Genomic DNA, 144,179 nt, shown 5'->3' with positions numbered 1-144,179 from the left:
AATAATTGGGAAAGTCTATAATACACATCCCTTAAAAGGGTGTATCATATGCACCTATTTTGTGGTTCATTCATAACGTTTTAGAGTGTTTCGTAACTTTTGTTCTAGAATTCACAACTTTTCAGCAGTATACGATTCATAACATTTTCATTATGATTCATAACATTTTGGTATATCTCATAACCTTTATACGATTCGTAACTTTTTAGCAATACGATTCGTTACATTTTCTCTATAATTCATAACATTTTGGGGGGTGCATATGATACACACCCAAATAAATGGTGTGTATTGTAGTGTTTCCCATAATAATAATATTAGTTTTTGTGTTTTCTTTCTATTTTAGATGTATAATTGACCTAGTCCGTACATAATATTTGCTGTTTATTTTCCAGATGGAAGGTGAAAGTCAAGTAGCCATCACACTGGATCGATGATGAACTGAGTCAAACAAAAAAAAAAAAACAGGAAGGGCAACAAAAATAGATCAATTGTGTGGGGGATTACTTCACCCACGTTACAGTTGGGAGCAAGGGAAAGAGTTAGGGCCGGTTGTAACTCCTGCAGCGTGGAATATGCGGCTAACACGACTTCCAATGGTACGTCGACGATCAAAAGTCATATCTTGTTAATCAATGTTGGTGTATAGCGATGGCCGACTTCCAATTGGAAAGCTTACGGCTTCGAAGTTTAGCGTAGAAGCTCTTGGAAAGGCATCGGCTCGCCTTCGTAATCAAGGTTTTGAATGATTTATGCTCGTGGTGCAACCAAACTGTTACCAAACCAAATCGTCTTCTTTTATTTACACGCTGAACCAAACCATCTTGCTTAGTGTCAAGGTTTTTATTCTTAAAATTTCTACTACAAACCAATATAACATTGTAAGTGCGCGGAGGAAGCCTTAACTCTCTACTAGGCAAGTGTATACCTCTACCGGTTCGGTTCAGTCTGAATCGGAATTTCTGGAAAGGAAACCGAAACCAAACATAATTCTTGCTAAATGGAAAAACAAACCGAAGCTGTGAAGTTAGAAAACTAAACAAAACCAAACCAATTTTTACCGATTTTTTTGGTGGTTTTTTCGTTTTTGTTTCACCACTACTACTACTACTAGTAAGATTGGGACACTGTGAGATTGTATGTAAAAGGTTCAGGCTACGTTGCGATTTTCAGGTTCTTTGTATGTGACCTTCAATGCATTTTTTTTTTTTGGAGAGATCGTGACTATTAAATCTCAAATTGCTTCATAAGAAGAAGGTGATATGCTTGTGATAGCACGAGGAAGAAGTTTGATAAAAAAAAAAAAAAAAAAATACTCATGAAACTTCGAGTTTGGAAAGAGTTAGATGATTAGTTTGGCTTTGTCCAAAATATTTGTAATGAATTCTGTTATGTAAGTGCCTTTGAGCAATTATTAATATTTCTTTTCAATTTTTGACCAAAAAAAAAAAAGACAATGCATCAAAAATTACAAATGCCTAAGGACATCTCCAACCCATATTTTATTCCTTCAAAAAATTTCCTCCATTCCTCCATTTTGGAAGAAAAACCAATTCCAATCCATCCTCCAAGAGGTGTTTTGACATCAATTCCTCCATCTTGGGGGAAAATAGTGTAAACCCATTCTCCATTCGAGAGAAATATACTTTCATCCTCTATACCTGGAGGATGAAAAAATTTATACTACATATTTGAGGGAACGGAGACAACAAAAAAAAAGTGTTTTGGATGATGAGTTGGAGCAAAATCATCTTCTAAAATGCCTTTTTTAAGCCAAAAAGGAGTTTTTGAGAACGAAAAAAGTGATTTGGAGGATTGCATTAGAGATGATCTTAGAAGCTCTTATTCTTTTAATTTACTTATAGTCAAAGTCTGAGTAGAAGTCCTCTAAACTCAAATTTTTTAAAGTTCGTTTTACTCTTCGCAATTTACAACTATGTCATCAATAAAGTTTATACTAAAAAAATTGTGCTTAAATTTGAGTTTGTCCATTGAAATACTCTAATACCAAATGATACTTTTACTCAAATATCATATTTGAGTAAGGTGTTGGAGACTCATGCTCCTAGTTTTTATGATCTTTCTTTTGTGTCCTTTCAATTTCGAGTTTTTTGAAAAGTTGTAAACGAAAAACGAATACTATTGTTTCTACAATTCACACAGGCAAGTCGGACGGCCGTCTCCACGTTTGATGTTTGTAGTAATTGATTGATGGGGATTAGCTCCAATGCATCTCTCCATACCCCGGCATAATACTCTTCTCATGCACCATTCACAAGTAGACCGTACCCCAATAATTTGAACTGTAAATCTATTAGAAATTATCGTAAACTTCATCCTTGGAAGAAATAATTATTATCGAACATCATAAACGTGTTAACAGCTCATATTGTGTATACCCTCTTCTATCTGCTACTCAGTATATAGAGGAGCTCCCGTGTCAAATACCTATCGTTGGACGACGATATGAGTATTTCCTAAAAGGGATTTAAACTTACAATCATATTTTCCCTTTAGTTTTGAAAACAAACTGCAATTTTTTAGTGTTTTTTCTGAAATAGTTTGCACGCGAGTGGGACACACGATAAGAGTATGGAGGGTATCCAGAATAATACTCCCTCCATCCCAAAATGTTTGTCCGGTCCGCAAAACGATGACGTAAAAATAATACTCCTTCCGTCCCTTTTTAAGTGTCCTACTTCGTAACTCCAACTTATTAAAAAGACATCATCATAACACATTTCACATCAACTTTTTCCTCCACTTTCCTTACTTACCCATCATCATTACACTTTTTACTTACTAACTTTTCAAAATAAAATCTACTTTTAGGGACAAAATAGACAATACACCAACTTTTACCCACCTAACTTTACAAAATGGACACTTATTAAGGGACAGCCCAAAATGAAATATTGGACAAAAAAAAAGGGACGGAGGGAGTATAATTTTTGCAAGAAAAATTCAAATTTGTTTCAACAATTCAATAGATATCGATGAGTTCTTTTAATTTATGAAAAAAGTTTGAATTATTTTTGAAAGAAATACAGTATTTTTTAGTTCTCATTTTGCAGACCGAACAAACATTTTGGGACGAAGGTAGTAGTACATTTCTGGAGAGCAGTTGATTCTAATCTCACGCGTCCTCTCTCTCAGATTGAGCTCTCGTCCTGTTCTGACCTCCCTCAAGTTTCGGTCATTTGTGGGTCCTTTTCAGGTTCAAAATAATAATCGAAACGGTTCACTTTGTAGAGTTTGCCAAGAATATCGACTAGGCTGAAAATTACGTTGATTGGATATCATTGATATGATTTTGGAATGCATTAACTTTTAACTAATTGTGTCAAATGGATTGCAATACAGTTTTACATTTTGAATCGAATAACATGATTTTAGACGTGATCGATGTTCTTGATGAACTTAAAAAGGGATGTTGTGATCATTGTTGTGGACCCAAAAAGGACCCACAAATGGCCCAAACTGGACCACAATAGACTCAATCATCAAACTGTACAAAAGGCAGCGAATTCACAATAAACTCACTCTCTAAAAATCTATGTGACTGTGTCTCATGAGTGCAATGTTATTCACCCTCCTTAAACAAGGATGAACATTACCCTCCTTGACATGACTTGTGGAATCCACACCATTTCGGCCAATATAAAGAAAGGTGAATAAAACTCAACTCATACACCCTCTCAATTCAAGATTTCAAGCACTCAATCTTCCTTGGGAATTCTAGCCAGGAGATCACAGACTAGGTTTCATTTCGGCTTCTTTAATTCAAAAAGGTAGTGGCCTTCCTACAGGCTCCGGCTATGGTACTCCCGGCGGTTTTTGGAGCACCATACTCACCGAATATGGATTATTGGATTGAAAATAGATAAATCACAACTCTTTGATCAAAACTAAAAGTAGGGTGGTTTTATTAAAAACAAGATGGTTTCGTAAACTTTTGACCAAAAAACGAAGAATTATTTATCACAGAAACAGACAATACTTACCATTGACTAAGGCAACATGTACCATCGTATAAGGCAAAACTTACCACACAAACAAGCAATACTTACAAGTGTATTGGGGCATCATGCCCCCAAGTGTTACCAGCCATTAGATTAAAGTAAAAACATCACAACCGTTCAAGGAAAAGTAAGAAAAACTTGCCTGGCCGTTGAAAACTCAAAAGTGTACTCTATTTTTATTTTTTTGATCTTGACTCAAAAGTGTACTTGAAAACCCATACTCTTTTTTACAAAGCCATCTCCTCCATATTACGCCCCTGTGCTCTCTCTTACAGCGAAAGGCCCAAAAACTATGGTGACAAAATTAAGTTCCTTTAGATTGTTTATGGTGAAAAAAATTAACTTTTTTTAGACTATTTATTTATTAAAAAATATGGTGAAAAAAATAGGTGCTCTAATTTTTAATTTGTTTGAATTAGTGCGAATATTTTATTTTTGATTATGAGAGTCTTGAAAACAAAAATTATGACCCTTTAGGATAAAATGATTAAAAAAAAAAGATCTTCACACAGGTTTAAACATATTGAAAATGGGAGCACTTAAATTTTAATCATATTTTTTAATACATAAACAGTCTAAAAAAGTTAAGTGCTCTAATTTTCAATCCGTTTGATCCGGTACGAAAATTTTATTTTTCTGATCACTTTATCCTAAAAGGTCATAATTAATTTTTATCTTTAAAACTCTCATAATTAAATTTCTGCTTTATATGGTCCCAAATAAAGTGCAGATACTTAATTATGAGAGTCCTAGAGATAAAAATTAATTACAACCATTTAGGATAAAATGATCAAAAATAAGATTTTCGTACAGGTTCAAAAGGATTAAAAATTGGAGTGCTTAATTTTTTAATCATATTAAGTGCTCCAAAAAAATTAAGTATGATTAAAAAATTAATGATGTGAATATAGAGATAGCTATCGTATCAACGAGATAGCTTGGATGATTTTTTGCCTAAAAAAATTCATTGTGTTCGAAACTTAGAATCCCTGCATCCGTTGCTGCTACGAAGATAAGTAATTAATGGCACAATATATGTTAGGTAAGCAACACTCTAGACGTTTTGAACCTAAGAAGTTGGTAAAATAGTCTAAATATATTGAAATTATCTAATGCACTATAGAGCCTAGGAGGGGGTGGGGGATAAATTGCAATAAAGTTAAAGAACAAGAACATGAGATATATCTTTAACCAAACCTTGTTAGTTTACCATTTTTCAAAATCTCAAACTTGTTGTACCTAAGAAGTTGGCAAAAAAATTAAAGTCTGAATATGTAGTAGGTTTTTCCTTTTCAAAAAATAAGTACTAACATAAATCGTGGTATATTCACATCATTAAGTAATAACTGAATGTCATGGTGGTAATAATTATCAGGTATTGTGGTATACATAGCCTTATTCTATGATAAGTATGACATTAATGACGAGTATGTACGCATTTTTGTAACGTAACTAATTGATATAAATTATTGTTATTTTTATATATCGTGGTAAGTATTTGCATATATCGTGGTAGCTAGTTGATATACATTATGGTTATTTCTATCTAAACAAACCAAAAACATAATCATTGATCTTTTGCTAAAAAAAACAAATTATGTTCAATATTTTTAAGAATCACAACTAAAATTAGATTTCATAATGTGGATAAACTTACTTGGTCAAATTCTTCAATTTATTGTTCTTGAAAGTTAGAGAGGTTCTTCAATATTCATTTCTTTAGACAAGAAGGAATATGTGTGGAAAAGTAAAAAATCAAATGGATAAGTTTGAGGAGTTTAAGTAGAGATGGCAATCTCAACTCATATTTTTTAACCCGCCCACATTTAACCCAACCCAATCCGCTCATTGTATAATGGGTTAATATGGGTTGAACTTATATCAACCCATATTTACATGGGTTTAGGTGGGTTAGAAATGGGTTCAATATTGGTTGGAGTTAAAAGACCCAACCCAAGTGCTTCACGTATACTCTGGAATTTATAGACTCGTGGCTGTTGAGTGCCAAATTGAGATAATCTCTCTCTCTCTCTCTCTCTCTCTCTCTCTCTCTCTCTCTCTCTCTCTCTCTCTCTCTCTCTCTCTCTCTATCCAAAACACAAGAAAACGGCATGTTCAGTAAAAAATTGGAATTTCCCCCAATTGACATATGTAAACTCATACATAAGATTACGGGCTTATCTACGCGATCGAGCTAGCCGAGCTACATTTATCTCAAGCTCGGTTCCTAAATAAACCGAACATGAATATGAATATGATACGACACGTAATGTAAATAAACGAATTGAACTACGTTCAAAACTGAAAACCCCAAACTAGGCATGTTTAGTAAAAAAAATATTAGGATAAAACTAAAAAAAAATTACTTTTTCGATTCTCTAGACGAACTAATCGGGGTAAAAACTTTGTCGCAAAACAAGCAAATAAAAAAAAAAATTGAATAGAGAAAAAAAAAAAAGTCACTTGACTTTTTAATCCAAACCTAAGCGGTGGCTTTGGCTCTTCGTAAGTCTCTCTCTCTGTATACATAAACTAACCATAATCTTATACAAGCATCATTGATTTTAATAGTAAAACCAAAAACGATTTCGTGCTACAGAGCTACAGGCAAAGAACTAGCTCGAAATAATGGGATCAAGCTGTAGTCTTCCTATAACTAGGCGATGAGAAGTCTTCAATCCGCCATTCCTTCAACCAAGAGGTAGAACTTCATTCCTCAGAGCAAGAATAAGTAATAACATCAACTAGAAGATCTGCTCAAGGAACTGTTCTTCTTGAACTCGGAAGTGGATTCGTACTTTCGGAAAGTAGATTATGATGCAGAAGATTTGGAATTGATTTCAGATATCTCTTAGGATTTTTTTTAAGGCTTGACTTAGGGTTCTTTTTTCCTATTGATTCTGAAAGGTTCGTAGATGTGGTATTTTTGTTTAGTAAGTCTGAGTTTCAATATAGAGGAATTAGTTTTAAAAAAACAAAACAAAAAACAACCAAAAAAAAAAGAAAGGAAAGAAAGAAAGAAAAACGGGTTGGGTCGGGCGGGTTTAGGTTTGGCTTGACCCATATTCGATCCGAGCCGTTTCAACCCGTTTACTTTTTGACCTATATTTAACCCGCCCATATTTGACCCGCGACCCGTTTCAACCTGCCCGTTTGTCACCTCTAAGTTTAAGGTAGGTAGGGAGGAATTTAATGGCATAATGTGGGGTAGGTAAGCATTTATTGGACAAGTTTAAAAGTAAGTGAATCCTTTTCAAAAGGTAAGTACTAGCATATACTGTGGTATGTACACATAAACCATTAAGTAACTGCCGAATATTGTAATGGTAACAATTATCAAATGGTGTGATATGGATAACCTGATTTTGTGGTAAGTATAACATTAATGACGAGTAGGTACGTATTTATGTAACCTAACTAATGCATCATAATGAGGGTAGTTAATAAGGTAACTATCACAATAAATGTGATGTTACTTAATTCTACTTAATTTTTATTACTTGTAATTAAAGCATAATACCTTAACGATTAATGAAACTAAATGATTTATTGAATGAGTCATTACAGATCAATAGTTAGTGGTTACTCTTACATTAGTCAATTGAATCAATCATTTATTGATCGCGACCAAGACTACTATTAACTACTATATCTACTAATAACATTGATCACTATTAACCTACATTAACCAATTTATTTTAGCCAATTATATTAATGCTCAATCATCACTATATCATTAGTACCATTAGCCAATGACTTTGACTACTATAATCAATCATCACTTATTGAATAGGATCAATCAATTAAGCTCTCAATCAAATGATTTTGACTACTATAGTCGATTATAGAGATTAATCGCTACCCTACCACTAACTAAATAGTCTAATGCCAATTATAGCTACTAATTGTTATAATATCAGGTTAATTGATTGCAGAAATTATTTCAAATAAATTATTTAAATATAATTAGGAGATTAATACAATAATACAGTTCATATTTATTATTTTTAAAAATTTGTTATAAGAAACATATATACACAAAGTAAAAATTTAATAGAATATATTAACAACATTAATTGTAAGTTATTCATAATAATAAATGAATAATTGTTTTCACAAAAATATTTTTAAAATAATTTTTAATTAAAAATAATTTAATATATTAACAACATGAATTTAAAATAAAGGAATTTTTTTGGCTTAAGAACCTAGTTTTCAAAAATTGTTATAAAAAAATTGGTTTACAAATTAAATGTTATTAACTTATATTTATATTTTCACCCAATATTTGGTAGTCTATTACACAAATGATTAAAAAAATGACAAAAAGTAGGGTGAATAGAACAAAAAGTGGTGTGAATTTATAAATTTTCAATAATTAAAAAACTTTATGCAAAAGGGTAAATTTTCCCGCCAACAAAGTTCATTTTCACGCCCAAACCGGCTACCTGGAGAACAAATTAGAGAGAGAAAGGGCAAAAAAACGTTAAAGTAAAACCTTTAGTTGTGGTAAGTATGCCTTATTTTGCGGTAAGTGTCAGCATAAAATATGGTAAGAAGAGCCGGTATTCACGGTAAGTATAATGAATTTTTTTTTTTTTTGGCTGAAAAAATGCAAAACCACCTTACTTTTTGGGAGTGGTTTTGATCCAAAGGCCCAAATTAACCTAAAACCTAATCTAATAGTCCATATTAAATGGGGGCATCATAGAAAAATTGTTTATAGTTGGGCTCAGGCCATGGTGCTCCCAGACGGTTTTGGGAGCACCATACTTCCACTAAATATGGATCACTGAATTCAAAATAGATAAATCACAGCCCTTGGATCAAAACCAAAAACCAAAAGTAGGGTGGTGTTAGATCGCATTCCTCTTGAAAATAGATAAATCACAGCCCTTGAATCAAAACCAAAACCAAAACCAAAAATAGAATGTGCTTACCTTAAAAAAGCGGATCAGATTCAGATCACATTCCTCTTGAAGCAAAACACCTGCGTTTATGAAGATATCGTTCATAGCTTGTGAATTGAATGGAGACTTAGTAGCTGCTTAAGAGGTTTCTGCAGTCAGGATATTCTAGGACAAACAATTATAATGTATCAATACGAAATTGATGTAGAGCTAAGCAGATCTCAATTTCTTATTGATGCCCCACTGTGTTATAATATCCATACTTGATGTTGCAATCAAAATTTCTTTATCTACACCAATTTTGTGCACATGGCACACCAATGTTTAATGTACAGACCACCTATTGATAATAGTTCACAGAAAATGAGATTATTGATAGATTAATTCTTCACAACATCAATTGTATGATTTAAGTTTTTATTATTATCCCCATTCAATGAGTTCTACAACCACATCCACCTATCCACTAAATTGATAACATTATCTTACCAATCAATCGAAGATAGTTAACAAAAGACGATCAACTGATAAAGTTCAGTAATACAACCTTTAAGCTATACTCAGAGTCTAATCATGTTCCGGAAGTGCCGTATTCAAATGTATGCCCGAACATTCTAGGTTTATAAGCCCCATACTTTTTCAAGTTTCTATTTTGTCCCAATATCATATTCTAACCTCTAATTGCAAAATCCAAACCTCTAATTGTCTTATTAGAATTCTATGGTATTCCAACCTTCATGCAAGAAATCTTCTTTTTTCACAAAGCTTGAAGATAGTCCAACCAATTTTCAAAACAGTAAACAGTAATGTAAAAAGACATAGCAGATGCTAGCAACTAAGAAGCATGGATACGATACAGATACGTGGATATGTGATTTTTCCAAAAAATAGGATACGATACGTTGGGGATACATTAAATATAAAAATAAAATTTATACCCCAAAAAAATATAAAATTCCATTAATTAGGTTGTGAGGATGAGGAAACAGAACTACCAGTACCAGCACTAGCACTGGCAGAATCCATCAGATTTTACGGTTAAAAAAAACCTAAATTAGACAAGAGAGAGATGAGAGACGATAGGTATAGGTATAAAAAAAAAACCCTAACTCAGATTTTACTGTATAGGTATATATATACACGCACACACACTGATACACGATCCAGAGAGAGAGAGAGAGAGAGATTGATTTCCAGATCGACGTCTCTTGTCGAGAGATGAGAGACACTTCCAGATCGACTTCTTTCTTGTCCTACACTGTAATCGACTTGAATATGTACATATAGTGCATATCAAAATATATATGTACACCTAATTGCAGTTTTGACCCTTTAATTTTTAAGTAATAACAATTTTAACCTCGTGCATATCCAAAACGTAAAAAATGTATCCCAAACGTATCCACAAAGCATCGGGATACCAAAAATTAATGTTAAAAACTAGATACTCTAAAAAACGTATCGGACACGTATCTGGAGTGTATCCATATCTGATACGCGTACGGTACGTGATACGTAGGCTAAAATACAGTATCCGTGCATCATAGGCTAGCCAAAGGGGGAAAAACTAAAACAGAGGGTGAGATTGGTGGACACCTTACATGCATGAAAGATCAAGAAGCTAGGACCCCGGTGATTTCAAATCCGCAAGCAAAGAAAGGATTAGATGCAAGGATTAAAAAGCCATGCATTGCAGTTTAGTGCGAGAGAAAAAAAATCATGCATCACATTCATGTTGCATAACTTCAGTTTCTAGCATGTTATACCCAACTTGACTTCTCCCAACAACCCCCAATTCTAAACCCTTGTGAATTGCCCAAACCCGTTACCATTTGCAGTCTAATCCCGCATTACACATCCTAGCCCTCTCCAGTCTCCCCTTTTGAAGCCATCAATCAAACAATCGAAAAAATTAACTTTGTACATGATTAGATATGAAACGGTTGGTGAGATGATAGGTGTAGCACCTATAGAGAAGAAGTTGAGAGAAAATAGGCTAAGGTGGTTTGAGTATGTCTACCGTACACCTGGAAATGCAATAGTTAAAAGAGCGGATAAGATAGCTTTAGGTAGTAACGCTATGGGGAGGGAAAAACCTAAATTGATATTAGATGCTGTTGTGCGCAAAGATATGAGTCTAATAGGTTTGAGTGAACAAGTGGCCCTTGACAGAGCTCAATGGAGAAAAATGATTCATGTAGCCAACCCCAATTGATTGGGACTTAAGGCTTGGTTTGGTTTGGTTTGTACTAAAACAATCGAAGCAATAAAATTAACCTTGAATTTGAGTTGCCCTTAATATCAAGCAATCGAACTCTACATGTACTCCTGCCATATTCTGTCCACATCAAGCAATCAAGTTATCATAACCTGCAGTTAAAAAAGAGACGATTGTAAGAAATAACTTTCTATACATAGTTCGGAAAAACTCTTGCAAGGTCCTGCAATTCAGGAAAGGAAGAAATGAGATAGCTACCTCTTGACCAACAAAAAAGCAGCAGAAAATGATGATGATAAGTACTCACAGCATCATCAACAGAACCTGTTTGATCATAGAGTACCCTTTTCTCCTCATCACCAAGAATTGATATCACCTTCTGCAATTGCTGGAACTTTTCTTTTGCCTCCTATATGTAATGCATGAAGGTTAGTAAAGTAGAAAAAATCGGATCAAAAATCACATGGAAACTTGAAGTTTTTTGCCATGGGAAATCAATTCTCGCCTCATCTCCAGGATTATCTCTTGTTGAGATACTGTCTTTTCCACACCAAGCACTTGCTAGGAATTTGATTACCTTTTTTGTATTTACTGGCTCCAAGTCAAATTTGAAAACTGCAGAGAGCACTTGAAACGAAAAGAAAACAGGAACCATAACCATGCAATAACACTCCATTAACAACTTCTGATCAATCAATGGCAAAACTCAGTAAATCACTCCACTTAAAAAACTCAATTTGGCAACTTCTACTTACAGAAATGGAAATCCTAATTGAGAACCAAAAGCTAGAATGAGAATGAAAACACAATGGACAAAAAATACAAACCTTAACTAAACGAAAATAATACTCACCTAAGGGCATTCTGTCAAACACCTACTAAGCGTTTTCTTCAAATGGTTTGTCACTTTATTCATCCCCAACCATGGTGCTAAGGGCTAGCACCATACCTCAGTTTAAGAAATAAGACATCTGCACCACACAATAAACAAAGAAATCGACCGTAAGTTTAAAAAGAAAACCTCATATGTAGCAAATTTCATGTTTCTTCCTACATTATATTCAACAGTCTAGATATGAGCCTCTACTAAACAGTAGAAATCAAACAATAGAGGCAATGTGTAGGTTTATCAGAACTCAAAGCCCTAGAAACAAAAAAGAACATAACAGGTTCCTTCTGGGTAACGGCATGGTGTAGGTTTACCGGAAGTGGGTTGGCGGTGGTGTGGTTGGATTAGTCAGCAATGGGCCTGGCACTACAGAAATTCGAGAGAGCAAAAAAGAGCTCATGGTTGGGGATGAGAGAGAGAGAGAAACTCATCGGGATTTGGAGGAGGATCAATCCATTTTTCAGTTCAACTTTTCGATGTCTTTGTTGAGAGAGAGAGAGAGAGAGAGAGAGAGAGAGAGAGAGAGAGAGAGAGATATCTGATTGGGACCACCAACCGAGAGTTTGGTCCCAACCGAGAGTTACTCAAACTTCGGACAACTTTGTGCGCTACCATTGGTGTGCTCAATGAGCTTATGCAAAGGATAGTTGGCGTAATCAAGCAATTAAGTGTTACGATAGCAGGTGAAGTTATGTACTCTAGTTGGGTAAAAAGACAGGGGACTCCTAATTGGGCAAAAAGGCTTAAGTGTAGAATTAGGCATTTCGAAACCTCAATTGAAAGCATTTGATAGGTGTAGTAAAATAAAAGCGAAGGTATGAATAGATTTAGTTCAATTCCACCCAAGAACATACAAAAAGGGTATCCAATATGCAACAGACTTCCAAGTGAACAATTTCAGATTACAACAAAGAACACACACACACAAAAGAAAATCAAACAATAGATAGTTGAACTCCCACTTTCAGATTCTATCAAAGAACTTACAAAGCAACCCCCAAAAAAATTGCATACGTACATGGCATATGCAAATATGCCCGTGCCTGACCTGAGATACAATAATTCAAGTACTAATGATAAGCAACTCCAGTAAATTTAAACCAAGCGAAAATGATTTGCTTATGTACATGGCATTTCATACAGACGTTTTTACCAACTTCTTTACTAATACTTATCTTGAGCATTGGAAAATCAAGTCTGTAAGGAGCATAGTCGTCATCATCCTTCAGTTGATTTTAACTATTAAACTCCAAAGGACAATCAAATTGTTCAGCTGGTGCACACACATACAAGATGACAAAGGCAAATCTGTATCCCCTACTATCTATCCATCTATATGCATACACCAAGCTTCTCCTAAGGGCTTCCTTAACTTGCTAAGTAAAGGACCTCCCATTTTCCAAGACAATCAAAGTGTTCAGCTGGTGCACACATATACAAGATGACAAAGGCAAATTTGTATCCCCTACTATCAATCCATCTATATGTATACACCAAGCTTCTCCTAAGGGCTTCCTTAACTTGCCAAGTAAAGGACCTCCCCTTTTCTGATCGAATTTCGATGATCCAAGCCGCTCAATGTGTTTAAAACGTGATTTTAAAGGTATATGCATGAAATCGGAAAAAAATGACCGGGAAGGGCTTGACATTTTTATGAAAAACTGATCAGATCAAGCTCTTCCCGATCATATTTTTTGACGATTTCTCGGGTGTACCCTTAAAATCATGTTTTAAACACATTGAACGGTTCAGATCATTAAAATTTGATTGGAAACAATGTCAAACTCATGAGGTCCTTAACTTGTTAAGGAAGCCCTCAAAAGAAGGGGATTGATATATATATAAGGATTAGCATAATCTGTCTAAATGAAGATTTTAAGTATTAATCATGTTAAGGTTCTCTCCACAATTACAAAACTAAGAAGATTACATTCAGCTTTCAAAGTACATAAACAAAAGAAAACTATATAGGATGTGTTGTATATCCAAACGAGTTCATATTTTATAATCTCCACTCCACAAGTATATCACAACATGCACAAAACTAAAAGGAACATAAGCAGAAAGCCTCCCCCTTTTGAAACTTAAGGTGGAGACACATCCTCCGCAAACCTAGAATACAAAATGACACCATACTTAGTATAGTTCATGCTCAACCAACGACATCATGCAATATAACCATGTCCAACATCCCCTCCAAATTCCTAATCTCTACCCCTGCTATGGAACCAAATGCAACCATTACAACAAGAAGACTAGATAATGTAATTTAATGCTTCAAAAATGACTCAAAGTGACTAGATACAAGAATTTTCAGAAATTGAGATTTTAATTCATAACCATTGAATACTGTTCTGATCATATGTGAGTGAATAACGTAACTCTAATGATAACACTTAAACCATTGGGAAGTAGGTTTCTCTTTCTTTTCTTTTCTTTTCTTTTTCCGAATTGATAGGTCACGCAACAAAAACGGAGTTCGGCCAACCTTTCTACTAGTAAGGATACGTTGGAAAAGTCACTCAATGGAGCATTCAATAGGCGAAACAGAAACTTATATATGGAGGCAATATCCCATCTATTTGGACTTAGATCTATAAAGTAAGTTACCCAATAGTTTATGAATTGAAAGGCTATACCAATCCATAATTCAAAACCCTTTACCTTATGCATTTATTCCAAAGATTTCAACAAATTCAAGATTGCACTCTACAATATTAGTAGTTAAACTTTTAGGAAGTATCTGAACCATACAAGATTAGTTTCACGTATAGAGACACAAAAGGTTGGACAATGAATTTTAATAGCTAAGTCCTAGTTTGCTGCCATGGTTGCAATTAGATGGTTTACTAGGAACTAAATGTAGCGCAAGAGCAACCAAAATCACCTAAAAGAATATTAACTCGAGACTTCGCAGGGCTGGTAGGATAGTGTGGAGGATTGGCTGAAGATTCTGTATTGTCACAATATGATTTACGAAATGATATAGAATATAGGTGACCATATAAACGGGGAAGGGAACATACAAGATTTAAATGCCGATATACTATATACTATATATATATATATATATATATATATATATATATATATATATATATATATATCCCATAAGTACCACCTCATTTTAATAAAATGTGAACCTCTATTTTCCGATCAAATTTTGATGATCCGAGCCGCTCAATGTGTTCAGAACATGATTTTAAGGGTACCTGCGAGAAATTATCCCAAAAAAAAAGATCGGGAAGGGCTTCATCCAAGCAGTTTTTGTTTGTTTTTTATCGAGCGGTTCAAATAAAAATTGCTCAAATCACATTGAACGGCTCAGATCATCGAAATTCGATCGGAAAATATAAAAAATGAGATCTGCATTTTAACTAAAATGAGGACCCCCCCATGGAATACTGACTGTATGTTCGTATGTGTGTGTGTGTGTGTGTGTGTGTGTGTATAAAAGATATAATGAACAAGAAAGACAACATGGAAAAATCTATTAGGGTACATGAAAAAGGAAAAACATAATTACTTTCTAGTGCCTACCCACGATTACTTTAACAAAATTAGTTGTCCCACCAATTACTATATTTTCTGTCTTATCTTCCCTTTTCTTTCCTTTCATTTTCCTCCTTTTCCCTCTACCTTGCTCTTTTCCTTTCTTCACACCTTAGTGGTTGTTTATGTGGCTTATTTTACTTCTATTACTGATGCTTAAAACTCTTTTTACTAAAAATAAAAATACAGCTTTTCTGAACCTATGTAGCTGCCTTATTTGACATGTTGTAAAATCCAGTGCATTGTGTGATTTAAAGATCATAGGGACACCATAAATGGAATACATGCATCATTTAAAGCGGCAATTCTAAAGCAAACGTACAACTATATTACCATATAACGCACAAATCATAGAAACTGGAAACCAATGGAAAATTACCTCTCCAGCATAGAAAACCACAAAAGAGAACAAAACAACCATCTTCATTGTTGTAGCCCTAACCAACCCAAAAAAGCCAGAGCAAATTACTCAATCTAGATATGACACTGAACCAAAAGTAGCAAGGGAAATTACCACTGAGGTAGCTGATTGCAAGCTCTGTAGGGAGAAGTTAGCAACGAGGACAAGGAGATAGAGCTCAAAAAAGGAAAACTAAGAGTCCATGATGCTCTAACCCTAGTCCCATGGAGAGGGAGCGAGAGAGAGAGCCCATAATGTTCTGAATTGTCTGATCTTTAAATTAATTTTGATTTTGTCCACACACAAAAAACACTACAGATCAATTGAATCTCATATTGTAAGCTCTGATTTTTTAATTTGATTAACAACCACCCATATTAACTACACCAGAAAAAACATTGTTTGCAGTGTACAACACCATACAGTATACAACATGCGGAGAGAGAGTCTAGTTGAGTAATCGAATTGTATTTGAACACGAAAAAGCTGACTCCCATTATACATCTAGCTAAATAAGTACCTCAGATGCTACGGCAAAACTGCAAAAGTATGTTCAATTGGAAGTTCAAACTTCACATAGAAAGCAAAAAAGTCAAATCAAATGTGCATCCAATTGAGCCAATGCTCTACACACATATCTTTCATGTATAAACCATGTTCATGAAGTTAAAACCAATCCAGTGGGATCTAAGTTGTACTTTGGCACACAATCAAAGAGTACAGTACCCAGTAATGCAATGTAAACCCAATACAGATACAGAAAACCTAGATCCTAAACTCAGAAAAGGGGGAAATCAAAAACTAACCTTGGTTCAAGAGTTTGCTACATACGGGAAGTACCTGCACGAAGGGGGGCAATCTTTTGATGCTTAATCAACAGCTCCGAAAATTAGTGGCAGGTGAATGATGATGATAAGTACTCACAGCGTCATCAACAACCACTTTGATCATTGAGGCAGGTGAACGTGGAAGAAAAAAAAGCCATACATTGCACCGAGAAAAAACCATATTTCTTCCTTGCACCGAGAAAAAGCCATACATCATCAAAATGCCTCTTCCCCTTGCGCTTCCTTGCACCAAGAAAATACCAACTTAGTCTACCTGATTTCCACCTTTACCCCATATAGGTAAATCAATGTTTAAAAAGCCATGCATTGCAGGTGAATGCGGAAGAAAAAAAAGTCACATATCACATCCATGCTGCATAACTTCATTTTCTAGCACGCTATATCCAATTCGACTCCTTCCAACATCCCCCAATTCTAAACCCTTGTGAATTGCCCAAACCCGTTACCATTTGCAGCCTAATTCCGCACTACACATCCTAGCCCTCTCGAGTCTCCTCTTTTGAAGCCAACATTCAAACAATCGAAGCAATAAAAAATTAACTTTATACAAAAGCATCAGATTCACGTTGGAGAACTTTTATTCACCTTGAATTTGAGTTGCGCTTAATATTCTGTCCATATCAAATAACTCCACCTGTACTCCATCATGAAGGATATTGCCCACCGTAGAGGGTTCAAGCAACCAAGTTGTCCATTTTTCCTACCTCACCTGCATAGGAACTTAATGTTTAATGAAGCCACTATCCTATATCAAATTGTCACGTCACTATTTACCACAAACTTATACATAATGGACAGGCAATGACCACTTGAATTATATCATCCCGCACAACCAATCACCACAGTAGCAAACATTTTGAACAAGCAATGGAATCGCATGACCTACTCATAGTAGCAATGCTTTAGGTTCACTTCAAAAGGAATGAGTTACACATGTCTCTAAAAAACAAAGTAAATTAAAAGCAACCATTTTGAACAGGCAATAGAATCGCATGACCTACTCATAATAGAAATGCAACAGGCAATAGAATCGCATGACCTACTCATAATAGAAATGCAATAGGTTCACTTCATAAGGAATGAGTTACACGTGCCTCTAAAAAGATGGCCACAGAAAGGCACATAACCAACAAATTACTTATGATCACAACGTTTGATCACTAAAGTAACCAAATGCAAAATTATAAAGAACTTGCCCCTAAGAAACAAAGACAGAGAGCATCAGAAAAACTTAAATGAAGATGCAAAACAACAATCCATGAAGAGATGAGATATTTTACCAAACCAAACCAAGCTTTATGTCCCAATCACTTGGGGTTGGCTACATGAATCCTTTTCCTCCGTTGAGCTCTGTCAAGGGCCCGCTTGTTCACACAAACCCATTATACTCATATCTTTGTGCACCACAGCATCTAATGTCAATTTAGGTCTACCCCTCCCCGTAGCATTGCTACTCAAAGCTATCATATCCGCTCTCTTAACTACTGCATCTCCTGGTATACAGTAGACATGCCCAAACCACCTTAGCTTATTTTCCCTCAACTTCTCTTCTATAGGTGCTACACCTACCATCTCACGAACAGTTTCAACAGTTTCATTTCGAATCTTATCTCGTCTAGTCTTACCACACATCTACCTCAACATTCTAATTTGCGCTACACTCATCTTGCTCACCAGTTGTTAGATATTTTACCAAATGGAGTAAAACAAAAAAATAAATTCTAATGTTAAACATAAAATAAAGAAAGAAGTATATTTCATCTATTGTTATGCCATAGTCCTAACAACAATGTAGGAAAGGAGATTTGAGAAAACAAAACAGAGGAATAAAATCTTAAATCTTTGATACCACTTCAAATCAAAATTTTACTAAAATATTGTTCCATCAATAACTTTTAGCTGAGAACCAATGAAAATAACATATATAGATAAATAAAGTGAAGCTTGTGATTAGCCCTCAAAACAAAGTTTGATCACCTTTTCCAACAGAGCTCCAACAAAATTTGGAGCTGGAAGCTTCTGCCTCGGGATCACCCATCCATCGTTTTCTGAAAATTAGCATTACCTAAACCACAGAAAAAGGAACGGAAACATTTCTTGTCCTGAGCCTGAGCTAGAAAAACAAAGATTGAGTGCCAGAGAGGGATTGCTTGAGAGGGGAACTGATGAGGGTGTGAGATCCACTTCTTTAGAAACGCAGAAAAGAGGAAATGCTAAAGCATTTTGTTTGCAACTTATGTAGCTAAAAATCGAATTCGCTAAAGCATGTGTACTACAATAAGGTGTATGGTACATGCTAATCGGTTTTGACCCTTCTATTTGAAAGTCTCACTCTTTAAAATTTTTGAGTTCTAGATGCCTTTTTGTGAGCTAAATTCAAAATTTCTTGTTTCATGTTGAAGCAAACGTAAACATAAATGCAGTACAACTTTCTGAGGAAAACTTTCACTGAGGATTACTTCCATTGAACAATTGGAATGCAGGAAAACAAAGGAAGTATAAACTAAAACAACTCTAGTGAATAGGCACCCCATAGAGAGAGAGAGAGAGAGAGAGAGAGAGAGAGAGAGAGCAGTTACCTGAGAATATCACAGAGGCAAAGCTAGATTTAGGCCAAAACTCTCTTCACAACTGCAATCTTCACTCCAAAATCTGTAATCAGAACAAAACCATTAATTTCATAAATTAATGGTTCAAAGATGGGTTTCAGAAATTAACAGAACCATTAATGTCACTCCGAAGTCTGTAACCATTAAATTGCAATCAGATCCAGAAACTCTTTTTAATTTCAGAAATTCTTTTCGGTTCAAAGATGGGTTTCACATTGCTTGAGACAATTGTTAATGTAAAAGTCAGAGGAAGAACTTATCTGGTAGCTCTCACCAAAGAAGAATATGACGGAATGAGCGTTTGTTTGTGTGTGTGTGAGAGAGAGAGAGAGAGATTCAAATAACCATCGTTGAATCTGTTGTAAATGACAGATGGATTTCTAGATTCAATATCAGCCCTTGGATTTATGTTTGTCTCAACCAATTAGCAACTGACACATACACATAAAAATGAGCTCCCTTGTTAGAGAGATAGTACTATTATAAGCCTATAGTACTATTAAAAGATTATATGTATTTACGTGTAAAAGATTATATGTATTATAAGCCTATAGTGTCTTGGGTTATGTATAACCCATATATTGAGGCTATCCAACGCCCATTGAGCAGTGGTTACCTTTTTCCCATTATAATTATAGGCTAGACAAACATATGAATAGAGACAGCACAAGGTGATAACTGACGTCTACGCCTTTTCGAAGAGCAAAATCAAGAACCCAGCCATGGACCAAGTCCTTCTGCCCTACAAGATAAGGATTTAATACTTACCAAAGACAGCTTGAAGGGTGGGGAGCAATAGGAGAACATGAAGAATGTGAAGAAAATGTATTGTACCGTATGCCAAACACAGAGCCATGCGTCTCAAGAAAACACAGGTGCCATGATTTCAACAAATCTGTGAATTTTCAACAAAAGATAATCAGAAAGACAATTTACCATATGAAGAAGTTATGTGGAAACCCAAAAACGAGTTTGGACATATAAAATAGATGTAAACTGAATACATACGTTGTACATGGTGGCAAGTGTGGATCAGTGCACCGTCTCTCTTCGGTTCCTCTGGAGGACAAACTTTTTAAAATAAAAAATTCAAAAGAGTATCTAGCAATAGTAAAGTTTATCTGACGAAGCAACAATAAATGCAGATCTTCTCACTTGTGAACTTCACTGTCATCCCTCTTGTTGGTCATCTGCCATGTAAAACCACCATTTGGCTCCAAAAACCAAGCTGAGAAATTTCTAATCCATGCTTCCTCACCAATTTAATATATCTGCATTTAATTGATAACATTAATAAACCCAGTCCATTTAAACATCTTCATTCAAAAAGATACAGAAATTTTCAATCACTCCTCTGGATCAAAATGCTCAACCCCGATGTCTTCATCCCAAATAAAAACATAATCGCAGGTTGCCATGATCCTAGGATGCAGAAAATTTTTGGCATACCACCTTGTACAAATTTCAGCGAGTTTAGATAAAATTAGGTAAAAATTTGTTAAACAAATATGCTTCAATAAAAAGCCACTGCAGCCTATCTAAAGACGTTATGAGGCAAAAATAGGCATAACAGATTTACCATTTAGTATGTTTCCAGACACTTATATGGATAGCCCACTTTAACCACTCAAATTCATCCCACTCACTTGTCCGACCATCATAATGGAACAGCAAAATGGTGAAGTTCTGTAATAACTGTAAAACCATGTTCCATGTTAAGTTGGAGGGCATCACGAAGAGAGAGAGAGATCAGCCCAACCAATTTGACTACCACATCAATATTCTTCTTTTGATCATAACCCACAGTGAAGGCTATGAGATACTTTGGTTTGACAACTAAGTAATCATTACTAAACCACTTAGTTAACTTAATTCAAAATAACAAAATCATTCACTAATCATGAGAGTGCAGTCATCCGCAGCATTTTGTGTTAAGAACTGGAAATTTCTGGCAGCCATCCATGTTATGAAGACCCAAAACAAGTTGAATGTTGGTCTTTATTTTCCACATCACTCTTATCCTAGAGCCTAGAGCTCCTGTTTTATGAAGAAAAAAAAAACTTTTTCCTGCCACTCTTGCTTCTATAACTCATTTTTCTTTGTATTCAGTGACCTACAAAATATTTTAACTTCCATGTATCTGCTACGGTGACAACACAGAAGATACAATTTTTAGCCATTTTTAGGACATTTTTTTTGTATTTCTTCTTGTTTTCCTTTTTCTCTTTCCCCAATGGAGAGAGAGAAGATCGTCAAAGATTTATCACCCACCAGGCCACCACCAAAAGGGAAAAATCAATAAATCAAATTTATGGTAAACCTCTCAGTTGGTTCTATGGTAGAAGGTGCATACCTCATTAGGCAGACCCCACAAGCTGCGGAGATAGAAATCTGCTCAGATTCAATGATGCCTGGGGCAAGCCTCTCAGCCCCTCCAGGATTTGTGGGTACCCAAATCTGCATATAATCACACGAGGTTGCAAGTTAATATGAAAATGGAAAATCAAGAACTTACATGAGTACATGCCTACTTACAATCACCAACATATTTACTATAATAATAGGTGCTTTAGGCAAGTGAAGTTAAGTATTCTAAATTCTAATTCAAATAGGTGGAACTTATTTTAGAAACAAATAAAGCATCTCAGATATTACAGTTTGCCATATAATGCTGGAAGGGTGCTGGCGACCACAATCTGGCTGCAGTGGTGAAACCTAAAACTCCAGTTTTCGCGAATTCAGATTAAATCCCTTTCTTTTCTTTTCCTTTTTTCTGAAAACACCACGAAATCCGCATCAAATAAAGAGCAAGATAGTCTGTTATCGAGGATAGTGGATTCTGGTTGCCATTTAGTGGAAAGATCCCCCTCATTGTTGTTCTACATGGAATTTGCACATGAGATCAATATTAGTAATCAGCACATCTGGCCTTGCATGCAACTTTCAAGTACTATTGCATGTTTCTTGTATTCCTCACCAAGATTGTCCCTCTAACTGTGTGTGCATTTGCTTCTCTCATACTATTGCATGATAAGCACGTTTTCTCATTGCAGAGTTTGCCCGATTCTTGACACCCACTCCTTCCTTCTGGTAGTTGGACTAAATTTGCTATTTCACCTGGTAGAAACAATGTCAAAGTAGATGAAAATAACTAGCACTTGCCAAAATGATAATAGCACTGCACTGTCCCTTGGATTCTTATTAAGATACGGACATATTATAAGCCCAAAACTATGTCCTTGTGGGTATGACTATAAGAGTAGGTTTGAACTCCTCCATGGTGGTATACGAAGCCTAATGGTTTATAGAAGAACAACTAAGGTAGCACAGACTTATAGTTTCCGCTGTAATGTATCTTTTGCATACCTGGTGTCAATATAGCATGCAGGTATGGGCTTGGATCATCAGGTTCTAGTTTGAACACAGGTCCATAAATTCAATAGGTATGTCACACAGTCGAAGCTTATGACAAATGTCTTAATGGTTATGTACTACACATTATGGGACCCATCCCAATGAGGATATATAATCCTAGAGCATCAATGTGAAGGAAATACTTTTGTCCGCGGCCTTAACACTCTCTGACGACTTCAATCTACCATAACATATGCCTCCTATATATATGCAGTACTACATTATTACATGCCTCCTATATATATGCATTGCTGGATAATGTAGGCTGAAAGAAGCCCATGCCAAAATAATTCCAAGCCTTTATAAACTAAGATTTTGAAGAAAAATGACCACATCGAAAAAATATCACTTAGCGGGAACCAAAGCTGTATATTCCTTCACCTAACATCATATAATCTGGGTACAAGAAACTAAGCATTTTACCCGAAAAAATCACTCCAATTGCTGGATAATGTATGCTGAAAGAAGCCCATACCAAAATAATTCCAAGCCTTGATCAACTAAGATTTTGAAGAAAAATGACCACATCGAAAAATATCACTTAGCGGGAACCAAAGCCGTATATTCCTTCACCTAACATCATATAATCTGGGTACAAGAAACTAAGCTTTTTAACCAAAAAAATCACTCCAATTACATAAATCCAAGATCTAATTTCAAAAAATGCAACCTAAATAAAACAAACTCGAGAGCATCAACTTGACAACCATGTCTACATACCGATGGAAGACTACAATGTCAGCCCTTGAAAGGGTTTCCATGAACTTCTCATGCTTTAATATGAAACACGGGAAGGCAGAGGAAGGATGCCACCATATGCGCCCAAATGAGACTTTGAGTTGAATACCTTCGGGGAAATACTCAGAGTGACCAAGTAGCATCCATTTGGAATCATCTTCTGGCAATCAAAACAGCATTTATGCATATGTGTATAATGTACATACCATCACAAGATACAGAATATTTGCCAAGAGTACGAAGAAATATAAATGACATAAGCAAATTTCTAGATCCCAATCAAATACCAGCAGAGCAGATATATGTATCCAATACTAGTGAGACCCACAGCCTAAAAAAGTATTTCTTGGAGAATAAATACCACTTTTTGAAATCACTCATTACTCATTAGTATATGACCCTATACGGAACTTGAGCTTCTACGATGTGTTCGGATCCTGAATTATTCATGGAATTTAGAGTGAATGCCAAGTAAATGAGCCTTGTCTACAATATTTTTCTTCAGAAAGTAATTAAGCAGAAAATGGAGTTTTTTATACTAATAACTCTTTGTTCTTGTCTCTCTCCAAGGGCAACAAAAAATATCAGCCTGTTTGAAATCATGTTATGCTCTTATCGCCTTAAAATCATCTCAGACATACCAAGCAATACAATTATTCACGGAAACAGACAAACACAATAGTGTTACGGCTTCGACACCAATTCTTTAAAATCACTCACCAAGAAAATGAGGAAAGCAACATATTCCAAAGCATTTTATACTAAGTCGTATCCTTATACGTTCACAGTAGTTCAGTAATCATCGATTTTAAGCGAGTAACTCCAATGGTACATTGCATGCAGTGGCTTTTATCAAAAGACAATCGAATGTAAATCATGTGAAAGAAAACATAGAGAAAATTAGATAGAGGATTCACTGATACTTATCTTGAGCATTGGAAAATCGAGTCTGTAAGGAGCATAGTTGTCATCATCCTTCAGTTGATTTTAACTATTAAACTCCAAATGACAATCAAAGTGTTCAGCTGGTGCACACACATACAAGATGACAAAGGAAGTCCAACATAGGCAAATCTGTATCCCTTACTATCTATAAGATAAAATGAACAAGAAAGATAACACGGAAAAATCTATTAGGGTACATGAAAAAGGAAAACATAATTACTGCCTAGTGCCTACCCACGATAATTACTATATTTTCTGTCTCATCTTCCATTTTCTTTCCTTTCATTCTCTCTACCTTACTCTTTTTCCTTTCTTCACACCTCAGTGGCTGTCTATGATGCACAGACACAGATACGGACACAGGGACACAGGAATTCTAAAAAAATAAGGACACGGACACGACGGGAGACACGCCACGTGTATATTTATTTATTTATATAAATATATAATTTTAGTTTGACAACCAGAAATTTTTAAAAAAAATTACAATTTGGCATCAAATTTTTTTTTAAAATACAGTTTGACCCCCAAATTTTAAAAAAATTATAGTTTGGCCCCCAAAAATTTTAAGAAAATTGCAGTTTGTCCCCAGCCGTGTCCCCGTAAAAAATTTAAACTAAATTATGGGACACGCCACATGGTGTGTCCTGTACGTGTTCCCGTATCCGACACTGCGATACTTCGACCTCTAGAGGTGTCGATGCTTCATAGGTGGTTGTTTATGTGGCTTCTGTTACTTCTATTACTGATGCTTAAAACTCTTTTTACTAAAAAAAATACAGCTTTTCTGAACCTATGTAGCTGCCTTATTGACATGTAAAATCTAGAGCATTGTGTGATTTAAAGATCCTAGGGACACCATAAATGGAATACATGCATCATTTAAAGCGGCAATTCTAATGCAAACGTACAACTATATTACCATATAACGCACAAATCGTAGAAACTGAAAACTAACGAAAAATTACCTTACTAGATTGCAGTGGCATATATTCCCTTACTATATTCCCCCATGGGACTAAGAGGAGATAGAGCTCAAAACAGGAAAACTAAGAGTCCATGATGCTCCAACCCTAGTCCCATGGGGGGAGAGAGAGAGAGAGTCCATAATGTTTGCAGTGGCATATCTAGATTGCAGTGTCATATCTTTAGATTAATTCTGATTTTGTCCACACACAAAAAAACACTATAGATCAATTGAATCTCCTATTGTAAGCTCTGATGTTTTAGTTTGACTAACAACCACCCGTATTAACTACACCAGAAAAAATGTTGTTTGCAGTGTACAACACCATACAGTATACAGCATGCTGTGAGAGAGAGAGAGATAGAAAAAATACCTTGAGTTCTAGTTGAGTAATCGAACACGAAAGAGTTGACTCCCATTATACATCTATATAGCTAAATAAGTACCCCAAATGCTACTACAAAACTGCAAAAGTATGTTCGATTGGAAGTTCAAACTTCAAAAATGAGGATACCCAGATAAAGGGGAAACCAAAAACTAACCTTGGTTCAAGAGTCTGCTACATATGGGAAGTACCTGCACGAAGGGGGCAATCTTTCAAGCTCAACTAACAGCTCCAAAAATTAGTGAATATGCAAGAAAAAAGGAATGGAACCCACATCAATCGTGACCACAAAACTATTGAAATCTCAGAATAAGCGAAAAGCATAACCAGAATATTGAACGATAGAATCGAACAGAGGGATGAAATGATACCTGTCAAGAACATGTGGGGTGCCTCTAATCTGTGGAGAAACAGCTCTAGCTGGTGCAACAATAGTGTTTTGAAGCTGATAAAGTACAATTTGTTGAGTAAATTAAGGAGAACCAAGCATACCTCTCTTACTCGCGACCGATCGGCCGAGGCAGTACACAATCTCAGTAAAATTCGGAACAAAGAGTACCATTTGATTGAAAAACTTCCGGAGAATCCCAATCGAGTGGCAGAGGACAGTAAAATCTGGAACAAAGTGTACCATTTGATAGAGGAAATTCCGTAGAAATTCTTTTCTCCGGCTCCTGATCGAACAGCGGAGGAAGACAAGTTGAGTGAAGAAGGAAAAACATGCAATACCTAAACTACGCCAACGGAACACACACAAGAACAAAATGACAGGCAAAGCTTTATAGGGCAGTATCGTAGTTTCATCACGTGGCTTGGCTTGCCATCGTTTGCTCCTTTTATACAAGAGTATTGATCTATCTTAGATGCAAGCTAGAAAAGAGATCAAAAAGATCTTTTTCCAAAAATTCCTGTTTGGTTAACGCATAGTTATCCTCAATGGATATTTTATTTCTATTGTCAGTCGATCCTTAAATATTAGGAGTCATAATGGGTGGTTGTATACAGAAATAACCAAATGACATAGAAATTTTGAAGGAGATAGAATCATAATCAGGGTAACAAATGCTGATAAAGAGGCTTAATGGAAATTACTTATTTATCTTCGTCCATTATGTTTACCTCTCTCTTTATAAGTATCAACCAATTCCCTATGCATACATAAACGGATTTTCGTAACACAAGGATCCTAGTATTGTCTTCAAAACAATATTTACTTTTAATTGTCATATGGCCAAATCCAATCACGCTTGACTATAGTCCAGAGAGGAAGGTGTCGATGAGTTGTGGGCATTAATGTAGACAAATTTTGAACATGGCTCGTATAATGTTTTTTCCTAAGTAACTCATAGCAGAAGAGATTATACCATTTTGATAACCTATTCTTTCACTAACGTGGAGTTTGATTTTCTATTTCTTGCCACAGAAATAGAAACACATAGGACTACATGGAATATAAGTGAAGGAAGGAGAACACATAACGTTAGTGTAAAGCAATGGAAGTTATGCATACAAACTGATAGGATTGCATGCGCTTGAATTATGCATATTCACGCTAGCCCTATACATGCACAGACAGCTATATACAAAGTACAGCAAGAGGGGGGGCAAGAGAGACTACCAGGAAGGTCAAAAACTCAAATTCATCCTTTTTTGCATCACTTCATAAACACATGAATATATAGAGAAACCTGGCAACTTGACTCTCAATGTTCATATAGGGCAAATACCATCTCCGCTTTTAGTACTAATGATGACATCTCCGTGCACAAAAATAGCAGCATCTTCCTCACTTCAACTTCCATCTTGAAGAATATTCGCACAAAATACAAGTTAGAATCAAAGCATCCCCCACACTTAGTGAAATATTGACTGAAACTTGAGTCCAAGTTTAAAAAAAAAAAAAACCCTCGTAAATCCCTCTGCAATTCTTTACTCGAACTCATATCAAAATTAATTTTACTAAAATTTTGTTTATCCAAATCAAGTGTCCTTCCTTTGCTCAAAATTTTTCAAGGCCAATTTGGGGTTTCCAAATTAACCACTATGCCTTTATTACATTTGCGGAACTTGGGGTTACCAATTGGGGGCCTAATATCTAATGAAGCTTTTGGTCAGATTCAATCGATACTACTTTTAAATGTACGAAGGATTTTTCTACTTTTTGTTTCCCACAAATGCCACAACCACTTGCAATTAATACTTGCCCCATCCTGCGTCTCTTCCCAACCGACACAAGACGGTTACAAACCAAACACCAATGGGTGCCTCTTAAATAAATAAAGTACTTACAAAACGGTTACAAACTAATTATATCCAAAGCAAGAAAGGGATTCCCATAACAAGTTCGACAAATCCAATCAAAGAAAACAGTCAATGCCAGGAGACCTTCTATAGCAATCCTCAAAAAACTGAAGTACCACTACATAGGTTCACCTATTAACAAAACTAAGCAGAGACAGCAATAAATAGTTACAACGCGAAGAAACATGTTTCACCCACTTCTTAACCTATTTCAACTAAAAGAAACATCCCATTCATGGGAAAAATGAAAAACCTTATTGTATGGGGGGTTGACCAATCTAGCTGCCACTGTTGCTAACATTCCACCCACCTCCACCGCAATAAGGTATACCTTTGCAGTCCATAGCTGTATGTCCAAATCCCCTACACCTTAAACAAGGTATACCTTTGCAGTCCCGTTCCAAATGTCCTGGAAACAAACACTTCGGGCATTTCTTGAAGGGAGCAATATCTAAAGCATATCTGCCACCGCCCCCATAACTGCAACGTTCCCAAGTCCTTCCAACATGGTCATAACCACCCAGTCCACTGCCCCTCTCTCCGCCTTCATCCTCCTCTCCAAGACTGTGATTAAAACAACACAAAGAAAAGGGATGATCTCGTGGATTAACACAATGAACAAATAAAACAGTCAACTATTTTCTCAAACAAGAAAAACAAATAAAACCAGAATTTTATTGTGAAAGAGAGAGAGAAACAACAATTGGATGGTTTATCATTGACCAATTGAAAGGGTTGCTCAAGTTCCTTGTCGTTTTTATCAGCTGGACCAAACATACTTATGTAAAGCTTTCATACACGTATAAATTGATTTGAGTTATGCAAGTCTGGTGACCAAAGCCAGCCACCGATTGCGGTAGTTCTCAAAGTTCTGTCCTCCTCAGGACCAAAAATAAGAAAACACTCCATCGGTGGAAAACTCTTTGCAGATGTTCTCCTGTCTGAAGGACTGGGAATTGGACAAGAATAAGGTAGCATACTAGCCTCTGTCTTAAATGAACAACCCTTGTGTAGTTTATGATGATTTTTTCTAGGTCATGCAGCCTTGGGGCAGTTTACCTTTACTTTGCAACTGAGGTGAGATGAATGATCAGAATGGTTGAACTCAGTTGAAGTACACCTTGCTATGCAACTGATAACTTCAAGTGACATATGATACAATCACTTATATCATGGTGGGCAATCAATAGGGTGGATATTGGCAACAGTGTTCTAATAGTCAGTATAGAAGGCCAACTGGTAGAGGAAAAAGGCTAGAGAAAAAGCAGTTTTGAAATCATTCTTCGTAGCTTCACAAACCCTAGTAACCTACTAAAATAAGTCCCTTCTTTCCGGAGCAAAAAAGGTGAAACCAAATAAACCCTAATGAGCCGTCAGAACCCTAGAAACCAACTAGGATGAAGAAACGGCACAAACAAGAGTATGCAGTGGGAGAAACAAAACAAAACAAAAAAGCAAAAGAGAAGGCCATAATACCGTCTTCTTCATCTTAGTCGTCGTTGACGGCGTCACTGACTCTCCGTCGATGACGTCGACCGGTTCTCTGAACATGTACAAAGACCAATAAACAGCAACACATTGAAATCACTCAAAAAATTTAAAAATAAATGAATACGAACCATTAAAATCACTCATCTTCGTCGACGTTCAACGTCGACGGGTTCTCTCTCGTCCTCTTCAGCATCGAGTTCGTCTGGACAATGCGAGCTAAGAGGAAAACAAAAACGTGAGCGCAACAGATTTCGTAACGAAGGTTTCCGAAATCCACATTATCGTGGAGTGAAGAGATATCGTCGTCTGAGATTCGGTTGCTTCCGGCCATTTTCTGGAGTGAAAATTAGGGCACGAAGACCCCTAGGATTTGTGAGCAGGAGTGATGAGAGAGAGAGAGAGAGAGAGAGAGAGAGAGAGAGAGAGTTTTTTTGAACGTAGAGAAAGAGGGGTTTATGAAAGGGATTGAGAATCGGTTTTGTGGGAGGAGCACGCGAGAGAGACGTTATCGGTAATCGGTTTAGAGAGAGAGAGAGAGAGAGGAGCGTAATCGGAATATGAGAGAGCGTAACGGAACAACGTTTAAAATAAAAAATAATAATAGTAGTAAGAGATTTGGACCGAAATACATCTTTTGAAATTGAAAAGGATCAACCCCTCAAGCCTTGTGTTTGCTCCATCTATGAGAGTTGCAACCACAAACGAACCCCTTCTCCTCTTGAATTACTACTAATTCTGGGGGTGAGTCCCACATCTGCACACCTTCGATGTGTGGGGCTCACTTGAAAATTTGATTGAGCATGGCAGATTTTTCCACCTGCTGTTAATGCTAGTTCTGCATCTCAAGCGTGTATTTGAGAGCTTTAGATTCATAGGTTCACAAAATGATGACCACCTTGCCAATCGATCAAATAGTTGAGAGAGAGAGAGAGAGAGAGAGAGAGAGAGAGAGAGAAAAAGAGAGATAGAGACAGTTCGATTAAAAAAGTGAAGGCCAAGCTTCGGTTTGGAATATTTGGCTTTAACAAGCCGAAGTGTGCCTCAAATTCTGTTATTTGCAAAAATCAATTAAAATCAAAGGGAATTGATTTTGCCACTCTCATTTTCTCTAATGTAATTTCCATTCTCTCACATAATAAATCATCTAATAAAGACATACAGAAGAGTGACATTAGCAAAAAGGAGAGTAGCAAAATCACTCCCCAAACCGGAATATAGCAAGTCTTTCATTAGAAACGAAAAAGGGGTCATTTTTAGTGCGTTAGATGATGTAGTGCGTCTTGGCGTGCTTGATTTTTATCATGATGGCTATTTAAATTGTTTAGTTTGTGAAAGTTCGCGTTCGGTAACCTTTTCAATTTTTAGTTTTTTGTTTTTAAGGAACTAGAGGTAGAAACAGGTTTATTTTTTCATAAAAACAAAAACAAAAAATAGTATTTGGATTTGAGCCAATATGATTTCCTACATAACCTCTATTAAAAGTATAAGTAAAAGACTAACAGTTGGTTGTATCCATTGGATGACGAAGGTGCCCTTTAGTAAAGCAAGCTTACAAGCAAAGAACTTTGGCTATATATCATTGCGAATTTCATGATACTAAGGTTGTGTTCCACAACCCAAATAAGAACTTATTTTTTATTGAATAAGAAGGCTTGTTCCCCAAAATATAAGAAGGAGGTGCTTATTTTTCAGAATTTATATAGGAACCAATGGGTGCCGGAGAGGGAAATCGTATTAGCGGCGGCACCGGGTCATCTCCGGCCACCGGACGGCCGATCCGAGCCGTCCAAAAATTCTTAAAAAAAAAAACCGAGGGGGCTTACGCGGGAATCAACGGCATCCGAGGTGTGTAGGGTGCATGATCCGAGCACCCCTTTTCCGTGTATATATGATCATCACATATACACGGAAAATGGGTGCTCGGATCAAGCACCTTACACACCTCGGATGCAGTTGATTCCCGCGATGGCTCCCTCGGTTTTTTTTTTTTGAATTTTTGGACGGCTCGGATCGGCCGTCCTGTGGCCGGAGACGGCCCGGCGCGGCCGCCGGTACGATTTCCCTCCGCCGGCGCCCATTATCATAGCAACAGTCTTATTTTTTGTATAAGGCAACTTCAAGCTAAAAAATCATGTGTTTACGCAAATAATTTTCCTATCACTATGGATCTTGTTTGATAGATCTCATTGAGATCTTTAATACGGTGCAAAAAAATTGAATTTTTTTTTTCATTTACATGATTTTTGAGTTTGAAAATGTGAAAGGAACTTTTTATTTGGGTTTTGTGGAATGACCCTTCTTATTTTTTAAGGAGAAGTGGCAAAATAAGTACTTATTTTTTAAGAAGGTTTCCGGAACGGGGCCTAAACCTTTAATCAGTGATATTCACTCTTTTATCATTGTTATTTTCTTTAGGTGTTGAGAAATAATTCCTCACTATAGGCAATTGCAATTTGCAAGGGATTGGCCATTTATCATGCAATTTCACTTGGATATAGCCAATCTGGAAAAGACACATTCCTTTGCAGCATAAAATTTCAATTTAGACTGAAAATTTACACAGGATAACAATCTCCAAAGTTTCCATATGATGCACCTAGTTTTGATTCAAGTGTGCTTGTCGCAAATAATGGTAAAATTTATGAGATCCTGACAATTATCAACCACAAAATTATCGAATCACTGGAACATTGTGGCAGTTGTCTATTATAGTGATTTAGCGTTCTGTCCAGGCATTAAACAATCTACCAAGAAAGCTCCCTATGTTTAAAAGCACATGAATTGGTGATTCTGAAAAGCAATGGAAAAAGAATTATCAGATACATGCTCTCGAATAAGAGAGTAGTGCTATTGGTACCGACGGTACCATAGGGAAAATGTACCGACGGCCACCGGACGGCCGTCTCCGGCCACCGGACGGCCGATCCGAGCCGTCCAAAAATTTTAAAAAATAAAACCGAGTGGGCCTACGCGGGAATCAATGGCATCCGAGGTGTGTAGAGTACTTGATCCGAGCACCCCTTTTTCGTGTATATACACGTATATACAAATATACACGAAAAATGGGTGCTCGGATCAAGTATCCTACACACCTCGGATGCCATTGATTCTCGCGTAGGCCCACTCGATTTTATTTTTTAAAATTTTTGGACGGCTCGGATCGGCCGTCCGGTGGCCGGAGACGGCCGTCCGGCGGCCGTCGGTACATTTTCCCTATGGTACCCGTCGGTACCAATAGGATTTCTGCTCGAGAATAATGAGTGCCTGAGTTTTTATTACTATGGGTTTTATCTTGCGCTTTGAAAATAAAATAATTCCTTGGAATTCAACTAACATGTGTAAGAAAGTAGATGCGTGTTAGAATAAGAAATGTATAAGTCTTATGAAATCTGATTAGAAAGTTAGATGTGAATGCTTCTTTTGAGCTTAAGCATATTGAGAATTTGCTGAGCCTGAGGTAGTATAATTAAGCTCCTTGCCATGGAAGTCAACCATAAGTTTATGGAGGGAAAATGATATATTTGTGTAGGGGTTCGGTTCGACGGGACCTTAACCTGAGTTAGTATTCCTCCTCCGCTGCTCCGTTCCCCTGCCTCTAGACCTGCAACAAGTCACTAGGGCTAGAGTAACCCAGTGACCCTCCAATGATCAAGTCAGACCTCAGGGGAGAATATAGATCTAGGGTTAGGAAAGAATGACATACCTCTCAAAGATGAGTATTCCTTTGTATTTATAGACCTAGGTTTACTTGGCCTCCAAGCTAGCGCGTGGAGGTCACGCTCAGGTAACCGCCTCGGGTGACATCATAGATGACGCACCGGATAAGGTGGTTACGGAGCACATGGCCAGGTTAGCCCTTCGCGAGGATTCTTCTAAGATTCTTTTCGATGATGTGTCTCATTAGGCGTAGGAGGCTTGCTCGGGAGCCCTCGGTGTTGTGTCTCCGAGGTCGGTACGGAGCCTTCGATGGTATGTCTTCGGGGTCGGTACGGAGCCCTCGGTAATATGCTTCCGGAGTCGGTACGGAGCTCGGTGGTATGTCTTCGGAGTCAGTATGCAGCCCCATTTATTTGGGCCACTACAATAGCCCCTCAACTTCTCTCGACCTCTTATTGGTTTGGGAGGAGTTGACGAGTAGTATGGCCGAATGTTTTAATGTGTACGAAGCCCCAGAGAGATGTGTCGAGCCTCATACTTGTTGTTCGTCGGTTCGTGGGCTCGGCTTCGGAAAACCTAGGCACGAAGTAAGCACCGGAAGGTTTCCGTTGATTCATAGGCTCAGCTTCGGGAAACAAAGGCACGAAAGAGGCACGGAAGGATTTCGTCGGTTTGCGTGCTCGGCTTCAGGAAACCAAGCTGAGGCACGAATGAGGCACGGAAGGATTCCGTTGCTTCGGGGGCTCGGCTTCGGAAAACTGAGGTACGGAAGGGTTCCGTCGCTTCGGGGGCTCGGCTTCGGGAAACCGAAGCGCGAAGGAGGAACGGAAGGGTTCCGTCGATTCATGGGCTCGGCTTCGGGAAACCAAGGTACGAAGGAGGCACGGAAGTGTTCCGTCTGTTTGTGTGCTCGGCTTCGGGAAACCAAGCCGAGGCATGAAGGAGGCACAGAAGGATTCCGTCGCTTCGGGGGCTCGGCTTCGGGAAACCGAGGCACGAAGGAGGCACGGAAGGGTTCCGTCGCTTCGGGAAACAGAGGCACGAAGGAGGCACGAAAGGGTTCCGTCGCTTCGGGGGCTCGGCTTCGGGAAACCGAGGCACGAAGGAGGCACGGAAGGGTTCCGTCGCTTCAGGGGCTTGGCTTCGGAAAATCGAGGCACGAAGGAGGCACGGAAGGGTTCCGTCGCTTCGGGGGCTCGGCTTCGGGAAACCAATGCACAAAGGAGGCACGGAAGTGTTCCGTCGGTTCGTGGGCTCGGCTTCGGGAAACCAAGGCAGGAAGGAGGCACGGAAGGGTTCCGTCGGTTCGTGCGCTCGGCTTCGGGAAACCAAGGCAGGAAGGAGGCACGGAAGGGTTCCGTCGGTTCGTGGGCTCAGCTTCGGGAAACCTAGGCACGAAAGAGGCACAGAAGGGTTCCGTCGGTTCGTGGGCTCGGCTTCGGAAAACCAAGGCACGATGGAGGCACGGAAGGGTTCCGTCGATTCGTGGGCTCGGCCGGTTCGTGGGCTCGGCTTCGGAAAACCAAGGCACGAAGGAGGCATGGAAGGGTTCCGTCGGTTCGTGGGCTCGGCTTCGGAAAACCAAGGCACGAAGGATGCACGGAAGGGTTCCGTCGGTTCGTGGGCTCGGCTTCGGAAAACCAAGGCACGAAGGATGCACGGAAGGGTTCCGTCGGTTCATGGGCTCGGCTTCGGGAAACCTAGGCACGGAAGGGTTCCGTCGGTTCGTAGGCTCGGCTTCGGAAAACCTAGGCACGAAGGAGGCACGGAAGGGTTCCGTCGGTTCGTGGGCTCGGCTTCGAAAAACCAAGGCACGAAGGAGGCACGGAAGGGTTCCGTCGGTTCGTGGGCTCGGCTTCGGAAAACCAAGGCACGAAGGAGACACGGAAGGGTTCCGTCGGTTCGTGGGCTCGGCTTCGGGAAACCTAGGCACGAAGGAGGCACGGAAGGGTTCCGTCGCCTTTTTCTTTTGGGTGAGAGACGAACTGGCTCTTTGCTCGAGCATTTTTTAGCCGTTCGCGATACCCTTTGGCTTGGAATTCCAATAGGCCATCATCCTCGTTGGCAGCCTTGGTGAAACTGGGGGTGGGCTCACGGCGGCCCTTCCTGATCCGGACTAAGTGGGTGGAGCAGGCGGAGACGCTTCCGGCATCAAGCCTCTCGAAGGCAGATTCCCGTGGGGTCTTCTGGGGTTAGGGGAACAAGAACGTTCCTTGCGCCCTGCACCCTTTTCGTTGCGGCCCTCCTCCGGTGGTTCAAGGCGGTCTTTAGCCGAGGGGCGAGATCGATGCTCCTGCAGATGGCCTCTGCAATTGTGAGGAGGGTTGTGATGGCTTCTTCGTCTGCCATGGCTCCCGGAGGACTGAGAGGGAGAGATCTGAAGAAGATATTTGATCTCGGCCAACTTGTCCCTAACGTGCTTGTCGCGCTCCATGACCGTTGTTAGGTCGTTGGTCTTCCGCTCCAGGTGGCGGATGTAGGTGTGGAGTTCGGCGGCAGCCTCTGCGTCCTGCGTCGAGGTTTCGGTTCCGACTCCGATGGACATGTGGGCCTTTCCCTGGGCGCTGGCTCTGTTGGAGTCCAGGTTGTGGTCTCCGAGAGAACCGAGTCCAAGGGTGGTTTCGCTGAGATGAGGGTCTTCGACTTCCACGATGAGGGTCTTCGACTTCCACCATAACTGGTTCAGGAAGCTTGAACGGAGCTCTTGGAAGGGAAAGAGATGAATGACTGAGAAGGTGGCTAGGTCCCCAGTAGAGTCGCCAATTGTAGGGGTTCGGTTCGACGGGACCTTAACCTGAGTTAGTATTCCTCCTCCGCTACTCCGTTCCCCTGCCTCTGGACCTGCAACAAGTCACTAGGGCTAGAATAGCCCAGTGACCCTCCAACGATCAAGTCAGACCTCAGGGGAGAATATAGATCTAGGGTTAGGGAAGAATGACATACCTCTCAAAGATGAGTATCCCTTTGTATTTATAGATCTAGGTTTACTTGGCCTCCAAGCTAGCGCGTGGAGGTCACGCTCAGGTAACCGCCTCGGGTGACATCATAGATGACGCATCGGATAAGGCGGTTACGGAGCACATGGTCAGGTCAGCCCTTCGCAAGGATTCTTCTCGATGATGTGTCTCATTAGGCGTAGGAGGCTTGCTCGGGAGCCCTCGGTGTTGTGTCTCCGAGGTCGGTACGGAGCCCTCGGTGGTATGTCTCCGGGGTCGGTACGGAGCCCTCGGTAATATGCTTCCGGAGTTGGTACGGAGCTCGGTGGTATGTCTTCGGAGTCAGTACGGAGCTCCATTTATTTGGGCCACTACAATTTGAATTTTCAATTAACGGTGCTTCACAATGCGGAGTGCTTGGTGAATGGTTGAGATGGAAAAATACTTCTTGTCCTAGAGTTAAAATACTGATTTTGATTTTTGAGACAACTGAGTGACGAGCTGATAGAAACTAGTGCTTCATGGTTATTTCCAGGTAGCACTAGCAATTTTGAAAGTGAGGACTGAATGAGTAAACTTTTTTTTGTAATAAATGACACCATCAAACTTTTGGTTTTCTATATCCTGGACAATTTAATTCATTTTCCTCCAATTGATAAAGTGAGATAACGAACCGAATTGAGAAAATCTAGCTCTTAACTTTGTACAGTCACATTTGACTTACTTAGCCTGTGTAATGGAGAAATAAATGACCAAAAAGAGAAATGAATTAACTAACCATTTGTTAACCTTTTGAAATGAATTAAGCTTCATCGTTACTGGCTGCATGTTTCTGCTCTCTGTTTTTTTTCACTTGAAGTTTGAAGCTTAGAATAGTTTAAGGGCCTCTCATGATGTAATTGCTTGATGGCTCAAAATAGCAAAATTAGAAGTTAGAGAATTTACTGTGACAATTAGAGCCAAGTTGGAGCAGCAGCAGCCGCAGCACATGTTAATTTGTTATTGTTATTAAGTTGAGAGCGCCATTTGTTTCCACTGTCACTGTGAAAGCTTCCAGAACCATTTTTGTCTGAATAAATTTTCAGTGACCATCAGAGACTAGCTCAACCAACAGCAAACTATGTCAGATGATTGCAGCCTTACACTAGGTAGGCTTCCATGTAAGGTTTATTCAGGAACAGCCCCACGAAGGTTTGGACATTTTTGTCAAATGGATGATAGGCTTTTCTCCCTTGGAATAAAAAAAAAAGCCGTGAAGGATAGTGGTTGGAAAAAATTTGGAGGTCCCTTGGAGCCTATGAAGCATCGACACTCCTAGTGATCGCCGTAACCATGTCGAACACTCTCGGGACACGCAGGTACATGTATGGACACTGCACGTGGTGCGCCTATTAAATTTTAATATTTTTGGTGATGGGACACGTCCGGGACACCTGTGGCGACACGGGCCGTTGAAAAAATGTGATTTTTATAGACTAATAAGCTTTTCCAGGGTAAAATTTGTATAACTTCAAAACTATTGGGCCAAGTGTGTGATATAAAGCATATGTGTGTGTATAGGCACCATCACCTGATAATGCATTTGATAGGAGTACTAACTTAAATATTTAGAGGTTACAATGTAGGGTTGCATAAATATATTCAGAAGAAAAGTTTCATGTCCCCTGCCATGTCTTTGTCCCAATTTTTTGAGACTTTATGTGTCCTGTATCCGTGTCTGTGTCTGTATCCGTGCTGCATAGGGTTGTATCCTTGTTACATAGGGTTGGAGCTTTTCTTGGACAGGGCTCCCATGATTATTCCATATCCCTGGTATGTTTCTTAGTCAGCAAAGTGTGGTGGCCAGTTCTGGTTCTTCCAGCTTTGTTCCCCTTGGATCAGGAACATTTCTTCTATAAATTTTTAACGCAAACTGGAGATGGTTAGTTCATTGAGTACATTTATTGAGAATACAATACACACATTATCTGGACATCGCATGTTATTTTGTAGCATATGATACATTGGAGAACCTGTTGCTTATTTCCTGATAATATCCCTAATAACTTGTGCACTTACACTTATACTTGGTACACTTAACCTCCTAAATCACTAGTATCCTATGGTGTATACTCAACCATCTACAACATGAGCTAAAATTCCCTCAAGGCTTCATTTTGGGATGAAGAGTTCTAGTTAGGGATAAATGTCCCAACATGCCCAAATCCGATTATGAAGAAAGCCCCTGCTTGCAGTAACAGGTATACGAAGAAATGATCTTTCCCAAAGAGCAGATTGTAGATTGCACAGTGCAGCATAAACATGCCCATTATCAGCTCCAAGACATGGATCCTGTTGTAAAATTATGCATTAGGAAATTTAACAAGATATTTCATCATGTTCCATATAGTGCATGTTTATTTTGACAGCCGATATTTTGTTGGCTGAATGAATCGTTGAGTGAAAGATATTCTTATCTAAGTACCTTTCTCCAATTCGTGATTGAGGCTTCTTTGATATTTTGGCGTTGCACTTTTGCTTCGAGGTGTTCCCTAGCTTCTCAGTCACGACCCATTCATTTACGCGGTTAGCTTCTAGAAGTCCTATGATTGCTGCCTTAGATCGATGTAGAGACATCACATTCTCAAACAGGATCCAGAAGACAAGAAGATGCATAGACCTGTGTCCAAATAAGCAAGATATCTCCTGGAAGTCAGTAGGGTTCAGAAGAAATTGTAAGAAGGTAAAACGTAGTTGTGTACTCACTGTACTGCATAAAGTGGATTATATATACCTTGGTGTGCAGACAGCATTCAAAATGGTAATTGTTGCTGGAAGGTATATGGCTATCGGCTTGGGAAGATGAACTTCAGGAACTAAGACACTCACTGGAATTATGATGCAGTAAAAGAAGAAAGTGACCCAGTGTGCTACTATCTTTCTTACGAAAAAGAACGCGTAAATGACATGAAATTTCTTCCAGATTGACACCCTCTGCATAAGATAACAAAGGTATTGCTTTAGTTTCCTTGCAAAGCATACCTGTGTTCAAATCACTGTAAAACCAACTCCTTATAAACAACAAAGTTAGTATTCTCACCTCACAGAATATGATTTCCTTGGTCATTTTCCTGAATAAGTTAGCTGGGCCACATGACCAGCGGTGCTGCTGATATCTATAGGCCTTAAAGGTACTTGGGAGTTCATTTTTGACCTGTAAAGATAGATTTGCTTGATCCACTGAAAAACTGGGAGAATTCTAGGAAGTGTGAAGTTGAAAGTTATTAGGCCGGAAAACTTACTGCTAAGTCCCCCACAAAGACAAATTTCCAACCTTTAAGGCTAGCCCTGACCGCGAGATCCATGTCTTCTACTGTCGTTCGATCTTTCCATCCACCAGCATCATTCACTGCTTGTATCCGCCAAACTCCAGCAGTCCCTGCATTGTTGTTTGGAAAAATCTTCAATTTTATTGGGTAAGAGTAGTTTCTACTTTCTTGCGCGCTAGCTAGCAGGCAGAAATGTATCAACCAGGGGTAATTCTGGTGTAGTTACCATTGAAGCCAAAGAAGGAATACATCGACGAGCCAACTTCTTGTTCGACAGAGAAGTGATAGTCTAGCGACATCTCTTGGAGACGAGTCATCAGACATTCATCCGCATTAACTGCAGGGATTGGAGGTAGTAGTGGGTTAACTTGAAGATAAGTGCATTACCAATGTGTCTGAGCTTGTCATTTCCGTTCACTTGCCACGTTTTTTGCTATGAATTTCATGCATGCGTGATGGCACAAAGAAAAAATTAACCTAGTTGATAATAGTAGCCATTTGTTTCACAATACCACATAGCTCTTATTCAGTTAATTAACTTAATTTTTTACTTGTGACAATTTTGGGTGACCCCAAAAATAAGAAGATCAAGGGTAACTGGATAAAGCTATCTGCAGCATACTTTTGGGATATTACAATGTTATTGTCCTTACCAAATTTCCATCTGGCCTGAACCAAACCCAATTCTGGGTTCTCAAGAAGATAAGGAATTGTCCTCCAAAGAAAATCTTTGTCAGGTTGAAAATCTGCGTCAAATATTGCTACAAATTCACACTCTTGCACATATTGCTTCTGCAGTCCATCGCGAAGGGCTCCAGCCTTGTATCCATTCCTGTTATTCCTTGTTTCGTACTTAACATTCACCCCCTTTTCTACCCATTTTTGGCACTCCAACTCCACCAAAGCCTGCATGTACGTACACGCAAATGAGATCCTAGCAATTTGTATATGTAAGAGACTCTATTATTAGTCCTTTTGAGGTAAACAAGATACCCTTAGGACTTCGTTGGTGGAATCATCAAGGACCTGGACAATTAAGCAATCTGATGGCCATGAAAGCCCACATGCAGCCCCAATTGAAAGCTTGTAAACCTAGAATAGAAAAAGAAGTGTAGGGGATTAATTCAAGGTACTACCGTTCTAGAAAATGGGACCGCATCATACATTATTATGGTTGGAAGATTTATGTGTATAGAAAAGGCTTCCGGTTGTACAGCTATGCGAGGGAACTATCTTGTTATGTAAGCTATGTTGCTTTTGGAGCTTAACAAGGAAGTGAAAATTATTTTGCCCTTAACTATCATAACTTAAATTGGGGATGAATGTCACCAAAATACTATCACGACCATTTCATACAGACAAATGCAGTTGAAAATTAGCCAGGTCAGCTCACCGTTGTGATTGCTTGTATAACATAAGAAACAGACAGTAATGATGGCATGTGATGAAATTTTACCACCGACTGCCATTTTTGTTTCTTGTCTAGTTGTTTAGTTGAAGATTGTTCACTTGTAGATGGTTACATCATGACATGCTAGCTAGGCATTCTGGTTCATGCTGCACGTATGGAAATGTATGTGCAACCAAAGCTTAGATATTATAATGATAATTTGACAGTCTTCACTGGCATTATCCAGTTGTGGCTCCTGATTTGTGACATATGTCACAGTTTCAACATATGCAACATAAAAGGAAACTTGATCACTTCTAGCACTAAGTAAGAGCAAATCGTGCCAATTTACTTATTATTGAACATTGTAGTCTCCTAAAGGCTAAATCTAGAATATTAGTTTACAGGATTGTCATGCAAAAGAGGTATCCAATGTTGCTAAACCAGGGAGGTGGATCATCATCTACTTGATTCTGCTTTTGGAATGCAGAACTAGAACTGATATACTTTCAGCCTTATTCTTTTATTACTTGATATCGAAAAGGTGTCTTTAAGTATGGTCAAACTCTATATTTTGGTACATCTTTGTGCTGGATGTAATCAGAAAACCAGTTTTGTTGCGAAAAAACATGGTAAGTTCGAATCTAATAAGGTAACTACTACCAATCATTGCACGATTGTAAGTTTCCTTCTTGAACGAATTTATTGGTCTACATCACACAGTGAGTTTGAATGCAATCAATGGGTGGTTTGTTGTTAAATGCTGGAAAATCCTCTTGGCCACGAAAGCAGAATCAGTAATAAGTAATTGTCTGTCACCTGCTACGGCTATGAACTTGTGATGCCTGATTCCCTGAAGAGTTTTCTAACGGTAAAAGCTGATGGTTCATGCGCTTAAATGCATGAATAGTGTGGACTGAGTTCACAGAATATGCAGACAACTAAGTAAAAGCAGTGATAGTGAAGCTACCTCCTTTTCGTTGTACATGGGTATTTGAATTAACACCAATGGATAGCTTTTGTTGCGCTCTAGGTCTTCTTTCAGGTCATCCAACTTATACTTGGTGTACCTTTTCTTCCCCAACAACTTTACACATATGATTACAATGGCCATGTAAACTCGTTCGACAAAAAGCATAATAGACATCCCCAAACATAAGTGAATTGCTATAGATAGAAGGGGTACAATCACAGGAATTCGTATATGCTGCCAACCATAACTGAGACTACCTGTAACGTCAACTGCTACTCTCACCTCAGGCTTCTGGAAAATTAAATTTCTCATGGTTATGAGCTATGCTGTACAGAGAAAGAAATCCCAAATTTATGGTCTAGAAAGGGATAATAAATTTTTGCACTTATGAGTTGAGCGAACAGGTTGATACATGAAGTGCATCAAGTGGTTGCAGAGTTTTTGGGGATGCAAATATTACTTTAAATAGAAATCGATGAAGCCACAGTTTGGGGATTCGGTGGAGGAGTTCAGTACGAGTAGTTAACTGGCAAAAGTTAGAGGTATTATAGAGTAAAGGTGCTGCAATGTATTACATGCCAGCTGGTATTCTGTCCTTTCCCGCCAACTTACATTGCAAAAATTAGAGTCAAACTATTTAGATTAAGGTCGTTATTAATGTCCGTGTTACTTTTATTTTCTGGAGCAGTTGTCTATTTTTACATGGAAACTGAGTTCAGTCTTTCTCATAACTTAGTATCATTTTATATTTTGTTTGCATGAACTTCTGTAAATCCAAGCTACCTTGTCAAGTTGGTTTCTTATATCCTTTCCTCACATTCAAGTTTTTATGCTGTGGAACCTCGCGCAAACTTTGAAGAGAAAGCAGTGCCACACTTGTCACCGAGTTGTATCATATGGTATTGTAACGGCTGGATTATTTTGTGATCTATTAATGCAATGGTGTACACTCGAATAATCTAATTTGGTGGTATACGTGTTATTTTTTATATGTTAGATGCAGAATAAAACTAAGCTGGCAATTTTTATCCTTTACCTGATTGTGTAAATGCTATGTTTTTCTTTATTAAGGCTTGGATTTTCCTTTCTGGTACCAATATTTGCCCTCATTTTTACATTGGAACCTTAGCTTTGACTTCTTTGAAAAGACGAGGACAGGTTGAGAATTTCTGGTGAGTTGGAAATTACAAAATCATATGATGAACGCCAGAAGGACTTGATTGTTTTTTTCTCTTTGTTGATCATACTGCTGTAAATGAATGAGTTAACATAACTGGATTAATAAGAAATTCAGAATAAACTCAGGAACATGCCAAACTCAGAAGTGGACAAAAATGTTTTGGATTTATGCCAACATGATGTAAACTCAAAATGTCTTATGTGCATCTAGGTAGGTTGTCGACATTGAGGTTTAACACCTCATCTTGGTTGTTGGGTTCCTCACGAAATTTAGTTGCTATGGAGGGATACGATTGACACGAATGAGGTTGTCTACCCGCACAATTTATTGTTTAAGATTATCCTTTGGAAGTTAGTCGAAAGACCGAGGTGGTGAATCTACTGTTGATTCCATAGTCATTGCATAGCCAAGTCCAGCTATTAATAACAAATTTATGCTCATATTTCAGCTGCAACATGAGTTTAATAAAATTAATAGGTACAGATTGAAAGTAATGTTACCTAGATTCCTACAAAAATTATCAAACAAGGTCTCCAAATCTACAGGAAATTATCAAACATGTTCCTCAAATCTACAGAAATTAGAAGTATAGATTCTGTTGGTTTGCTTTTCCGTTGACTTGGTAATTATGGTTTTCATAGGGGTAGGGAACATGTTAACAGTTTGCACTGCCTAATGCTCTAATGTATGGCTTGTCACACTTTCTATGACAGGTGCACATGGTGCCTTATGATGCTAATAGTGATACCAAAATCGTTCAAAAATGATCTGCATGGGTTCAAAGTACTGATCCTGTTGCTTTGTTATGAATGTGGCTATTAGTGATCATTTTGAGAACTTGGCTGTTGTGACAGAAGCATTAATACATTGCTTGTTATTTTTTGTTTTTCACTTTGACTCTAGCTACTTGGTTTTTTTTTTTCCCGGCCCACTCCTATTTGGGTCCTTCACAGTTATAGATTTCCTTCTCAAGTGAGTGGATCCTGGCTCGTAAGGTGAACCCAGGATGCAAACTAAGGCCCTTGGGAGTCCTTCTGCGTCTATCGTGGTCTGCAAGGTCAGTCTTCCTTCTGTCTTTGCTCTATTAGGTAGATTGTTTTCTATAAAACTAAAAAGGCACGAAGATGGGACATGACATGACGGATTAGTTAGCTTAATCTAGTTATAATCATGTTTTGGTATGGAAGAGACATGATTTCATCATGCTAGTTTGTAGGGATGGAGGGAGGGAGACTCCCAACACTCCTGCTCAAGCTAGTGCATTTTTATCTTAGTATGTAGCTTGTTAAATACATATACCAATTTCATGCACCGATAGCTGGTAAATAATTTTGCAAAGTACTGGTTAGTGAAATCACAGATGTCGATCGAATTAAATGAGAATCTGCGTCATATGCTTGTTCAGTCTTGCAACACTGGATTGGATCGGAGTCCATTGCAACAACTGCTTGTTCGTTACACAAGGAACTATAATATGATGCTGCTTGGGCCCAAGTTGTTCTACACATTTCGATTAGGAAGCTAGTAATATGTGCCGTAGCTTTATATTCTGATGGCGGTTGAATCTAATTCTTAGTCTTCTTATAAGTTTAACCTCGTTGGCTAAAGGATGGCTAAAGGACCCCCACACCTTGGATATCAGTACTTTTTATGTTTGGACGTTGTTGTAGGTCTCATTTGGTTGGAACTTCTCACAATTTCCGAATTGTATGCGCGCGCTTCTGCGCGAGAAATTGATTTGTTTACATTTGATAACTCTTGGTTCACATTGAATATTGTACTTTCAAACCCGACATGTACTTTTTTATGTAGTTTTTGTTTCTTATGTATCATCGTATAGTTTCCATTTTTTGATATCCTTTCCCTATGACTTTGAAATGATATTGGTTTCCAACCTGACTGAAACAATTTGATCCTTGGACTAGATTAAGATTTTACACACTCCGCATTCAGCCAAGTCTTAGATTCATTTGTTTCACGTATATGTGACCTCTTTCCTTTTCTTTTTCTTTTTCTTTTTTTCCGTACAAATTGCAGACACCTTTGAGCTATCTTACGGTGATTGCATTCTCAAGATAATGAGTTTTTCGGTATGGCATGCTTCTACCTTGTTTTATTATGATCCTATTGATTTTTTTGCAGTGGTAAGATTGCACAGTAATGTGCTGGCTCCTGTTCACTGCTGAAGATTTTTTACCCAGAAAAGCAATGAATGCTAGTGGCTGGCGTGTCTCTCTTTCCGGTTCCAAAATTTTGACTTAGTCTTCTGGGTAATTTATCGCGCTCCCGAAACAAGTTGTGCCTGGTTCCCGGCCTTTTACAAAACCTGAATCAAGCACCGGCGCAACCGAACCTGTACTATGAATCTGAACCATGAAGAAGGTCCCCCTTTCAGGGTGTAGTGTAGGCAGCTTGCTGCAAAAAGAAAAGGCCATGAAGGAATTGAGCTAAAGAAGTTTCTGGGACATGTAGGGACAGACCCAAGATTTTACTCGAGCAGCGGCAAAATGCAAAGGATTGGAGGAAGGGTGCTTAGCAGTGGTACCGAGCTTGGAGACATGTCCCAGCTTTCCTATACAGGTCTCCTAGGGAAATCAACTAGTTTTTTTTCTTGTTCTCTCTTTAGTTAGTTGCGGTGATCAGTGACCCAGGTTAAAAACTTAAAATTTTCTTATTGAGCTCTCAGTAATTTATTTCAAGCTTCTCTCATTGCGAAGTGGGTCTGGAGAATGCTGTTATCCTGTATTTTGTTTTGCTGCAGCCTGCCTGTCATTTCCATGCATTCCCGTTCTCTCTGATTTCCTTCTTAGGAAGGGAACTCAATTTAAAGCCTTTTTTTTATAGGAGCTTTCCATTGGCTTACCTCCTGGCTTACAGCTTAGGATGTGTTTGGATCTTGGATTTGCGAATTGTATTGAAAAAATCGAAGGATGAAGGATTCTACTCTGTTTTTATACCCATTATGTTATGGTGTAGATCCTTGTGTTTTCGGAAAAAGGGATTGCATTTTCTTGTTTATCGTCCGTACAAGGCGGGGATGAAAAGAAAATAGGATGAACGAATGTGGGAAAATATCTATTTGATTCGTGGATTGGAAATGAATGGATCTTATCATCACTTGTACAAGCAGTATATAAAACTGTTCGGAGAAAAACAATCTCGGTTGCAACCTAGTTTATTATGTCATTCTGTTTTGCTGTTTCTGAATGAATAGGCTATTTCTATTGTTTGCAAAGTGGATTATGGGTGGATAAGAGCATCCACATTCTCTACTTCCCACCTGAAACTATACTAACGAGCCAAGGGAGTAAAATGGTTTCACATTAGCCTTGTTAGTGGGGGACCACTTGACAAAATTTTGATTTTGCAACAGTCACACGTTATCTCAAGCGAGACACTATTCATCAGTTAAGGGATATTTTATTAATTTCCAATCTAGCACTTTGTCTCTCTCTCACCCCTTTTTCTTTTCGAATTGAATTCATAGAGCACCCTATGAATTCTGAAACAGCCTTTACCGATATCGGTTTAAGCTAATTTGGTCAAAAATTCATAAAAAAATTTTAAGTCTGACTTGTGGTTTGAATTATCTTTGTAGGACTCGTAATGAGCCCCGAAAAAATAATCAATTTCTTGCCCATTTGTTGTGCTCCAAACAGGGCCTTTGGCAAAAAATATTTAATTGAGAAGAGAGCGAGAGTAAATAATATTTTTAATGGGATAGCTTTAATATAGAGAGCCTGATGCAATAGACATTTTAAAAATGAGAAGCAAAAGTAATAAAGTGAGTTTTAAATTTGGTCCAAAATCTAAAGAGTCTGATGCAGATGCTCGAATAGAGTATATTGTGATCGCTCCCCTCTCTCTCTCTCTCTCTCTCTCTCTTAGGCCCCAGGGGGTGTTCAGGTTTCTGAAAATAGGAATTTTTAGAAAATAAAGGTAATTTCAAGTTCAAAAATCATGTATTTACGCAAATAATTTTTCTACCAATATGGATTTTGTTTGATAGATCTTATTGAAATCTTTTAAATAGTGCAAAAAATATTTAAAAAATATTTTTTATTTTCATTATATTTGAGCTTGAAATTATTATTATTATTTTAAAAATGTTTAAAAAAAACCGGAACGCCCTATCACTCACTGTCTCTCACACACACACTTGATTTATAAAGTGTTTGCCACTCTAAAGAATTTGCCAATTCATAGGAGCTAGATCGATGAACTATTGTTATGTATATTATTTTTCAACAAATGTACAACAAAATACATACATTTTATTTAATAACATTTGAAATAAAGCTATCTATTATACAAATCGCAACGGTATGGTGGCCCACACATTTTTTCTCCACTGTTGGATTTGCAACACATTTTTCTGCATAAATCTCCACCCATGATTTAACCTTGGCATTTTGGTAAATACTTTGCATTTTCTGGATTAAAGGGTTGAGTAATGATTTTTTCAGTTTTGGTAATTATTTTTTCGGTTTTGGTAATGATTAAATGCAGTTTTGGCAAGTCTTTGGCAAACCGTGTGGGTGGGATGGCGCTGATCTATAACATGTAAATGCTACTAAATGAATTTTTGGTAAGTTTGAACAAGTAAATGTGGGAGGGATGCCGCAAATTTTTGGTTATGCAGAACTTATTTTTGGTAATTATTTTTGGTAATGAATGCTAAATGATTTATTCTCATTGTTTGTTTCCTATTCTCTCTCTCTCCCTAAACTTTTTTTTCCCGTTCCCTTTCCCATCTCCCTAACTCTCGCCCTCTCTCCAGTTCTCTCTCCACAGGTATGACTCTTTAGTTCTTCATTCTCCATCTATGGTAAATTCTCTTCTCTTCTTTTTTTTTCTTCTTTTTTTCAGTTCTGCACATTTGTTTTTGTCCAGTTCTCTTTGTTTAGTCCAATGTATTCCAAAAAAATTTCTCTTTGTCATGTGCACCAATATTCAGCATAATGGTTTCCGAGCGTCCATTACACAAATCGTGACGGCGTGGTGGTAGGAAAGGCCATTTATTTGCCGATCCCATTGTGAGGCCATGGAAAGGCAATTTTACTCCTTGCTAATCCGCAATAGGAATAATCAAAATCAATAACTAAAATGTGCTACGTCAGCATTTGATTATTCATTTAGTTCATAATCAAACTTAACAACCTTTACCTCCACATTGGTTATTTTTGCATCCCTATAAAAAAAAAACTCCCATAGTACGCAATACACTTATTGCCAATTGCAAACGAGTTTCAATCACGCACCTGACCACACCAAATTATTCGTCTCGATGAGACGATTTTAATGTGGGGTATTTTTTAGTTATTGAGTTTTGAGTTTGGTTATTGGGTTTGGTTATTGAGTTTTGTTTATTGGTAAAAGTTGTTAAGTTTGGTTATGGAATGAGTGGAATTTGCATGATTATTTGCTAAAAAACTGGTAACTTTGCCTATTACAATGTGAGGTATTTTTTTAGCATTGTTGTTAAGTTTGCTTATCTATATCAATTTGATTATTACAATGGGGATGCTCTGAATGGTCCAGCAAACCAAACATGGTCCGGCAATTTTGTGCCCGCTTCTTATCTAGCATGACCCTGAAGATCTACCATTGACTATGTATATTTTCTCTTCTTTACTCTCCCTACATGTTAATCCTTTAATACTGAGGGCCCGTTTGGATGCGGAAAAAAAATTGGGGGTAAAAAATATGAAGGGAGGATAAGATAATATGGGATATTAATTTTGATGGGTTGGCCCACATTGATTTGATATATATGAAGGGGGGATAAAATAATACGTGGTTTGGATGGGGTATTAAAAAGGGGGATAAAATTTAACTTCGTTTGGATGGTTTATAGAATGCGGGTATAAGAAGGGGTGGATGATGGGAAAAAATGTCAAATTACTATTTTGCCCATGTGCAGAGTTATATTTGATTATGTATTAAAACCAGTATATAAATTTAAAATTCAATATATTTAAGCAATTTTGCACAATTGGAAGTATTAGAAAATGAATTTATTAAAAAACGTATATTCTATAAAATTTATATTAAAAAACGTTTTTAATATAAATTGTTCGTATTTATGTATGATTTTTTTTTTTTTTGGAAATTGTTTTTGTTTGTTTTAGGAAATTGTTTTTGTTTGTTTTAATGAAAAGACAAATTAGGATAGATTTGAATGGAATGTGTGATTTTAGATTGAATGGAAAGTGAAAGTTGGTTGAATGGTGAATGGTGGATATATTATTGAATGGTGGATATGTAGTTGAATAGTTGTTGAATTTTTGGTTATAAATAGCAAGCAAACTTGGTTCAAACTCATTCAATAATTTCAATTCACTACGCCAAATTTTGGCTTTACCGGCGATAGTATTACCGGCATTAATTTAATGCCGTTAAAAGACACTTTTAGCGGCATTAATAAGACCGCCGGTAATAATTACCCTAAAACGGCGGTAATCCAAAGACTGCCCTTTTTAGTGACTTTTACCGGCGGTTTTTTAATTACCGCCGGAAAAAGTAGAATGTACGGTTATTTTTATTACCGGCGGTTTATTACCGCTGTTTATAATAAAACCGACCCGTATAATATAAATAATAATATTTATCCTAGTTGAACCATAATGCGGGTTAGCCGAGTTGGTCGCATGCGCGTTCAAAGATCCGGAGGTTCCAGGTTCGAGTCACAGGGAAAGCAAAAAAATTTAACCACCGCTTTTATTGTCGGCGGTATTATTACCGGCGGTTCTTTACCGCCATTTTTAGTATTACCGGTGGTTTTCTAATGCCGCTTTTGTTTTTCCGACAATTGTTTTCCCGGCGGTTTATTTCCGGCGGTTTTTGAACTATTACCGGCGGTTTTGAGTATTATCGGCAGTTTTGGGACTATTAACGGCAGTTTTCTCATGCCGCTAATGCTAAAATTTGGCGTAGTGATTACAAAAACTTCTTTCATATTTCTTTTTTATTGTATGGCTGGTCGTCCGCCTCCTCGTCACAATTGGGTCCAGGCTGAGGAGATGTTGTTGATTTTGGAACTGAAATCAATGGCGGTGTCCCGATTGTGGACCACCAGCAGTGGACACTTTCGTCCAAGTTACACGAGCTACTTGAAATGTTTCATGAACAATGATTTTCCCGATGCTAGCATTGAGGAATGGCGTATTGAAGCGAAGATAAAGAAGTGGCGCCGTACTTGCTTCATCATTGTCAACCTACTTGATCGTCCCGGGTTTGAATGTGATGCAAGTCAAAACATGGTGGTGGCTGAAGACGACGTTTGGGATGCATTCGTCCAAGTAAGACTTAATAAAGTGTTATAAATTTTTGTGAAATGTCAAGATATTTTTTGTCCTTAATTTTTTCATTTTGACTTAGGTTAACAAACAAGCTAGGGAGGTAAGAGATGTTCAATTTCCACTGTTTGAAGATTGGCGTGTTTGCTTCATTCCTCCTCCCGAAGAGCCCGAGGAGTAGGTCAAGATGGCGGAAAAATAAATAGCATTATTCATGGATGTTATGTCATTTGTTATCTCTGTTTATGATGTTCGAATATAATGTTAAAACGTTTTCATTTAAAATAAATTACAACTTGTCTCCGTTCATAACATGTGAATTTTACATAATAATGGAGAACAAGTGCCAACAAAATACAACCTACGAAACCTAAAAAAAAACATAGAACAAACGACCAGCATCCATTGATTTCATGTTGAAGTCCCACCGCACTTGCAGATGTGGAACTTTTGGCTTCCAACTTTGTGAGCTCGTATCTCTTCTCGTGAAACTTGAGCAATGCTTCTTCGGCTCCATCGAATGTCTTGTATCTTTTCGCCATGCTTCCTGAGTATCCATTAACTTGGAGTTGAGCTTCTCCCCAAGTTGTATAGATGCCCGGCTTACGCCCAACGAAAACCACCCAATAATAGTCTTTTTCTTCACCTGTCATTGAATAATCTATTCGAAAATAACATTATAAGTCACCACAAACGCATGAACCAAAATGCCTCTTAATCACTAATAAATAGTTGGAAAAAAAACCCGCATTTGGCTCAAATTTCATCATCGCCAATTGACACATTTAGGACACAGACTACGACACAAGTAACAATGGTACCATATATAAGAGGACTTTTGTAGTCAAATAGTTACAAACATGTAGCTCAGATTTGTAGACATCTTTTGCAAGGACTAGGCTGCAACATGAGTTGCCAAATGACCCTCTCAAACATTGCCCCGCCTAAGTCCCCAACGTGTCTTGTTAAATTTTCATCATAGCCACATACATAGATATACACACACAAAGGTTTTGGCCTCTGTTTGTGGGTTAAAGTTGCAGGTTTTGGCTCAGTTTGTGGCTGCATGTTCATTGAGTATATACATGCAGGTTTCAGTTCAGTTCGTGGCTCAGTTTACTTTCATCATAACCACACAAAAATCTGAGCAAAAACCCCCAGTTTTAACTCAGGAATGCAAGCATAAAACTTAAGCAAAGCCCCACAGTTTTCACACATACACAGAAGGCCACAAACCTGCATGTATATACCCATAAATTGAGTCACAATATAAAAACCAATACCTCCTCACCAAAACTGAACCAAAGGCACATAACAGAACCAACCAATGCAGTTTTCAAGCACAAATAGAACCACAATACTAAACCAAAACCGGAAGGTTTTACTGAACCACAATCTGTGTGCAGGAAACTGAACCAAAACCATGGCAGAAACTTGAGCAAAACATAACCATAGGCCACAAAACTGAACCAAATAGATAATCAAGAGAATAAACTAAACGAAAACTAAACCAAACAGACAAGCAGAACCAAAATTAAACCAAAAGTGTAGCAGACAGATGACGAGAGCCAAAACTGTACCAGACAGACAAGGCCAACCAAAACACAACCAAAACAGATAAGCACAACCAAAACTCAACAAAAACTGAACGAAAACAGAGAAGGATAACCAAAACTGAACCAAAACTATAGCAAACAGATGACCAGAGCCAAAACTGAACCAAAACAGATAAGCATCGCTTAAATTGAACAAAAACTATAGCAGACACATGAGCAGAGCCAAAACTTAACCAAAACTGTACCAAAACTGATAAGCACATCCTAAACTTAAGCAAAACTGAAGCAGACAGATGAGCAGAGCCAACACTGAACCAAAACTGAACCAAACAGACAAGCACAGCCCTCTGTCATTGGTCATGCATGAACCAATAGTGGCCAAAACCAGCAGTTTTAACCCACCTACAGTTGCCAAAACTTGCAGCTTTAACCCACAAATAGAGGCACAAAACCTGAACCAAAACCTGCTGCCATTGCCACACACACACACACCCTGATATACTTTTAAACCTGCAACTTTAACCCTCAAATAGAGGCACAAGGAACTGAAAAACAGAGGCCAAAAAACAAAAATATGTACTGATAAAGAGGCCACAACTTTCAGCATATAAATAGAGGGCAGAACCACAAGCATAACCCAAAACTTCAAGTCTACACACACGTCACCATTGTCTTGTTAAATGTACATCAGAGCCACAACAAAACCCACATACAGGTTTTGGCCTTTGGTTATGGGTTAAAACTGCAGGTTTTGGCTCCACTTTGTGGCTGCATTCTTGTGAGGTTATGGGGGAGGTTTTGGCTCAGTTTGTGGCTCAGAAAGCCTTCATCATAACCACCCAAAATCATGAACCAAAACCTACAGTATAAACTCACAAATGGAGGCACAAAACAGGACCAAAATGCTGCATAAGTACATTATGTAAACATAGGCCAAAAACCTGCAGTTTTATACCACAAATAGAGGGCAGCCTACTGAACCAACATCTGCATCTAAAAAAAAAACCAAACACTTGCAAATTCATCCACAAACACAAGCAAATGGTAGCTAAAACCTGTACCACCACACACACACACACACTCACTCACTCAGAAAATCAGAACCAAAACCTTATCCCACAAAATTGAACCACAATGTAGGCACAAAACTGAACCAAAATACTTTAGTTTTAACACATAAATATAGGCCACAAACATTGATACAGTTTTATCTCATGTATCCATTTGGCTCAGAAATGTTTCATCATAGCCACCAACATTTGAGGGCTTATTCATAAAATATTCTAACTATCTGTTAGAAATCGAGAGACATATGAGGGTTTATTCGTAAAAGATCGAGAGGATTACCTACCAATATCTCATGAATAAGCCATCACATGCCTCTCAATCGCTAATAAAGAGTTCAAAACCATAATTAAGGCATTTGGCTCAGAGTAGTAGACAAATTTTTCAAGGCATTAGGCTGCAACATGAGTTGCCAAATGACCCTCTCATGTTGCCCCGCTTAAGTTCCGTACGTGTCTTGTTAAATTTTCCTCATAGCCACACACACACACATACAGGTTTTTACCGCTTTTTGTGGGTTAAAACTGCAGGTTTTGGTTCAGATTGTGGCTCCATTTTGGTTCAGTATAGACATGCAGGTTTTGGTTCAGTTTCTGGCTCAGAAACTTTTCATCATAGCCAACCCACAAACAGAGGCACAAAACTGCACCAGTTTATACACAGTCACTCACAAAACAAAACAGAACCAAAACTAGACCAGAACCAAAAGCTTTAAAGGAAACCAAGCAGAGGCCAAAACCATGGCAGAAAACAATCCAAAAATGAAGCCACAAAACCTTGCAATTTCACACACTCACTCACACAACTGAACCAAAACGATGGCAGATAACATATCATACCCATAGGGCCAAAACCTGCTGCTTTAACCCACAAAAAGTGGCCAAAACCCACAGCTTTAACCCACCAAAAGTGGCCAAAACCTGCAGCTTTAACCCACAATTAGAGTAACTGAACCAAACAGACAAGCAGATGCAACAGTGAACCAAAACTGTAGCAGACAAATGAGGAGAGCCAAAACTGAACCAAAGTAGATAAGCAGACCGTACACTTAACCAAAATTGTAGCATACAGATGAGCAAAGCCAAAGCTTAACCAAAACTGAACCAAACAGACAACCACAGCCTATGAACAAAGCCAAAACTTAACCAAACAGACAACCACAGCCAAAACTTAACCATAACTGAACCAAACAAATAAGCAGAGCCCAAACTGAACCAACACTGCACCACATAGATCAGCACAGGCAAAACTGAACCAAAACCAGCCCCAAACATGGCCAGGAACACATCCACAACCTGCAGCAAATAAGCAGTGCTAAAACATAACAAAAACCTGCATTCCTACTCAACACACAGAGGTAGAAAGCAGAACAAAAACCTGCATGTTTCATACCACAATTGAACCACAGAAACAGTAACAAAACAGATCCAAAACTCTGCAGTTTACACCCATAAACAAAGGCCATAATGGACTGGGCTCAGACAATATATAAAAATCATAAGGGTACTCATGGCTGCAACTATTGTTACCCCGCCAAGGTATCGACCTTATTTAATAATGAAAATGTTTCATCATTGCCCACAAACATAAGTACAATGCAACTTGAGTCACCCAGGAACCTGCATTTGTATAGCATCAACGTCAATATCATTCAAGGACAACTGTTTTAGCAGTACATACCATACATTGTTCACATAACCTACATTACATTAGAAGATATAATCTACCATTGTTTGTAGACCAAAAGGCTATTAATATTACAAGGGCCCACATGTATACGAGTGAAAGATTGGCCACTTCAAAAATAGGCCATATGAATAGAGTTAAAAGAGCGGCCACTACAAAAAATAACGTTCCATTAGTCAAACTTCAAACGGGACCAAATATGAGACCATTCAGCACGGCCTCAACCCAAGCTTGTTTTTGATGATCTTTGATGCCATAGAATAGGTCCAACCTATCTTCAGCTGCACAAATGATGGCACCTAACCTAAATCGTTGGGTATCGGTAAGGTCAAGCTTTTCAAGCTCAAGAGGCACTTGGGTGCGACGAGCGGATAGTTTGTTCGAATACCCCATTGCATCGGTCATTTTCTCCATATGACTATCACTTTTTTCCAGCCATACCTCCATACTTGCAGTAAGGGATCCCACATCACCCATTCGTGTCCTCTTCTTCCCCCTTTGAGTTACGGCATTGGCCGGAGGTGTTGAGGTTCGGGGAGTGGATGTCGGAAGTGACGTACGACGTGCGGAGTTTGAAGTCATGGAGGCCGAAGGTGTGGAGGCCGGAGGTGTGGAGAGTGGAGGTGTCGTGCCTAAAGGAATTTCATTTGACATCCCCGTCAGTCCACTTGTGGGCGTGCGATGAAATTTTTCACCGAAGTATGGAAAGTAGCAATCCTCATTCTCCTCAATTTCTTCATTATGCATGACATGTTCATTTTGTGGCGGTCGCGCCATTTCAGATGGAACCTCCGCTTCGTCCCCGTTGGCCCTATCCTTTTCGAATAGGATTTCCCAATCTTCAAAGTAAGGGAAACGGTTCCCACCAACCTCTTTCGCCTTCCTAGGGTAGGCCTACAAGAATATTGGAAGTTTAGAACATGATTTCATGCCATAACATATCAATTGAAGCATTGGAAGTTACCTCTTCGTAGATTTTCCACACCCCGTCATCCACGTCAATCCTTTTGTTGACATGGTCCCACCTAAACCCACTAAGTTTTAAAACGTCGGTTAGTTTGGCATATGTTTGTCTCCAATACTTGACTTTGGAGTCAATGTGTGGGGAGGCCTTAAGTTTGCTCTCCGGCATCACCTTTTCCATCTCTTTCTCAAGTAAGGTGAAGAACCCGGGTTTGAACCCATTCTCAGCCCTCCATTTGTCACACAATTCAGTTAGCATGCATTTCATGAGGGCATCTTCTTCAGATTTCCTCCACACCCTACGTGTCTTTTCAGTCTTTCTTCTAGGCACATGACCTTGTTGGGTATCCATTGCTGAAAATGGATTTGAAGTTGGACGACAAGTTATTATTTATCAAGTTTATGATGAACTACAAACCGGAATTCAATTACAATAAAGTTCATACAATGTTCTTCAAATAGAATTAAATTACACCTTAAAAGTTATTGAAACCACAATTAGAATGTTTACATCATAAAAGTTTTTCAAATACTTCATACAAATACACTAAACAAACTTCCTCATGGTGGGAAAACCTCTTGTCCCCCACCATTTGCTAGCCAATGGTTGTACATGGCTGTAGCCAACGCATCCCTCTCCCCGGTCCATTGATTGGAAGTCTCTATGGTAGTGATGTGATCATCTGCCTCGACCTCGTGTATGTGGTCACGTTCCCATGTCGTGTACTCGTTCTCAATGGGATCGTTGGGCATCTCTCTTTTGATGAGGTTATGGAGAAGACAACATGCTGTGACGATACGTGTTTGAGTCCTAATGGGGTAATACGAGTGAGACCTCAATATTGCAAACCGCATCTTCAACACACCAAAGCTTCTCTCAATCACATTCCTAGCAGCGGAGTGCTTCATGTTGAAGTACTCCTCTTTCGTAGTCGGCATATGACCTTACCTCCAAATATTAAGGTGATATCGTTGCCCGCGGTATGGTGCTAGAAAACCCTCGGCATTTTGGTATCCGGCATCAACAAGGTAGTAATGTCCTATACGAAATGGAAGTTAAGGCATTAAAAGAAGGGTTCATACTAGGAAGCGAGTGAAAGGAAGGTGAACTAAGGATTTGCCACATACCACGAGGGACTTTAAAACCATCGGGTCTTGAAATAGCGTTCGCCAGGATCCTAGAGTCAGTGGCCGACCCTTCCCAACCAGACAAGACGAAGACAAACTTTAGGTCTTGACTACATACACCTAAAACGTTTGTGGCAATCTCACCCTTCCTTGACCTATAGCGTGGCCTGTCAACGGCGGGGGGGATTAACTGGTACATACATCCCGTCCAATGCCCCGAGATAATTCTACGACAAAATGAATACATTATTGCAACTATCTTGACATGGTGGAGTAGAGAAAACCATATGGAAGATTTACAAAAACAATTGAAATGAAGTTTACCTGAAACCAACTCCATCTACTATCGTGGTAGTTAGGAGGTACGGGCTCAGGTCTTACTAGGAGCATGTCGAACAGACGCAACACACCTTGAAGTACGACATTGAAATGTCTGCTTACAGTTTCAATCGATCTCCAAAAGTGCAATTTCGTACGCCTCTGTTTTGTATGGTGACCAAGGATATACAAGAAAATGGCTACCCTCTCCTCAAGACAAACATTGCGCGAGTCTCCTAACCCAACACCTCGAAGAAGACAACACAGCCTAAAAAACGTATGCCTATTTACCCTCAACTGCTCATGACAATCTACTTCATTACCATTGACTAGCCTATTCACGGCATCTACTTGGGTCTGGTAGTAGTTTGGATTTGGGGACAACTCAGGACGGGGATAATGTGCCGTGGACACGATGAAGCAATAAAGTCGAAACACGCCCATTGCAGCACGAATGTACGTGTTTAAGGCGATGAAGGCCTCTTCCTCTTCTCTTCTCCTTATTTCTGTTCTGTTTAATCTTGGCATTGTAAAAAACCTAACAAGGGGTTCATGAATAGAACAAAAACACATTTTCTTAATTAGCAAAGTACAAATACTTATTTATTGTTTTATTATCTTAAACGAAACTATTTTGTTCAATCCGAGTTATCTACACACAATACATAGTCAGTCACACAACAGTTTTTTTATGGTCTTGTGATTAGTCAACTGTCTATGTCATAAAAACTAACAAGACAATGACAACAATTTTTGATAAACTTTCAAACAATAAGTAAACAAATAATTTCAACACCAAAAAAATAAACAATATACAGTGTAAGTTGAAAAAGGAAAAAAATAGAAACTACTACCAGTCTATATAACCTTTTTCTGAGTCTATCTAACCTTTTTCTTAATCTTTTTACATATTAACTTCGAAACCAGTCTAGAACAGAAACAATTTCAAACGTTGGCTTTAGTTCTTTATTAGTACAAGCAAAATGAATTGAGTTAACTGAAAACCCTGTTTATTAGTAAAATCTCATCAATGGATGTTAGATTGATGTAATCCAACTCATCATTGAACCCTTTGGATGAAATTCTACCCGCCAGCATAAAAGGCTATGGAATCACTGAAGAATTTTGCAAAGGTGTAAGTAACACACAATGAGTGAAGAAGAAATCACAGCTTCCATTATACTTTTTACAGATACCACTAATAATAGAACATATATGACTTGAATAAAAAGGAGGCTCCTTTTACCATAAACCACACACACGGATCTGATCAGAAGAAGAGCCACCAGATTCTGACTTTAGCCCGTACACACACAGAGAACAGAGAAGAGGACCCCGTCGACACACACACATACACACAGAGAGATCTGCTCAAATGGAAGACACACTAAGCAGAGGTCAGATGAGGAGCCATTTTTGCGTGCACACACACACGCAGGGGTGATTTCGTACATACACATACACACACACAGAAATAAGAGCACCCCGTACACAGACACAAAAAGAGTTCTGCAAAAAATGGAGGCCATACCTGAGTTGAGGAAGCTGGTTCGACTGCACTGCAAATCGCCACCCAAAACCCTATTTCTTCTCCTCCGCAGAGAACAAATGAGTCGGCAACAGAAATGAAGCCACAAATCGAGACCTGGGGTTGGGAAAAGGGGATAACCATGGGTGATTTCGTCCAACTTCCTCCCCTCCACAGCCTGATTAAATTTGGGGAACCCAAGAGGAGCCCAAATTTTGAACCGGAGAAACCCTAGTACGCGTGAAAACGAAAAGGGGGTAAAAATGAAGACCCCTGAATTTTTCATTCCCAAACACCGGCTTACCAGTCTTTCCCCCCCTCTTATATTTCCCCCCCTCTTTTAACTGCACCCAAACAGGGCCTGAACCTAATTTTTTGACCCCCAAGTTGTAAATCTAAGTACTCTGTTCCCAATATTATATTACATTTTTCTTGCTCAGGTCAAAGGAATGTAACATTTTTCTAATTATGGGCTTAACGGGTGTAAGATTGGAAGGTGTTGTTGGTGGATTCGAGGATGGAGGTAGCTTGGGTTGGACGAATGTTTGGATTTGAATTTTTAATTTGGTGGTCAGTGTTTGTCTAAAACATAGCATGAATTGTTGTAGGGGTATTGGGTGAATTTAAATGGCTTCTCTATTCCGTTGATCGATCGATGCATGGGTATGATTCTAAGAGTTTTTTAGAGCTGGCTTCCATATTCTGCTGATGTATAGTGCGGTTAATTATTTAATCATCGAGCGATTGTTTTGATAGTGAATAGGTAAGTGAGTTTTTTTCTTTGCGCAGGCTAAATTAAAGTCCAGCTCAAGGCCACCATCCATTTTTCTCCTATTGTCCACTACGTACCTAAGGTGAGTCTATGTGCTTAATTTCATTGGGTTAGTTTCATGAGGATTGGTTAATTTGGAAAATGGTTCGTCACTCATGAATATTTGTGAAGAGTATCTCATCATGCACTGTCCATTTCTAAGACTACCAATTCAAAATTTTATTTTATTTTAGAAGCATCGATCCCTCTATTATATAATAGATTGCATTGCAATATTTTTCTTTTAAATGCACAGGATCAATAAGTATAATACTTTGAGGGATGTGGTCAAGTATAGGGGGTGTGGTCATTCCTAACTGATTTGTATTTTTTGGTTTTGGTTTTTTGCAGGCACAATATCTACGTTTAGTGAATTCGAAGACCATAAAAGTCTCAGTGGATCCACCTATTAAATTGTATTACGCACACACCCCCCCCCCCCCCCCCCCCCCCCCCCCCCCCCCCCCCCCCCCCCCCCCGCTCTCTCTCTCTCTCTCTCTGGACCATAAAAGTCACCGTTTTAGTACTTCTTCAAATGCAACAAGACTATTTTTTATGATTTTGGCACTTCATTTTTTTATGTTAATAAAATTATCAGATATCCCTTTGGGAGTTTGATCGAGTAGATGGAGACACCATTGTTGGAATTTATACAAGATGGGTAGGGCTTATTCATTATCTAGGATTCAAATAGTTTCCATGGTTGTCAACATGCTCAAAAGAAAGGTCTTCATCGACTTATAGTTGATGCCAATGCTTCATATTTTTTTCAAGTGTGATAGTAAAGACTAAAAAAAAAGCATCGGCTATATAATGACAGTAGTTCTCCTCTATTTTCTTTGTCTGTCTTTCCTAACGTAGGTCCTCATTAGATTGTATTTGCACTTGGTAGTTTACTTATCAAAATTACACTGGATAGCCTTTTAGTATTTGCATCTTTGTAACCTTTTAGTGGAATATTGCAGCACATAGTTGGCCTACTTTGCATTTGAGCTTGGTAAGGAACTTTTGTACTTCAATCAGATTCTATCTGATGGTCTGTATCTGTGCATAACTTAATTTATGTTGTAGGTTTTGTTATAACTAGGAATTGCTCATGGCTGAAGGCACGACGCAACACATTTTTCAACGTGACTAAGATGAATTATCAAGGAGTGTGTAATTTTTTTTCTTGGTCGAGGAGTGTGCTCATATTCTGAAAATAGTCCAACTTTCGAAGGTCTGAAATTTGAGGAGTAGATGGAGCACCAAACAAAAGGTTTGGAGAAATTCAACACTGTGGTCCATTGAGAGAGGTCTGACAAGAAACCCAATACTCTGGTCCTTTTTAATAGAAAAATTCAACATTTTATTTTTGCATTTTCGTGTTTTTTATTTGAACGGGAAGTAGTGACTTTACTGATGCTTAATAGTTTTTCATTTATTTTTACGTTTGTACAGAAATACCGCTCAAGTGTGTCAATCGCGAGGTTTTAGATCTGTAAGTATTCATTTATTATGCAGAGCACTGACTGATGTGCTTAGATTTTTCTTTTATGTTGTTAGAACCAGAACAATGGTTGGTGTGCTTAGATTTTTATTGATTTAGTTGATACTAGTGTTCTAAAATAAGGAATTAATCGGCGATTAGTTGGCAATTAATCGCTGGCGGGGTCTATCCGATTAGGTCCGATTAACCATTAATCGCCGATTACTAATGAATATGCACCGATTAATTGCCCGATTAATCCGATTAATAGCTCGAAGGTGGCTGACCGCCCGACTGCCCAACTAGCGCCTAGCAATTTTTAGAACATTGGTTGATACAGAACACTGGCTTACAACATTACTCTTTTAGGTTTAAATTTTAATGGAACAACAAACAAAAATGAGGAAAAAGTCTTTTGTCGTTTTTCGAACCAAGAGTGAATATTCCGTATTTGTTAAAAGAAATATGGTGTTTTAGTTTTCTTAGATGGGAAGATTGCTACATGTTTCAATTCTTTCCAGTTGTCTAAATAGTAGTTGGCCATGTTTGTGGCCTGAATAGCAGTTGAAAAGATAATGCATGTTCGGTGGTATAATTCTTTAACCATTCATTTGTCCTTTATTTTGGCTTTAGGTTGGTGCAAGGAAATTAGTTATTTTACCTACGGAAGTGATTAAGTTGGTGCTTTAAAGATGAAGGAGGAAGCTTCGTTTTACGAGTGTTGTTTGCTTTGATCATTGTTTGTGTTCTTACTGCATGTGTTTCCTTGCATGTCCAAATTTGTTGACACGTTTACGGGGAAAAAAATAGCGATTTTGTTGATGTAATCTTAAATAACATCTCCCTAATTTTTTTAACAAATTTGCATTTGCTTTGATTCCTTGGGATTAAGCAGTTTTAGTGTGAGGGTGCATTAAAGTTTTTCATTGTTTTATGTCAATTGTTTTGAATTAGTGACTTATGGCATGGGCACAACTGCACTCCTCAAAATTCAAACCTTCGAAGGTTGGACTATTTTCAGAATATGAGTACACACTCATCAACCAAGAAAAAAAATTACACACTCCTTGATAATTCATCTTAGTCATGTTCAAAAACATGTAGCGCCGTGCCTTCAGGCACGGGCAATTCCTAATTTATATTATAAAACAGAGCGATTTTTGTCTACATATACAAATCAAAGCACCTCTTCAATCGTCGGATCAAATTTTCAATGGTTTATAGCCGTCCAATCAACTCCTTTAATAAATTTATTCTCTCCCTCCATTTTTCCTTCTTAGGCAATGTTGCCTTTTCTAGGGACTAACATATTGGAGTATTTTTTTAATTTAAAAGTGTGTCTTTTATTATCAAAATGTTTTCTTCTCCATATCGTCAATCTTAAACTCTATCATTGAGGTATTGTGCATTGTTCACTCATCCATCAGAGAACTCTATTCAATTCTTTTCTTCCATCAACTGAGATAACAATAGAAAAATATTATAAAACTTAGTCACAAAAGAATAAACATTTTTTTTTCTGCAGTAGTAGTGTTTGTTAATTTGTCTCAATTGTAGGCCTATAGCATTCTTTTGATTTGAAGGGAAAAAAAAACTCAAGCTGTAGCATTCTGTTGCAAGAATCAGTTTCAATGTTAAAGAAAAAGAGCATTCATTAACTTATGGGAAGTGAAGTTTTAAAACTATTCACTTTTTTTGGATTAGTTGCTGGTTGAACTATATTGTATACAGGTGTGATATAAGTATTGTTCGATCGTGATATCTATTAACGAATGGTTGTGCATAAGTTAATTAGAAATTTCATTTGGGTATGTGCTCCTACTTTTTTAATGGGTGTGATATTATTTGTTGTGAAACTATTTTTCGAAGAAATTAGTTCAGTTTATCCTATTTGAAGAGAATTTTAAAAAATAAATTATTAAAATTTTCATTTAGGTTTGTTAAGTTGTGATCACTTGAAGGGAAGGATAACACAACTCATCCATCTCTCTCTCTCTAACCCTAAAACAGTGCCACACTTGAAAATTTAAGTTTGTTAAGTTGTGATCACTTGAAGGGAAGGATAACACAACTCCTCCCTCTTTCTCTCTAACCATAAAACAGTGCCAAACTTTATCTTCTTCTTCCCCTCCTTCCACCTTAAGTTTCTACCCAATTTTGGGTGGCGGGAGAGGAGGAATCAATTTCTGCCTTCAGATCTGATTTTTCCTTCCCCTTATCTACCCAAACCGCTTGCTGTTTGTCATCGCTCTGCTCGCCGCCGGTGGCTTCTTGAGTCGTCAGCTTCATAGCTTCGATCGATATGGGGTTAGACAAGAGAAAGATTGTTCAATGACGGAGGGGAGTGTATGTTTTATTTTATTTTATTTTTCTCTGAATTCAGTCCGGTTTCTGTTTGGATTTAGTCTGATTTATGTTCGGATTTAATCCGGTGGGTTGTTGATTTCCATCGTTTTTTTTTATGTTGTTTTTGATATGGAGCTGTGCCATCCTGAGGCGTCTGGTGTCTGGGTACTATAGCTCCATTTATGCCAATCTTTGTTGATAATAGTGTAGAATGAGTGGTGGCTCTTGCTTAAGTGTTAGACATCAGTTTTGTCTCTTTGCTTTTCCTATATATCGTTAGTTTTAGGGTTTGGCTGTGTCTTTGTATCTCTGTATTCGGGTGGGAATCTGTTACTGTCATATGGCTTGATCTGTATTTTAGTGATAATTTGTAGATACCGTTAGACTTTTATATATGGATATGCTTCTTCCGTTGACAAAAAAAAAAAGGGAAGGATAATTTTTTTTAAGTTGTAATCAAAAAATGTTGTGTCGTGCCTTTTTTTTTATCGGCGTGTTGAAGGCACGGACAATCACTAGTTATTAAATAAATTATGAAAGCTCACAATGACTAGTGTAACGTTTGTATATATTTGCAATTTTTTTCAAAGTGTGCTTCGTCCCCCCTAGCCACGGTTCCCCTACCGAGGCAGTGGCACACCAACCTCACCCCTTCTCCTTTCTCTGATCATAAAGCCCTCGAATCCCTGTCTTTTTCTTTCATCCTCCCTGAATAAGTAAAAGGCCCCATTTTTAAAGAAAAAGGCAAAGCGCCCTGTTTGAAGTGGTGAAGCTCTATGCTACAGTAAGAAAGAATGTTTAGAGATTAGGAGGTCGAGGTTGCGAAGTAAGAGCATGTCCATAGTCGAATAATCAAAATCATAAACTCCCTCCATTCGTTTTTAAGTATCCTACTTCTGCCTTGTTCTCTTTCTTTTTCAAAAAGAATTGTTCAAAAAATTCCCCCTAGATTCCTCATATTTCTAACATTTCTCTCTCTATCTCTCTCCACTTATTACCCCTACTATTTTTCAAAAAAAATTTTAAAACACAAACCAAACAAAGCTGTAATTTCAACTTATTAAAAAGACATCATCATTGCATATTTCACATCAACTTTTACCTTCATTTTCTCTTTTTATCCTCTATGAAAACATCATTATTACATTTTTATTTACTAACTTTTCAAAATGGAATCTACTTTTAGGGGCAAAATGAAAAATTCACAAACTTTTACCCACGAACTTTAAAAAATGGACACTTATTAAGGGATAGCCCAAAATGGAATACTGGAACTCTAAAAAAGAGACGGAAGGAGTAGTTGTTAAAATTAGCAATATTTTCTCAAAAAAGTGCTCACAGTGGCATAACCAAACTTAACAACCTCTTAGCAATTAATCAAATTTTGGCTTTTAGATAATCAAAACTAACAACCTTTTGCCAATAACAAAACATCTCTCTCTCATTTTTAAAAGAAGTTTTTATTTTTTTTTGCAAAACCTATAAAACTATTTTTTATTAATTTTTTTTAAAACTATCTTCTTTTTTTTCAAAAATTGTTATTTTAAAAAAATAAAAATATTTTTTTTTCAAAAACTGTTTTTTTTAAAACTTTTTCTGAAAAGTGTTTTTTTCAAAATAAAAGTTTTCAAAAAATTATTTTCTCTTTTTAATAACCTGTTTTTACTAGTTTGAAGACTATTTAAAAAAAAATGTGTTTTATATGCTGACAATTTTTAGATTTTTATAGGTTGAAAATGTGACGTGGCAAGTTTTGATTATTCAATTTTGATTATGTCAGTGTGAACATCTACATTGCTAACATTAGCAACCTCTTAAATGGATAACCAAAAGATGATATGACAACTTTTGATTATTTTAGTGTGGATGCTCTAAAGGTTAGGTGTAAGGAAAGCATTTATATCTTCTAGTATAAACTCAATTGTTCTATTTTAAGTGCTCACGTTTCTATTGTAGGAAGTTTCATTAAGTGTCCATTTTAAAAATAATCATCAAAAAACTTTCAATTTTACCTCTAAAAAGTACGTATCATTTCCTTCCTAATTGGTTTGACAGTTTTTGATATTCATGTCATTTTTAGATTGACAATACCTTTCAATTTATAATATTCTTCATGATTTTGAAAACTTTGTATAACAATATTAATTTAGATCTATTAAATAAGATTCATATTACATATTTTTTGAAATCCGTGTTGAAAGATATAAGCAATTTTAATACATTTACTTAACTTCAAAATTTTAAAGGTTAATTATAGAAATTTAGAGCAAAAATTTAGACTTTTTAAAAAGCTCAATTTTCCGTAAATGACACTTGAATTAGGACTGAGTTGAAAATTTACTGAAACTTTTTTTAAAAAGAATCATTGAAATCTTGACCAAAATATCTGGAGCCAAGTGTTTCTTTAGTGAGAAACTTATTCACGGCTCCACGCAATCTCTGTCGTTCAAAAGTGTTTTGGACGATCCAGATTAAAAATAATCTATTAACAATAATAAAATGTTTTGGAGGATGAGAATTAAAAACAATCTATTAACAATAAAAATCTATTACTATTACTGTTAATATATTATTTTTAATCCGGATTGTCCAAAACACTTTTGGACGGCTGAGATTGAGCGCCGTAAACTTTATTCATGGCTCCTCTGTGATTAAGATTGTCTCGTTTCCTTAATCGATATTTGGCGTTCAATCATTCTGCAACGATAAACCCTTACACAAATATTTACTCAAACCCATTCATATTTACATTGAGGCTTACATGCGCTATACCTTCAGTATGTGTGAGACCCACCTAAAGTTGTGTGTGTGGGTGTAAAGTGTTTGGGTAAGTATGTGTGATTTTGGAAAGTAAAACTCTCTGACTGGGATTGTGATTGGGCCACGATGTCTGCCCCTCCTGTTCACCGAGAAGCCACGTCCTTGTATTTATTTATCAATTGGAGTTTCAACAGAAAAAAACAAACAAACAAACAAAAAAAATCAAAAAGTCACGACACAAAACAATTTAGGAAGAACTGGAGTGTGATGGATCCAAATTTGGGCCCAACAATGGAAAAGGACAATACGTATGGATGCGAAAGCGCGACTGTGAACGTGAAAGCGTCCTTCAAAAATCTCTCACGCATTTACAATTCGTGAGTGCGAGCGCAAAGCAAAAATTCAAAAACGAAAACAAAGATCATTTTCCGATCATGTTCGTTTTGGGATTTACAATTTTGGATCATCTCCCCGTGGACGATTATAAATTTTTTGTCAATTATAACTTTTAATTTTGTGTCTATTTCTCTCTACTTGTTACCCAAAATATCGAAACCAAAAATCTCAAAAACGAACGTGGTGACCATACGTACCACCCTGCAGCTGTTTACAGCTCCATAGTCCATAAGCACACACCAGTTGGGGGCCACCTTCCCACGTGATTCAGACGTCATCTTCATGAATCATGACGACAAACAATCGTGGAGTTATGACGTGGCCGTTTCCCACAGGTCCACCTGTCCAATTACTTCAACCCCCGCAGGTCCACCTGTCCAATTAATTCAACCCCCACGTGCGTCTCACTTGGCATCACATGGTGGATACGTGCTGCCACCGTTCAAACGCCACCCACGCGGCCACCAAACCTCAACATGAGGTAAAGGAGGTGGATGGGCTGTCCAAAAACCAGAAAAGCTAAAGATATGTACCCACTCGGTTTGAACTGATTTTTCATGATACTCGCTCGGTTTTTTTTAAAAAAATTATTGAACGGATCGGATTTTTCATGCAGGACCGTAGTGAGCATTGCATGACCGTCTGTACCTGTAGCAACGCTCTCCAAAAACGGGATCAGCTCCCCCTACAATCCTCTATGCTCCTCCAAACCTCTTATTTTCGAGCCCCGATGTGAAGAGCTCAATAAAAAAATAGGATTCATGTAGCCGATTGCAATTGATTGAGATATAAGACTTGACTTGATTTGGTTTGGTTTAGTTTGAGAATTGCATCAATAATTTAAACTGTTGTTTTCCATATATTTTTCATTGAAGGACACATCGGCAAAAGAATATTTTATCGGACATCGAGAAGTATGTGAAAGAACAGTACGTATATTTGTGTATAAAATGATCAGCTTAATTAAGCTTCTAGGTATGTTTATAGTGCATTTAATACGCGTTGTTCACGAGATCATTGATGTTCGATAAAGATGATTTCCCGCATTTATGTTCTTTCACTGCTAAATGTACCATATCAACAGTTTAAATCATTGATGCGATTCAAAAAAAGCGGTTAATAAAGAGGAGGTTTGGAGTGGAGCTAACCCTAAGGGCCAGATCCCAAACAATACATCCCAAACAATCACATGGGCTTGGCCCACACGAAGAACCTAAACCTAACCCTACACCTATTTGCCTTAACCAACGCCACCATCAGTTTCAAAGTCGCGTTGAAAAAGACAGATCAGACAAGGGAAAGGGGGGAGAAAAGAGGAGGGGAAGAGGGAGAGAGAAGAGAGGAGAGGGAAATAAAGAGGGCCCGGGGGGAGGAGAAGGAGGGCGCCTCCCCCCGGCGGCGAAAAACCCTAGCAGATTGTAAACGATAGAGGGAGAGGGAGAGAGAGAGGAGAAGGAAAATAATGAGTTTTCGAAAATAATTTTTTATTTTTTATTTTTTGCCGGGTTTGATTCAAACAAGGTTACACTTCATCCACCTCTCTCCCCTCTTCCCATATCAACCGTGATCAGCTGCAACCAAAACCACAGCAACCAACCATTTTCTCGTGGCGTTGAAGGTGAGTGAAGTAGGAATTATAAAAGAGTAAGAGAAAAAAAAAAAGCATTTATTTAATTAATTTTTTTGAATGATTTGAAGAGATATTTTAATTACAAAGACTATTATACCTTTATCGGTCAACTGTAACAACTCACGACAAATTTTCATTTCTCAGTTACGGTTTTATTCACGGCATGGGAGACATTAAAAGCTAATTAACCTAGCTAAAGTACTGTAAGAGAGAGAAAGCCCTCTTCCCCTTTTCTTTCTTTTTCCTCTTCTGCCGCCCTCCGCCCTCCCCCCTCCTTGCTTCCCTCCACTCAGGCAGCCTCCACCTCTTATCTCCCCCATCTTCTTCCCTCCTCCTCCTTAAAGAGCTGCGATCTCCCACTCTCCATATTATTTTTGGACTCAAGAGTCAAATCTAAAGTTCTAGATCTGGTTTCTTGGAACCAGTTTAGTGACGGCGGTGGCGGCATCTGCATCGAGTCATCCAGGAGAGTTTGCTCTGTGTCCATACTCGGTCACTCCAGACTTGGCCACTTCAACCCCAGTGTGATCGACGGATCCGACTCCAACTTCGGAGTCTTGGTTCCAGACAGCTTTTCTTTTTATTTTGTTCGATCTTTTTGTTTTGTTTTGTTTGTTTGTTTATTTTGTTTTGTTTGTCATTTTTTCTATATTTCCAGACCGGTAATGTCTATTTTTATTGTACTGTGTTATATATATATATATATATATATATATATATATATATATATATATATTATATCTGGAATGATCTTGTTCGTAAAAAAAAAAATTACGGTAAGAGTTGAAACGTCCAAATTGAAAATGAAGACCGCAAAGTGACATCGAGTATAAAGTGTAGAGGTATACAGTGTCCTGTACATTTTCATCGTAAAAATTAGGTTGATTAGAATTGATTAATTCTCATGAAAAATTAAAGAAAGTAAAAAACAATATAAAACACAAGATCGAAAAAGATAATTGTTTCAGGAACTATTGAGGGGAGAGAGATTGATCTTCAAGACCAACTGAACTATTATTTTAATATTTTCTCTATATTTCAAATTCAATAAATTGAAAGCAAAGGTCCCTGCAAATAATTGAAGGCTTGTTTGCCCAATCAGGAAGTGACGTGTCGTTCAACCAGTTAGAAACGTGTAGTTTTACCAATAAAGTACTAAGAACACTAATTCTAACCCAACACTAAATACAGCCGTTCATATATATGTAGGTTCCACACGAATTTTTGCATCCAAATAGTTAGATTTAAAGGCCGGAAAAACTACAGTAATAAGATTTAATTACTTTTTCCAACCAATAGAAACAGTTCTTCCTGTTGATGTCATTGACTACACAACAACTCCTACCATGATTACTTGATTATAGTAATAATGATGAATTTTTTTTTTAATGATAAAAAGGGTCCCGATAAGCAGGACTAATCGATCTCCAACCTCTCCCATCGGTTCTTTTCACGCGTTTGCATGAGGTGAGATAGCCCTAAGGACAAATCGCTGCCGTGAAGAATCGACCCTGAGACCTTAGGGTGGTACGCCCCATCGAGGCAAGTGGATTAACCACTTTTAATTTCCTCATTGTGAAGCCATCACTCTTTGGCTCGTTTTCATCGTTGCAACTTGTTTCAATAATTCATAAAAATCTATCTTTTCGCCGAGGAAAAAAAAAATCGATTAAACCACTACAACAGCTCCTGATTTATCTGGATATAAACTTGTGGTGGGGCTTATATATGCTGCAAAGTTGTAACCTGCAAACCCCACCCCACCTTCTCTCTCTCATATAGTACTAAACTTACAAAGATTGGAATCGTAGTTTTCTGGGGACCAATGAATGAGTGTATGGCGCTTGCAGTGCTGCTGCTCAAGGTGACATTCATTTATCTGCATTTGCACCTGCACCTTACTTTCTCCCTCTAGGCCGGTCTTTCTCATAATATATGCTCACCAACTAATTCAATCTGGGATATGCAAACCCTAGCTAGGTTGATATAGAGAGGTGCAGATGCCAGTGCAGACAAATGGCATCTTGGTTTCTCTCTCTCTCTCTCCCTCTCTCTCTTGAGGAAGTACTGCTTCTGGGCATCGCTAAAGGTAAGCAAGCTTGGTTTATATCCCTCTGTGTATGGTTGATATAGAGATCGAGGTGCAGATGCCAGTGCAGACAAAATTTTGCATCTCTCTCTCTCTCTCTCTCTCTCTTGAGGAAGTACTGGTTCTGGGCTCTGGCTAAAGGTAAGCAAGCTTGCTTTAAGTCCCTCTGTGTATCTACATATATACCAGTGTTCTATATATGACTTCAGAGGATTTCATTTGCATGGTACGTACTTAAATCTATTAACGAGAGGCTGCGCACACGCGCTCAACAACTTGAATAAAAAATGACTTAAAAAACTTTCATATGCATGTAAGATTTCTTCAGAACTTATCCTTGCATCTTAGTCTAGTCTTTGCATATTACCAACTGTTCAAGAGCTCTGGCAGCAGTCATAGAATCTTGGGAATTCGTTTATGGAAGGCAGAGGCGGCGACACCATCATTTCAGGCGGTTCGACGATCAATTACTCCATGGTAACATATATATCGATTCGAATACCATCTTTTTTATGGATGTTAAACTCAGTTGGTTTGTGAAACTTGCAGTGAGAGTGATATTTGAGTTAAGAATCATCAAACGGTGATATTTTACGTGATGGAGCCAAAGTTTTAGTACTATATATGTTGATTTTGGCAATATTTAGGCCCCCTTCTCCCTAACATTTTGGTACCTTTTCGTTTCTCTATTTTGTTCTTTTTTTCTGAATTTTTGTTAAATTCATGTTATATTTTTTGAATTAATCATTAATCTTGACTTGGGGGAGTTTTAAAAGTAAAAAATTACGGCCAAAATAAAGGACATTGCACCAAAGACGGAAATTACCAAACTCCTGGTATCTTTTGTCTAAAGTGTATCTTATATGATTTTTTCTTCAATTTCAATCCATAATTTATACCTTTTCGATTCCTCTCGTCGAAATGAATAATTAATTCCAAAAATTATGACAAAAAACTAAACAAAAAATTAGAAAAAGTGAAAAATACCAACAAAAAAAAAATACTAGAAAAAAAAAGTTGGATTTGAATGGGCCTGATTTCTACCTATCCTACCATTTAATCGTAATTTCGAGCTAAATTCATATTTTATGTAATTCCAACTAGCTTTTCGTTCTTTTTTTTTTTATTCTCTCCATTTGAATTTTCAACCAAAGTACTCCTATAAAGCTTGTTTTTTAACTTATCCAACGAGGGTCCAGCTGAACATCCTTGGCCTGAGAGTGTCTCGGACTGATAATTGATTTTGTAGGTGCAAGGTGATCAAGTTTTGATTCCTGCCTCTAGCCCAGTTGGCATCCTCTAGTTTCCCTTTGTAGAAGGTCAGGATTCGAGTCCCGTCGTAGGCGCTTGTAGTTTAGGATTATAGATAGCTTCTGAAACTCACAATGGATTAACCGATGATTTAACTCTCCGTTAACTAGGGGTGTTCAAGAAAACCATCCGAACCGTAAAACCGGTCCGATCCAGACCGAACCGTCCTGTTTGGTCTGGTTCTGTGGTTCTGCGGTCAGGTTATGGTTCCAAAAAAATAAGAACTGTTAATTTTGGTTCGGTTACTGGTTCTCAATTAAAGAACCGTGGTTAGAACCGGATCGGACCGTTTAAAACTAATATATATAATTATATAAAATAAATATATGTGTGTAATTTGGTAGGTTAATCTCTTTCTTTTTAAACTTACTTTATTTGGAGATGAAATCTCATTTGTTAGGAAAGTTTTTATTTTCTTTCTTCTTTTTCTATTCTAATAGATTACCTTCCTATTCTTTCAATTCTTTGCAACCTTATTTAACGGATTAGTCTTTATAATTTCAATCTCGCGTCTCTTTTTCTCACACACCAGTGATAGGTTTGGATGCTAATTGGACAGAATCGGAATCGAAATCGAAATCGGAACCGAACCAAAACCGGACCGATTTTGCGGTTTGGTTCTGGTTCGGTTCCATTCATATATTGGTTAGGTTCTGGTTCTCAATTTCCAAGAACCGTTTGAAATGGTCTGGTTACTGGTTTTCTAGAGAACCGGACCAATCCGGACCGTGTACACCCCTACCGTTAACCTCCGTTGATGTATACAATATTAATAAAAAAAAGTTTTGATTCCTGCACAAATCATCATTCTCTCCATTAATTAACACGTGCAAATTAAACTCGAAAATCCATCAGCACAATTGGCGGGTCGACAAATTATGTTCTCTAGCGGCCGGATGTTTGGATGTGTTATTAGAGCGAAATCTTTGTATTTATTGTTTTGGATTTCATAGTGACCAGTAGCATATAAGAGCATCTCCAACCGGAGATGCTAAAACTGACATGGACTACTAAGTAACGGTAATTTTTGGTAGCAATGCACCATTCAATTGCGGTGTCTTCCCATATGCCAAAGCTAACGTGGATTTGAAGGAAGGGTATGCTTGCCAATTTTGACAACAACCAAACCTCATGCCAATTTTTAAAAAAGTGACCGTTTGGATTTTAAAAAATGAGCCGTTTGAGGTTTGTGTTGTTCACATAATGATCGGAGAGGGAGAGCTTGATGTCAAATTGGAGATGTCAAAATGCTCATAAACTTTCAAAAAATAAATTTGACATCTTCAATTTGAAGCCATGAATTGGAGATGCTCTAAGGCTTGCGATAAGTATTGAAGTCTTTTCATGTACAGTAACACTAAGTAATATTGAAGTCTTTTCATGTACTATAACATAAGATAAGGCATAACCATTTGACAGACTCTTTGGTAGGGAAAATTATTCTGTGGCCCAGCCTCTTCAGTACCATCGATCAAACATTGATGTGAGGTTCAAGATCAAGTGCATAAACTCCAAATCAATGTGTGGTGGTGGAGTGATTTAGAAAACCGCAGGCAATGCACAACAGTTCATATTGGGGTTATGGCAGTTCCGCGGGACTGGTGTAGGGGCCGAGGATTAAGGCTTAGAATAAAAACGAATGGGCTACCCTAAGACACAAGAACTAAGAAGCAAGAGCAACATATGTTTCTACTCAGTAGCAGAGCCAAAACTTTGGTCCAAGAAGGGCCGACATAAAAGAAATATTTCATTCCAAAATGGACTCAATGTATGGTGTACCTTTGTGGTACATTAATATATCGATCGGATGTAATATCTTTTGCATTATTGTCGACAATTGCAACGCAATGTGTGATTATTTACATCTATAAAAGAATTTGAGAAAATTTTACCTGACAATGTAAAATAACTTTAATTTTTGGCTAGACCAAATCAAAATTATTTATAATTTTAGAGATTGCTATACTAAAAATATAAATAATAACCATATTACAAATAATATTAGTAAAATATTTTAAATGTCAGGAGGGGCTGGGGTCACCCCGGGCCCCTATATACCTTTGCCAGTGTTTCTACTCTAATTCAATCAAGTTCAATTATCCAAATTGACTCAAAACTCATCCTATCGGCTGATTGTTGTTCATGTTAACTTAGGCCATCCATAGTAGAATAATCAAAAGCAAATTATTTTTAAAATTAACAATGTTGGTGTAAAAAATGGCTCACAATGGTATAATCAAACTTAGCAACATTCTTAGAAATAATCAAATTTTGGGCTTTGGATAACCAAAACTAGCAACTTTTTTCAATAATCAAAATTTGTGGATCAAACACCATATAAGTTAATTGGTTCCAAAATTGTTTACAAGCATGTTTCAAATGGTATTTTCTTTTTCACCTACTCTATATCTCATTCTCTTTACCCACAAACTGTTTCTCTTTCTTTTCCTCCAAAAGTGAAGCTCGTATCTTTCGATCATCTACAATTCAACTCATTGTCGCTGGATTAAGGTATTTCACTTTTTTTTTCTGTTTCTATTTTATTCTTTTTTCGTTCCTCTCCCTGTGGTTGAGTACATGAAGAATCTTGCATTCTTTTTCAAATTCAAGAGCACATCTGATTTTTTTTTTTTTTGTACATGATTTTTTTTCCAAATTCATAATATGAGGGATGAAAGTCACCAAATGTAATGGAGGGAAGTGATCAATGGTGGAAAACATAAGGAGAGAGAGAGAGAGATTGTAGTGGACCCCTTATTTTGGTTATGGACTAGAAGTGACCATTGTGGACCTCAACATTGTTAAGCTTAGCAACCTCTTAAATGGATAATCAAAAACTGATGTGTCAACTTTTGGTTATCCATTTTTGATTATACCACTGTGAATGGCCTTAGAGACATTAACGGGACACACATCTATATGATGTTGGTGTAGATACGATGTATGTAGTATATGAAAAGTGTTAGTTTACGAATGTTTGTGGTTACCTTTAAACATCTTTAATTGGCAGATATATCAAAAGTTACCATCAAAATTGTATTTTGCTACCGTATTCCAAAAGTTTATGGGTGAGTTTTTATGCTGCACTAGCTTCTAGTTATCTTTCAAATTCTAAATTGTATCCCTTTAGTTTGTCTTGTGTTTTTTGATTCTCTAGACTATAAATGAAGGAAGCATGGTACGTAATGTGCACAAAAATTTATTTGAATCTCTAAGTCTACCCTCTCTTATGCCTTTAGTACGATTTTTCTAATCTAAACATAAGATGCTTTGTATTTTGCATTACAAAAACTTTTTGGTCATCTAATTTATTGTTTAATTACTTGAATTACAATTTTGATAACTCATGTTCAAATTGGTAAAAGAAAGACTAGCGGTGGAAGAAAGAGGAAATGTGACTATTTTTGTTGTGAGAAATGAAGTCGCACATTCATAGGCAAGCTTGGTAAAACAAGAAAAGAAAAACATTGAATTGCTTTGGCTCAACACTCTGAAATTTGCAAAAGTAAACCAAGAACATCCAAATTTGAATTGGCCAACAAAATTGAATTAGGTTGCATGGTACCAAATCCTTGAAAGGGAAATATTATAATACACACCTTTTTTTGCCGATTATAGTATGCAACTACTCGAATTGCTTTGAATTCATAAACATGTTATACAGAAATTCATAACATTTTGTATGAGATTTGCAATATTTGTACAATATTCATAATGATTGCATAGAAATTCATAAACCACAACTGTCAATGAATTCAAAGTACATAAATGTTATGAATCTATAACCTCATGTAATGAATCGATGCACGACAATTCCTTCAATTCTGATCACTTTGCGAAGAAAATCAAGTTTCCTCCATAATCCAACAATGCACTCTGCTTCTTGAGTAAAAATCTTCAAATTGAACTTGTTTGCTAAATGAGCATATGACTGGATGTCAAAACAAGAACAAACTTCAAATAACCTTCAATTGAGTACTCATCAGAAATTGGTAGTTAAATCCAATCAAAATGTCTTTTCACTTCAACTTTCAATTTACTCTCCAATATGATTGATGTGAATAGATTCATCATGGTACAAGATAATTGCAGAATTTGCTTTTGTCTATTGCCATCTTGAATATCATCATTGGCCACAAATAAATTATATATTTCGCCATCAACGTGACCAACTTCATTAGCCACATAAACAATATTGATCTTGATGCGCACATCATATATGCAAAATCAAGAACTCATCTTCAGTGTATTCATCATAGATTGGAGGCAAATTCCAATCCATGGCTGGTAGTGAAGAAGAATAATCATTATCTGAAAATATTTCAGGCGGCATTGTTTGAAATTGCAAGTAACAATAACTTGCTATTGAACCCAAAGCTCTGATATCAATTTGATATCGGATTTTGCAGATGAGATTGAAGAAAAGTACAAAGGATAAAAAAGATAAGCTCACCACCGAAGTTAGAAAGTCAGCGGGATACAGAATAATACCACCTGAGGATTTAACTAGGGATACATGGTTAGGAAACGCTCACCACTTTAAGAAATCTACCTAAAAAATACAGAAATAAAGAACTCGCCACCTATCGGAATCCACCAAAGGATAAGAGTTAACAAGAAGATAAATTTCTCAAAAGACAAAGGCTATTTTAATTCAACACTCCAGAACTACCCATTTCATTTATAGCAACATAATTTGTAGGCCACTTGGAACAACCCTCCAAGAATAGGAAAAAACACTTACATTTCCTAGGCAAAACTTTTGACTACTAAAATCTAGGAAGACTCTTAATAAAAATGTGAGTACAAATAACTAAAAGGACTCATAAATATAATGATTAGAAACCAAAGAGACACTTTGACTTAGAAACTGAAACGACACTAAAAAATATTAATAACAAAGACACATGTTATCCATATAATTGCCACGTATATTGCCCACGTACTACCACGTCACCGAGGATACGCTTCAGCGTCATACTCCCCTGGTTGAAGAAAATGTGATATAATTCCTTCAACTCTGATCACTTTGTGAGGAAAATCAAGTTTCCTTCATAATCCAATATTGAGCTTCGCTTCTTGAGTAAAGATCTTCAAATTGAACTTGTTTGCTAAATGAGCATATGATTGGATGTCATCAAAAAGACCAAACTCCAAATACCTATCAATTGATTACTCATCAGAAATTGGTAGTTGAATCCTATCACATGTCTTTTCACTTTAACTTTCAGTTTGCTTTTTTCAATATGATTGACATGAATAGCATTCACCATGGTACTAGATAATTGCAGAATTTGCTTTTGTCTATTGCCATCTAGAATATCATCGTTGGCCACAAATAAATTATCAATTTCGCCATCAACGGGACCAGCAACTTCATTAGCCACATAAACGATATCGATCTTGATGCATACATCATGCAAAATCAAGAACCCATCTTCAATGTATTCATCATAGATTGGAGGCAAATTCCAATCCACGGCTAGTAGTGAAGAAGAAGAATCATTATTTGAAAATATTTCATGCGGCAATGTTTGAAATTGCAAGTAACAATAACTTGCCATTGAATCCGAAGCTTTGCTACCAATTTGATACCGGATTTTGCAGATGAGATTAAAAAGGTAAAGCTCACCACACAAGCAGAGGTGGAGCCAGGATTCTGACACGGAGGTGACATTGTTCAATGAAAATCTAGCTACATATTGTGCGGAAAAATATGATAAAAAAAAATACGTATAGGGTCATATAATTAGGTTCTGTTGTGGACTTTTTTAACAAAAAAAAAAAAACTAAAGGATTGCTTCAATTCTCTAATGGTATGAATTTTCGCTTGACCGGAAAAAAAAAAAAACTCTCTAATGGTATGCAAAATATCCAAATGGAAGATATTACGATACTAACTTTCTTGATCCGAAGAGACCATTCTCTAAATTGTAATTTTTACAGTATTTGTACAAAGTATTATTTTCGCATACTCGTAAATATCTAGTCGTATCATTTACCACGTTAGTCTATAAAAAAAATATGTGTTCGAATGAGTCAAGTAAAAGTTTTAATTTCTAAATAGATAATGCATGTTCCTTTGAAATTACTAGAAAAAATTACAAATCTTGTTGGATTGTAGGCCAAAACTCAAATAGTGGTAGAATCCGATAGCTAGGATTCAATTAAAAACATGAGTTAAAAAAGTGGAGCGGATTCAAACCCCAGCTGTCGAGCTTCAATTTTACACATGCATTTTACCGTTTTGCCAAAGTTTCATCTTGTGCAAACTGTTATGCATATATGTTATTTAACCTTGTTATGTGTATTTTTTTTTGTGTGTGTGGGTATTTTCGAAACGGGGATGGCACGTGCCACCCCGCCCCTCATGCTATCTCCGTCCCTGCACACAAGTTAGAAAATCAACGGATTATAGAATAACATCACCCGAAGATTTAACAAGGGATACAGAGTCAGGGACCGCTCACTACTCTAAGGAATCCGCCTAAAAGATACATAAACGGAGAACTCGCCACCTGTCAAAGTCCACTGAATGATAAGAGTTAACAAGAAGATAAACTTCTCACAAGCAAATACTATTTTAATTCAACACTCCAAAACTATCCATTTCATTCATAGCAACATAATTTATAAGCCACTAGGAACAAGCCTCCAAGAATAGGAAAAAACACTTACATTTCCTTGGCAATACTTAATAAAACAAAACTTTGACTACTAAAATCTAGGAAGACTCTTTATAAAAATGTGTGAGTACAAATAACTAAGAAGACTCATAATATTTTGACTAGAAATCAAAGAGACACTTTGACTTGAAAACTGAAAAAATACTAGAAAATATTAATAACGAAGACGAATGTCATCCATAAAATTGCCGCGTATATTGCCCACGTAACTACCACGTCATCGAGGATACGCTTCGGTGTCAGCAAAGACCAACACTTTGCTGATTTTATTGTTGAAAGCCAACGCTTTGTTGATAAGCAAAAGAAGTCAAATAAAATCAATAATATTCCATACACACTACATTTGAACATATCCAATCACACCTCTCTCATATATATGTGGGGCCCATATATGGGACCCGCATGTATGTGAGATGGTATGGTTAGATTTTTGGTGTGTAACTATATGTATGTAGCATTAGTGCATCTGTTGTGGCCTAACTAAAATTGGATAACGAAAAGTTGCCATAACAGTTTTTGGTTATCTATTTAAGATATTGTTAAAATTAGCAATGTCAAGTATTACATTGATTATATTTTGCCCATAATCAAAAAGAGTTGGCAAAAATCAAATATAACGGCCAGTTTTTTTCTTTTCAATCTAATGGTCTACATTGAATGACATTCTAGTACAATAAGTGAAAGTTGAGAACATTTGTTAAAATTCATAAAGTGATCAACCACACAACCACTTGCCAAAATGGAGAGTGAATTTCAATTACCAACGATGGTTGTACTTGATTGAGAAGATATGAGGTCAATAAATTTGGTTATTAGCAAAAAGATTGCTAATTTTGATTATCCAATTGTCAAAATTTGATAAGAGGTTACTAAATTTGATTATTCGAATATGAAAGGTTCTTTTTGAGCAAATATTGCTAACTCTAGCAACATTTTGGTTTTGATTATTCCACCACGGGTGCTCCTATAGAAGAACCGTCCAATTGGCCCAAACCAAACAAGACTGGATTTCTTTTATTGGGCTTCAGATGGAAATAGCTTTATTGGACTGGGCTCAAAAACCTTTCGTTGAAAACCTTTGATAGCACACCACGTTTAACCCTAACACAATCTCAAGTTCCTCAGGAAAAAAGGCTCTGATTTCGACCGAAAACCAGAAGAAAAATGGGAGGAAAGTGTCCACACAGGAAGGTAAAGAAGAGAAGGTACTCTCACAAAACGTCCCGCCGCACCAAATTCGAAATCAAAGATATCCTTTCCGTAGTTTTTTCCCTGTTTTTTTTCCCTCGCTGTCTCGCTGTTTGTCGTCGATTTTTTGTGGATTTTTTTTGGACTTTATGGTTAATTTTCTTGACTACGAGTCTGTGGATCACGTGACGATGCTGTTTATGAGAGCCTTCAGAAGACAGATGAGGGGAAGAAGCCGTTGCCTGTCGATGAAGATCTTCCTGGGATGGGCCAGTATTACTGCTTGCACTGCGAGTAAATTATCTCGTTCTTGTCTATTGGGAATATATGTATATATATTTTTATCAATAGGTTTGGTTTTTGTGTGTTTTTTTTTTGTAATTGGTTTGATTTTTTTGTTTTTTTGAATTTGTTTCTTATTTTTTCGATCTCTCCAGCCGATACTTCGCGAGCGTGGCGGTGAGGGATGAACATTTCAAGACGAAACGACACAGGAAACGGTATGTACTCGTTTTTTATCATCTATTAATTTTGTTCGGTTGAAGAGGAATTGAAATAAATGAACTTGAAATGCTGCAGCGTCTTGGCTTGGGGTGTATAGTTGTTGTACCTAGATGTGTATAGTTTGTTGTTATTTTGTGGTGTATGTAGATGTAAGAACATCATGTATTATAGAATTAAAGTCAAGGAGGGGAGTGGAGGGGAGGGAAGTTGAACATAAGACTCGGGGAACTTGCAACATGTATGGATTTACTTGGGCTAGCTTACAAATCCTCACGTTGTTGACTTTTTTTTGATGAGCTTGAGCTTTTCAAGAGTTGAATTGGGATTTGGCTTTTAGGGTGATGTTTTGGTGTGGGTGTGGTTGTTTGTGAGTGTGTGTGGGGTGGGGGGATTCTGATGACAGAGCTTCTCATGGAAGGGATTGGGCAAATTCTATCGCAAGGGGTCATTGGACCATTGTAGATGGTGAATTTCTTAGTTCATTACCTTTTTAGCTTTCGTAGAATGTAGAGGTGGCGAATGGGCAGATTGAAATGGATCATTGGTTGAATATGGGTGGGTCAAATATGGGTCAATAGCTATGTTACATGGATCCTTCATTTTGGCTCAAGTACCTATGTCGATGTGTCCGACACTTGTATCCTTTTGGACACTTGGGTCCTTTACTTGTTAAGATACTTACAGAAATGGAATATCATATTAGCTAGAAAAGCGATAATTCGAGTATTTCACATAGACAGAAAATAGGGAAATAGCAATAACATAATTTTCTTAACCCTTTCTTGTTTAAATACATTTGTAAACATAGTTTACAGTACATAAATTGAGAAAATTATGCAATATAAAATAGAAACAAGAGTTCAGGACTTGTCCCCGTATCCGTACCCAAGTTGGAGACACATATTCACGTATCCTAAGATTTAAGTTTAGAAAGGTCTGACGCTTGGACTTGCACCCACACCCAATACTCGCACCCGAGTCTGTGTAACATAGGTCAATAGTAGGTGGATTGAAAGAGTCGGGTTTTAACATGGGTCAAGTCAAACCTAAACCCAACGCGACACTTTTTTTTTTTTTTTTTTGGGGGGGGTGGGGGTTTGTTGAAGCAAGAGGGATAATGGAACAAATTTCGTCAACTCGAATTAATAAGTAAAAAATCCAAACTTTACCCACATAATCAAAGAAACACAAGGTAGGGAAAAAAAACACCTTTATCTAATCCCAGAGCAATACAGAAAAACATTAACTCATAAAGGGCGTGTTTAATACATACTGAGTTTGCAATTCACTTATTTTTGTCTTTTTTTAAAAAAAATTTGAGTTTCGATTATAAATTTTTACCTTTTTGATTCTCTCGTCTCGTCGAGGTGAATCAATAAGTCTCAAAAGTTTTGACGCAAAACTAACAAATGCAAAAAAAAAAAATTTGAATAAAGACAAACAAAAAGTCAACTTTACTTTTTAATCCAAAACCACCCACCATCTTTCTTTAGGTGGAAAATCTAAAGTTTTCACAACCGTAATTTGTGGGCCCCATCGTGGATTTGTTACATTAATCTGAACCGTTAATCTTGTGGAACTCGCAAGAGTAGTATATCCATGCAAAAAATTAGCTTCATCGGACATCAATAGGTATATCAAAAATTAAATTTTAATTTGTAAAATGAACGGTATGATTCTTTAAAGTTAAATTGTCCATGGCCGTCTATTTTATGAACCAAAAATCAATTTTTGATACATTTATTTCCACCTAAGGTTGAATTAATTTAATCTCAAAAAGAAAACCAAACGAAAAGGATTCAGGTGGATCGGCCAATTTAAGCACTTTAGTACATGTCATAAAATTTGTCTACGGCATAATACACGGCAGTCTATCACAGTTTGTTTAACTTTTACACGATTTGGGTTTGATGGAGATGGAAAAGACGGGGTCAGTCTCTTTTGATTCTATCCCATATTGGACCCAATATGGGTTTATGTGGGTTCAACCCATTATACAATATGGGCAGATTGGGTTGGGTTACAAGTGGGCAAATTTGGGCGGGTAAAATAATGTGGGTTTGGATTACCACCTCTAGTAGAATGCATCACTTCCCTGGTCTAAGCCCACACCACCTCAAGGGAGGGGGGAGGAGGTATATATCATGGTATGTGTGGGACACATGTTGTAGGAGCCACCTCTAGAGGCTGTACACAAGCATATCCGAAGTGTTATGAAGACTTAGTTTTACATTGCTTAGCAGTTAGCACAAGGATATGCAGATCTTTTAGAAGAGAACCTTACATACTGCACCACATTGGCTAGGTAGATGAGTTCTTGAACTGTGGGAGTGTGTTCACATGTCTTCTTAGTAACATTGCGGCCACAAGGGCCTACCCATAGCATAATACATTGTTATGCTTGGATGAGACATGTCAATGTAATGGCTCTCAATGCGACTGTATTCACGTTGAGGCTTGTTGTCAAGACTCACAAGCGCTATAAACTTTTGTGTCATGTTTGTGAAATAGTTTTTTGGCACATTTGTCAATGCCTCCTCCAACCTGTCTTATAGCATCCACTTTAAAGGTGATGTAAGACATTTGAATGCACTGCATCCTAAGGATTGATTACGAGTTCCAAGTTTAAATCAAGTTCCATGGTGAGATCTAAAGTTGCTTGTTACAAGGTACATCTAACCTTGAGCTCTCAGCTTAGGCCTTTGGACTTTCAGCTATTTCCCCTATTGAGAACTAGTTTTCTTGAAGTTAGTTGACTTGGACTTCTATTGCAGAAGTTTGTTTAGCTTGTAGGAATAGAATGACATACACGGGCTTCGCATATTCAATGCAATGGCTTTCATTCTTGTTGATCCTTTAGGAATCTTAAAATTGCATAATACGTCACATCGTGTTTTAAAAAGTTCTAGGTGCACCATGGCCCCCTGTAGCCTAGGCGCGAGGTGAGGTTTGTGCCTCACCAGAGCGAAGCGCAAGTTATAGAAAATAATCAGAATTTTGATATGGGCAAAATTTTCCACATAAGTAGATATTTATACTATTTCAATACCAAAACTATAGCTTTCCCAATGTTCAAACCACCAAATACGAACAAAAGCATAACATTCGTAAAAAAATAGGGCTAGGAATTTGACTGCGGTGTTCTGTTTGGTTCATCTAAATGATTAGAGCCTTTTTACTTTTTAGTTTGACGGATTTTATTTGATGCATTGCCCCACGTTTTAATCCTCATTGATCAATGGTTGAGATGAAATATGGAGAAATCTAAGTGTAGGTGTCGGGACCTTTTCAGTGCACCTCACCTCACCTGAAAACATGATTATAACAAAAGTGGCACAATAAATGAAAAATTGGAGATTTTGTATGAACTGATTTTCATCAAAACTTTGTGTTTTAGTTTGCTTTAAATTGTTCCATATGCACAACAATGCCCTCAATCACATTTGGCTCGTGCTATGCACCGAACAGATTTAAAACCTGAATAATGGAAAATACTCAAGTCTATTCCCTCACAAATCTAGTTACCAATTTAATAACACAAACAATGTGAAACACTCATATTTGTTCAACGACATAAAGTCGAACTCTCAAATTAGATTGCAATTCCACAAAACTAAGGAGACATTTTGCTACGATCTCCATGGTCTTGTTCTTTTTGTCTACATCAATAAAGTATTATAAATCTCATCCTATTATAAAAAGTAAGCTTAATATTATGATTTTTTTTCTCTGTATTAATGTGCGTACATTCCTTGGACCAATTAACATTCAACACAAATGTCACCGGATGAGCACAATTTACTTCACATGGATTTTGTTGGTATTGGAACTATAATTGAGTAGGCACATTCTTTATACTACGTGATATAATTCTGAATCATGTTCAATCCATTAGCCTGTATAAGTAATAAATGATGAGACCAATGCAAAAAAAAATAAAAAATAGAATCACATGTTTGGTCTGAGTTGTATCTTTGATCTCATTTTCTTATATCTCATGGTACACAGCGTAAGATAAACACTACCCTAGTGTGAGTTTCATTGAACAAGTAGTCTTTTACCGCCATCTGCACATCCTTCCTAGATGATGTACTTTACATTTTGTAATTAATAATTGACATAAGAAAGCCTCGTTATGGTTTGAGTATCAAAACACTTGCAATGCTTACAAATTGTGCTGCCATAACCCGATATTCTTATGTCGGTTATTAGTTACATAATGGAACTTATAGTCTCGAACTCTATCTATTTTTATTAAAGGTAGGATATCAAGATAGTGGTGAAACACTGTACTTGTTCAATGAAACTCACACTTCAAGATACTCGGGCAAAGTGTATCTTATGAGATCAAATGTTCAACTCATAAACACCAAACATGTGATTTTTATTTTGTTTTTTGCACTGGTCTTGTCATTTATTACTCTTACAGGATAATGGATTGAACATGATTCAGAATTATATTGCATCATACAGAGAACATGCCCTGTGTATTTATTGTTTCAATACCAACAAAATCCGTCTAAAGTAAATTGTGCTTGTTCGGTGACATTTGTGCTCAATGTTAGATTTGTCTAAGGAATGTATGTGTAGATTCAAATATCAAAGTAATAAATCTTAACTGATATTCTAGGTTGAGATTTTTGATGCTTTATTGTTATTTATGTAAGAATGTCGACAAAAAACACAAGATTGTAGCAAAATGCTAGCTACTTAGTTATCTGGAATTGCAATCTAATTTGAGTGTACGACGTTTTTATGTCATTGAACAAATAGACTGAGGTATTTATTCTACATTGTTTGTAATTTTAAATTGCTAACTAATTCTGTGAAGGAATAGACTAAGTACATTCCATTGTTCGGGTTTTTAAATCTGTTTCGTGCATAGCAGATTTAGTTTGATCAAAAGGAGAAGGGTGAATCAATAAAAGGGGACAACGTTCAAAGTTTAATGTATTTTTTATTCATATTTGGCAAGTAAAAAAACACTTTTCTTTGCTCCCAAATAGTCAACCATGTTTCTTTGTCAGTTTGCGCCAGAAAGACTCAAGCTACTAGTGGTCACTACTTCACTAGTGATCCGCACCCACGCATGTGCCAAGATACGGGATGACTGGTGGCTTGGCCTGGAAGGGCAACTCATATTGGATAGAGCTAGTTTTCCATGAAGTCTATTGCTGTAGTGTAAGTTGGCTTTGGTAGTGGTGGTGGTGTAGGATCTCGATAAGAGTTTTAGTAATGAAACAATCTTGTTCATCTTCTCTGCTATTTGGGTCCAAAAGTGCTTGGATTCTCTCTTGTTTCTTTGACTTTATATGAGTTGGGTTGTAATGCTTAGATGGTAGTATTTATGATCTGATGGCAAATTAGGCCTGCAAGTACCCATATATAATGCTCTTTTCGCTTGACAAGGAAGAAATTGTGATTCGCCCACCTCCCTTTTTTTTTTTGGTCTGCATGGCTCCACTTGGGCTCAAAAGGATCTTCACTTTTATTTTATGGGCTACAACTTAATGCTCTGTATACTTCTTCCTACCGTTTTGAGCGGCTTTGAGATGACCCTTCTATTGATGCAGAGTGAAGCAAATGATGGGGCCTAAACCACATACACAACTTGATGCTGACCTAGCTGCTGGGATGGGTATGCCAGATAATGGTCCAAAACTAATGTCAATGTGAGGTTTATCTGTGGATATTCGTTGTGAGTTATGAGCTTCAAAGTGGCCCTCTTCATACTGGATATTCGTCAACTTTTAGCACAATCGTTCTTGTTACAAGTTAAGAATGATGTGTCTTGTCCTCGTAACACTTATCCTATCAATCCTGTGTTATGTTCATTGGCTTGTGAGTTTAGCTTCCATTTTCTTTGGAGCTCCTGTCCTGTCTTATATGGTTGTTGCATTGAATGTTTGAGGCGATGCAAAGTGCAAACTACCTCCTTGATACTAAGTTCAGGAGAAGTGATCATTCTTCTTACTGTTGAACCAAGACTTGACTACATCTACATTGGCAAATGATTTTTTTTAAAACCAATTTTGTTGTTCTTTAGCCCATCTGCCAATCGTTCAGAGCAGCTAGTTTATTAAAGAATATTTCAGCTAGTTCATCTGGGAATTTTGTTCGCTCTTCTGCACAGCAATATTACGTTTGTCGGCGACCAAACCTTGCTGTCTCCCACTGTGACATGAACGCTTGTACACGCAATGTGCCATGGCCGTTAAAGCTAAAAATATCCGACTTTTATATGTCAAGTTGGTTCATTTTTTTTCTCGCCTTAAATTTTTTGGTTAACAATTTTTTTGCTAACTTGTATAATTTCTTTTGTAAAGCCTTATTCTGTGGAAAGAATTTCTCAACACAGTGACACAGGCAGCTGTTTGATAAGAGGTGGGTTTAGGTATATAGGCTTCAATATGTGGATCTACTGGTTTAGCTATGCCTCTGAATGTTGAGCTAATAGCACATGAATATTCGGTTCTTTTCAGTTCCACTTCTTTTTATTTCGATGGTAAGAGGCGTTCGAACCAGCTTACGCGCACACCTCATCGAATTCCTTTTCCGGTCTGGTCAAAGGAAAGCCATCCATGTCGGGATTGGAAAATTCACAAGAAATTATGGCCCGATTTCAAGAATTAAACCCTGATCAATTGTATGGGAAGCAAAATCACGAACTTGGACTAACCCTTGGGGTTCTTTAGTTCTACTTTGGTACTTTAATTTCTAGACTCCAGTATTGCATTATGTGTAAAAATCAGATACATCCCCTCATTTATCACGTTTTATCACTTAACCTCCTCATCTATAAAACACATCACTTACACCCTTTCATATATCAAAGAACAATTAAGGGGCTTGCTCCATTAACGAAAAGGGAGAAATTACCTGTTTGCCCTCTATGGTGTCCCCAACACTCCAACAATTTCCCTCTTTCACACACACTCTCTCTCTCTCTCTCTCTCTCTCTCTCTCTCTGGTGTCCCAAACACTCCAACAATTTCCCTCTTCACACACACTCACTCTCTCTCTCTCTCTCTCTCTCCCTCTCTCTCTCTCTCTCACACACACACATGCCACTCCCCCTCCCTCCTCCCCAACGGAAAACTCAAGACCCAAAATGATGTTGACTTCGTCTTTTCGCCTCGACCGCCACCCAAACAACTTGCGAGACTGCCACCTAAACTCGAGATCAACAGGGTAGTGCTTGAAATGGTAGAAATCTTCTGGGTACTGTGCGAAATAGTTTGTACAGCTTTGAAAATGGTCAAAAACCCAACAGATCAAGTTCGCAATAACTTGGGTAAGCTCGAAATCAACTGAAGACTGATTTTCGAAGCTTCAAATCAACAGTTTTGGAGCGGAATCAATAGAACACTGCTCGAAATGGCTTGAAAGCAACAATACAGGACTTGTGTTGGTTCGAAAATAAACTGAACAAGGCTCACAAGGGTTCGAATCAACTAAATAGTGGCTAATTGGCTTCGAAATGGGTTGATCTATGGCGAAATCAACTGGTTAAGGACCGAATCATGAATTTCGAGTCAGATATGTAAGGTTAGAGTTGGATTTGAGTGGGTGGGAGCTCCGGCGAGGTTTTCGTCTTTGTTTGAGTTCCAGCAAGTTGGATTTGAGTGACTGGCTTCTGTTGAAGTTGTAGGATCTAGGTTTCTCAAGTGTTTGCAGGGTATATTTGTCTTGTATTCCATTTTCCATCCAAATGTTGGATGGAATTTTTGAGGAAGGGGTTTTAGTGATAACATTTCACAGATGAGGGGTATAAGTGATGGGTTTAAGAGCATCCCAATGGGGATGTAAAACCAGGTGCTATAGTTATAATACAACCCAGATGTAAAAAAAATTGGTTCAATGGGAAAGGGAGATGTATATTTGCATCCCCTTTTGGCTACAGCTATAAATGGACAAGTCATCACCAATTGATTCTACCAAATTTTTAGAGAGCCGGAGTTACCTAATCTTGTCGGAAAGTTAGTCGGAATTTGCAAGAACACGCCGGAAGCTCGAAAACTGATTCCAGGTCCGGAGATCACCGTCTCTGACCTCGATTCTTGACTATCCATGGACGGCGCAAGTCTGGAGATCACCATCTCCGCCGGCTGTGCTCCTTCCGAAACCCTCGTCGATTTCCCCAGCCAAGATTTCCCTAATCTTTGGAGGGGGAGAGAGCGAGAGAGAGAGGGGTGCGGGGGTTTCTGGTTCAAAAGCAGATCCAGAGGGTCTGGATCTTCTTTTGCTTTGTTCGTAGAGAGAGAGAGAGAGAGAGAGAAAAAAAAAAGAAAGAAAGAAAGAGTAAAGTTGGGTATTGATCCGACTAAGGGTCATCATCGGGCCGGGCTACCTACTATAAATTGAAGCCCAAGCCCGGCCCACGGGCTAACCCAATTGCCGGGCTAGCGGGCCAAAAAACGGGCGGGCCACCGGGCGGGCTTAAATTTTCTTGGGCAAGGGAAAAAAGAAAGGATTTTGTGGGATTTTGGGGCTATTGGGCGGGCTTTTGGACGGGTACCACGGGCAGGCTACCGGGCGGGCTCACGGGCCGGGCCTACGGCCGGGCCGAGTAAAAATTCATAGGCCCGAGCCCGCCCATGACAAACTATGGGCCGGGCCGGGCCGGCCGTTTCACGGGCTCCGGCCGGGTAAAAGCCCGATGGGCCGGGCGGGCTACGGGCCTTCGGGCCAAATGATGACCCTTAGATCCGATCGTTGACTGAGCCAACGGATCACAAAATGACACCAACGGTATTTTCTTTTTTCCTACCTATTAATGTGTGTTTTGAATAGAATTTTACACAACAAAAAATTTTCTCCCTTCTTCACAAACACCCACCAAAAAAAATAGTGTATCAATTATGGCAGAGGGAAGTCGTAGTGAGAGAGGAAAATCGTTCAACTCCGATCAAGATGAAGCAATTTGTAATGCTTACTTATGTGTTAGTCAAGACCCAATTATCGATACCAACCAACCACGATCTAAATTATGGGATCGGGTTGAATAAAAATATACCGAATTGACAGGAGGCGATGTACGATCGGATGCTTCTGTCAAGTCTCGATGGCAAGTCATAAGCAGGCTTGCAACAAATATCGTGGACATCTAAGGCAACATCAAAGTGGAATGACAGAACAAAATGAGGTATTATTATTTTGTTAATATTATTATTTTGTTTTCATAACAAAATGAGGTATTATATTGCTTCTATCAAGTTTCTGTTTTCATAAGAATTTGTTAATATGAATATTTTGATAATTAATTAAATTATTTTTTCATTGTGTATAGATTGATCTAGCGAAGAGATATTACAAAGATTTTGAGAACAAATCTTTTGCCAATTTGGATTGTTGCCGGGCAATCTTAGAACACAATATGAAGTGGGCAAATTTAACCCCCACCCGACCCGACCTAAGATCTTCTCAAATGGATACGAGTTCAGTCCCTCTATCTCCTGATTTCTCTCAAAATCCTTACTTAGAGTCTCTTGATTTCTCTCAAGTTCCAAACACAGCGACTACATTGGAAGATAGCAATCCTATGAGTGGAGGTAGTGTTCAGTCTCCAAAAAGAGGCCTCCTGGATGTAAGGCATCAAAGGCAAAACTATTGAAGACCAAAAAAACAGAAACTGAGGAACGTGAATGGATAAACTTGATGGAAAAATTTAACCAAACTACATCTGACAAGGAAGGCAGTAGAGCTGAAATGGAAGCAAGAAGAGTCGCGGCTTTGGAAAGGACTACGGCAAATGATGAGAGGAGGGTGGCGCTTGAGGAGAGTAAGACAGCAATGAAGGAAAAAGAGATAGAAGATAGGATTATGCAAATGGACTTGGATTTGGTTCAAGACCCCCAAATGAAGGATTATTACCAGTATTGCAAGGGTGAAATCTTGGCTAAATGGACGGCTAGCTCAAGTTCGAACAGTTATTTTCCTGATTTTCCCAATTATTGATTGTAGTTATTTTTTAATATCGTATGTAATAGTCTTTAGCAATTATGACTTTAATGTAATCGTTGGGTACTATTTGATAGTAAAATGCATTTTATTTAGCTAATGAAGTACAAGACTCGAAAATGAAATTCATTTTATTTAGCTAATTTCCACGACACGGGAAACGTGTTAGAAGATTACTAGAGCAGAACCATTTGAACCTCATTCTTCATCTCCATTACGGGCCCATAGGTGTTCAATAAGATCGTTGCGGAGCGAATGATGTGCCTCATTTGATCAAATCCTGCGGTTATTTTTAAAGAAATCAACCAATGCAGGTGTGACATCTCTCGAGATTTGAATTGGGCTGGTAGAAAGAAGTTCAGTAGTTTCATCACTAGTATCGTGATCACGTTGGTCTTCAATTATCATGTTATGCAAAATGACAAATGTTTTCATGATGTAGCCTAGATCCTCCTCATTCCAGAATCGCGCCGATCCTCTCACAATTGCCCAGCGTGCTTGGAGTACGCCAAATGCTCTTTCAACATCCTTGCGACATACTCTCACAATTGCCCAACGTGCTTGGAGTACGCCAAATGCTCTTTCAACATCCTTGCGACATGCCTCATGCATCCTTCCAAAGTGTTGCTTCTTTCTTCCTTGTGGTTGAGAAATTGTTTGAATGAGAGTTGCCCATTTTGGATAGATACCATCAACAAGGTAGCACCCCATGTCGTACTGACTACCGTTAACGACAAAATGGGCTGGAGGGGCACGACCGGCACTGAGATCATCAAAGAGATGAGATTGATCAAGCACGTTGATATCGTTGAATGACCCAGGCATGCCAAAGAAAGCATGCCAAATCCACAAATTATACAATGCAACTACTTCAAGTACGATAGTGGATATTCCACTGCGGCTACTGAAGAAGCCATGGTAAGAGTTGGACATTTGTCCCACTGCCAATGCATACAATCCAAGCTGCCTAGCATTCCAGGAAAACCACATTGATTGCCCACATGTAGGAGCCTTGCAGTATCTGCTTCATTTGGTTTTTCTCAAGTATTCTGCTTTAAAAATGGAGATAACGCTTCTACAGAAGCTTTGAAGAGAGTCAACTGCTGTATTTCCCCCAATCTTGAGATACTCATCAAGACTACTAGCAGGCATCCCGTATGCCATCATCCTCAGAGCTGCTGTCATCTTTTGGATACCAGAAAGACCTGCAGCTCCTGTCGCATCATTTCTTTGGACGAACGTCACGTCATGTTGTTGGAGTTTACTCAAGATCTTGTGAAATAAGGGTCGACTCATTCGAAAACGTTGCTAAAACAACTTTTCGACATAGAGCGGATACTCACAAAAGTAATCAGCATTGAGTCGTTGGTTGGCAGTAACTCTGTCACGGAGAATCCAGGCTCGACCGCTTGTAGAACCAACATGACCTCCTTGTTGGCATCTTCTTTGGAATTTTCGATACTGCCTGGTCATGATCAATTGTGCCATTGCAATCTCATCGTCATCAGAGGAAGATCCATCAAATTCACTCAGTAATATTCTTTGGATTAAACTGCTCATGATGATTTTTTTTTTGAAAGAGGAGACTGTATATAGATTTAAGTGTGAGAATGAATAATGGGGAGGATAGGTCTATATATAGATGGTAAGTAAATAGTGTAATTGAGAATGAATGAGAGTAAATGACCGAAGTAAATAGTGTAGTTGAGATTGGATGAGAGTAAATGATGTAGTTGAGCGTTGATAGGAGTAAATGACTAAAGTAAATGATGTAGTTGAGCGTTGATAGGAGTAAATAACTGAAATAAATGGTGTAGTTGAGAGTGAGGATCGAGTAAATGGATCAGGATAATGAGGTTAATGATGTGATTGAGAGTTGATGAGAGTAAATGAATGAAGTAAATGGTGTAATTGAAGTGGATGAGAAGTAAAAAAAAAATTTGGGACGAAAGTTTTTTTTTTTCGGAATAATTTTTTTTAAGTCCTCGATTACCGGATACCAAAATTATTTTTCAACGGAAGTAATACTTGAATTAGGGTTAAGAAAGTTGGGAAAAATTAAGAAGGAGAGAAAGTTAGTTAATTATCCATCCATTTTTTATATCTCACCATTAGAAAGGGGTGGGTTCTATTTTACATCCAACTAATTTTTAACCTCTTTTTACATCTAAAATAACTATCCATCCCCTTCTAAAATACACCCCCATGCTGGGTTAAGTGATAAGAGATTAAATTTTACACGGACCCTCCGTGTATAACGGAGGGTCCGCCCAACCAATTAAAAGAAAACACCTCAAGCTTTTGCTCAGCTTTGCAAGGACAGCCGGAATATTTTTTTCCATTTAGGATCCTATGGAGCAGAAACTTGATTATGAGAGCTGTAGAGACAAAATTTAACTATGACACTTTAGAATAATATGATCAGAATGACAAGATCTTTGCACCGGTTCAAACGGATTGAAAATTGGAGCACTTAACTTTTTAACCATATTTTTTAATATAGAAATAGTTGACAAAAATTAAGTAATTTAATTTTTAATCCGTTTGAATCAGTGTGAAAATCTTATTATTCTGATCATATTATTCTAAAAGAGCATAATTAAGTTTTATCTGTAAGGCTCTCATAATTTAAGTATATGCTCTTTTGTTTGGGACTCTATAAAATAGAAACTTGATTATGAGAGCCCTAGAGACAAGAATTAATTATAACTCTTTAAAATAATATTATCAGAATAATAAGATCTTCGCATTGGTTCAAAAGGATTGAAAATTGAAACGCTTAATTTTTTTAGATTGTATATATATTAAAAATATAGTTAAAAAGTTAAGTGCTCCAATTTTTAATCTGTTTTGACCAGTGCAAAGATCTTATTATTCTGATCATATTATTCTAAAATGTCATAATTAATTATTGTCTCTAGAGCTCTTATAATCAAGTTTCTGCTCCATAAGTTCCAAACAAAAGAGCATACACTTAATTATGAGAGCCTTAGAGATAAAACTTAATTATGTTCCTTTAGAATAATATGATCAGAATAATAAGATTTTCACATCAATTCAAATGGATTAAAAATTGGATTACTTAATTTTTGTCGACTATTTATATATTAAAAAATATGGTTAAAAAGTTAAGTGCTCCAATTTTCAATCCTTTTGAACCGGTGCAAAGATCTTGTCATTCTGATCATATTATTCTAAAGTGTTATAGTTAAATTTTGTCTTTACGGCTCTCACAATCAAGTTTCTGTTCCGTAGGATCCTAAACGTTCTAAAGTGTTATAGTTAAATTGTGTCTTTACGGCTCTCACAATCAAGTTTCTGGCTCTCACAATCAAGTTTCTGTTTCGTAGGATCCTAAACGAAAAAAAAAATTGCCGGCTTTCCTTGGCAAAGCTGAGAAAAGCTGAGGTGGTTTCTTTTAATTGGTTGGGCGGACCCTCCCTTATACACGGTGGAGTGGTGCTATTTGCACCGACAGTTTCCTGCCGACAGTATACATACAGGAAAAATAGGGTGTTTAGATCAAGCACCCTACACACATCGGATGCCGTTGATTCCCGCATTAGGCCCCTCGGTTTTTTTAAAAAAAAATTTTGGACAGCTCGGATCTGCCGTCTGATGGCCGGAGATGGCCGCGCGCGACCGTCGGTACAATTTCCCTATATTTTTGATCGGTACGTATAGGATTTTCCTACACGGAGGGTCCGTGTAAAATTTATTCTCAAGTGATAAATGTGGGGGTGTATCTAATTTTTACCCATTGGTTATTTATTGAAGAATCCGAAAGATAAGAGTTTCTCTATACTTCTTTTTTGTTTTTTTGATCCGCTCTCTATCCTTCTTTGTTCATAAAATTGGCCACTACGGCAGTGACAAGAACTGAACCTCTGAAGTGTTCCCTGTAAAGAATGTCTGCTGTGCCCTTTACCAGTTCACTCTCCTGAGTTGTTATCCTCCAAATGGCAGTCAATCAATGAGGTTGTTTGTCCCCATTTTGGTTTTAAATCATAATGTCTGGAAATTGCCCCCTGCATGCTTGCTTTCCTGTCATCAGAGTGAGATAAAAAGAAGGGGGCAAATTGTCATTCATCTGGACCGGAGTAGTGTAATTCTGCAATTGATGTTTGCTTTTACACATTGTTGGGTGAAAATGATTGATTTTGAAAACTCATGGTTGGTTGCCTCCACCAAGAATCCAATACCCCAATCTGGAAGGCTATTTTCATAACCATGAATTTAGAACACAAGATCTTAGGATTTTTGTCTTGTTAATTTCTTTTTGTTTAACCCTAATGTTCACGGGAAGCCACATAGGACCTATTTGATAAGGTTAAATGGCAAGCATAACCTGCAATTAAATAGGATGTTACTGATAAAAGCTAGAACACCAGATCTCTAGGTTTGCAATAACCAAGGGAGGAGGCATTGGGGTCACTTGACCCACTGCCCTCCAGATCTCTCCATCATATATTTCTTTCAAATTTTACTTCCATTTTTGGAATGGAGAGTGATTTCGTCACTTCCTAAAAGTTAATAATTTAAGGAGTTGCAAAGTCACTATTTGCCCTAATAACTATATTTAAATTGCCCCAAGCACAAACACATACAGTAAAATTACATATATTAAACACCACGATTTCACTAATCATGATTTCAGCACCATGATCTTACTAATCATTGCCCAATCCGTAAGTAGATTATACACAAATAACGTTAATGCGGTTAGTTGTTTGTGATATCAAACATGTTTCCCAAATTTTTATACATAAAATAACTCAAGGTGTCTGAGCTAGCTTACAAATACATCCGACTAATTCTTGAGGACAAAGTAATACACAAATAATGCTAATGCGGTAAGTATTTCCACACTTTTTAAGAGATAATAAATGCACTTTGTGGGGGGCTGAATCAACCTTGAACCTTTCTTCCCATTGTTGAGCCGTGGAGGGATGACGTGGAGATCCGTGTACCTGCAAATCGGAGGGGGGTGTTCCTCCGGAAAGAAGCTCTGACAAACAAGTCAGTAAGTGGAGGAGGGAGAAGAAGTTTAGTAAGAAAGTATGGTAGGGGAGATAAGAGTGCAATCGTGAGTATTTCAAACCCTTGACCTAAGAGGGGTGGCCACCTATTTTTTGGCAAAGCTTTGGAGTATTGAGCAAGTCAGCAGTGCTCCTCACGCGTGCCGCAACGCTCGGATGACGTCACATGTAAGAGTCATTTAATGAACGCCGCTTCCCAGAGTGTGAGAGCCCCAATAGTCAATGTCAAGAATGTCCCCTCATGCAAAGATGTCACTTCGGCTATCAGAGAAGTCACCTCGCCTATTGACGGAAGCTTCCAGAACTTTCCACAACAACCACGGCCGAGTGCCGTCCACAAGAAGACACGTCGCCGAAGGGTGACAGACCGGCCAAGCGTAAGCAACGTTTGCCGAACAAAGAAAGTTGCGCTGAGCGAATACTTCACTGAGCAACAGAAAGACTTACCAAGCTACGCATGCGCCCAACGTTCGGATAGGTAGCTGAGGCTCAGCCAGGTGCCTGAGGCTCGGCTGACATTCGGTAAACCCACGGTGAGTACTATCGGGGCACAACATGACTTATAGACGAACTGCAACAACTGAACAGTGGGGTTCTCCTTGTGACCCTTTCAAACTCTTTGAACCTTCGGATATTTCGACCCACTACACACTATTGCACATAAACCACCGATTCTAAGGGCGACTATTAGCCATTTTCAGTAGTACTACATATTTATTTGCTTGATTTAGCAAATAATGTAGTATCAGGTGTGCTTTTAAATATTGACCCCGCCACCAAAAAATCCTAGCTCCGTCCGGGCAATAACCACCTTCGTAGAAAACTCAGCTCTACAAGAAAACAAAGAAACAAGGATAGGACAAGACAGCAGCAACTAGGTACTGCTAAAACCAATCCCCTGCAAACCACTCACATCCTTGTAGTAAGTTTTTATTTAGGGAAAAAGAGATTAGACAGTGTGCCCCACCCTAAAATTATTCCATCATCAAATCCCCATCATGTCCCTGTCATTTTCCAGTGCCAATTCCATTTCATCTCCACCATCTATTCTACTGGGCACTGTCTCTCTTTTTTCCCTTGTCCTGTTTCTTCTTCTTCTTCTTCTTCACTGAGCTTTCCCTCCAGTCCCTATCTGTCCTTTTTAAGGCCTCTTTCGCATGTGCAACCACCCACACGAACCCCCACGCCAATAATTCTGTTCCTTCCTTTTTTTTCACGTGTAAGTTCATTTTCATCTTGAACGTTGAAGATGCCCCGTATATGATCGCGATCGGACGGATCGATCTCGTGTGGATTATGATGTAAAATCTTGCTGGGTTTAAACCCAGGAACAGATAACCATCGCTAAAACGATTACCTACCCTTTTTTGCGACTGATCACCCATTTGTTGTTTCTACTGCATCGTAAATTCGTACTAGTCAACGTACAAAAACCCCTATTCCAGTGAGGACTATGGTATCGAATTCAGTATCAGTGACATATCCCTCATCCGAAACACACACCGATACATGAACACACCGAGAGAGAAGAGATCAATCAAAATAGGAATATATATATATATATATTATGGAAATTTCAGAAGATACACATACTATGCTATACCAAATCATAAGACAGGAACATGACATCCAAAAAAATTCATCAAGATGTATAAGAGATATACTTCTTTCTTGTAATATTCTCTTTCCGATTCACTAGCCTTCTCTCTGATCATCTTCTTTGGGCCGAGCCGAAGAAGAAGATCCTGATACCATGTTCAGGGTCTGCCCGTGTGTGAACCTTTGCAACTGTATCATACGGGCGTAAATCCCATCTGGGTAGTTTTTCAATAGGTGTGAATGTGAACCTTGCTCTGCGACCTTCCCATCGTCTATAACTGCAATGACTTGGGCGTTTCTGATAGTCGATAGCCGATGAGCAACCACGATTGTGGTTTTTCCCGAGCAAGCCCGCTCCAACGCCTCTTGAACACACCTTTCTGACTCGGCATCAAGCGCGCTTGTGGCTTCGTCTAGCAGCAATATCTCCGCCTTCCTTAGAAAACCCCTAGCAATCGCAATTCTTTGCTTTTGTCCCCCGGACAACTGAACTCCCCTCTCCCCAACAAACGTCTTATAACCATCTGGTAAGGAGGAGATGAACTTGTGGGCGTTTGCCAGAGTCGCCGCCTCAATTATCTCAGCTTCGGTGGCATATTCGCGCCCATAAGCAATATTTTCATATATGGTGGTCGCAAAAAGACACGGCTCTTGAGGTACTAGAGTAATGTGCTGTCGCAACGATTTGAGGCTATACTTTCTTATGTCCTTCCCATCAATCAAGATTCGTCCAGAAGACGGCTCGTAGAATCGCTCTATTAGAGCAACGACTGAGCTCTTACCACTACCGCTGGGGCCTACAAGCGCAAGAGTCTTTCCCGCACGTGCACGGAGGTTGAGGTCTCGGAAGACTGACACGTCAGGGCGGGAGGGGTAGGAAAAGTCAACATGCTTGAATTCCACTTCACCCCGGATGCGTTCGGGGACCGGGGTGGAGTCTGGATCATCCGGATCAATTTCAGATTTCCGGTCAAGGAGATCGAACACTGACCGCATGGCTCGGCCGCCATTGATGAAATCAGGGGCTAGGGTTAGGGTTTCGGCCGCACCATTGGCGGAGACCATTAGGACCATGAAAACCCGTATAGTGTTCGAGAAATCTGAGATGCCATGTCTTACGAGCCAAGCGGCGTACCAGAAGCCGAGGGCGTAGGAAGCGTAGAGCGAAAACTGGGCTATGCCATATCCGCTTCCAGCAATCTGGCCTTTCCAGAAGCATCGCCTTAGCGGAGTTTGGAGGCTGTTGGAGAAAAGGGTGACGATTTTGAATTCCGAATTGAAGGCGGCAACAGTTCTTACATTGGCTATGGCTTCCCCTGCTAGTTGTGTGGCTTTGCCATGGGCAGCTTCTAGGTCTCCTGAGAAACCTTGCATGAACATTTTCTGTTGCAAATACAGCAAATCCAATGAGCATATGGTATCTCTCTTATGTAGATATTTATACGATGCTACCACGGAAGAGAACAAAAAAGGTACTCATATGAATGCTAAAATCAAGGAACAAGATTTTCTTTGGTTCTATGGAAACAGCCAAAACATTATCTTCTCTAAGAGACTAGAAATGAATTTGAATTAATTATACGTAAAGATAGAAAGAAAAAAAAATCGAAAGTTTAGAGACACACCAACATGTGACGAAACATATCATACAGAGTTGTTGGGCAGAAAATAACTCATAAATGTTTCCTTATTTTTTCAAGAAAAATGACAAAAGATCTGATTAATACTAAAGATGTCAAATATTTGTCAAGTTGTTAATTGGAGTTGCATTGGGTGTATTTATTTTACATTTGTTCCTTATGAAGTCCGAGAACGAATTTATAAATTTTGTCAATGTTTTGTTCAACAGTTCATCGAGTTTCCGAATTCTTTTTGAATCTTTGGAAATGATTTCAAATGCGTTAGACACTCATCTGTTTCGTTGCAAGCCAGAATGAGACAAGGAAACGGGAACTTGATCATTGCCTAAAACCAAATAGTGGAAAGCCATTTACCCAAAAAGAAACTAAGTATTGGAAAACAAACCTGCAGGACAGTGGCTGCAACGACAAGAGGAAACACGGCAAGGAGAACAAGGGCGAGACGCCATTGCAAAGCAAATCCCACAGTACAAGCAACAACCATGAGCGCCGAATTCTGCATGATTACCGAAATCCGGTCACCAATCGCGGACCTAACATTATTAGCATCGAGAGACAACCTAGCTGCAACTCTTGAACTCTCATTCTCATCCTGATCAAACCACGCCATTTCGTTTTTCATCACTGCTGTTAACATTTTCTCCCTCACCCGTTTTGTAAGGTTTTCCCCCACGACATCCCAGAAGAAGTGTTGTAGAGTGTTGAATATAAGCGCGGCAGATGAAACCCCTATTAACAAATAGCAGTACTTTCGGATTTCTCGGATCATGTAAGCGTGATCCGGATTGTAATATACACTTAGGACCACACTCAAGACGTATGCGAAGAAGGCACTGAGGGACCCACAGACGACAGAACCGATGGAACCGATTAGGGCGTACACCCATTCAGGAGAGTTCATTTTTACCAGGCGCCAGAAGGAACTCGCTTGCTCTTTGAATGCAAGTTTTTCAAGGCGGTAGTTGGGGTGAGAAGCGTCAATGGAGAGGCTAAACTCGGAGGTGGAGAAGTCGGAGAGGCGGCGGGAGTACGGTGATCGCCCATAGGAGGAGTTTCGAGTGATTATTGGTGAGCTCACTGAGTTTCTAGCACTTGAAGGCCTGCAAAAATAGGACCCATTTTAAGCAACAGATCGTAAGCTACTGTGTATTTTGACATCAGCATTTTAGGAAATTCTGAATCCCAAAATTGATGCTGGGCTTCTTTGGTAGCATTCTCAGAATTTGTTTTCATTTACAAAAAATACAAAACTTGTCTGGCTTATTGTTTACGAAATTCTAAAAATACTAAATACGTGCTTTCGAAATTATTTCGGAAACTGTAGCGCCTAGAAATATAGAAGATGATAAAACTTGGTTGTTTGAGCTTACGAAAACATAAGGAGAAAAGAACCAGTACGAAACACTAACTCCCAACGAAGGATGTAAAGCAAGTGAAACCACATATCTTCACCTAAGCATTTAGGGATAACATCTCGTTTTGCAGTTTCAAACTAGACATTAGGCTTTTCTCGTAGGGGTTTCGCTTCCTGAGTCCACTTTCAAAAACCACAGAACACAACTCGTTTGGTGAACTACTTCTGAATGCAGTTTTCAGATATTATTTCCTTAAGAATCTAGGTTTTCAGAAACACTAAAACGATGTCCTTGAACAGTGAATTTTTTTTTTCCCCCCAGGACAGAATATGATGCAGTAACAATGGATATTTTCAACCTTTTTCATTGTTTTTTTTGTCTCCATAAGCATGAAAAGAAGTCCAATAAAAACAAAAACTAACAGATACCAAGACACAAGAAAGGATGAAAAGAGAGTAAAAACTACCTCGCGCTACTCTTTCTGGCGTTATTAAGAGCGGTTTCATGAGCAATTTCCTGCATCCGGATAAGCTTTGCATAGACACCATTTTCTCCTTTGGCCATAAGCTCATCATGAGTGCCGATTTCTGAGACACTACCCTGTTGAAGTATAGCCACAAGGTCAGCCTTCCGGATAGTGGAGAGGCGGTGAGCAATGACAAGTGTCGTTCTCCCAATCATGAAGCGATCAAGGGCTTCTTGCACGAGCTTCTCCGACTCGGAGTCTAATGCGCTTGTTGCCTCGTCTAATAACAAGATTGCTGGGTTTTTCAGCATTGCCCTTGCTATGGCTATTCTTTGCTTTTGCCCTCCTGAGAGTTGAAGGCCTCTCTCTCCAACCTGTCATTTTCAAATGGTTTTACTAATTTACCCCAAGAACTTACAATGAACACTGAAAGAAATCAGCATTCAGATAAATATTCTCTTTTTCCTTTATTTCCTTCTCCGTGTTCACTATTTATTGCAGAAGCTAGAGATGTTCGTTTTTAGTCATCGTAAAGTAGTCTTATCAAAAGAGAAACAGCATCAATACAACTATAGTGAGCATAAAACAGGTTCTAGCTTGATGAGTTACTTAATGTTATGTTATTTGGCGTTTTTAGTTCATTCTACTGCCATTTGTTTCCTCTTTAGCCACTGCCAATTTCTCATTTTCTATCTTTTCGCCAATATTAGATGTTTTAATTTTTTTCCTCTTGTTGATTGGTCTGCTTTTTTTAATCTTCTTTATCCTTATTGTCAACATCAGAGTGTCCCTTCCAACATCTAGAGACACAGATAAAACTTGAAATAGTTATTCTTTTGAGGTTGTTATTACTACAAGCTTTGATGAAGCCTACATCCTCTTTATTTTCCATTGATTTTTAGCATGTTTTTGTCTGTTGGTGTCCTTTCCCCATCCACTTGACTTTCGAGGTCTTTGTTTCTTCATGAATAAATATATAGAAAAGCCCATTTATGTCTGCACATGTATTGTTGACTGCAACCATGTTACCTTATTTTAAAAAAGCATGGACCAAACACCTCCCCCACATTGACTTTTATTACACATTAGGTTGGTTGGTTGACCAACTATACCAAATAGAAAAATTAGATTTTAAAAAAACCAATTAAAATTCTACATAAAGAAGTCCCTCCTGTTCAAGATTGGTGACCTTTAGATTGCATGCAAAATAATTAGTAATTGAATCGTGCATACTATGTAGTGCTTCAGCCTTTAACTCTTCTTACCTTGAGATGGCATAGGCAAAAGTGAGAGATAGGACATGATTTAAACCATACAATTCCAATGTGTTTCATACTTGAGGTTGTGCCATAAAAACTGGAGTTATAAACTGATTCATTTGACAGGAAATGAGGAGTGGACGATAAATTAATTGGCAAAAAAACTTTTTAAGGCTAAGAAACAGAACAGCACAAATCTGGCATAAAAAAGCATCAGATGGCTTCACTACTACATACAATTTTGTGAATCTGTAATTGCATGTTAAGATTGGGCGGCTAACCTGGGTGTCAAAGCCATCAGGAAGCTTGACAATGAATGAATGGGCATTGGCGACTCTGGCAGCTTCTTCGACTTCAATTAGGGTTGCGTCCGGCCGACCCAAAAGTATGTTCTCTTTAATGGTGGTAGCAAAGAGAGCAGGCTCTTGGCTCACCAGCCCAATTTGCTGCCTCAGCCAATTCAATTTTAATGTCTTGATGTCATGCCCATCCAACTGAACTTGTCCTGCACCAATTTTCATTTTTAGCACAGTTTTTCAACGGCAACATAGAATTGTCCGATACATAGATGCATGGAAGTAAATGAAACCAAGAGGGGCATTATTTACTGGCACTAGGCGATACATATTAAGCTTGTCTTGTACAATAACATTATCAAGAGAGAGCCAAAAAAGGTATCATGTACTGCCACTAGCAGATACATATTAAGCTTGTCTTGTACAATAGCGCATTATCAACAAAAGAGCCAAAAATATTCTCTTCAGCGTACAGTTGGGCATAGTTTCGAATCTTATGACATACTTGAATTCACAATAAAGAAGATCATTAACCAAATCCCTTGTTGTTTGTCAGGAAAAATTTAAGCAAACGAATTAGCACAAAATGAAGCTGTTGAGGAATAAAAAGTGAAGCAGTTTTCAGAGGCAATTTTGGCAATCAATGGCACTGCATAGCACAAGAAATCATTCTTTTTGGTGTAGATATATACCCACCATTTGAGTGGATTCCGATGGAAATTATTGAGTTGTGGCATTTACCTGAGGTAGGATCATAGAATCTCTCAATGAGGGAAACCACAGTGCTCTTTCCAGAGCCACTGCTTCCAACCAAAGCTATGGTTTTTCCAGCAGGAACAGTTAGAGAGAAATTGCTAAGAATTCTAACTTCAGGCCTTGACGGATAGGAGAAATCAACATTTTTCAGCTCCACCTGTCCTGCAACAGATTCTAGTTCCAAACCCAATTCGTTGTTTCTCTCAACACCTGATTTGTGATCAATTATACGAAATATTTTCGCAGCTGCAACTCTGGCCTTGGCAAATGCAGCCATGCTTGGAGCCGCCTGTCCCAAAGCTCTGTCGACCAGGAAAAAAAAAAAAAAAACACATTGAGCATTATGTTTCATTGTCTGTTCTCATTTTTGGAAAAACACAATAAACTCATTCTTTAACAGAATTATTTGGCCAAGAGGATCTCTTCCGTATCTCTTTTGTTTTCTGTTTTCATTCCTATCATAGAAAACTAGTTTTGCAAACATTATTTTGGAAGAACACCTACAACATATTTTTGAAGTTCTGCAAAAGATCTCCCCTCAAGTGTTTTGTTTTCAAAAACAGTTCCGATGAAGAGTTCCACAAAAAAGCGTTTCAAAAGGCAACCATTTAAGAAAACATCGCAAATATTAGTAAACCACTTGCGCTAAAAAGTGAAAATGGCGAGTGCTGCACAACTATACAACAATAACCGTACACATGTATTCCCCCATTCAATGGCAAGTGCTTTTGTTTTTAAAACTAGGTTTTAGGAATTGTTTCTGATAAGTGATTTAGGCAGAGTACTTACAGGCAACCGATGGATACTGCAAAGATGGTGGACATGGCGAGTCCTCCATTGGTATAGTTGTGCCTAACCAGATACCCACCGTACCAAAGCAGAAGTGCGTAACAGCAGAATACAGTGAAGTAAGTTGCTCCTAACCCCATTCCCTTTGCAAATCCGCTCTTGTAACCTAGCCTCTGAGCAACCCTCAATGCCGAGGAATACGCTTGTAATGCTCGTGATTCTCCCACAAATGCCAATACCGTCCGAATTTGAGCTATTGTCTGTAATTTTTTTTATTTTTTTTAGGAATATATCCGAATGGAATGGACGGAGAAAAGAAACCAAAAAATGCTAGAAAGAAACCAAGTCCATTCTCAAGTTTCTGACAAATCCGGTGGAAGAAAATGCACAAATGCTGGAAATACATGCCAAAGGCCCAAAACTGTTTAACTTTGAGCTATAGTCAGCAATTGGGCATGATTAAGAAATACCCAGATGGGAAAACAGATAAACTTACACTAAAATGTACCAGGTTCATTTTCAAGTTTGTCAAAAACAAAATGGAAGAAAATTCACTAGAGTCTGAATTTGAGCTATAATCTACAAAATGGGTTAGTTAATTTAGTTATATACCCAGATGGGGAAAAAGAGAGAACTTTTAATGAGTAAATTTCCAAGGACTTTCATGGAAGAAAAATGCACAAATGCCAAGAAAATTTACAAAATTAATCACACGATTCACACCTGTTCTGCTATGTTTCCTGCCTGTGATAGAGCTTCTTGGGCCTTGCCAGAGAGCTTAGCTAATACGGTGGTGTGTATACCTCCAATTACAGCTATAGGAGGAACCACAGCAATGGTGACCAGAGCTAATTGCCAAACAGCCGTGAACCCCACTATAAATCCACACACAAATGTTGCCATATAGTGTATGAAGTTGCCCAACTGCAAAATCAGGAGGGAAAAAAAAACACAAAGAAAAGAAAAAAGGCCTAATTAGCGAAAATTCAACGAGAAAATATTTGCACTTCTTGAAACCAAATTGGGTTTTCCCCTTTCCGAACAAGCCTAATAAATGAGCAAGAAAACATTAAAACTAAATTGGGTTTTTTTTTTTTGGGTTCCGAAAACAAACCTCTTATAGAACCTTAATTAGCAAAAAATCAACAAGGAAATTTTGTCACCAAATTGGGGATTTTTCTCAAAACAAGCCCCTCAGAGCCAGTAAACATCGAACCCAAATTAGAGCTTAATTAGCAAAAAGTTTCAACAATAAAACACAGGAAGCAAAATGGGTTCTCTCTCTCCCTATCTCTCTTTCTTCACCTTCTCGCTAATGGCATCTTGGACCATCACTGCATCGGTGTTAATGGCGAAAACGACGTCCGACGTCCGGACCTCGGTATCGAAGAACGGGATGTCTTGGTTCAGAGCCGCTTCCAAGTACGTGATCCTCATCTTGGTCGATTGCCTCTCCCCACTCCACATCCAACATGCAATTTCTGCAACCAAATTTTCCAATCATCCCCGAATTTTCAATTGAAACCAAAAGACCAAAAAAAAAAAGAAAAAAAAGAAAAAGAAAACCAAACCTCTCAGAAAACACAAAGAAAAAGGAGAAAACAGAAACTGTAGAGAACTCACCTGCCCATGAAGATACCCATATTGCTGCCCCAACAACAAGAAAGTAAAATGCATACTGCAAATTCAAGACAGGAATATTACTAAATCTTCTTTCAAGCATTTCTCAGCAATTGGTTAAGTATTCATGAAACTGGTTGTGAATTTGTGGAGTTCAATTCCTCTGTACCGGTCGCAAAATTTTTTTAAAACGCCGGTACAGAGGTACAACAATTTATCGGTAGTACAGAGGATTTGAGGGGGAATTTGTGTTGGAGTACCTTGGTAACTTCTTGTGTCATCTTATCAATATCGCCTGAATTAGACCCGAAAGAGTTCACAAGATCGGCGAAAAACCGGAGGAAAATGGGGAGGGAAGAGCCATGCACCACGGCTCCGACCGTCCCAATTCCCATCAGGACGTAGTCCAGCCCATCTGCGAATCTGAACAAATCGCCGAACCCGGTCGTGGGCGGGCCCGGACCGGGCTTCTTCTCCCCGTCTCTCTTCCCCTCGGACCCTTCCATCTCCCTCTTCTTCTCTCTCTCCCGCCTGCTTTCTCTCTCTCTACCCAGTTCTTGCTCTTGAATTTGTTGCTGCTCTTGTGTTGGTGCTGCTGTTTCTGGAGGTGTTGATGAAGTAGGCAACAGTTCGAGGCCTTGCATTTCAGACCATCGCCACTGCTCAATCGTCTTTATCTCCTCGGAATCTTGTGACATTGCTTTAAATTAAACAACCCTCTTAAATAGTATTATTGTTGTTGTCTTTCTCTCTCCACGCCTCCTCTGAAGACTTGTTTTTTTTTCTCTCTCTCTCTCTCTCTCACTACTGACCCTTTTGGTTTTACCAGGAGTGGTTTCATTTCTTCGGCATGTCCGGGAAGGGAAACCACTGCAGGGGGCTTTTGATTTTTACAGTTTTTTGGTGGTTTCTTTTCAGTTGCTTCTTCTGTAAAACAACAAACGCACACACGCTTACAGTCACTGGAAAGATGATGATGTGTGTGTGTGTGAGAGAAAGAGAAAGAGAGAGAGAGAGGGGTACTTCTCTACCCTTAAAAAAGGGGTATCAGAGTAGTGTGTGAAAAGAGTGGAAATTTGAGATTGGTTTTCCGCTTGTCCAAAAAAAATAAAAATAAAAATAAAAATTTGAGATTGGGTTTTTGACCCAGACAACAGACTCGAAGTGGTACGCAGAAATATATCTTCTCTTTTCATTTTTTTTTTCATGGTCTGCACCAGCTTACGTACACCTCGATTAATCATCTCGCTGGTCTAGTTAAAGACAGGCAACTCAGCCAAGCCAGAAAGCATTCACAAAAAAAATCCTTCGTTGCAGCATGACCCAAAAAATCAAACATTGATCAATTATGTAAAGGACAAATCCAACAACCAACCGAACTTAACTCTTAGAGCTAGAAGTATACTAGTGCTTAGCTATATGCATATTTGTACATGAATGGGTATGTGTATTTTATTTTATTTTTCTGGTTTACCTTGGATCCACTTCAGTGTCAAAACTCTTTGACCTCTTGGAATTCTATATTCTACAAGTAATACTTATTTATGACTGTGATTTTCGATCCTCTGGACTATGAAGGAGGTAAGCATAATAATATGTACAAAAATTAATTTGGGTCTTTAGACCTACCATTTTTGATGTCTTTTGGCTTTGATTTTGGGCATTGTTCTGCAGCAAAACGTTTCTCTTTTTTTTGTCAAAAGCGAGAAGATTGTATTGATAAAAGCCCAGCGGCACTTACAAAACGGAGATCATTACAAAGAACTTCGACAAAGCCAAACTAATCGTCTAACAAATAGAAAACAAGTAAATCACAAGGCAATCGATGTCTTTCATCCTAATCCAGACATGGCCTGACGCAATAGCAACACTTTTAAATTGTCTAACATCTAATTAGGAGTCTCAAACAAGAAAAATTGCAAAGTTAAAGACAAAAAACACCAAATACCCACGTATTCGCATGGTAACTGTGAGGTTGGGCTAAGCGAGAGCGCACCGGACCCCGAAAGGTGATTCAACAGCAAGCAATGTTCTATGTGGCATCGGGGGTGCCACAGGCCAAAATACTTCCGTTCGGCCATGTGAACTCCAAGTGTCATGCATGACGTAGCCTACCGAAAATGGTTGTAGGTGATATCAATGGACTCTTGCCTATCACGAACTTACTTGGAGGGAAAGCACATGCTCAATGCAAAACTTATAGATACTATATACACTAAGGAGAGGAACAACATTCCTTGTCGTGAGCTTTGTACTTACCTTCTCTTTTAGAATGTAACATAAGGGTCAGAGTGCCCACCACAGCTAGACTGCACTAAGGCTAGGTTTCGCTAAGCAAAATGTTCTTTTAACTAATTTTGTTCTTATTTAATTTTTTTTCGCATTTGTTATATGAATTATTAATTCGTCAAAAAAATAAAAAATATATATATTTTTACCCAAATATCTTAAGAAATTCTATATATATATATATATATATATATATATAGTTCTTCAAATTAACTGGCGACAGATTGTACAATGGTTTTCATTATTGACAGAATTTTAAGACTAGTAAAGTGAAAAGCATGGGCAAGAAAGTTCAGTTCAAACCTTACCTTCTCTGTCTCTGTCTGTCTCCTTTCAATCCGGCGATTTTTCCTGCAGTGAACAATAGTCTCACATAGTAGTGTACATATACGTACATACTTATGTATGTTCGAGAGAAACTTATTCACGACGGAACGGTCAATAACTTATTCCGTTCATTTTGACAATTAATGGTTGAGATACGCCTTTTAATTTTGGCCGCAAATTTGATTTTCAATCCGAATCGCCCAAAACACTTTTGAATGCTGGCGATTGAGCACTGCAAACTCTTTTTTATGGCACACCCGTAAAAAAGTGTTTCTCATGTAAGTTTGAATGTTGACCGGAGAAATTAATATGCCTTGTTTGTCTTACTTTTTATGAAAAGTTTTTTTAAAAGATTTCTGCTACTTTCAATTATTTCTCTATCTATCTCTCTCCACTTATTATTTCTACTATTCTTATAAATTTTTTTTTAAAAACTCATCCAAACACAACATAAAAATGAAAGGTCTTTAAAATTTCTACTCTATTTTATTGTATTTTTTATGATAAGACTAATACATAGGCAGTGAAAGATATACCAAAAAAGAGTGTAAACAGTATGGCGAAAAGCTATCCCCTGTTTTTTACCCACTTTAAAATTACGTAAATGAGACGTTAAAATCAAACATCAACTGTTTGTTGACTAGAAAGTCCACGTCCACCGCTTATTATTCATTGCTCTTTCTATTACTCTCAATTTTATCGTCTAAAGGTATTTTGAACGATCTGAATTTTAAATGACTCTTAAAAGTTTTTTTAAAATTCAAATCATTGATTACCAAAACGGACACTAATATGTTGAGCGATAGGCGTAGCACCACTGCCATTGTCTTCTTTGAGCATTCAAAACCGATCATGTCAAGGACATCCATATATACATCAACAAAGAAAAAATATTAATTGATCACACATCTTTTAAGGATTTAATTGTCGAATTATGTTTATTTCCAGAGAGAATTATTAGATGGTTTATTTCTTTGAGGACAAATATGATTTATTTAAATAGATATCAATCTGCAATCTTCAATCAACTTAATTTTTAATTAAATGGATATGATAGTAATATCGAGATCTATAAGATGAATAATTTTGAATTGTCAAATGAGACCGTAGGGAGTCTCAATTTGCATCATATAAGGAATAACATGAAGGTGGCAATATATCTCAATTGATATTTGACTGGAGTACCGTGATAAATTTCAATTCGACAACATAATTATGCGTACAAGTTTTACAGATTTCATAAAGTTTCAATTATTTTGTACAATTCAACATCATTTTCCAAGCTCCCCATTTAGACCAAGTGTATCCACGTGCCAAATCCCATGCCAAAACCAAACATTGACGTTAAGATTGGCAAAACCCTCTCTCCACCCTTTCACAAATCTCAATGCCAAATTTTGACAATACTATTCGTGGGCTAAATTTGGCAATATCCAAACCGGCCGCATCATCCAAGCCATTCAATTTGCAATTACTAAATAGCTGTAGCGACATTGCTATTTTTTGTACAGTAACAAGTCATAGAATGACCTTGGCAATGTTATTTTCGTATCAACGGATGGACTTGCTCTTAACCCCTCATGCTGACTTCCAACGGTAAAGTTGGGAGTTCGAACAGATGGAATAGCGTCGATCTGTATACTAATCTAAACTTAATACCTTCGTACTAACATTCTATCGCGGGGCGCCGGCAAAAAAAAAAGGATTTATCATGCTGGCATGGGTGAATTCTACAAGACAGTAACATTATTCCTAAATGATAAACAAAGTTTGTAGATTCCTTCAAATAAGATGGCTTATGAACCCTGACAACAAATTCATTTTTTTATTTAAACCACCCAATTTTTTTCTCCCCTAAATTTGAGTTTCTTTAATACTTAAAATCAGAATTTAGGGTAGTTATTGAAGTGTGTGGTGTGAGAGTCAGAGCTTAACCCTACTTTAATCCAATCTTTTGCAGTTTTAATAGAAAAATTAAAAGTTACTGTAGGTTTCTGAGCCTCATCTCTTTCTTAGCAAAAATAGATTCAGAAGAATTCTAAAGTATACTGAGATTTCTGAAGCAGTGAGTTGGACTGCAAGTTCTTTCAGGTTATTGGGCTTTACAGTCAGATTGTGAAATAAATGTCGTTTCTGTGCGTCTGAGAGAGGGGGAGAGAGTTATGTCCTGTAGGGATGGCTATTTAGTCCGACCTATCTGTATCCGATCTAATCTCGGGCTCGGATGAATCGGCAATTTGGAGATCTATTTGGAGATTGGGGAGTAGACCTGGGTAACAGGTCGTATCGGGTCGTGTTCGTGTCGGATTAGTCGGGTTCATGTCACAAATCACCCAACCCGAACCCAACCCATTTAGAATTCGTGTTTCTCGAGTCGTGTCATTTTCGTGTTTCGTGTCAGAAATGCTCAACCCTAACCAGTTAACTTCGTGTCCGGTTCGTGTCGTGTTATCGTGTCTGTTGCCCAACTCTATATAGAATTACAGATATACCATATATTATGTATATATGTTCGTGTTAATGGGTGACACAAATTAGTAACAGTGTTAATCGTGTCAATTTCGTGTCTCCCGTGTTCAACCCGAAGCCAATCCATTTAGAATTCGTGTTCTCAAGTCGTGTCATTTTCGTGTTTCGTTTCAGAAATGTTCAACCTTAACCCACTAACTTCGTGTCCGGTTCATGACGTGTTATCGTGTTTCGTGTCCGTTGCCCAGCTCTATTGGGGAGAATATGACGATTTTTTTTATAAATATTTTGGAGATCAGGTAGGAGGCGGGGATAACAAATTCGTTTTCCGTTTGTTCCCTGTCCCGTCACCGATTCTCCAAAATATATGTACACATTTTAGTATTACTTATATTTTTCTAGGTTTATTTCTCATTTTGACTCCCACTTCCCAATTTTCACACTCTTTCCAACGCCGTATACAACAGAACATCTTAGCCTCTCTTCATCAACAGAGGTAGGCCTATTTGATAAAACTGAAAGTGAATGCTGAAAAATTAAGTACTGAATGCTGAATTTTGTAAGTTAAAAAGCTGTTTGATAAACATATTAAGTATTGAATTAAAAAAAGATAAATTAATTTTAGTTCCGATTCTCTCTTAATTTACTAATGGTCACAATGTACTTATAATAATGGTGGAATGGTGATTGTGGTGGTGGTGATGAAGTGGTGGCGGCGGCGGTGGTGGTGGGTGGAGTGATGGTGATGTAATGGTGGCAGTGAGTGGTGGTGGTGGTGGTGTAATGGTGGTGGCGGCAGCGGAGTGATGGTGTAATTGTGACAATGAGTGGTGTCGATGGAGTAATAGTTGTGCAATGGTGGCATTATGGTGGTGGCAGCAGCGACGGTATGATAGTGGTGGTGGCAGTGTGGTAATGGTGGTGGTGGTGATGGAGTGATAGGGGAGTGGTGGCGGTGGTAGAATGGTGGTGAAGTGGCGGCGAAGTGGTGGTGGTGGTGATGGTGATGGTGGTGAAGTGGTGGTGGTGGGAATGGTTGTGGTGGTATGGTGATTAAATATAAGAACACAATAATTCAGCCAGAATTAAGTAACTCAAAGCTACTTATTTTTTTTCAACTTTTTAGCCTATATTTTAAATAGTACTTAATTTATTAAGTAATGTATAATGTAGTTATCAAACTTACTAAATCACTTATTACTTAATTGATTTAATTTTAAGTACTGAATTTAACTTATCAAACTAGCTCGTACTCTCTCTCTTTTCCTCTCCCTCCATGTTCTCTGTGTCTCTCTCTATCTCTCATCTCCAAATATTGAAGAGTGATTATCAATATTTGAGAACTGTCAAAATCATTTTCGGCGTATAAAATCATTTACCTCAAAAGTTACTACTACAATATTCCAAGACCAGAATTGAAGAGGTCCCTGACTAGGACTAGGTAGTAGAGTGTAGACTGTTTAGGCCTATGAGATGAGATAGCCTTGTTGGAAAAGCAAAGGACCACCACAACAACTCTGAGTCCGATGCAGTAAATGAAGAGATCTCGTATACAGGACATGTAAATTAACAACTCCTTTCAACGAGAAGTTTTTCAGTGCCGGGTGGGCACGGTCAATTGGTGCGAACATCATCTCGACCGTCCAAATGTACTTTGGATGATCCAGATTTATTTGGGTAATTTTTAAGTGTGAAATTATCAAAACATATCCTCAAATCCAAACAGATCTGGACTATTCAAAACACGTTTGGACGACCGAAATGTGTGTTCAACACCACGTGGCTTGTGCCCACGAAAAATTTCTCCCTTTCAACATGGGGCATAGGCATTTCGCCTTTTGTTTTTACCATTGGGCCCAAAGTAGGCAATACCGTATCGGCCAGCGTACCGTTTTCACTACTGGAATGGTACGTATCGGTATCGGGCTGTATCCCGGTACCGTTCCGAATTTACCACAATTAATATTTTATATATATATATATATATATATTTAATATATATCTACCATTTTTGCATAATTTTAAGTATAAACATAAACAAAATGTAAAGAAAAAAAAAAGAGAGAGAGAGAAGGTAATTTTGTACCGGCCGAAATACCAAAAAATGTCCGAAACAGACCGGTATCGTTCGGTACGTCCGGTATTGGCCGGAATAGCCGGTATTTCAACCGGAACGGATCTCTAGTGTTTGTGTTCCGTTTAAGCACCGGTACGGAACGGATTTCACAACTCTAATTAGGCCCCCTTTCCTTCTACTAACCAAAAAAATAAAAAACACTAAAAATTTAACTCATTTTACTATTTCATTTCCACAAATAAAAAAAATTCAGCATTTTACTATCTCGTTTTTACTAATAAAAAGGTTTTTATCAATAACTTTTTCACTCACATATCCATCAACAATTTATTCACTACCGGAAATAACTTATTAGTTATTCTTTATTTGGATTAAGAAGACATTTATTCACTACCCATTTACAAATTTTTAACTGTCAGAAACACGTATTATTAGTTATTCTTTATTTACCTATAATAGTAAGGGGTATAAAAGAAAAGAGAAAGGAAATGCAATGTCCATTGGAACGAAGAACCAATTTGTTTTCTTGAAAAAAACATATTAATCAAAGAGTAACACTACAGGTACAGAAATTTTGGGACCGAATCCGGACCGACGGCCGCCGGCGAGCCATCTCCGGCCACCGGACGGCCGATCCGAGCCGTCCAAAAATTCTAAAAAAAAAAACCGAGGGGCCCCACGCGGGAATCAACGTCATCCGAGGTGTGTAGGGTGCTTGATCGGAGCACCCCTTTTCGTATGTGTATATGTATATACATATACACATACGAAAAGGGGTGCTCCGATCAAGCACCCTACACACCTCGGATGACGTTGATTCCCGCGTGGGGCCCCTCGGTTTTTTTTTTTAGAATTTTTGGACGGCTCGGATCGGCCGTCCGGTGGCCGGAGATGGCTCGCCGGCGGCCGTCGGTCCGGATTCGGTCCCAAAATTTCTGTACCTCTATCATTTTTGTTAATGAAATTACATATAGAAAGTTATATCTAACCTTGATACGTAACTTGTAGCGGATCCAGATAAGGTCGAGCGGGTTGTGCTCTTCTTGAATTTTTGACCCTAACACATTGACCCCTACAAACTTATTATGCATTTATCTCTCCTCCTATAAAATCGCAGCCCTTAATATTAACATCACCGAATGTTTTAGTCTCATAAGCTTTAAAAATAATAGATAATTGCACTAACGCCCTATATCAATTGTTTCACTACTTTCAGTCCCCAAAATTACCTCACCTCTCTCTTTTTCGGTTAAGAAGATAATTGGTTTTGCTGTCTTTACATGATTAAAGTAAGATTATGCTTTTGGTTACTATGTTTTAGTGCTAAATCTACTGATTATATTGTGTTCACCAACCTTAATTAAGACTTTTGATTTCTTATTTAGTTTGTAGTCTCTTCATAATTAGGAATTCCCATTTTGAAAAAAAAATCATCTTGAATACTTATGATGCATTGACTAACAAAAAAAAAAATCATTGAGTAAAATTATTTTTGAAGTTAAAGTTATAACTTTTGAATCCCCACCGCTTGTACATGACATGAATATATCCTACCCAAGAGAATAACTTATTTACGGCTTCGCGTAATCCCAACTATCCGTTTCAACAATCAACATTTGAGATAAGTTTTTAAACTATTATCAGCAATATATATTCTTACCATTCATAGTTTGTCTTTAATCTGGATTGTCCAAATTGAATGACTGAGATTGACTTCCGTAAACTTTACTAGGAAGAGGCCCGTTAAAAAGTTTTTTCATCCTACCCTAACATCTCTACTGTATCCCCCACTGATTAAGGGTTCTTTAAGTGAAGAGTCTTACCATGAGGACAAGTGTTGATTGCTTGTCCTTTTTTTGATAATAACTTGATTAGTTTGAAGAATAATGGTTGCCTTATAGATTACTAGTTTTTTTACTATTAAAAAATGATGTGCTCTTTTTGTCTTCAGAAAAAGAAATATCACTGTACGTTCTATTATTCGACCAAATATAAACTGCATATGTAATATGTAAGGAAACCACAGTACAATAAAACGGAAATTATCGAGCCAAAAATACAAAAAATAACAAACAAAAATAAAATTCACCAAACAAAACAAAACAAAAAAAGAAAATCCGCCTGGAGCCAAGACGCTGGAGTCGGACCCCGTCGATCACACTCATAAAGGGGGTTGGGGTGGCCATGTATGGATGGTTAGGTATGGACACAGAGCAGACTCTCCTGGATGGAGCCACCGCATCAACTTGAGCTCGTTCCCACCGTAGATTGAAGACTGAAGCTGCTGCAGATGCCGTCACCGTTGACAGTTTATGAAATGTACTATAAAAAATAACTTGTTTCAATCATTTTTGTAGGACCCGTAAGGGCCCCACAAAAAAATTAGCCTTCTTGCCATTTTAGCTGCCCATTGGGATAAAAGGACTATCGTTTTGCAAGCCTCATTACGGTTCTTATGAAGATGATTCAAACAATAAATTATAATTAAATTTTTTTATGAGTTTTTGAACAAAATTAGCACAATCCGATATCGTTAAGGAGAGTTTCAGAGTTCGTAGGACGCCCTACAATTCTACGAATTCTGAAACTTTCCTTACCGATATCAAATTGAATTAATTTTATTAGGAACCCATAAAAAATATTTCAAAAACAACTTGCAATTTGAATCATCTTTGTAGGATCCATAATAGGCTCCACAAAAATCAAAAAGTTCAGCCCATTTCTTGCCCACCAAACAGGGCCCTTCCAACACAAATAATCTCCCCTGATACTCATAACGATTCACGGACATAACGGCTAGGAGGTGTGTGATGTACGGTTGTAAACCCACAAGGGAGGATAGTGTAATTTCTGAAACATGAGGGGGGAATCTGTAGTAGTCAAAAACCTCAGGGGAGGTCTGTGTAATTTGCCCAAAAAATAAAGTGCATAAAGCACCATTGATTACCACACATTCTTCCGAGGTTCATCTATTACTTAGTAGTGGGCGACACAAAAAATTGTACTACTAGTGTTCAAGTATCGCGTAGCAGTACAGTACCCAAAAACACCTAACAATTTTCCCATTAAAGTATCTTAAAAGGTGGGTGCGATTTAAGCGTAATAATCCATCGTGAATCCTCTATTGTTCAGAAATAATGAAATTATTTGCAATTAATTTTTCCAAAGTTTAACTTCCTCAACAAAAACTTGTTTACAAAAGAAAAATTTTACCTCGACAGCCAAAAATTAAAAAGGTGCGTTCCTAAAAACCTTAAACATGGGGTTACGAATGCTATTTTAAATTGTTCCGCAGGATCTATTTACTTAAGTGCTTGTTATAATATTTCTATGCCTTGTATATTTACAGGCTAAGGGTAAATAATACGCACCTAATTTTGAAAGTATGTTCTCATGAATGGGATTTTTTTTCCCCAAATGGTAGGATAAGATTTTATAAATGTTAGCAACGAATAATATCAGAACAGACATCCATCTTTATAAATGAAATTGGGATTGTGCTTCTTCTTTTTTTTTACGGGACAAGACATCTAATTTAATCTAGTGTAATTTAAGACATCGAGAATCCAGTCCACGATCTAGTGCATAGAGTACATGATGCCTACCATTTGACTATCAGTCGGCATATTGGGATTGTGTTGCTTATTGTCCATTATATAAATGGGGTAATGATTACTTAGGGCTAAGACTGGGATAAGACAATTTAACTAACAAAATTTAAAAAAATAGAAGAGTAAGTGGAAAGATATTATGGCCACCATATCTTAGTAATGTCAATCAATTTGTGAGAACTCTTGATTAAATAAGAGAAAAGTGATTCTCTATAATAGAGGCATGGGCTTTAAATTAATTTTATTCTGCTAATCATAGATAAATTTGCTGAACAGCAACTAAAATTATTGAACAAAAAATGAATTTAAGACAAAGATTAGGTGCTAAAGTTGAGAGAGTCGGTTGTCCAACTTCTATTAAAATGTTCAATTTTTTTTTCTAACTCAATCGTCCAGGTCCAGGCCTATGTGTACCTCAACTAAGTTCATGGATGAATCCCATTGTCCTAAAGCGGTACCTAATTAACTCGGAGCAAAGCCCCATAAGTAGCAATCCCATAAGAGTCTGGTTTGGCCTAATAAAAAATTAAGCCGAATTACTTTTTGGTCTTTATTCAACTTATTTTTTGCATTTATTAATTTTATAATCTTAATCCTGGCAAAAAAGAAGTGAACACTTTGCTGTGGAACGAAGGTTCGTATTTGTTTTTCTTCAAACCCTCAACCCGCTCTTACTCTTTATAGATTATTGGTTCGTCCCGACCTTAACCACCAAAACAATTGTTGGAATTTAAAGCTTAAGTTGGCAGTAAGCTACAGTGAGTAATAATGTTATCATTAGCTGGTAATCAGCCAAATTTTGGGGGACTTCGAAGAAGTCAAAATCTCTCTCTCTCTCTCTCTCTCTCTCTCTCTCTCTCTCTCAGAGGTCATGATGGTTATTATTAAAAGGGATGTCCACTATTTCATTCCTGTATTCTCACTTCCAATGTGGAAGGGGGATTAGAAAAATAAGACACTCAAAAACCCACTCAAAAGCTTCTCAAAAGTTGATGCATGTGAGGGCATTATGCCCTTCCATTGTCTCTCTTGTGGTTAAGTGTGCTGATATATGCTTGCAGTAATCACTATTCAAGACTTCTAATGTTAGTTAATATTAATTCATAATAATTCCACAAAGTTCACATATGTAAAACCCATTTCTAGCTATAACTCTTACATAATGTCTAGTCGAATTTTATTCTTCATATATTGAGTCAAAATGCCTTGAAATTTCAAGCGATATATATATGCGGCTCTTATCTATAATGCATAGATACTGGTACAAGACACAAGTATGATAATACGTACGTATGACGTAAATCGCGAGAAAATAGAAACACAATAGGATATGGGTACAACTAGGATAGGTTAAACTAAAAATTACTTTTGCATTTTTTTTAGCTTCTTATTACTCAAATTTATGAAAATGGGGAGGAATCGCTATATACTTCTTATGCAAAAGCATTGTACACCAGTAGTATTTTCCCGCCAAAACAAATATGCTTTTAGTGACAACTTCAATATCGTTACAATATTTTTTTACATTTTTGTGACAGCCCTTCTCTTTTTTCTCTAAAGGTAACCTTTTATGTGACAAGGTTTATGTCGCCACAAGAAAATTTGTCACTATAGTCCAATTTTCTTATAGACTTGCAGTGGATGTCATGTCACGACTCATTTTATTAATTACATGCAAAGTTATGTACAAACAATAAATGAGGAAAATACCCTTTTGACACTGAAATCTAACAATAAGCCTTTATATTTGTGTTTAACCCGTGAAATCACAACTTCGTTTGGTTTGGATTTTGAAAAAGAGTTTTTGGATAATAAATGGAACCGTCTGCAGAGGGAATGGTTTGTTAACTAGTAGACCCAAAGCAACCAGAGTCTATGGGTTTAATGAAATCTCCACAAATATGTTAAGGAAATAGAGTTCCACATTGCTTTAGAGTAGAATGGGTGATCACTTAATAAAATCTGAGACCTCTCCACTCATTGCCGATTGGTTGTGAGATGGACATAAAGTTTCCACATGGTATCAGAGCGGGGCCCGTTCCACCCCACATTTTAAAAATTAACAATCCACATCCCATGATGACAGACCAACAAAAAGGCTGCACGATGATAGGACCCAAAAGTGGCCACACGTGACAGACCTCAAACGCGGCTGCACGTGAGGGGAGATGTTAAGGAAATGGAATCCCACATTACTTGGGTGTAGAATGGGTGATCACTTAATAACATTTGAGATCTCTCAACTCATTGTCAATTAGTTGTGAGATGGACATAAATTTTCCACAAAGATATCTAACCCTAATCGATGAAAATTGGGTAGGGCATATCCTTTTGTTTAGCAGTCAAACTTATGCTTTGTAGATCAAAATAGGTTTAGCTTTTCTCATCACTGAAAAAGTAGTAAATGTGCATACATTGTGTTGGGTATATTTGGGGTGCATATGGCCTGGTAAGTTGTGTTATATTTTATAGGTGCAGTTATTTTCTTTGTCTCCCAAATAGCCCAAACCCATTTAAAGTTTCCACATTTATTTAGTTCTGATTGTCCTTTTATACCAACCAATAGGGTGACAAGGAAGCAATATTGGGCTAAAATTATGGTGCTAATATCTATGATGCTATGTACGTGTCGCCTAGAAAACTTGATTGTGCCGTCCTTTGTTTGATTACTTAATTAATTAACACGGTTTCCTAGTATTTGATGTAGTTTAAACATTTACGTTGTGTTATTCTAAAGTTAAATAAATATTAGAACGTTTTTTTGACCTTAACTTAAATTTGAAAATTTTGTTCCTATTTGAATTTTTTTTCATATTTGTTAATTTTATGTCAAATTTTTGACGGCAATTGATTTGTCTCGATGAGAGGAATCGAAAAAATAAAGTTTCTTTACTTTTACACAAGTATTTTGAGAAATAACCACTTTTTAGTGCAAAAAAAGTGGTTATTTATCAAAATACTTGGGTAAAAGTGAATTTTTTTTACTTTTCCGATTCCTTTCGTCGAGACAAATCAATAACCCAAAAAATTTAGCGCAAAACTAACAAATGCGAAAAAAATTCAAATAAAGACAAAATTTTCAAAATTTAAGTTAAGGTCAAAAGAACGCAGCCTAAGTTGTGTTCCAATCGTGAATTTGTTGTGGACGAAAAGGAAGGGCAAAAGTAAGAAAAAGAGAGTAGAAACTGGAAATAATAGGTTAGTTTGAATTCCTATAATCTCATGTTTGAAACTTTTCAAGTGCTATCAACTTCTTTGAGGTTCAATTCACACGGAGCATTTTGCTCCAACTTTATGGTCTTCCATGGTTAATCAACTTGTGCGTAAGCTAGCCAGCCACTTGGTTTTAAAAAAAAACACATAAACCACACGGAGTTGGCCTAGTGGTCTCTCTCTTAGAGTCTTAGTTTTTCTCAGGTGCTTTAATTAGCAACTCTAGAAGTCTTCCGTGAAATTTGTTCTCCAAAATTAGTCGAGATGCAGATAGATGGATCCAGACACCGGCATTAGTAAAAAACAAGAAGAACATATGAAAGTGGCGAATCTTTCAACAAGATTTGATTTGAAGGTAAACAAGATTTGATTTGAAGGAAAACATCTAGCCAACAAGAATTGACAATTTGGAGGACTAGGTAAAGCTATCATCTCATGGATATTGTAAAGAGTAAATGGTAGACATAAATAAATAATTAAAGAATGGGAGAAAAAAGGAACAGTAAAGATAGGGGTACCGATAGAGAATTGTTCATAAATGTACATCGGCTTGCAAGGTCCACTTTTGGGTCCCATACAAACAATCCGAATCGTTCATTAATTTGAAAATAATATTTTGAGCACCCCCTGCAAAAAATCAGCTATATTGGATATGTGTAAATTGTTAATCTAATATTTCAAGTTTCATTTAGAACTTCCATTTAGAACTTCCCTAATTTCTGAATGAAGCTTGAAAGATTGGATCAACAACTTACACATATCCAATGGAGCTGATTTTTTTGTAGGAAAACTTGAAAAATTATTTTCAAATTAATGAAGGGTTCAGATTATTTGTGTTGAATCCAAAAATGGACTACATTTTATGTACAATTCTCTTTCGGTATCAATAGCACGGTTCAAAATGGATGGGAAGAAAAGTCAAACTTTAAATTTAAACTGACATATCATCATGCTAGGCAGACCAAGTGAGTGCCTAAGCACCCATTTTGGGAAACAAGTGAAATTTTATGTTTTTCACCCAAAATGAGGGGTTTTTTTTTTCCCCCCTTGCGGTGGCAATAAAAGAATCTAAGAGAAATACTATTTGTATTCAATTTTAGGAGTAATAAATGAGATAAATAGCCGAGAAATTCCTATTAATCTATGATAAAATTTTGTACTAGTTTTTAATTCAAAAAGCCAAAGATTAATTTCCAAATTACTTAGAATATAAAGTTTACGCATGTCTATCTAACAACTAAATTCAAATTCTCTAAAATAAGATTTTTTGCAAATTTTAAGAATCTCAAGAATCACAAAATTTGTATATGGATAGAATTTTAGACAAATTAACGCAGACGTTTTTTAAAATCTAAAATCCCCAAATACACTCATAGTATTTTTTGTTCACACACATAATCCTTTCTATTTCTTCTTAATAACCACGCTTCTATACGGATGCATCTCAACTCGCAGACACATAAATTGGTTTTTGTTATTCTTAAATGAAAATTACAAGCTTACCGTTGCCTTTTTTATGAAAAGACGCAACACCCACCTCTTTATTTTTTTTATTTCTCATAATTTGAATACACCTAAAAACACCAGGTTAAGTAACCGTTGCCATCATACAAGAAATTGCAATTTTTGATTTCGTTATCTTGTACAGTAGCAATAAATTTGTTTGCTACTGTACTAAATAATGATTTCATTTTTCTTCTTTTTTTGGTCAAAAGTGATAAGATTGTATTGATAAACACCCAGCGGAACTTACAAAACAAAACGGAGATCATTATAAAGAACTTGGACAAAGCCAAACTAATCATCTACAAATAGAAAACAAGTAAATCACAAGACAACCGATGTCTTTCATCCTAACCCAAACATGACCTGACGCAATAGCGACACTTTTGAACTACCTAACATCTAATTAGGAGTCTCAAACGAGAAAAAATGCAAAGTTAAGGACAAAAACACCAAATACCCATACGATCAGATGCACTCCACCCAAATATGAACGCACCAATGAACTCCCAAGAACTACAGATCTGCCAAGCCGCCACGGGTTGCCTCTTCAAAGACATCGTGTAGGGATAGAACACCGAAACACTAATATCGTTGTGAAATAACCTCGATTGAGAGAACCCGATCTGTAGATAAAATTCGTTCAAAGACGAAACTAATAACTCTCATTGAACGAGAAACAAAACTCTCACAAATCAGACAACAAGTCGTAGATCTGGAGAGACAGAAAGGAGAAAAATAAAAACAAAGAAAGAGTCGGTAGTACCATGGTCTCTCCCTCCTGTCGCCGCACATGGGTGTGGAACCCACGGAGGAAAAGGAAAGGGAGAAGATCGAGGAGTTGTGATGGCTAGAATTGAGAGAGAAGAAGAGAGAGATAGGGTTGAGAGAGAGATAATTATGGCACTACAAGGTTGAGGGTTTCATTCTAATTCAAAGTCCTAAAAGTTGCACGATTAGAAGGGGATGAAACTAGTATTTCGCTCGTAAAGGGAGGATGTGTTTTGCCAGTAGACTTCAACTATAGAAATTTCACATTTCAATAGTACACGAGAACTAGCATTTGTGTCTGTTTAATGTACGGAATAAAAACAATTACATTGGTGTGTTTTTTTTTCAACCCAGCACAACGCTAGTTCTTAAAAATAAATTTGGGTACCATGTGACGGTGCCCGAGGAGCATATAATAGTTTTTCCTCCATATTCAAACACCCAACCCTCTCTCTCCTAAAAAAAAATATGAAATCTAGAAAATTAGAATTGAGTGTATGGAGGCTTGAGAGGCACAAACACATTTGCTCGTAGTACAATATAGAAGTATAGATATAGATAGATTGATTGATTGATTATAGGGTAAAATTCAGTTGGGCCCCTCTGGTTTGGTTAATGTGCAACTTCACCTCCTCACATTCGATTATCAGCACATAATAATTAACCACCATGTGGTTTTGGGACCAATGTGCAAACAAATGTGTCAAGTAGTAATTCGTGATACATTTTGTAACAAAATTTAAAAAGTACGAACGTTCTATTGATAATTGCAAGTTCGTAATACAATAAATGTAAATAGGTAAGAGTTGCACTATTATAGCTTGAGTATATCCCAACTAGATTGTTATCACTCAATTATCAATCATTCGCTTTTTTTAATCTTATAATATCAAAAAATTACACAATAATTGTAATACTTCTCTATTAGTAATCATGAATATTGTGACCCATCCTTCATTAGATTCTTTGTTTACTCTTGCACATGTCTATGTCCGTGCCCATGCTTTTCCGTGCCACGTGCCCCTAAACAACGGCCCAATTTGGCCCACCAATAAGGATGATTCAGTGTCGTGTCATGCATTGCCACACTTAAATGTGTCTTGTTCATACTGTGTTTGTATCGACCTAGCCTGTTTGACACCTCTAAGCGGAACTAAGCAGTGCTTGACACAAGAAAGATTTGCAAATATCAAGGCAGCTGTTGGGACTAACGGCACTCTAACCCGCAGCTTCCATCTTGAGTATTCTTGGCTCTTGACAGGGCGATGCTCTGACCAAATTAAATTGCAATAGAAAGGAAACAAGGGATACATCAGAAAATTTGATTCTTTCTATTCCTCTGTAATTTTGAGAGTTTCTTTTGTGATTATGATTCATTGACGTCCACTGTGGCTTCAACCAAAAAGCCAAAAATATACTTACCCCCCCAAAAAAAAAAAGAAGCCGCCAAAAATAGGGCAACCCAACAAATTATTTTCTACTAAAGCATGCACAAAGCCATCCCATTTTTGAGTCCTAAAAAAGAGGGGTTTAGGCAGGTAGAAGTTATCAACCTTCAGGTTGGCTTGGCAGTCAAAAAGACTTAGAGGTCGTTACTTTCTAAAATCTTAGATTCGAAATTTTTCAGATGCTAACAATTCCTTTGGAACTAGTCCATACGAAGCTTTTCTCCGACGTTAATTGGGCTCCCCAGCGAGCGGTGTGATTAGACTCCCAGAATTAATCGATGTACACATAAGCTGACCAGGACACCTGAGTTATAAAAAAATTGGTTTCAAGTTATCAAGACAAATATGTGCTCAATTCATGAATTGAGTAATTGCAATTAGAAATAGCAAAGCAAGTGCACATATACATCCTAAGACTGGCAGGGCATGTTTGAGGTGCATCCATGAATCCAAATACCGAAATTTTTGGGTGCAAATACGGTACGGATGACGTGGTACCCAACGCGCATATCTTGATTGTCCAAAAATGCAACCAACAGTCTCAATTGAAACACACAATTTTCCTTTTCTTTTCTTTTTAAATCCGTTCGGTACTTTCATCTAGATTGTCGGTTACATTTTTTGGACGGCCCGGATGTGCACGTTGGGTACCCAATTTGCAACCAAAAAATTTACCATATATACCTGCTCCTATCTAAGAATGGATTTGGGAAGATCTTTGTCTTGGGAAATCTGATGCTCTATCCCAACCCACGTGCATTCAATAATGTTTGTTGTATACAGCCGTGTGTGTGCAACAACCTCTTGAACGTCATCATCAACTCAATTAAATTGTGAAGCAATTGTTGAGGATTTGGAAATTGGTTCACATCAAAGAATATATAGGCATCTTTTAATCCATTCCAATCGAGCTGAAGCTCAAAGTGAGATATGCTATTCATGCGGGCATGATGGAGCAAGTTCACCCATTGTTGTACTGGTTACTGAAGTCGCAATTTGACAAGTGTTTTTGGAAAAAATTCGTGTCCGCCAATGAAATAGAATTATTTCAGAAAATGGCGAAGTACTCATCTTTGGTGCTGAATTTGACTGCGGGTTTGGGTTTGCCAAATTTGACACCATCACCCAAGCCTACCGATGTGTACTGAAACATGAGATGTTTAATCCGATGATTTTGAATTGAGATTAATTGTGCTAATTTGACAACAAGCTGGTGCAACAATATCGTTATTTTTTTCTTTGAATTTTTGACCCACTAAAATCACACTGAATATCCTTGGTATCTGTTCGGATGCAGACAGGGGGCAGAGTCAAGGGGTTGCCCGGCCCTGCACAATTCTAAATATTTGCCCTAGTCGTAATATTTTTCGGGTCAATTGGAATTATGTAGGATTGGCCCATGTCTGTCCCTTGTATGCATGAAAATGATTATAATTTCATATATAATGTGTGAAAAAAAACTCCTATAATGTCAAGTTATCAACCATTTTTGGTCACACGTATAAAATTAAAGGACTATTACATATATACATACAATTTTGTTTCTCCATCAAACCGAGCAAGTGATAATATATACATATAGGATATAATTGCTTTTTTAATGTAGACATACATGTCGTTTGGAGCCCCACAAAGTACAAATTCTGCATCCGTCACTAAATGGATGTAGCTTGGTTGGGCTTCGATATGGCACACCACGAAACCCATCTTGGTAGTTCGGATTGTTTGATCGTAGCAACTGCCAAACAGATCATCACCCGGAAAATTGGCAAGTTTTGATAACAAAAAGTCTAAGAACACAACTTCAGGACACAACAATGTGTGAAGCCGTTCAATGTATGTCAGATCACATGCATCGAATGGTTTTGGACGCAGTTGTATCTGAAATTGCGTTTTAAAATTGTGTTCCTAGCATTCATCTTTTGATGATTGTAGCCACATAGCTAGATCAAATTTTCTCTAAGAAAGTCAACATGTATTAGATCGAGGAAAGACTTTCGATTTTCTCAAGACAAAAATGCATTTTGCTCACGTATCTGCAGTTATTTGAACATCATACATGATTTTTCTGCCTAGATAATGATCTATTTGGTAGATACTGCAAGATAAACCGTTCAGATTGTTGAAACGAGCGTTGGTGGGCCATGAGCACCCAACAACATGGTGCAGTTGGCATGGCCAACTAGAAGCGCCAGTCCTAAAAGTGCTCTTAGGATAATGATATCTTTTTTTTGCCCATAAAAACAAAAGTGGTCTTAGGATTTTATAACTTTTTTTTTCCGGTCTTGCTATTGTCAGACTACTGGACTGACGTTAAACACACTAAAAGATAAAAAAAACACGTGTTTATGTGCACTTTTTATATCCTTTAATACACATTCACACATCTACTATCGTCAGCCCATTGGGCTGATTTTAGAATTTTTCTTCTTTTTTAACCAAAGGATTTTATACGGATTCATGGAAATTTTAACTTCCTTCTAATAATTAGGGTTGGCATCAGAGTTGGTACTAAATTAAAAATATTTTTGAATTGATTTTTTCCAGTTGGTATAGTGGGAATCCTTTTAGAAAGAATCAACAAAAGGGTGTCTATATTATTGTTAAAATTTTGGAATTTATGATCAGGTAAACCATAACGGTAAACGAATCTACACCAATTATAAACTAGATCTCACTTTTTTAATAATAAATAAAATCTGTACTCTTGTCTTTAGGTGAGTTTGCTCAGCTCATTATCTGATTCTTCTTCCTCCTGCTTTTCTAAGTTGGAGAATAAATTAAACAGTCTATTAATGTTATATATACAGCCAAATGCATATATGCTTTACGCATCTTGTTGATCAAGTTTTCTTGAGTGGCCAATTATTGGAGCCTCCGGAGTATCATGCGACAGTGCATGTCGTACTCTTCGCAAATAAAATATTGCCACCACACTTTTGTGGGTCATATATTTGTGTTTTGATCACCGAACAAAAGTGAATTGAATGATAATATCTCGATTGAATAATTTGTCGCTACGCAAATGGTGGTAGCACCATGTAGGCAATGCCGCGTGGTACTCCGCGAGCATTGAATATTTGAGAATATTTTGTTGAGAAGGCATTTATACGTGCATGCAAGCAGTATTTCATACCCATGGTAGATGTTGTAGGACTGGATTATATAAAATACACATGTTGTAGGACTTGATTTTGAAGCAATGATACTTCTTTTAGACGATAAGAAGATATAATGTAGGAAGATATTATCATATTATGCAAAAAAAAAAAAAAATATTTTTATAACTTATGTTTGTGATTTAGTGTGATAAATATCACAAAACGTAGATGGTAAAAGTGGTCCCAAATAGGCAGAAAAAAAAAAAAACATTAGATGATAGAAGTAAATAATTAGATGTACAAATAAATGGCAAACGCGATTTTTGTTTTTTCTTGACTACAATCAAAGATTAATTGAGCAATTAACGATTTTAGTCTTGCCATATGCCCTTAGTGAAACCATTAGCCATATAACTTGTCACCTAAATTAATTCCCCAAATAAAATTCAATCTAAAAAGAGTTCTTATTTGATTCAACAGGAAGACTGTGCACACAAATTTTACTGCACAAATGCGGACAACAACAAGGATTCCCGGAATTGTCGAACGCCCGTAGATTATCAAAATGATATATAAGAGGCTTATACGCATCAAACTGTTCTTAATACATATGTATTCTGAGTTTTTGCCTTGTGAAATTAATGGGCCGGCCATATGGGGGGTTAAGGTTAATGAAAGTAGACCTTGGATGCCAAATGACAAAATTAGGGTGGCTGTGGGGGGGTGCTTTTTGATGATGATGAAAATGTTGAATGATTGATTGTTTTGGTGGTTCCACAGGGAGAGTGAGTGAGAGAGTTGTTTTAGTGATTATATATGCATGTGTTAATGCCCATATGTGACCACTTTTTGCACTCTTCCATGATTGTGGTCCCCATTCCTTTTTGTCATTTTTCATTCCCAAAATTATTCTTTATCTACTCTTTACAACTCAATACCCACTCTCTCTCTCTCTCTCTCTCTCTCTCTCTCTCTCTTCTTCTTTTTATTTTTTTCCTTTCCCATGCTTTTATTTTTTCAAATTATAATTAAGGTCCACTTTTTCTTTTTGTCAAAGCATCACACGCAGACCAATATTGATCGTACGGACTTGAGGTGGCCATTCTTGTCTCTCAAAGTGGCCGGGAAACACTCGGGAGATCCCTGTGGTATTTACCATAAGGGGGGAAACTACAATGCAGTAAAATCACAGAATAGTAAACAATGAAAACGATCGAAAAAAGAGAAGAAGATCGGATTCAAGAAATTAAGTATTGGTGGATTATGAAATCATTCGCGAGAGAAAGATATTATTATGCATTGAACACATGTGCATAAAGACTAATTAAAAATGCAATCTATCTTTTTTCCGTTTATATTAACCAAATTCTCAATCTCTAGATCATGTATATGTAAAAGAGTGGTGATAAAAAGAACGAAAAAGGAAAGAAAGAAAGAAAGAAAGAAGAACTCATATGTGGATAAAAGAAGAGATGGGGGAGTTCGAAGGTATATAAAATATACATGTACTCGTCACCCAAATGCTGCTTTGTGATTCATCCAAAATTTTTAAACTATTTTTACAGTGGCGGCTCAAACAATAATGCGAAAATTAGAAGTCATGCACAGATCATACTCATTCGTGCCGTAATTTCCTCGATCTCAGAATTTGGCATTGGTTAGCATCAATAGCTGTCAAAAGCCAACACAAAATTTTGCCATTGGAGAACATGAGATGTCTTAGCTATTTCCATGTGATGTGGTAGTACCACACATTCATTTTCTACCACCAAACCATTATTAATTTGGTGAGAGAAAACATGGATTAATCATGCATAGAGAGAAAAGTAAAAGTGTTTTCAAGAAAACGATGTTTGTGAAAGCAACAAAAGACACATACCTAACAGTTGTGAGTTTGACAAAAGTGAGAGGGAAATGCACGTATGTGAGACACCACTTTAAAGAAGGCCAACATCGGTGAGAAAAAATGAAATGGAGGTACGTAGTATATAATATATAAGAGATCATTGTGAGCAGTTATTGTATAACTCGATATTAATTTTTTGAGCCACGTTGTTAAGGCTAGGTCAGCTGACACGAGTCGTTACAGGTGGTATCAAAGCTTGCACAAAACTGAAAGCATGGGGCAGGTCCCGCGAGGAGACGTGCTTGAATGGGCCTGACAAGAGAGAAGCTCTTGAGGTGTTTGTCGTGCTTGAGCAGGTTCCACTTGAGACGACTTTGAGGAGCTTGGCGTGCTTAAGTAGGCACTTGTCCCACATCGCTTGGTTAGTAGAAGTTGTTCGACCATGGGGCGCAATGACGATGTTGCAATCTTAAGTGGGAGAGATTGTGATACCATTTAGAAGTGTCCCACAACGGTGGCAAAAATGAAATGGGGTTAGTATATAAACGATTGTGTGTATATGTCATAGTATACGAATTTGGGGGGCCCCGCAAAAATTGGTCGATGTGAGCGTAAGCAGGCGCTAACATTAGAGTTAAAAGGTTAGTTTTACAACATTGGAGGTGATTTAAGTGCAAAAACCGCAACAGTTGGTTTAGAAAATAGTAGTGATTTGAAATTATTTCTAGGAGGGATGCATGCATTTCTAAAGGAGTGACCACATGTTTGGTGACAAAGGAAATGAAGGCATTGATTGAAACAGGACTAGTATTTTGTCTACCATAGATAGTGACTTCTTAAATCTGCAGTTTTTTTTTTTTTTTTTGAATTTTATATTAAGCATAAACAATAAAACAAATAGATATGGTATCTTGAGAGAAAATGACTGGCTAGCTTTGAGGAAGGGTTTATTTAAAAAGATAAACACACGAATTACTGTATTTTTTATTCACCCATCATTTTCCTTCTCTATCTTTAATAAATTACCCTCCCGCGAATCCCTTATCCGAATGTAGTCCAAGGTTTCACTTGTTTGAATGTAGGTGGTATGACCGAATTGGCAGAGATCGATGCAGAGTGAAATTCCCTCCCTCTTTGCACGGCCGCGAGTTCAAACCGATTTTGGCATTATGTCCTTGTGAACAGGAGGGACAATAGGAACAGTAGCAAGCTTGCTACCTCGCACAATCCGTCCTAGCTAGCCGATTAATATTCCACAATGGTTAGGAACCCTTTGGCCACGTCCAAAGGGGGCCAGTCTATGTTGATTATTGCATTTCCTAATCGTTTGGTTCGAAGACAAAGCAATCGCGTGTTTATTAATAATAATAAAATTGTGAGAGAAATCGAAGTGTTTATTAATAATAATAAAATTGTTTATTGTTCCATAGTTTTCAAAAATTGTAAAATGTGACAGACTGTATATGCAAGGACAGCCCAAGAAGTAGAAGTTAGAAGGCATTCAATTCCAGGAAGAAAATTGGGTCCCTTGTGCTTGAATATGAGAAGGGTTGACCCGTTCACCAAATTGACATATGGTAGAAAATTATTTTGAATACCAAGATGTTCGGGTCATGTTGCGCGCATCTCAACTAATTCCAAAACCTTGAAATTAACACTCGGACAACTCTCCAATAATCTTTAGGTTTAGAATGTTTGACTTCTGTGAGCTTCGAACTTGCGACATCTCCCGGGGCAACTGCACATATAGTAGCATTAATGGTTCTTGAGCATAAAGTCTAGGACATTGGAAAGTCTTGGTAGAATAAATGTAACCACTTTAAAGTCCAAAAACTACCATTGGGCCACACTTTTCAAACTACCATTGGGCCCATGTAGACCTCTTTTCTATACTGGTGAGGTGCAAATTGTCAATGGGAATCTGACAGTGTATTACTCCGTATCGCCCACTTCCTACGACAGGCATCTGAACTCTCAGAATGTTGAATTAGCATACCATTATGTACTATTTTGTCATACCCTATGTCCAATTTATGCTGCATAAGTTCAGGGCTAGCTTTGGGTTTACACTTGAGACTCCTAAAGTCATTCTAACTTGGAACTTTGTGGCCAATAATTTGGTTTGATAGGTAGCAGTAATAAAATAGTATATAGACACCTGGAATTGAATTTCCATAGATTAGTTGAAATGCTAATGAACCGAACGTTATGTATATAATAAGATAAGAGATAAAAAGGAGGTTTTTTGGACATATTTATGTCATTGTTTGTGGAGTGATTATCCCTTAAGGCCGCTAAGAAAATAAGTACTCCATCCGTCTCATTTTTAAAGTTCAGTATTTTATTTTGGGATGTCCCTTAATAAGTGTTCATTTTGTAAAATTAGCAGGTAAAAGTTGATACATTTTTTATTTTGCCCCTAAAAGTAGATTCCATTTTGAAAAGTTAGTGAGTGAAATTGTAATGATGATGTCTCTATAGATGGTAAATAGGAAAAATGGATGTAAAAGTTGATGTGAAAGGTGTAATAATGATGTTTTCTTAATAAGTTGGAATTACGAAACGAGACATTTAAAAAGGGACGGAGTGAGTACCTATTTTTTGAATTAAATGTGATGTATTATGAGAGAATGACTTGTATCATAAAACAAGAAATAAGTAATTACAAAATAAGAACCTTAACAAAACATGGCCTAACTCAACCCACACAATATACAGTATCAAATATGATTTGTTTTCGTACGTTAATCCCTTAACTCAACCCACCCATATACAGTATCAAATATGATTTGTTTTCGTTCATAATATTGGTCATATGCTCGGTCGTTATACCTGGTCATTACTTTGGGGCCATTGGAGGTTATACCTAGTTGTTAATTTCAGGGTTCCAGAATTAGTCGAGGTGCGCACAAGCTGACCCGAACATTCGGTTATTAAAAAAAATTATATTGGTCATAGACTCATATGCAATGGCAATGAATGTACATTTTGCAAAGCCACGAGCAAAGTACTATTGGAGGACCAGAGGCTCAGACCATGCATAAAAAGTTTGGGGTTTGAGAGGTTGTGGTGTATTCCATGTGAAGCTGAATAATTGAAGTAGCAGCTAGCTATACACTACTATATAGGTTTACCTACATATATGTTGCGTCAAAATCATAGCTAGGGAGGGACGTAGGAAGTCTTATGCACTTGGAGTTGTCCCCTTGTAGTTTTTTTTTTTAATTTTTTTTTGGTAATGCAGAGTGCCCCGGGCCAGCCCCTCTCACAACCGTTTCACACGATCACCCCTAGTTGGCAAGGAGAATCGAACCTGAGACCTTAGGATATAACATGTTCACTCGTAGTTGAATCCGTGTTTGATGTATAAAGAAATTTCATTATTTTTTTTGATCGGCAAGAAGAAATTTCATTAGCTTGCGTAAAAGATACGACCAGCTGAAAAAGGAGAATGAAAAAAAAATAGCATCATACTAAGGTTCTCTATCTTAGAATAAAGTTGTAAGTATTTGATTCCAAAAATATTTAAAAATTGCCCACAAAAAACCCTACTGATTCTCTATTTTTTCCCAGGTGAATCTTTAGAATTACAATTGGCTGCATCTATATATTTCTGCTCTATCTGTGTTTTTCAAGTTACATTTTTATTGAGCATGCCTTTCATCGACATTTGTCCTTTTTAATTCATCGCCAAAAATCGTTGATACACTTGACATTACAATCAAATAATTTCAGCTCCGCCCTGATTGCACGATCTCATCGATATCGTGCATCATAGGTTTAGTAAGGTAACCAATTAATTATCCCATTTCAACTTTAGAATTACAATCTTCAAAAAAAACCTTAGAATTACAACAAAAAAAAAAAAAAAATTCCTATGGGCCAACTGGCGTCAACCTGAAATATGAAACACCAGCATTTGGGGCCAATAAATTGGCCCATAGGGCCCAAGTGGCATCAACCACTCTCCCAATGGGCCCCCAACTGTGTGGCGTTCCAAGGCCCAGATATTGCTGGTCTCGGGTGCGGGCATGGGCCGTTACCCAACGTAGGCATAGCAGTCCAGCAAGGTGTAATGAGTTAGGAGTGAAACCAGATTATTCGGTTTTGGAGATTTGTAAAGCAGATTATAAATGCTGTGTTTAGATTTGGATTTGAATTTTTTTTTGAAAAATAGTAGGAATAATAAATAGAGAGAGATAGAGAGAAAAATGTTGAAAATAGGAAAAATCTAGGAAATTTTTTTAAAAAATCCTTTTTAAAAAACGAGGAGAACAATGCATAAATGAATGAGTGTGGTGTGCCATCCAATGGCCCTATAAGTAGTGCAACCAAGATTTTGTTAGAGTGGTGCCATAATTTGAAAATTTGACTAAAATGGAACACTAAAGTTCCACTCGGGAAACTACACTCCCCTCTGTCCCCTTTTTATGGTTCAATATTTAATTTTGAACTGTCCTTTAATAAGTGTTCATTTCGAAAAGTTAATAGATAAAAATTGATACATTTTTTATTTTGCTCTCAAAAGTAAATTCTACTTTAAAAAGTTAGTACATAAAAGTGTAATGGTAAAGGTAAATATAAAAAGTGATAGAAACTTTTAGAGTGTAATGATGATTTCTCAATAAAAATTTAAATTTACGAGATAAGACACTTAAAATGGGACGGAAGAAGTAGTAGTTTTGATTTAAAGTTTGTAAAATGGTTTTGCTAACCTCCGCCCACTAGGTAGAAGATAATATGCACATAATTTCAAACAAGTTCGGATATTAATACATAACTCATGGATATTAATACACTTTTTCAAATATCAATACATTTTTTTCAAATATTAATACAGCTTTTACCTATTATCCTACACCCTTTGAGCGGATAGAATAATCCTTGTAAAAATATGATGTCGTAAGAGCATCCGCAATGGTAATAATCAAAATGTGACACGTCAGCATTTGATTATCCATTTAGTTCATAATCAAACTTAACAACCTCTACCTCCACATTGGTTATTTTTGCATCCCTAACCAAAAAAAACCCCCACAATACAAAATGCATATTTGTTCAATCACAAACGAATTTTAATTACGCATCCGACCACACCAAATTATTCGTCTCGATGAGACGATTCCAATGTGGGGTGTTTTTGAGTTATTGAGTTTTGAGTTTGGTTATTGATAAAAGTTGTAAAGTTTGGTTATGAAATGGGTGAAATTTGATTATTTACTAAAAGACTTATAACTTTGCTTATTACAATGTGAGGTATTTTTTGAACATTATTTTTAAGTTTGATTATCCAAACTCATTTTGCTTATTACAATGTGGATGCTCTAAGCCTAGAGGTGACAATAGTTCTCCGGGGTTTCAAAAGTCTATGTGGAGGGATTAAGGCTCTGTTTGGAACTTATGGAAAGTGGGAGTATAGGAAGGAAAGTTTTAAAAATTTCCCTCCTATTGTTTGGATTAGAGAGAGAGTAAAGAAAATAATGAAGTCAAATTTTCTAAATAGTGAAATTTCCTTCCCATTTTCTCTCTTATTTCCTTTCCCTCACTTTTCATCACTTTCTCCGTGTTCCAAACAAAGCGCCTAAAAGCCCAACTTTATTGGGTTAAAATCTAAAGAAAGATAGCCCAACCTAATTCTAAATGTAGTTTTGACCTAGTTTCTCGTTTAGGGTGTCCATATCAAAGATATTTGCCGAGGTAGGTTATATATCAGACTATATATACACTACTATTAGTAAAAACAGGGGTGCCCTTGCACTCCACTTCAAACAGAAGGTCTGCCCCCCGGGTCCCGTCCCAAGGCTACATAGATCATCCAAAGTATTCCATAGCTTGACGAGTACAAAATTGATCGAATATCAATAGCTTGCATGTAATTTAGATTAGATTTGTTCTGAAAAAATCGGTCGTCATTCTAAATCGTAATGGCTGTCCAATTTCTACAAGCCGAAAGTCTATTTAACATTTACTTAGAAGATTGTTGGGTCAACTTAATTTCTTTTACTTTAATGATTTACTCGTAAGACATGAATGTGAATGATTTCATTAATTTAGATGGCCCGGGGTAGGATCACCAACCATTTTTTCTAGCCCTAACACATGTTCCTTTGAAAACAAAGTTCAAAAGCTTCCAAAAATAGACCATAGATCTCAATGAATTGAAAAGGAACCAAGCCCGGAGAAATTGACTAGATATATCACAGAAGTCATTCAACACTTCAAACATGGCTTCAAGCATAAATCATAATTCAATGTCATGATCGATTTGCAACACGCCCGCCAAAACTAAGAGGGCAAATAAGAAGCACACAAGAAAATCAAGGTTCAACAACCCACACCCTAGACATTTCAGCTGATAAAATAGGGCCTACAAATTTTTATGCCGTTATGCACAATGTCTTCACATAGAATTGACAAAGTATGACAGTTTATGACAGACAAATAGAAAAGACGACAGAGTCTACATGGAGACCCTTTATCAACAAATGAAATATCAATTTGAAAACCAAAACCTCTGCACACACATAAAAACAAAGTTCTAATAAAATGTAAGACAACCTGCTGTCCCAAAATCTCAAACAAGCTTTCACAATTCAAATGTCAAAAATACATCTACCGTCTCCTTCAAGCAAATAAAAATCACTTAGCAAAAGAACATTTCATTCCCAACTTGGATCTGTTTGAAACAAAATAATTGGAATGCAGACAAGACACCACCCTTTATAAGTTCAGGTCAACTTTGTTTAGTATGGCCTCTTTTGGCTTCTATAACACAAGGTAAAAAAAATACCTTAAACTAGAAAGCAGTGAATCATGATTCAAGAGCATACCACTAGCATTTGCGACATCTAGGTATACCAAAATATCAAAAACGTGAGACAACAGAGCTGATAAAAGGCATACAAATTCAAGGGTAACAAACTGGTTGATTATAACACCTTGTTTAGGATTAGCATACAATAGCATTCACATGCAACACAAAGTGGGAAGGCGAGTCAGTAGCTCAAGAGCACAAAAGTCTCATATCTAATCTTTCTATGCTCAGGAGCTTCAGTTCAACATCAGTATATAGAGCATGATATAACCTTTGTCAGTTGCCATAGCGCCTAGTTATACCACGGACGCCACTCTTAGGTAAAGAAACAGCACCCTGGAGAGGGCCTAATAAAGTAGGAACATGCAAGGGACTACCGTGGAGAAGTAGCGAGCAAAAGAAAGGAATACATAAAAACATACTTTGAGGTCGAATTTGGATCTTGCATTTGTGGCGAGATTTGCGAATGGAAAAGAAAGATAAAGGAAGCATAGATTGGATTGGCAAAGGGAAATCCCTTGCCTTCTCCGTCATCCAAGAAATCCAAGGTACACAACCTTGATCCATAAGTTCCCATACACATCTCAAGCTGTCGTGCATAAATTCAGTTGTTTCTTTCACCCTAGGACAAGCAAAATTCAAAGATGTCAACTCCCACATAGAAGCTGTTAAATTCATACTTTACCTTCTCTAGGCTGCTGGGAATGATAAGATTCTGGTGGAACGGCCACTTTAATCCCTTGGCCAATTCTAAAGCCTTCACATTTAAACCTTTGACTCTGCACTCAGGAATAGGAATATTACATCAATAAGGAAATGACAATGAATGGAAGTCTGTCACCAAATGATGCATCATTAACTTTAAGTTGGACAACAACTTAAAGATCAACATCGCTAGGTAGAGATGTGTCACCCGATGCATCATCGTTACAATTTGTGAAACTTTCTGATCTTCCAAGTTTGAAATAGCTCGTTCGAGACACAAAAAAACATCGCTAGGCAAAGATGTGTCACCCGATGCAACTGCAACACAAGTATAGAATAAGAGAGAGCTGCTCAGAAATGTTGCATCTACCTAGCATGTAATTTATCAAGTCCAATAAAGTAAGCCTCCTATGTCCAATGAGAGATGCTAGGTGCACATCAATTTGTCACACCTCAACCACATCCCTCTCACATACATGTGGGCATAGTTGTCAAAATCGTACGATTCACGATTCGTATCGTACGATTTGATACGATTCGGTGGGTAATCGATACGAATAGGCTGCCGAATCAGAAATAGCTGAGAATCGTAAGTAAATCGGTGATTTACGATCCGTATCATACGATTCGGTGGGTAATTGATACGAATAAGTTGCCGAATCGGAAATAGCTGAGAATCGTAAGTGAATCAGTGCATCGTTCGATTCACTTAAAATTTCCGAAATTCATTTTTTACTCTTGTTTTGCTTCTTTTGTTGTTTGAAAAGGGTTCAAATATTTTTTTAAGGTCTAGTATTGTTATATGTCATCTTTTGTCTATGCTATATGGATAAATAATAAGAAAAAGAGATTTATTACGAGAGTGAATCGAAAAAGAGGAAGATAAATGAAATATAACAACCCTATAGACCTTCTAAGGGTTTGTTTTGTACTTATAACTCTTTCGTATAAAAAAAACCATAAATAGGCTTTACGAATCATCATCTCTTGGTAGTTGCAATAGAAGCAACTTACATAATATTCCATGTTATTGTCAAATCATCATTTAGAAGAAAGTATTTATTGATTTAGGCCTAAATCTTTCATTTGTAGTATATATTGTTGTTACCCTAATCAATAAACATAGGTTTCTATGCATTATAGAAGTCATGACCGAATCAGAGCGATTCATGATTCGATTCGATTCATGATTCGAAAAATGACCATTTCGATTCTCGATTCGATTCACGATTTGACAACTACCGCCTTAAATACACCGAACCGAGCTCTATCCAATGCGATACGAGCCCCAATATGCAAGTAGAAGATGGAGTGGAGGTTGATTGTTGTGGGTTTTGAATTTAGAGGTGAGTTTTTGGGTGTGGGAGTGAGAGAGACGGAGAGAGCCGAGAGAGAGCGTGAGAGACCGATAGATGGAGAGGGGAGGAAATGGGAAAATTTTCCCCTGGCACACACACATGCACAATATATACTAAGACCCATATTTTTCACATTCTTGCACATTAACCCACAACCACAATTTTCACTTTAAAACCATCATTTATCTCTTTACAAAACATTAAAATTATGTAAGAGAAATTCACGGGTCTGTACATTTCTCCCCCTAATGGAGCTAGTTGAGTTGGGCTTATAAAGCCTTGTTGAGTTGAGTTTAAAATGATTGTAGAATTATTTTCAATTTCATGTTCTTATACTTGTATAACCCTACCACTTGAGCTTTACAAAAATAAGTCGTAGATAAAGGTGTTGGGGCACTTCGTGGCAACGTTACAAGAAAAATGACCTTTCGTAACAAAAATCTTTGTAGTGACTGAAAAGGCGTCTCTAAATTATACTTTCAGTAACAATAGTGAAGTCGTCACTAAAAGGTTGAATTTTGCGACAAGACATAAATATTGTCACAAAAAAAATTATATTTCATGACACAACAAAAATGTTGTCACTAGACTCGCTACCGATGATCATTCAGTAACCCAAAAAAAAAAATAGTTGGCATTACAGAGATATATTAGTGACGAATAATAAATGGCCTCACAAATTATATGCACCTTTATAATCCTACTTTGTTTTCAAATTTACATTCTAGACCACTTTTCTTAGTATTAATATTTTTAGTTAATCAAAGTAGAGTGTAAGTTTTAATTGATCGAGAGACATTTGTATTGAAAAAAGTTAAAATCTCTGTTTCAAATTGATGGTTCTGTTCGGTCTCCAATGCAATTTTTAAATTGTTAATATCTTTCAATCTACAATGTCTTTAAAGATTTTTAAAACTTTGAATAAGAACTAATTGAGATCTAGTATTATATAAATCTATATTGCCCATAAAATTCATTATAGATTGAAGATATTAACAATTTAAATTTTTTATTGGAGATTGAACATGACAATCAATTTGGAACGGAGGGAATATTTGGAAATATGCAAGAAAAAAAAGTAAAAAAAATAGTATGACATGTAATCAATTTTTTTTGAAAATATCCAAGAAAAGGTAAAAAAAAACCGACATTTATCCTAATTTTCTTGTATATTTTCAAAACATATTGGGTAAATGCCCTTTCTTGTACATTTATTCTAATTCCCTTTCTGTAGAAGCCGAAAACAACGCAAGAGTCCCTTCATTACTCATCTGATACAGCTGACAGAGCTGGCTTTATTGACAAATGGATGGCACCCAAAAAGCAATGAAAAAGTTTATGCCAATCAATAAGAATTGACCTCATCTAAAAAAAAAAAAAAGAATTGACCAAAAAACAAATTCCTCTTTTTTTTACTGACTGCTGGAGATGGGAGAAGCTCTCAAGCAATAATTCAAGTAAATCATGGTTGGCTGCCTGCATGCAGAGTGGAGGGGTGAAGAGTGAAAAAACTATGGTTGCTACACCCTATCTTCATGCCCAAAAATGATGAAATTCAAAGAAACAAAAGCCAAAAAACAAACAATTCATGCATACACACAGGGCCGGCCCTGAGATTTTTGAGGCCTAAGTCGAACTTGTAAAACAGGGGGCCCTATTTTTTTTTTTTTTAAAAAAATTAACCTCAAGGAAAACAAAAGAAGGGAAAAACAAGTTGAGAGTTGCTTAGGCTGAGAATTGAACCTTGAATCTGTTGGATATCAAGACCTAAACTTACCACTTAGCTAGCTATCTCCCCTGGTAACTAAAAGCCACTAATTAAGTATATATTACGTACCTAGGTATAGGGGCCCCAATTTTTCGCCAAATTTCGGGGGCTTAAGTCCGCCGCCTTTCTCGGCTTAGCTCAGAACCGGCAGTGCATACACAGTTACTGAATACAACAAGCCTTGATCTCAAGATGTTTAGGAAACAAACTTGCACATTTGTGGACAATCGTCATTATTGCAAGTGTGAATTCAATATTTCTTTTCTCATATTTAACACGGTATCAGAGCTATAAGATCTAGGTACTGTGGATATTCGCTCCTGGCGGGCGGCCTAAGCCTCGCTGCCGTCCGCCAGGCACTTAGTTACTTTGTCAATCGATCTCCTCCACGCTTTCCAGTTGTTTTCATCCACCAAAACGTCTCTTTATCACCAGCGCGCCTCTTCACAATCATTGCTCGTGGCTTTTCGATTCATGGCTTCTTCGTTTCTTCTTTTTCAAACTCAAGTTGGTAGACCTACTTGAGTTTGACTTGGCTTGACGTGGCGTGGCGGCTCTTGGTTTCTTTTTGCTTGGATGTTTCTAGTTTCTCTTGGCTTTTTCAAACTCAAGTTGGTAGACCTACTTGAGTTTGAGATGGGATATTACAATAAATGTATATACAAAATAATATCGCGATCAAATCGTGATTTTGAGATTGTGATTTGATTGTAATTAGGATGATTTTATTCCATAGTTAATCAGTATGATTTTATTTCCATAGTTAGGCTCTCTCCTCTTGTATAAATAGAGGTCTCATTGTATGGTTTCAATAATCGAATTCAATATTTCTTCTCTCATATTTAACAGATTTCATTGATGCGGGAATATTTGCAGAGTTCTAAACACATAATCTATAAGCAAGACATAATACATAACCACATATATTTCTGGATTTGAAATTCTGCAGAAACTCCCCAAAGTGTGCCCAAATGTAAAAACTTTGAAAGCAGAGATGGGAAACAGTTAAGCACCACAGAGGGTATGAGCATCCAGTCTGCACAAATAGTAATCTACGAATCCATAAGTCGTTTCATAACCAATTTCTAAACAGTAATAGCATCAACAGTGACAGCCACCTTGACTGAGGAAATGAGATTGAAATATCCATTCTCATTCTCAAGTTTGGCTGTGCCCAGGAATAGTCATTCTCATTCTCAATGGAATGGTGTGACAATAGCAATTTTCGGACTGGCAATAGCGAATCTTTGAGTGAAACTAGTAATTTTGGTACGGCAAAGAAATGGAATGACAATTCTTTCGTTTTTTTTTTAGCAGAATGACAATTTATTTACTAAGGTAAATAGTGGTTTCATTTGAAATGATTATCCTATCATTTAATGATGAACCAAACATGAGAAAGTATGCCATTGAAATTACCATTCCATTCCAGCTTTCCTCCAAACATACCCTTAGTAATTTACTTCGGAAAAAGTTGCCTAACAACGATGACATCATCAATTCAACGTGAGATCAGCTTCAATGGTAGATTACCATTTACAGAACCCTAAAATTATAGAATTATTATTAAACTCAAGATATAAAAATAAACTTATTAGCTGGTCAAAACGACATAATTTTATTTGATCAAGCAGACTTGGACGATCTTATGCATCAATTTTAAGGTAGAAGATGAGGTGTCAATATCATTACATGAAACCAAGATCTCCATTCCCCTTATGAAATGGAGAGGGTGTGAATCCTTACTTTTCTTCTATTTTATTGCCTCAATAAATCCGTCCAAAAAAATTCGTTACATTTCCTCTAGAAAAGTTCATTCCACTAGTTCCTAACATTTAGCAAGAAATAAGATGCTGCAAAGAACAAACAAATACACACCACTTGTGAATTTTTACCCGGTGTAACTCTCCTTCATAAGAGAGAGATTCTGTGTTCGAGTACTTATGGAGGAGATGCTTGAGTTTTGTCGTGACTCGTAACTACTACTAACAATTAGGACTCGGCTCCCCTCCAGGTTTGCATTTTGTGGGCCCGTGTAGGGTCCTTGACGATAATTAGAATCATTCATCATGTAGATCTTGGCTACACGAATGTCCAGACCAAAAATCACACTCATCAGATATGCACCGATACCTAATCGATTTGTTAAAAATGGTGTTGGGCACATTAGATAGAAACCCGTTGGTTGCAAGTTCATATACTCCAACATCAATACATATTTGTTAAATGTGATTTTTGATATGGTCACTCGTCTCGATGAGATCTACATGATTAACAACTCTGATCATTGACATGGACTCTACATGGGCCCAAAAAATGCAAACTGGAAGGGAGATTGGCGGGGAAAACTAGAGGGGAGCCGAGTCCTAATAACTAACCCCTAACATGAGATGAAAAGAAAAATAACAATGTTAAAATCACACACATACTTACACATACATTGAATGTGTGCAATGTGTGTGCGACCCATTCTCTTTTTGAGTGTGTGTAAATATTTGTTTATTTGTGTGTGGTTGTAAACTTATTGAAAGAAAAAAAAAGGAAAAAACACAATAAAAATGCTATTCACATAACAATTCAAATATAATATCAAACACAATTTCTCACATACACATAGGCTTCACATACTTTTATGTATGGATTCACATGTATGTCAAAAATTGTGTAAATTAATTGTTGTGTGAGTAGTTTTGTTGAAAAAACAAACCGTATTACCCACATGTCCACATGACATGTGGCCTCTGAATTTTCAGCCTTTTCTTCTTCCTTTTGTTTTCCCCCTCTTCCCCCCGCGAGCCCCCACACCCCCCCTCTCAAAATTCATCAGATCCCTCTCTCTCTCTCTCTCTCTCTCTCTACAATGGCGGAAACGTCAGCTCTGTGCTTCTCCACCTTCTCCTCCTACTCTCTCTCCTCCGTTTCTCGCTCCATTGGAACCTCCTCATCCTCCTCCTCTCTCTCCTCACCGCCTCGGTTCTCCTTTCTCCGCCCTCATCCACCGCCCCGTAGCAGCGTACTTACAAGCCCTAAAGCTTCGGATTCGGGAAATTTTCTCGGCGACGATACGTTTGGGTTTTACCCGTGGGAATCTTCCGACCTCGGAGATGGTGGGTACCTGTTCGATCCTAAGCTTCTTTTGTGATTTCTGTCTTAATTTTTTAGTTAGCTTGTTGTTTGGCTTCTATTGTTTTCTGTTTGATTAGAACGTGGGTATTCGACTTTGCGTACAGTCTCTCTCTCTCTCTCTCTCTATGTTTTCGTCTCGTTCTAAGATTTATGGTGACCAATCCACCGCTCACTTGTGGGTATCCCAGTTAAAGCCAGAGCTTTACTGGCCCAAAAGGATATGTTTAGATTAGTTGGGGTTTGCAATTTTATCTTTCTCGGTTTTCTGGGTTCGTTTTAGTTGTTGCATAATTTCTAGGTCCATATGTGGTGATCATGTAGGATTTCAGTACAAGCTGATTTGAATTCCAGCTATTTCCTAACTACATTCGATGGGACCATATTTGGTTTGGGATTTTTTCCCCTTCCATCCATGCAGTGGAAGCGTGCATACACCTCTAGCTGTGGGAGGTGAACTCATAATCACCGTTTATGGCCCATAAATTAAAGGCAAGAACTTGAGATTAAGTAGAATGAACGATAAGTAACGGCCCGTGACATGCGGCACCCCTAATGGTCCATGGACATTGCCAATAACGAGTTGCCTTGCAAGGAGCTGGATTTATCTTACCACTAGAGGAGGATGGTGCCGGGTGATGAGCTAGACACTCAGCACGAAGAGTGTCTGACTAGAAATACAGTCGGCAAGAAGAGTGACCAACCAATGGTATAATCGGCAGGAGGCATAGCCGTGTTGGATTGTGTCCCACATCGCCTGGACAAGCCCCTCTATGCTGGTTATAAGGCCCTAGCTTCTCTCTCCTTAATACCTGGGTTTTAAGAAGACTTTATGGGCTGAGCTTTTCTTCATGGTATCAGAGCGGGGCCCATTCTACCCCACATTTTAAAAAAAAATTTACAATCCACACCCCGCGATGACAGACCAGCAAAAAGGTTGCACAATGATAGGACCCAAAAAGTGGTCACACGTGACAAACCTCAAACCGCGGTTGCACATGAGGGGGATGTTAAGGAAATGAATCCCACATTGCTTGGGGTGAAATGAGTGATCATTTAACCGCGGTTGCACATGAGGGGGGATGTTAAGGAAATGAATCCCACATTGCTTGGGGTGAAATGAGTGATCATTTAATAACATCTGAGATCTCTCCACTCATAGCCAAGGACCTCTCCACTCATAGCCAATTAATTTTGAGATGGATATAAAGTTTTTAACATGGTATCAGAGCTTTGGTTGAGCCTTTCATTGGTGAACCGTTGTCCGGTTGTCACGCTTTGTGGGCTAGGGGGTGTGTTGGATTTTGTTCCATATCGCCTAGACAAGCCCCCTCTATGTTGGTTATAAGGCCCTAGCTTCCCTCTCTTTAATACTTGGGTTTTAAGGAGATTTTATGGGCTGAGCTTTTCTAACACCGAGAAGACATGAGCCTTCTTGAACGAGTATGTGGAATGCAAACAACATTTTGGCACCCACCTACGGGAGGAGGTGCGTGCCAGTAATGATGGCGCCATATCCATTCTGCCGATCAGTAGGAGAATCTTGTAGAGAAATACTCGTTGGGTTTGCCCTAAGCTACACTCACAAGTCACAAGTTTCGTGAAGAATGCATGATGACTTTTAGCCGTTGTCAGCTGACGGTTAAGTGATGTTGCGAACAGTAACTGGAGTCACAATTGCCTATAAAGGAGTAGAGCACTCAAAAGGAGGAATCAGACACTTGGTACCCGAACCCAAAGTCTAACTATCACTCTCTCTGCTGTTGGTATTACTTGGTTTTGTTCAATCAAGTAATCGACCACCACTTACCCCTTCGCTCCGGTAGAACCCATTGGCTGATGAGCCTTTGACAATCTGATGGCTTTCTCTCAACGAAGAGGGACGACGGAGATTTGCTTGGTGTTGAGGCAAAAATCAACATGCTACAATAGCCAAAAGAGAAATATAGAAGATTTACGTAGTTCAGTTCAAATTACCTTCTTTTCTCGTGTGGAAGACATAATCACCAAGGCTATGTTTGGTTGAATGGAATAAGAAGTGGAATGGAATGGTTATTCCTATGGAATGTCTACTCTGATGTTTGGTTCACTAAAAATTGAAGGAATAGCCATTCCGCATGAAATTATTATTCATCCAAATAAAGGAATAACTATTCCAATTGAAAAGTAAAAGAATTACAATTCCATTCCACCATCCCTTTTTGGATTGTTAATGTCACTCACATAATTACTATTGCCACTCCAAAATTTTGCTAATGCCACCCCAAAATTACTATTGTCACTCCAATTTTTGCTAATGTCACTTCAAAAATTACTATTGCCACTCCAAATTCCATTCCATTGGCATGCGACTCTAGCATAACAAACACAAGAATTGGAATGCAAATTTCATTCTTGCTATTGATTCATTGCCACAACCAAACGTTGGAAGAGGAATGATTATTCCAATTTCAATTCCTCCAATTCCATTCCATTCCATTCAAAATTTCGTTCCAATTTACATTCCATCCATCCAACCAAATGCATCCTAAGTATAATATAGGTTACCATATGAGCTGATATACGCTAAAATCCTACACCTTACCTGAGCTCCTTTCTGGAGTTGAACTCCCTTTAAACCACCTTCTTCATAGTTTTGTATAGCATACAATCATAGCTAGAAGAGGGAGTCAAACAAAACCTTACTTTGCATCTTATCCAAACAATAATTTTGATTGTACCACTTGTCATGGCTGATGCCCAATACCATCATCATCAATAGAGTGAATTCGCAGCAATCACCCCTCCATGGCTGCACCCATGTAGGATGATGTATATTTGTGCCCCTTAACTTAGGTACTGCTATTCTGCCATTGAGTGCTTTAAAGTTGAAAAATTCTAGAACCACACCCAAGTGCACACCCACACTCACAAGAGTGTGGGCTCCAAACACACTACACACATCCAGTGTGTGGATCCCACACCCTTGTGAGTGTGGGTGTGCACTTGGGTGTGGTTGTAGAATGATTGTTTAAAGTTTGATAACATGTGCACCTTCGCCTTGGTGCTTGGACCCACAAATCTGCGTGATCTAGTTATTTGCACTTCAGCCAGGTCATAGGCAGCTCTACAAC

At 37.7% G+C, this 144,179-nt stretch overlaps 5 protein-coding genes, 2 long non-coding RNA genes, 1 other non-coding gene and 2 pseudogenes across 10 annotated transcripts in view; 5 read left to right on the top strand and 5 right to left on the bottom strand.

Moving 5' to 3' along the window:
• Positions 1 to 15,849: 15,849 nt before the first annotated feature.
• On the bottom strand, positions 15,850 to 21,407 carry LOC131321108 (uncharacterized; annotated as a pseudogene).
• Positions 21,408 to 38,221: 16,814 nt separating this feature from the next.
• LOC131320999 (glucomannan 4-beta-mannosyltransferase 1-like) lies at positions 38,222 to 44,184 on the bottom strand. The gene is made up of 9 exons (XM_058351967.1): positions 41,951 to 44,184; positions 40,584 to 40,682; positions 40,244 to 40,496; positions 39,817 to 39,927; positions 39,564 to 39,700; positions 39,362 to 39,475; positions 39,056 to 39,255; positions 38,747 to 38,941; positions 38,222 to 38,613 (listed from the first exon to the last, which is right to left on the bottom strand). The coding sequence occupies exons 1-9, from the start codon at positions 42,263 to 42,265 to the stop codon at positions 38,454 to 38,456; spliced, it is 1,584 nt and encodes a 527-aa protein (XP_058207950.1). The 5' UTR covers positions 42,266 to 44,184; the 3' UTR covers positions 38,222 to 38,453.
• Positions 44,185 to 50,706: 6,522 nt separating this feature from the next.
• On the bottom strand, positions 50,707 to 58,961 carry LOC131321107 (uncharacterized). The gene is made up of 2 exons (XM_058352118.1): positions 58,679 to 58,961; positions 50,707 to 51,092 (listed from the first exon to the last, which is right to left on the bottom strand). The coding sequence occupies exons 1-2, from the start codon at positions 58,959 to 58,961 to the stop codon at positions 50,707 to 50,709; spliced, it is 669 nt and encodes a 222-aa protein (XP_058208101.1).
• An 8,941-nt stretch (positions 58,962 to 67,902) lies between these two features.
• LOC131320998 (uncharacterized) lies at positions 67,903 to 68,756 on the top strand. The gene is made up of 2 exons (XR_009198430.1): positions 67,903 to 68,074; positions 68,231 to 68,756. It is a non-coding gene; the product is annotated as an uncharacterized LOC131320998 (long non-coding RNA).
• Positions 68,757 to 69,287: 531 nt separating this feature from the next.
• LOC131320997 (uncharacterized) lies at positions 69,288 to 71,587 on the top strand. Its single transcript, XR_009198429.1, has 2 exons — positions 69,288 to 70,652; positions 71,425 to 71,587. It is a non-coding gene; the product is annotated as an uncharacterized LOC131320997 (long non-coding RNA).
• Positions 71,588 to 79,218: 7,631 nt separating this feature from the next.
• Positions 79,219 to 85,698, top strand: LOC131320996 (uncharacterized). Of its 2 annotated transcripts, none has more exons than XM_058351965.1 (4): positions 79,219 to 79,421; positions 79,546 to 79,654; positions 79,798 to 79,860; positions 85,438 to 85,698. In XM_058351965.1, exons 1-4 carry the CDS (start codon positions 79,337 to 79,339, stop codon positions 85,538 to 85,540), a joined length of 360 nt encoding a protein of 119 aa, XP_058207948.1. In that variant the 5' UTR covers positions 79,219 to 79,336; the 3' UTR covers positions 85,541 to 85,698. The 2 variants fall into 2 exon arrangements, with proteins under 2 accessions (XP_058207948.1, XP_058207949.1); XM_058351966.1 differs by having other exon boundaries at positions 79,249 to 79,426; positions 79,551 to 79,654.
• Positions 85,699 to 89,192: 3,494 nt separating this feature from the next.
• Positions 89,193 to 91,384, bottom strand: LOC131321106 (uncharacterized; annotated as a pseudogene).
• Positions 91,385 to 96,396: 5,012 nt separating this feature from the next.
• Positions 96,397 to 105,724, bottom strand: LOC131320995 (ABC transporter B family member 1). The gene is made up of 10 exons (XM_058351964.1): positions 104,904 to 105,724; positions 104,647 to 104,701; positions 104,329 to 104,504; positions 103,747 to 103,947; positions 103,024 to 103,283; positions 102,220 to 102,536; positions 101,464 to 101,687; positions 99,924 to 100,297; positions 98,488 to 99,202; positions 96,397 to 97,845 (listed from the first exon to the last, which is right to left on the bottom strand). The coding sequence occupies exons 1-10, from the start codon at positions 105,339 to 105,341 to the stop codon at positions 96,559 to 96,561; spliced, it is 4,047 nt and encodes a 1,348-aa protein (XP_058207947.1). The 5' UTR covers positions 105,342 to 105,724; the 3' UTR covers positions 96,397 to 96,558.
• A 493-nt stretch (positions 105,725 to 106,217) lies between these two features.
• LOC131321506 (small nucleolar RNA snoR100) lies at positions 106,218 to 106,324 on the top strand. The gene has a single exon (XR_009198546.1). It is a non-coding gene; the product is annotated as a small nucleolar RNA snoR100 (small nucleolar RNA).
• A 34,354-nt stretch (positions 106,325 to 140,678) lies between these two features.
• Positions 140,679 to 144,179, top strand: part of LOC131320994 (uncharacterized) — a 6,328-nt gene continuing 2,827 nt past the window's right edge. Inside the window, exon 1 of one of the 2 annotated variants that reach the window (XM_058351963.1) lies at positions 140,679 to 141,050. In XM_058351963.1, coding sequence (XP_058207946.1) covers positions 140,804 to 141,050 — 247 coding nt within the window. In that variant the 5' untranslated portion in view covers positions 140,679 to 140,803. Of the gene's footprint in view, positions 141,054 to 144,179 lie in introns of both variants that reach the window. The other variant, XM_058351961.1, reaches the window with a different exon arrangement.

This window comes from Rhododendron vialii, chromosome 3a, assembly GCF_030253575.1.
Source record: "Rhododendron vialii isolate Sample 1 chromosome 3a, ASM3025357v1".
Lineage (NCBI taxonomy): Eukaryota > Viridiplantae > Streptophyta > Magnoliopsida > Ericales > Ericaceae > Rhododendron > Rhododendron vialii.
Note: the sequence above shows the minus strand (reverse complement) of the source record. Positions and strands in the feature narration are given on the sequence as shown.

Bases quoted from the DNA above. Each gene is read 5' to 3' on its own strand.
- LOC131320999 (XM_058351967.1), bottom strand. From the start codon at position 42,265: ATGAGAAATTTAATTTTCCAGAAGCCTGAGGTGAGAGTAGCAGTTGAC. The intron at 40,497-40,583 runs GTATCTTGTTTA...ACGTACATGCAG, and splicing joins CCACCAACGAAGTCCTAAGG to GCTTTGGTGGAGTTGGAGTG. The intron at 38,942-39,055 runs GTATATATAATC...ATTTGGACACAG, and splicing joins AATGCTGTCTGCACACCAAG to GTCTATGCATCTTCTTGTCT.
- LOC131321107 (XM_058352118.1), bottom strand. From the start codon at position 58,961: ATGAAAAATTCAGGGGTCTTCATTTTTACCCCCTTTTCGTTTTCACGC. The intron at 51,093-58,678 runs GTATGGCCTCCA...ATTTTCGAATAG, and splicing joins AACCAGCTTCCTCAACTCAG to ATTATTCAATGACAGGTGAA.
- LOC131320996 (XM_058351965.1), top strand. From the start codon at position 79,337: ATGGGAGGAAAGTGTCCACACAGGAAGGTAAAGAAGAGAAGGTACTCT. The intron at 79,422-79,545 runs ATATCCTTTCCG...TCTGTGGATCAC, and splicing joins CACCAAATTCGAAATCAAAG to GTGACGATGCTGTTTATGAG. The intron at 79,655-79,797 runs GTAAATTATCTC...CGATCTCTCCAG, and splicing joins TATTACTGCTTGCACTGCGA to CCGATACTTCGCGAGCGTGG.
- LOC131320995 (XM_058351964.1), bottom strand. From the start codon at position 105,341: ATGTCACAAGATTCCGAGGAGATAAAGACGATTGAGCAGTGGCGATGG. The intron at 101,688-102,219 runs GTAAATGCCACA...AAATTGGTGCAG, and splicing joins ATTCTATGATCCTACCTCAG to GACAAGTTCAGTTGGATGGG. The intron at 97,846-98,487 runs GTTTGTTTTCCA...TATTTGCAACAG, and splicing joins TTGCAGCCACTGTCCTGCAG to AAAATGTTCATGCAAGGTTT.